Below are 144179 nucleotides of genomic sequence, written 5' to 3'. Positions count from 1 at the left end.
AACTTGCGAATGGAGCAACGGATCCAAATGAAAGCTAGACCAAAGATGACTAGGATCAGGGCTCATATCGAGCTCTGATATCACAATCCCTATCTAAAATAGGGCGAGGGGGAGGGGTGTCAAGCATTAAGAAAGTCGAGTTTTCCTTCAGTTTAGTAGGGCCTATAACTACTTCCACCCATGGCTTGCCCAAAGCCTGGAAATAACCCTTTTCTAAAATAAGTCATACTGAAGCCAACCTTCAACCAAACATTCCATCCCCAGAGAAAAATTACTTTGTATGATACTTGGTATTTACCAAGTGACATACAGTGATCGCAAATTCTGTCGGTCTGTCAGTCCCAGTCTTGCTAGTTTAGGCACTTCCAGATAAGCTAGAACGATGAAATTTGGTAGGCGTATCAGGGACCACCTAAAAGATTTTAGGGAAACCTAAAATCTTGAAAAATGCTTAGAGTGGAGGGATTGGGATGAAACTTGGTGGGAAAAATAAGCACAAGTCCTAGATACGTGATCGACATAAACAGAGCGAATTCACTCTCCTTTGGGGAGTTAGGGGGAGGGTTAATTCTGAAAAATTAGAAAAAATGACGTATTTTTAACTTACGAAGGAGTGATCGGATCTTGAATTTCATCCGATGAAATTTCATATTTAGAAGGACCTCGTAACTCAGATCTCATATTTTAAATCCTGACCGGATCCAGTGTCATTCGGGGTATTGGAGGGATGACTGGAAATCTTGGAAAACGCTTAGAGTAGAGGGATCAGGATGAAACTTGGTGGGAAAAATAAGCACAAGTCCTAGATACGTGATCGACATAAACAGAGCGAATTCACTCTCCTTTGGGGAGTTAGGGGGAGGGTTAATTCTGAAAAATTAGAAAAAATGACGTATTTTTAACTTACGAAGGAGTGATCGGATCTTGAATTTCATCCGATGAAATTTCATATTTAGAAGGACCTCGTAACTCAGATCTCATATTTTAAATCCTGACCGGATCCAGTGTCATTCGGGGTATTGGAGGGATGACTGGAAATCTTGGAAAACGCTTAGAGTAGAGGGATCAGGATGAAACTTGGTGGGAAGAATAAGCACAAGTCCTATATACGTGATTGACATAACTGAAATGGATTCGCTCTCTTTGGGGGAGTTGGAGGGGGTGTTAATTTGGAAAAATTACAAAAACGGAGGTACTTTTAACTTAAGAGCGGGTGACCGTTCGTGAGGTATTTTTGAATTTGATATTAAGAAGGAACTCATGTCTCAGATTTATTATTTTAAACTCCGACCAGTTCAGGTGACATTGGGAGAGACTTGGAGGGGGAAACCGGAAATCATGGAAAACGCTTAGAGTGGAGAGATCGGTATGAAACTTGGTGGGTAGAATGTTCTGAAGTTTCCTTCAGAAACACTCACAGATATTACCTTTCACTCCTGAGGTATTAGCTTTCACGACTTTTGCATTTTGTCACATTCAACTCCCACTGTTAGAATCTTCAAACAACCCCGATTACTGCACGTTTTAGAGATATGATGCTGACTCCCACTCTAAATTAGAGAGAAGTGGAGAAGAGGAGCTTTTTCCTAATTCAGAAATTGCAACTGCTCAGATAATAGAGCCTTCACAAATTGATCTACGCACAAACAAAAGCACTAATAAACTCAGGAATCGCACGCACTTACTCATAAAAGAGCCTTCAGAAATGGATCTACACATTAATAAAAGCACTAATAAACTCAGAAATCGCACTTACTCAGAAAAAAGAGCCTTCAGAAATGGATCTACACACTAATAAAAGCACTAATAAACTCAGAAAATAGAGCCGTCAGAAATGGATCTACACACTAATAAAAGCACTGATGGACTCAGAAAACAGAGTCTTCAGAAATGGATCTACACACTAATTAAAGCACTAATGAACTGAGAAATCAAACTTACTCAGAAAATGGAGCCTTCAGAAATGGATCTACACAGCAATGAAAAGACTAATGAACTCAGAAAATCGCCCTTACTCAGAAAATAGAGCCTTGAGAAATGGATCAATCAATAACAAAAGCACTAATAAACTCAGAAACTGCATTTGCTCAGAAAATAGAGCTTTCAGACTCTCCACTAAATAAAGCACAGGATATTGTACAGCAACCAAACATCTAATTTGTCTTGACTTGGAAAACAAATTTTGTTCAAATCAATCTAACTTGACTCAAAAGGATAGCTTAAAAAAATATTTGTTATATTTATAAGAATCAGTATCATTTTATTCATACAAGGGATTATAGTCAGAATAAACTACACCTGTATAATGCTCATACTTACAAATAAACAATCACTAAGTCAACACATGTTAAACAATGAAGTATAACAAGACAAAAGTAAATTTGACAAGTATTTTATGCCTAGGGTACCGTAAGCAATTTTACATTTGTCTTTCGTTTTAGATTTTTTCATCAAAAACAGTGATGATACATTTCAATAGTTATTACTGTTGAGAAGAAATTGACCAAGTTCGCAGATCTCAACGCCCGTGAAGAAATGATAATTGCAAGGTAGACAATATCGATTTCTAACCTGTATAGTCGTCACACAAAATCGCTCTGACAGCTATTTTCTACATCGATTCAGGTAAATTAATTAAGTGACCTATATGCGAAACATGACCTTAATATGTAAGAGACGGTTTTTGAATGATATACCCCCTACCTAATATTCTTCTAATATGCTTCTCTGACGCTCAATGCTAATGAAATATACCAAATTAAGATAAAAGTATAATACTCTAGAAACAAATTTGGACTCTATATTTGCACATTAGGGGGGAGGAAGTAAAGTATAGCGGGTCTACATGCACAATGTGTTAGGTACAATTATTCTGCATATAATGTAGCAAGAATTGTTTTCTAACTTCACACTGTCCAAACACTTTACCCCCCCCCCCCTCCCAATGTGCAAATATATATATATTCCAAATTATACATTTTCCATCTATTCTGTCACTTCACTCTGTCTTGTTTCATAATAAGCTGAAATAAACTAACTAAAAAAAACGGTTCTATAATGCGTCAATTCTGTATATAATTCTATTATATACATATAATCATCTGTATAATTATGTACGGTTCTATAATGCGTCTTCATCTGCTATCTTAGATCAGCGGTTCCAAAGATTAAAACAAACCTCTCATGCCTCAGTTTTTTAGTGGGCTACCTACCTAATTGGTACTCGTATAAAAGAGGCTAATGAAACAGTAACTTCTTTAAAGATTGAAACTTTTTTGAAATCAACGCTTTCTGTTGATAACGTGTTTTTGACAATTTCTCCTTGCTAGCCCCAAGCGCTGACATGTTCTATCCATGCTTTCAGCCCAGTAGTTAGCCCCACAAAGAAGAAAAAAAATTGATGCCAATGGAAACTGGTGACCTTTGAAAAGTAAGCGATTTGAAAATTCATTCGTGCCAAGTTTTACCAGAGTCTTAAATAAGACATTTTAGGATTGCACCATTTTATTTTATTTTTTTTTTTGTTATCAAAGACTACATAAGCCGTTTTGAATTAACGATTCCTTTTAATTGAGTAGACTTTTTCCCCCTCTCCTGCACCATTTTGACCAAAAATATTACAGTTAAAGCTTGTTTTGTCACCCCCAGGCGTGTCACCCCGAGCGTTTACCCCTCTAGCCCCCCTCCTAAATTCGGCCCTATCCTATAGCAAAGGCAGCCTCTTGGAACTTGTTTTTTAAATAGCTACTTGCACAATTTTGCGCCAATACAAACAATACAAATATAGCAGTCCCTTACCAACTTAAAATAATAAAATTTTGGGTCATCCAACATTTTTTAAGCAAGCATAACACAAAAGATATTATCATTGATGACGATAGGTTTCAGAAAACTAAAAAGCCTCTCAGTTTTTAAATAAGCTATTTAAATAATTTAATGCCCTTGCAAAAGAGGTTAGTACAGCAGGCACTTCTCCACTCATTCTAGTAAGAGAAAATCAATATCTTGCACTATCGACACCTATAGGTAAAAAAACTAAATATCAGTATTGATGATAGGATCCTTAAGCCCAGGGAATCTCTCGGAACTTGCTTTTAAATAGCTAATTACAGAATTTGGCATAAATTTAAACAAGGCAAAAGCATAAAAAACTAAATGTGCAATTCAGCATTTGTGAAACAAAAATTATACAAAAAGCTAATTATCATTTATGGTGATAGGTCTCTTGAGCCGAGTAAACATATCAAACCTCTTAGTAACTCTACTTGAGTGTACTTGAGTAGATGGGCTACTGGAATTCTCCACTCATTATAATACGAAAAAATCAATATTTTGCACTATCGACACCAATAGCAAAACATTAATTATCATTAATGATGATAGGTTACTGGAACCCAGAAAGCCTATCAAGCCCCTTCGTAGCTCTTTTTTAAATGGGCTGCTTGCATAACTGAATTTTCTTACAAAAGAGGTTAGTATAGCAGTATCTTCTCCAATTCTTATAAAAAGTGGAGTTGCAGGGTCTTTTTTACAGGAATTTATTACATGTCTGTCGGCCAACCTTGCAGCAGCAGAAGTTGATCTACGGGCCTTGTATTACTAAGCAGATCATGAATTCCCTGTGGTTTTAAAGGATTGTAAAGCCATAAGTTGTAAATCCTCATTGATTCTAAGGGAAAACTCTAGATGATAAGTTTTTCGCTATTCTGGATTGTAGTTGAGTTAAGAGAATGCAACTTTCAGGACTGAATCCAGAGCCTAAATTATGCTCAGGGAGGGCGTTTCGCAGCATCAGGAGATCACAAGAAACACTGGAGAAAAACAAGGGAAAAAATAAAGAGCAAAGCTCTGAGTAGGGCAGAGGGGAGGAGGGACTTGCATAGTCATGTTGGCTGGCGTTGTGCTACAGTGAGTTGCTAATAGTATTAGAAAGAGGTATTATACACGTTTAAATCATCTTAAAAGAAATATGGTAACCTAACCCACTGCGATGCTGAGATGTTTGATTTTTAAACTGTTTTTATCTGAAAAAAAATCAACATTGTGTACTACCCACAACAATATCAAAAACGATTATCATTAATGTTCACAGGCCTCCAGGACATACCTGCAATATTTGAAGTAACCACTTTGTAGTCTACCATTATCTATAGGAAGTATTGCATTATCTAGTCAGAAAAATGAACTAACCTGGACAACCTGATGTAAATTCACAGCTATTACTTTTTTCATACAGTCTTTTATCATTGCAGAAGTGAAGAAGTTAGTTTCGCCTTTTCGTTCGACAGCCACTTTCCGCATGTCTTCCTGTAAAAACAAGATTAATTTCCATAGCGTAGATATGACTAGATGGCGTACATAGCATAGGTGACGAAGATAGCGTAGACATAACTAGATGTGACCCAACCAAATGACGAAAATGATAACTACTACCTCTACTACTAAAAATTCCAAGGGTCGGGAGGTCAATACAGCTTCACAAATTCCTTCTTCACTCTAATCTGTTTAAAGATCCACAAAATTTCAATTTTCTTCAAAATTATTCCAACCTATATTTTGTTTTACCTCCGATGGATGGTCAAAAAACCTGTTTTTCTGCACCTTGCTATCACTTATCAGTAAAAACAGACCTAAGCCTTGAGTTATTGAAAGTTGTTGTTCACGAGTTGTTGAAAGATGTTCATCCTAATCAAAGCCCTTGAATAAAGTGCGTATCATTATCTTACTGTTCAACATTTATCTACTGTTCAATGTCTTAGCTTGTAAAAAATATAAAATTTCGTAGACAGAAAACGAGAGAGAGCTTCATTTAGAAATTTGTATTTTGACAAAAGGCAATTTGATGGAAAAAAGGAAACAGGGACTTCTTTTAAGGCGGTTTCTTCGCCGGGCTCCGGCATTCGGCGCGCGGCAGACTTCTATTTATAGTTTTCATTGTCGCTTGTCTTCTAACCGGGGACAATCTATTGCCTTTTCATACTAGATCTTTTCAAAGATATTATATTATCAAAGCAAGTCCAATTTCTAACAGTGATATCTACTAAGCTTCAAATTTTTGGTTTTCGTTTTTAAGGTTTTTGAATTGTTGTCATCCATTGTTAAAATATATACAAATATTTTTGCAATTACCAGTTTTTTGCTTTTTACGCAATTTAATGTCACTTCAAATGGAGTCTATTCAAAGATATTTGATTAGTACAGCAAGTCCGATTTCTAAGAACAATTTCTACTAAGCTTCAAACTTTTGGTTTTCTTTGGAATTGTTGTAATCCCTTGGCAAAATATATAAAAATATTTTGCAATTACCAGTTTTTTGCTCGTTAAACCATTTAAGTAACGTTTTTACCTTTTTTTTTTTTTTCTACAACCTTTTTTTCTATCAGCTATAATTTTGAGACTCGAATGAAAGAAACAAAATCCGACAAGTGCTCCAAAATAGACAGTGCTCCAGCACTGTCTATTTAATCTTGAAGGTAAAAATGTGAGCTTCTTTCTAACTTAAATAGAACAAGAAGAAACTAAAAATTAACTATCACTTAGTTTGGCTATCCATAGCAAAAAAGGATTTAGGGGTGCCCAATTCCAGCCGTTTGAGGAGAGGGGGATTGCAAGACCTAAAATTACTTATGATTGGCCACAGCACTCACAGTTTGGAACCACTTGGTAGGTAAGCACTGAAACATTAACACCCAGCTCTTTGGCAAAGGTTATCATTCTTCAATCAATGCGCACAAGCCAGATTCTTGGATGGAAGAGCTGTCGGATTAGAGCTTTTTGTCTGGTGATGAGGGGGTTTTAAAAGACAAAAAGGTCATATCGGGCACTTCTCAGGAAGTGTCCTTCGGACTAATCCGGGGAATACCCCCCCCCTCGAATTTCGTGAGATAAATAAAAACGTCAGAAATTTGCAAAAAAAAATCAATTCCTATGCAAGTTTAGAACATCCTCTAAAAAAAGTTTATGTAATATCTTAATAACAACATAGTAACTGTTAAAATCTGAATTATGGAATTCAACAACATGGGTAACTTGTTGTTCTTATGGAAGTTGAAGCAGTAGACTTTCATGAAATCGCAAGTTTTAGAGTGATCATAAATTTTTGGAGACTATATGCTTCCAAAAAAAATAATAAAAACTTTCATTAAGCAACGGGTTTCCAGTTAGACGTACCATATCTGATAATTGCCTAGCTATATCGATTTTACATGACTGTGACATCATTGCATATTTTTTCCTTGCTTCAACAACAGTTTTCACCATACACACACAAATTATAAATAAATAAACGAAGAAGAAACACACGTCACTGGAAATAAGAACAAAGTGTTAATTAGAAACGGATATTTTTATATTCAGGCAATTTCTTTTTTTCTCTGAAGAGATTATTATAGCATTTAAGCTACCTGAAATTTACTCAATTTCTCTATGACTTACAATTATTAACCTTGGGAGGGGGTTGCAGAGGGACTTCATCGTCTTAAAAAACCAAAGCCAAAACTAACTTTGTATTTTAATAAACCCAATAATCTATTCTCCTTTTAGACAAAAAACAAAACGAAAATTGCCAATTGACTATGGTACCAAACTTTATAAAGCAAACTTGTGTGTTCGAGGCTATCTTTTATACATAGAATTTGCAGTAGCACTGACAATAACACAAATGACTGACCCCCCCCCCCCCAACAGAATAATAATTAATGTGTTACAACCCCAGCCCCAGTCCAAATTATAGGTAAGTCAAGCAGTATAAAAAAATTAAAGTAAGCAAAAATTAGATACATACCAATAGAATTGGAGCAATAGCTTTGGTAGGATGGGTCATATAAATTGGTCCGTTATACCCCACCATTTCTGTCATAAAGGGGAGAGCACCACAATGATCCAAATGAAAATGACTGATAATGACACAATCAATGTGATCAGTCAGATTCCCATCAACAATATATGAAAAATCTGGGAATCGTCTCTGTAAAATGGTAAAATTCATTAAAGATATTTGTTATGTTCTTCCTCACCTAAAAATATTTAATTTTGGAAATGAAATACTACTCATGACATACTCAAATATTATTTACAAAATTAATGCTAATATACTTTTGTGTATTCATAGAAAAACAAAATCGAGCTGTAATAACTTGTCATCACAAAAAAACAATTATTTGGCCCTAACATTTTATGGAAGATACATGCTTGTGAAAAAAAAAAAAAAAGGAAATGAGACTTGAGGCCAGTGGGTTCCGAGAAAAAACATACATCGTCAACATATAACATTATCACTAACAAGATGTCTTGCATAGATTTATTACCTGAAGAGATACCAAATCATATAGAAAAGCATTGCAATGCGTTAGCGGGTCAAAAGCCACCAATGATCTAACAATCAATAGTGGCAATAACCAGTTATTACCAGTGGTGGTAATAACTAAACAATTCTTATTATTTAGTTTTGGCTGAAACCTGTCATTTCAAACTTGTAAGGCAGATGGAAATATTGATAAAGATTATTGATTGTAAAAGGAAATATATAAAGACAATTTTGTTTGAAAATTGGAATGCTTGTTCAATGTTAATTGCAGTGAAGTTTTTAACAAAACTGACTTTTACAAAAGGACGCCTTCCAGAAACCCCTCCACTTTTAAAAACATGCGATTGACAAAGTCTAAGGTTCCAATATATAAAGAAAGATGCCAGAACATGTTCTTTTCAGAAAAAGAAGGATTATTTTCGGCAGAATTTGCACACTATAAGCCAAAATTAAACTAAAATGCAAATAATGAGGCTGGTCCATATTAATGCTGTGTTGTAAACAAAACAAAACTACAAATGCAGTTATTCTTATGTTAGAGAAAAAGAACGATTTATTATCTTTTTCTTTATAATTACGAAAAGTAATCAGACCTAAATAAAAAGTTTTGCAACCTCAAATACATTAATATTATAATTTTAGATATATTTCTTCTCTATCTGACATCTTTTAAAAATAAAAGCTTATTGTTTAACTACATCAATGTTATGAAAGAAGATTTGTCTTAAAAAAAAGTCTTGTCTTAATTCACACGACCTCTTAGACAATTAGAGACCATTCCTTTACTACTCTCCTTATTAGTAGATAAAAGAAGGCTTGAAGAGACAACACCTTTCTTCTTTCCTAACCATTAGTCATTCCAGACAGTAGCCAGGAACTACTTCAATACTAAAACAGAAAAGGACACTGTTCTAGTTAAGCTGTTTTAGCACCATCCTTTTTATCTACATTGCTACCCAAAGCTCTAACTTTCGGTGCATCAGTTAGGAGAAGCCACTACACCAACATAAGATGGGCTTTAGATTATAGATAATTCGAAAAATATCCAACTTGTACTATTATTGGGGGGTTGGAAATTATTAGATTCATAAGCAAAATTTTCTGCATTTTGCAATGACTATGTGCTGAATCTTCTTGATGATAAAACTTACTGAAAGCCAACTCGACTTTCAAAAATTAGAAGTAATTAGAAGAAATTATAGTAATCTGTTTCACGAAAGATTTTACTATAAACAGTGTATCAAAGAAACTATATGCAACTAGAAAATATGAATGGTTCTATGACAAGCTTGAAAATGATTTCTATCAAGTGGGCATGAAAACTGGATATATCAAAAGATTCAAATTCTCACCCAGTCAATTATCCAAAAATAACATAAAAAACTTACTGCATACAGTCCCTAAAAGCAAATGATGACACTATGCATACAAAGAAAAAAAATGTTCATCCAGACAGTATGTTGAAAGTCTATATGCAAACAATAGAATATGAAAAAAATTTCTTATTTTCCTAGACTGGTAACAATTCTTCACAAATATATGATACAAGACTATGTTTGTTTTTTTAACTTTTGCACAGGAGAACCAATAATAATGCCTAGCTACTTTGTCCATTTGTGTTTTGACAGTGATTTTCAACCTCCATTGCATTTAATCCTTGTAATTACCTTTTATGTTGGGTGTCTGTACTGTGAGTTAATTTGAGCACCATTTACTAGCTAAAGGCCCATTCACAATAAGATTTCACTGATATTAATTTGAGCCAATCATATATTCGCATAAATTTCAGATTGGTTAAAAAATTCTTATTGGCTCAAATAAGTACTAACTAAACCTTAGTATTAGCAAAATCTCATTGAGAATGGGTCTTAAGTTTAACTTCTCTAAATGTAATCAGCAAAAGACAACAACAAATACTTATGAAGGAATGTACAAGCTGAAACGCTATGGACAACTAGGCAAACAACAATAATCAATGTGTTTCAATTCAAACATAGCTTGTTTATCCATCCCTCAAGGCATGGTACTTTTCACAATTAGTGTTTCATTTTGCACTTTGCCTTTAATTTCATATGCTTTTTTCCATTTTTTAAATTGACTGAATTATGTGTTTACACACAATGCCATTTATCTCTTCTTTTCCTTATTTTATTTAGCAAGTGTAACTGATCTGACAGCAAACCAAGAATGTCTCAATTAGCAATCCTTTTAGCCTTAAGCATCACTTACATCTTGTGAGATGCTAAGCAAAAATAATTTGGCCAATTGGATAAATAGTCTTGTGATGCTCATTTGCAGTACTGGTTCCCAAAATTAGACCTCTGCTCTTTTTTGGTAATTTTATGTATCATAATATAATAAAGGTCAAAATACTATTTCTATTAAGGCAAAAGCAAAAAACTTAAGTGGCCCCCCAATGCCTGTGACCTGTATCATTGACATTTCTAATATAAAACCAGGAAAACCTTACCTCATCATTATACCCCATATGCATGCCACAGTCAAGCATGATATTTTTGCTTCCAATGGATGCAATTATACAACTTCTCCCAACATCTTGCCCAGCACCTGAAAAAACATTTAAAAACCAAATAATAATAATATCGAATAATAATAATAATAAATAATAATAATATCAAGCAGACCAAGGAAATATATTAAATTTCCTTAGTCTATATCATAGAAGGGAAAGAGGCAATGGGTAATTAATACTAATATTAGTGAAAAGTACCCTTTTCTGATGAACATCTGAAAACTTTAAACCAAAAATAAATGTTCTATAAAAAAAATACCTTTTGAAGCCAACTCCACCCCCCTAATTAATTACTCTAATAACTCCATTCCATAAGGTTGGGACATGTACAAAAATATTTATATTTTGCCAAATCAGTGGCACCATCCCTCTATTTATCTTTTGTTTTGTTTACATACAAGCAAAAAACATCATGAATGTCTTGTTACCCCAGTTTGATCCTAACTGAGTGGGGCAGCACAATGACCCAGCAGACAACAACAGAATTCATAAGGACTGCCAGAAAATTTTGGGGAAGTGGGCAGAGTTCAGACAAGAGCTTGGCTTTTTACCATGATTCATGCACATACTCTTCATGTTACTATTTTATGGATTTTATAAATACTTTCTTGTTTACTGGGAGATCATTGCTCTCATTTCCCACTGGCAACTTGCAAAAATGGAAACATATAACACTGTTGCCAAATAACCAAACTTTTGGATACTACATCCAGATGGGGATGGGATGTAATTATAAACAAAGCAAATTTAAAAATCAACTTTAATAAAGATGATGTAAAAACTTTGTTACTGTTGTATCTAGTTCTTGTCTGATTCTAAATGATGTTAGTAATCCTGGTGTAAAAATCACCTTTGATAAGAATGAAGTAAAACTTTGTTACTGTTGTAGCTGATTCTTAATGGTGTTAGTAATGTTAGAAAAGGCTATTGATACACTGGAAAAACCAATGAAAAAACCAAACAGTCTTGCAAAAAACCAATCACTAAAAGGAGAATATGCTTGTATGTACCCATTACATGTAAATTTGTCATAGCTATGAAATGACAAATAAGGTCAAAGGCTTTTCAGTAATCAACTACGAGAAGATTGACAATCACACTTCCTTGGTATAATCAACAATAAGATGATACATTCTTACTAAGTAAACAGTTGTGCTGCTTTTCTTCATTTCTTTTAAGAATATCTTGTAGTAACCATGTTGAAATTTTTACAGACAGGCCCAGTCAAAAATTTAGTGACTTCTGTTGAAATTTTACTGAACATATAAAACAGATGAGAAACAATTAGTGTCAAAATTCAAGGGTCTTCTGACAAAAATATAGTTGTCAAATTTACAGGTATTTTCTCAACAACAAGTAAGTTTGATAATTATTATCTGTAATAATATTTCATGTAAATTGAAGATGTCCAGAGAAGAGCCACTAAGATGGTGAGTGGACTGCATGAGCTCCCTTACCCTACAAGGCTATGCAAGCTGAAACTCCCAACTCTGGTTTCTAGAAGAAGACAGGGTGATGGTTCATAAACTTATTAATTCAAAGGCAGTTCCTGGTCTTCTTCCTCTGACATCTCAGGATTATTGTACAAGGGGACATAACTTGAAGTTATCCAGGCATTTCTCCTCAAAGCGGCAATGCGCCCATTTTCTTACCAACCATGTTGCCAATCTCTGGAACAAATTACTGCCAGATACCATTGCTGCCCAAACCACAGACAGCTTTAAGAACCATCTTGATGACAAATGGTCAAAAAGAAGAATGGAAGTATAACTGGGAAGCACTCAAATCAGCAACATCAAACCACTAGTCAAGTGTATGTATTCAACTATGTGTCATGTGTTATCAATTCTGGAGTTTCTACAAAGAAAATCCTTATATTGCTCCAAGCTGCAATTTAAGATAAAAAAAAAAACATTAAAAAAGTTCTTTTTTAATCTCAGTTTTACTGATTTGATCCTAGATGCTAGATTTTTCCATTACCTGAAGAACTGCTGCTTGGCCTCATAGTAAGTTCACTTGTTTGATCACAATACCCTAATTCATTTATCACTGAATAAATTTGAAGTAGACCCTCTCTTAGTAAATTTATACATATTTTGTTTCAAATAGATCCCAAGCTGTAAAATACAAAATATTCTCTCTGAAAACATAACATTATTAACAATCAAGAAAACAGTGCTAAGAAAATGTAGCATAACTTTGTTGAAAACCACCAATAACAGTAAAATTCTAGTTAATTGACTTCTTGCTATCTTGAAAAGGGTTTAGGTTAGGAAAATGAAACTTTCTGGGATGGGTCTACAGGCTAAAGTATGTCCCAGGAAGGTATTTTGAAGTATCTATCTCCACTCCTTCTCCCTCTAGAGGGCCCTGACCTGTGATGACCTTTAAAAATATGTGTGTTATAAAAGTGAAACCTTGAAAATAGATCTTCTGCTTGAATGAAGTACAACAAAATTGTTTTCAGCTTCATAACTTTGCTCAATCCCATTTTATAAGGTTTTAAAGATATGCAAATACATTTCCTAAATTAAAAAAAAACAAAAAAACATTGATATGGCTCAAAATTCTATTCAAATAACAGGAATTGTCCTATTTTCAGAACTAAAGGCAGAGAAAAAGCAACTAGTAACTGAAAATTAAGGTAAAATGTTGTTTTGTCAACATTTAACCTAACCCTTTCCAAAATAACAAGAAGTCAATTAACTAGAATTTTACCCCAATAACTCATACTATAATTGACAATTTGTCATTTTTAAGAGCTCAAAAGTACTTAAAAGTGATTGTCAAACTTATAAAGAGCATAAAAAAGACATCAAGTGGGATGTTCACTTAATTGGTAAGTCAATTATATGAACTATGATGTATTTACTAATGTTTCTGATGTATGTTAGGAAAACAGTTGGGCCTAGTAGAGTTCCCTCTGGTACCCTACTCATTAGGCCTACTATGGCCTCATCAAAGTATATTGGCTGGCCACCCATTTTGAATAATCTGACTTGCTGCTTGAGGTTGGTGTGGAAATACATTGGCTATTCTATCATGGCTAAATAGATGCCAGCAACATATATTTTAGAGTGTATTTGACTATGGGGTAGGCTACCTTCTGGAAGGCCTGATCAAAAGAAGGCTCACACAGTAACTTCAGAATACCTTCCAAGGATAACTTTTTTGTCCAGAATTCATTGGTGAAACTTTCATATTCCTAACCTATCTCTTTTTCAAGATAGCCAAAAATAGCTTGTCTAGAATTTAATCTATTATATAGCCTACCAAGGAAACACTACAATATAAGAGGCTAATTAAAATTTTAGCCTACTTTATTTGAACCTATCCTAAATGATACAACAGAAAAGTAGACAAATGAATTAGCCTACATTTTGATTTTCTAAGTTATTCAATTGACATTTTTTTAAGTAAATTGAGAAGGCAGGAAGACAAATCAACGATTTCAAGCCTAGACCACCCTTTAAACAAATTAGCTTAGTCCTACCTAGTGGAGTAACATGAATCTCAGCCATACTTCAAAATTGAACTTTATTTGTGAAATACGAGTTGATAAAAGTGAAGTGAAGTGAATCGCCGAAAGACCCCCTCTGTGTTTTAACACCTTAGGGTCCATGCACTTCCACAATTGTATCTTTACGATTCCCTGCGAAAAGTTTATAACGTCCTTTTTCTACCAATCAATCTCAAAAATTCACAAACTAAATTTATGCTTTCAACCGATTGTTCTTCAGTTAATGCTCCTCTGAGTAATTCTTCACATAGTTTTATTCGATGTTCTCTCATAAACCTTCTAATGTCTGTCCTGTAACATTCTGTGCAGACACAATGGATGATGAGGTGTGCTAAGGTCTCTGTCTGACCACAATAGATGCACTTTGGATCTTCTCCATAGAAACGAGTAAGATATGATCGTGTAGCTGCATGATGTTACCTAAGTCGAAATGCAATTTTTCCTTCTTCTCTTGATAAACTTTCATACAACTTATTTTCGAATTTCCTTCTGGTCTTCTTTGTAATCAAAAGATTTCCAGAGAGATTTCTATTTTCTTCAAGGCTAAACTGTTTTATCCGCTGTATTATGTCTTCTATCTGGAATACTATTGTTGGTGTCGTTGTTTGTATTATTTGTATGTCTGCACTGGCGGCCATTTTAGCTGTTAAATCAGCTTGTTCATTACCCTGGATTTTCTTGTGGCCAGGTATCCAATGAAGCGATAGCTTTATTCCTTTAGAAAGCAGTTGCTGCATGGCTACAAAGCATGAAATCACTTCTCTTGATTTATTCGCTCCATCACTGAATTCATTTAAACATGAAACAGCACTTTTAGAGTCTGTACATATTCCAACCTGATCCCCGCTTTGTAATTTCTTATATAGATACGATACTGCTTGTCGTATAGCAAACACTTCAGCGTCGAAAATTGACATTTTTTCATGGAGACGGTAAAGTTCTTTCACATTCCACATTGGTATCCAAATCGCAGCTCCGACCTTGTCACTTTTTGAAGCATCACTAAAGACGTCCATGGCTTCTGGGTAGGTAATTCTTTTCTCCATTGTGAATGATTGATTATAATCCAATCCATCCCATTTTTCAAAATCACAAAAGCACGGAACTTTTTGATTGGCCCATATTGGCGTGATATTTAGATTGGGTACTTCTAGTGCTAGGTTTAAATTTACCTGTAATCCCAAATTTTCTGCCAAATGCAAAGCTTTAATAATTCCATGCTGTTTCTTTGAGGAAATCCATAGTCTTTTTCTTTTAAGTATCGTAGATTTAAATGGGTGGTTGTGATCTGATGTCCAAAGCTTTTTCAAGTATTTCAATGAACGCACATTTTTTCTCACTTCCAAACTTTCCAATCCACTTTCTGATTCTAAGAATGGCTTAGGTGTTGTTTTACGTGCTCCAAATGAAACTCTTATGGCACTATATTGTACTGTGTCCAATAGCCTTAATGCAGACGGGCTGGCAGCCTCATACACCAATGAAGCATACTCTAGTTTTGATCTTATGTATTTGATATAAAATTCCAAAAGAAAGTCTGGTTTGGGACCCCATCTTGTTGCTGATATCATTCGCATAATATTGAGTCTCTTCAAGCATGAGATCTTGAGTTGTTGTATGTGTGGTCTGAATGATAAGTTCTTGTCGAAGATGCAACCAAGCCATTTAAATTCACCCACAATCTCCAATAACTCATTATTAAGGTACAGTCTGGGCAATGTTGTATTTCTCTTCCTTGTAATCATCATGATTTTAGATTTTTCAGGAGAAAATTGGACAGTTTTCTTGGGACCACCTCTGGACTTGATCAAGGATTATCTGTAACTGTGTTGGTGCTTCATTCACATTATCTGCAATAACCCATATACCATTGTCATCTGCAAATATACCTACTCCATTTTCTCCTTCATCTACAGGGAGATCATATTCACTTAGATTGTAGTAATCAGGTCCTAGCACTGAGCCTTGTGGCACTCCTCTTCTTCTTAATACTTTACTTTGGGAATAGCAACTTCCAACTTTGATTTTAACTTCTCTCCCTTCTAAAAAAGAATCCGAAAATTCTAGGAGCTGACCTTTAACTGCAGCAGCCATTATTGCTTCTAATATACGACGGTGGACCATACTATCAAAAGCTGATACTGCATCCAAAAATGCCATCAGTAAAACTTTTTTGTTTTCTAAAGCATAAACAGCATCATTCATGAACATCAGCATCACATCCTCTGTATTTCTATTACGTCTAAATCCACACTGTATATTCTTGAGTCCTCTATTCAATTCAATCACTTGGTTCATTCTCTGTTTCACCAATCGTTCATAAACTTTTCCTAGCACAGGTAGTAAAGTTATTGTTCTATAATTGTCTAGTTTACTTTTATCTTTGCCCACTTTTGGTATCAAAACAACTACTCCATCCTTCCAGATTTTTGGAAACTGTCCTTCATTCCACAACTCATTTATGATATTTAATGAAGCAGCAACCCAGTTTTTTCAACAGGGCTTTCACAAATTGGGGGAAAATCATATCTTCAATTTCTTGTGTAAGAAAAGGTTGATTATAAGCTACAGATCGATGACTTTTGGAAAATCTCTTAACTTTAGCTTTCACTTCAATTTCACAGTCACTTAATGGATAAGGTACTCCAATGACACTGTCAAGTAGGGATACAGCTGCTTCAGCTATTTCTTGATCGGTAACTAGGGTGGAATTCTTGTATGTTATTGGAGGATTTGTTTGATCTTCACGACTTCCGCTAATCAGACTCTTAACTGTTGAGTAGACTCTTGATGCAGGGACTCTAAAATCTAACTTATTGAGGAAATTAATCCAGCTTTCCCGTTTAGCAGCAATTACTGTTTTCTTAAATTCAGCAGCCTTTCGTTGGTACTCTACATATCCATGAAAGGTAGGAAGGCGTTCATAATTGGACTTCGCATCTTTAAGGTCTTGTTTCGCTTTGGTGCATGTTTCATTCCACCACTTAGTAACTTTGTGATTCAATTTGTGTGTATTAATTTTGGGAACAACTTTATCCACAACATCCATTAAAACCGTTTGAAATATCTTAATCTTTTCTTCTGATGAAGACACCTCCTTTAACTGCTCCTCAATATGGACATTTTCTAATGCAGTTGAGAAAGTTTTCCAATCAGTCTTCTTCAATTTGAACTTGTGTGCTATGTTATTAGCTTGTATATAATTACAACCATTTAACTCAATCATCACTGGAAGATGGTCACTATATAGTATTGTATTATTTAAAGATGTCACCTTTGTGGTAGGAGCAATATGTGGGGAAAAGAAGACTAGGTCTATGGTGCTGTATTGTCCAGTGTTATGGTTGAGGTGGGTAGGTAAATTTTTTGGGGTTAAAAGGCATAGGTCATTATTGTTCATAAGAAAATCTTCAATATCTCTTCCAGCATTGTTGGATCGGCCACTTGTGCACCAGCTCTCACTGTGAGCATTAAAGTCTCCTACAGCTATCATCAATTCTCGACTAGGTACACTTTGCATCATTTGTTCAAATGCTTCTCTTAAATTGTTTTCACTTCCATCAGGTTGTAAATATAGAAAATATTTATTTTCTTCTGGCGATCTATAAACATTTTGCATCCTATTATCTCGGCTCTTCCCTGACTTAACTTAACCCATTGTTGATTAAACTGAATGTGATTTCTCACTCCAATAATGATTCCCCCTTTGTCACGATCTGTTCTGTCTTGTCGTATGACCCTATAACCATGAAACTGTATCTTTATAAAAGGTTTAAGGAATGTCTCTTGGATACAAAAGATATCTATTTGATTATCCAAACAAAACTGCACAAGAAGGTCCTTATTAACTTTCACAAGTGATCTGGCATTCCATGATAGCATTTTTAGATTTAAAGTCATTTGTTAGCACACTGATCCCTTATAAAACTGGTGTCAACTGTTGTCAAATTGAGTTTATCCATAAATTCGCATATCTTCTCCACTCTTTCTGCAATTGGAGCTGAGCCTATTGAAAGCACTTCAGGGGATAGAGCCAATGCAATCAAGATTTTATTCACTGTGTCTGTTATAGTTTGACGTTTCACCGATTCTATGGTGTCTGTCCATATTCTATTTACATTGGTTCTTTCAGGTTTTACTGCACTACTATGAACTGCTTGGGCATAACTTCTGTACATAACCTGAGCTCTTTTAAAGCTAACTTGATATTTTTCAGCCACATTCAGAATCTCTTTATTTTTCACTCTAATTTGACAGGCTGGTGAAGTTGAAGAATGATTTCCAAGACAATTGGCACATTTATACATGTCTTTGTTGGTAGTGACTTGGTTATTCTTAAGATGACATTCTGCTGATGAATGCTTCCCTGCACATCGCAAGCAGATTGGTTGGTTGGCATGGCAGTCCTTTTGGATATGATCATATTTTTGGCACTTGAAACATTGGATCACTCTTCTGTTATAGATATGAAGTTCCCTATTTCTTCCACAGAACCATATGCTAGAGGGAAGAAGATTTGATTTAAATGTAACTAAAACTGCAAGACTGTCCTCTAATTTTTTCAATTCTTTGTTAAATCTTTTCTGTCTGATAACTGATAAAACTTCAATGTTTGACCTTATACTTGCTAGAATATCCTCATTTGAGAGATGTAGAGGAACACCTTTCACAATGCCTCGAGTCAGGCTTTCCCGTTTATTCACTTTAACTTTAGTTTCTGCTATTTGACTTATTGTACACAGTTTAGCAGCTATCTCCTCTTTTTCTGTATGGATTAAAAGTCTTCCTCTTGTCTTATTAACTTCAAATTCAAACTTTTCCTTTCCAAAAATAGAGCTCAAAAATTTAGCAATTGTGAAATCATCTGGGAACTTTTGGTTATCCTCAGTTACTCGAGCTTCCACAGAAATGGATAAAAGATAACTATATGGCATGTCAACACTTTTCTTGTTCAACATGGTAGGATTCTGATTTATGCTACTTTGTACTTCATTAAGCTTCCGCTTCAAATTTCTGTTTTGAGGTTGATTCAGGTACTCAGACACTGGTGAAACATCTCTTCTTTTCATAAAGTTTTTGTAGGATTGTCAGTGTTTGCCTCACTTATAACACCTTCAGCTTCTAGTGGGTTCACTGTTCTCATTTCTTCTTCACTATTTTCACTTGATTGTAAAGGGGAAAGTCCTCATTCCATTCTTGAAGGGATTGAAATCTGTTTGAAGTAGGCACTGAATAGTTTTTCACAATTGGGAAATGGCTGATATTTGTTATTCCTCCTGACACTGGACTAAAATGACCTTCTCCCTGGCAGCTAGAAACACTTGCAAGTGGGTTCACTTGCATATCCTGGAAAATCACAGGCTGTCCTTGATTGGTAATGGGAGATCTCACAAATATAAGTTGTCCATGTTGTTGATAACCAACCACATTGTGGTGCATGGTCACAGGTAAAACTATCCCTGGATCTGGAGGGAGATTCATCTTCTCTTTACTATTTTCTATACTTAAAAGTCAAACTTCCACTCTTAAATCACCCTGTTTCTCTATGAATGAATGAATGAATGAACTTTATTACCCGTAAAGTATAAAAAAACACAAAGTACGGAGTACTATAAATAAATATAAGTAAATAAACAAAAACAAATACGATAAACAGCGAAGAAAAACAAAATTCAAACTAACAAAAGACAATATGGACTAATCAACCAGTATCAATATGGAAAAAAGGCTGCAGAGGGTCATAAACGTGAATAAAGTTGACAGTCTTTTTACATAAATCATCACTGGAAGACCGAATCCGAGAAGGCACATCTACTAAACCAAATCGAGCAATTATTTTTTTGTTTCGGTGCCATCTAGGAAGCCGGAGGAGGAATTTGCAATATCTGAAATAAGCCGTACGTAGAGTATGTGGATCTTTCTTACGGAACAGATGAGCCATGCCTGATAAAAACAAAAGCACAGGGGCGCAATAAGCGTTATAAATCATGCACAAACCGTTGCGGTTGTAACGGCTTTTGTTTGGGGATATTTTTCCGTAAGCGACGCGTAGGTTTTTCACGGCTTGATTCACTAGGGATGAACAGGTAGCGGAAAGTGTTAGGCCGAAACACAGACAAAGCCAACTAACTAAAGAAGAACATGGTAGAACTGCAGTCCCAGAAACGAATGGAGCGACCGCATAAGGGCTATTAAAACAAATAAACTCGCATTTAGACGCATTAACTGACAGTCCAAGCTTAGATAGTTCATTGGTTAATATAGTAAAATTAGAAAGCAATCCACGGCGAGTCCGGGCAACAAGAAGAACGTCATCTGCATATGCAATAGAAGACAAACCAGTATTACCGTAAAAAACAGAACTTCTAAGGGGACGCAGGCACGATGCAAGCACGCATTTAAATATACTAGGAGACAATACGGCACCTTGCCGAACTCCCTTATTAATTTTTACCGGGTCAGATATTTGGCCATTCCAGGTAACTTGAATTTTAGACTTTGAATACCAAGAAGACAATAAACTTAATACGGAAGGATTAACACCTGAAGACGCAAGGGAAAATAGAGCCTGAGAGTGTACAATATTGTCGAAAGCTCCAGAAATATCAACAGTAAGACAGTATAAAGACATTTTAGCTTTTACGGCATCTTTCATGAGTCGGCTTAAAACATGATGTGCATGGGAGCAACCGAAACTTTTCCGAAAATCAAATTGAAAAGGCGTAAAATCACAATTCGACTCAATTTCTGGTAGTAAGAAATGTTCAAGCAACTTACTTAAGAAACACGATACTGTAATGGGACGATAATTCACACATGACGTGGGGTCCTTGCCTCGCTTTTGAATAGACGTTACACGGCCACAAAGGAAACTATCAGGAACAAGCGACTGTGCTAAGCAAGACTGGAAACATATTTGTAGATGGTTAAGTAGAGCAGGACAATCATAAGCAAAAAATCGGTAAGAAAGGCCGTCAAGATCAAGGCTATTTGAACGCTTAATTTTTCTTAAAGCCCGGCGAATTTCAGATATTGCTACAGGCTGGACATGAGCCTGCAGGAGACGATATGGTAAAAGTGGTTTAAGCAACTTATAATAAAAAGACTGAAGAAAACTATTAAATACACTGAACACACGCTTATAATGATCAACAAAATTAACTAGCTGGAGACAAGATAGGGTAGATGGGGAACATTTCTCACTATTAATAACCTTATTCCAGGAGGCCTTATCGGTGGGGCCTGGCCATGCATTCAAGCGTGCCCTCTTCAAACTGGCCTTATATTCAAATTTACACTTTTGTTTGACAGAGAAAACAGCTCCGGAAGATGGTCGGTCACATGATATCCACATACCTAGCCAAAATTTGGCTTTTTGCTTAGCACGTTTTACTTCAGGATCAACGTTCCAATTAGGCTTTCTTGTACCAATCCTAACTTTATCCACAGGCACTGCAGCTTTGGAAGCTGATTTAAGGCAATGGACGATTTGACAATAATAGAAATTTAGGTCAACTGTACTTTAAGGCGAGGGAACTGACGTTTGCAGCAGGTGATATGGCACTTTTATGGTTGAGAGTAAAGCAGTTAGCGTAGCAAGGTATAGTGGGACATTAGCACGATCCCAATTCAACTTCGTATGCCACTTCGGCTGAGCCGAAAGTATTTTGCCAGATAGCTCACAGGACAAATTACAGCTAAGAATAAGGTGATCGTCGTCAATCTTATCTTCGTCCACCCTGACAATCGATGATATTAAGCTGGAACTGGAAGAGATCACTTGATGCAGGTTCGATTTTGAACAGCCTCTGTTATGAATATACGTGAATGGGAGGCTCTTAACTGCGACGTGATATATGCTAGGAAGGGATTCTAGCAAGAGGATTGATCTATCGGAGGTACCAAGAATGTCACAGTTAAGGTCACCAGCTAAAACCCAATTTAGGTCTTTCAAACGTAGACTTTCAAGTAGAGACTTTAAACTGGAGCAACATTTAGCGAAAGATGTGAACGATGCTACAGAACGTCGATCGCAAGGTAAGTAAACGTTTATAAAGGCGGTACTGTCACATTGAATCACTAAGATGTTATCATCACAATGAATCACAGAGGGCTTTGATGGGGAACGGAAAAAAATTGCTAGGCCACCGGAAGGGCGGCCTCTAGTTTTCTTGGCCTCTTGCGAAAAGAAATGGTGGACAGAAGATCGCTTCAGGCTAGAAACGTTTGATTTGGTCAAAAGATGTTCTTGCAAGAACACTATGTCATGGACTAATTATTCATTAATGAACAAGTCTTTGTCTTTTGTGCCGTTAATATTAAGAGAAGCAAAACTTAAAATAGTGGCTTGGTTCATTTTGGAGCAGAGTTCAGAGCGCGTTTTATCACTGGGCAATTCATACTATAGGAAACATGAGCTTCGCCGCAGTTGGCACATTTCGGAGCCTCTAAGCAAGGATTGTCTTTAGTATTGGAATGGCATCCGGAACATTTAGAGCACTTCATCTCATTCGGGGCACATGGGCAGTGAGCTAACGAATGATGGATACTTTGGCATCTAAGACACCGCCTGGGCAATTCTTTGTATTCCGATATTTTAAAAGACTTGTAACCCAAGCGCAGACCTGTAGCGATGGCAGATTTTAGTGCAGCGGAATCAAGGAACTCTAAACGGAATGTATGAGAAGAGCCGATCTGGCTGGCCTCAACAAGACCAGGAATAACGGAGATGAGTATACTGCTAGAAACACTATCGGGAAGTCCCCTAATTACTCCAAGAGGTTTGCGATCAATCACTTTAGCAAGAATATTTGGATAGCTCGCAACAGCAGATGCGGCAAGAGAATTGGCAGAAGCTTTATCCCGCGTAACAACAACCCATCTTTTCCTTACCGGATCGGACTTTACCGACACAATACCGTCATGTCCGGCGAAAGAATCAAGCTTTTTCTTGCGAGAAACGGGGTCTCTTAGTTCTGGAGGCGGATATTTAAGAACAACGGCGTACGAGGGTTTGTGATTGGTACCCTTACTATCTGAGACCAAAGAACTATTAATAGACGTTGTTGGACTATTGAGGTGAGCAAGCGATTTTAACTGATCAAGGCACTGGTTGACTTTGGTGGTAAGGATTGAATAAGCTGACGCCGGAATGCTAGGGACTTCAGAGGGGGATTTGATCACAAACTCTGGAATATCAATATTTTCTGCAGAGCAGCGAGAAAGAGTAGCGATAATGTCCGACAATGAACTATTCTTAGCACTGGATCCCGAACGACGAGGTATAGGCTCATCTGGGAAGCAATTGATATATAAAAGTTTCTTAGCTCCAAGAACATCTTCATACGGGAAAAAATCACTAGCGTATTTCACAATAGACTGATGGTCCAACCCCCCATTGAGATTGTGCTGAGCAAAATTCAAAACTGGGCAATAATAAAGCGTACTGGTATTCCAATTGTCCATGATAAGCAAATTTCACTCACGGCTCGGCATCAGTCCAAAAACAATTAAGTGAAAGAGGTATATCCACAGAGAAGTTCTCAATAAGCACAATTATGAAATGATCCACACTGGCTAAATGAATGCAATGAGAATAAATAATAACTTATCTTTGAGTGGGGCTAGTAATCCAGTGATTTGCAAGTAATCCGAATATTTCAATGCACGACTCAGATGATAGTAGTGCTGAATACTAACTCACAGCCACAATCCATAAATAATCCTTAAGCCGTAACCATATACAAGTTTATAAATTTATCTAACAAGTTTCAATTACAAGTTCAGAAGTATTTCACTCGTTATTTATTCCAAACAGGTACAGAGTTAATCCGGCTTAAATTCAATTAGTTGTTGACTGGTCAAATCACACGTCACAAATTATCAGAGCTAGCGAAATGCGACTGCACTGAATGAATGCTAGATGCGAACTATCTACTGCTGATATTTCAAACACGTTCTATATCTTTAAACTTCGCTCCCCAGTTGTTCACCTTCCTTTATAAAAAGCACGTTTAATATCTTTTAAAATTTGGTATTTGTCCGAGTTGATAAAAAAAAGCACATTGCTAAATATTTCAAATTTTTGCTACCAAGGTGCGTTTGATGATATTAGTTAGCATCTATATTTAGCGTTTATCGGAGAATTGGATGCCAGGTAGCAGTCTAAATTCCTAAGAAGGAATTTATCCAGAGAAACGCATTTATAAAAAGGATCATCATTTTCATTAATTTTATGAAGAATTCTAGATTACGGGCTTCATTTTTGTCTTGTGTAAAATTACAGCAAAGGTAGACAGTTGTTGAAAGGTTTAACTTATATTAGGTTCTAGACCTTAGCTTGCCTTATTTTGATATGTTTAAATTTTCTACATGGTTTAAAAAAATTACTGCTAAAATTTTATCAAAAGTTTTTCACAATTAACACTAACTTTATGAGATGTTTGTGCAGGTGCTGGCAAACAGGTTTATTAGGAAACCCTTAAGTATAGGTCTATGGAAGCCCCTTCATATAGGGAAATATGTTAAGAAAAGAATTCTTATTGTATAATGTCTAGTATTGTTGTGTATAACACATTGTGTATGGGGAGAACCTTTGGCCTAGGCTAAACACATAGCAGTTCATGTTATTAACCTTCAAATAAAATGTACATAACACTAGATGCAAGCTTCATGAATATAATAATTATTTTCTTTCAAATTCAATTTTGAGTCTATTTTGGACCCTTAAAATTTGGTTTTTGGTAGAAAAAGGGCAAAAACATTGGTTTCAAGCTTAGTATTTTATTGTTAAATTCAATTTATTAAAGTCAGGCTACATAATTTGCAAGCATAGATTTGTCATACTCAAAGTAGGTAATAAATTCAAAACAATTTTTCCATCTAGCCTACCATGTTTCTTCTGTCAGCTTTGATATTTGGATAAATGTCTAGTTTCCTCCCAAGTGCTCTAAAGTGTTTATTACTGCATATAATGGGATTTTGATGATCACATTGTTTCTGTGTCATTATTAGAAAAGTGCATCCCTTTCTAAAATCCCTCTCCAACAAGACTAGGCTATAATGAATAAAGTGGGCTTGCTTACATTTAACATCACCTATAGAGCATAGCATATTCATCTATGAGCCCTGCAGGCAGCAGGGCAAGGTCTATATTCTATATTTGTTCAATAAAGAGTAATAAAAAAGAACACTCAGACAAGGTTTATTAAATAAATTTGGAATACAGACCTCTCCCCACTGTCTGCAGGGCTCAAGGACTAATATGCTCTGCTTCATAGGTAATGTTACATACAAACAAGCCCACTTTACATGTTTTTTTAGTTTACCTCATAGAGGAGAAGGGTCAACCAGAAATGGATATGCTCCTATAATTAGCATTTCTAAGTATTATAGTATAGAAACTATGCTGCTTTGCAGCATTGTTTCCAGTTTAGACACTGGAACTGTTTAGACACTTGTGATGGAACTGAACATTTACCTTCTTTCTCCTGCAGTTGGCAGAGTCAGTTTTGTTTTAAACATGCAGTTGCACCATTATGTGCAAGTTTTATTGTTTCTAAACTTACAAGTACTTTTAATTATCTGATGTGCTGCTAGTCTTTAATTGTGTTCTTTAACAAAGTTACAAATGCCATTTAAATCCTTTTTTAATGAGTTAATAGGTAATCTTCTATTCTTGAATTACTCTCTGAATTAATATCTTGAAAATATAAGAGATGACTTTCAGTGCAATTTTACTGCACTTACATATGTCTTGCATTCATGCTAAATTTGAGCTTCATCTCAAATTTACTCTTCTGTTTTTTTTTGTATTTGTTTTTAATTATTTACTTTCTGCTGATAAACTTGCAAATATACAACATTCTTCGCTGTCCAATTGTCACTGCATATAAATAGATTGTCAGGTTTACCAACCCTCGAACATGGAACGTACAATTGTCCATGGGAAAAACAATCAGTATTAAGATCTATACCACATTTTTCTAATGATTGACCTTGAGCTTTGTTAATGGTGATTGCAAATGCTAATTGAATTGGGAATTGCAATCTTTTAAATTGAAAAGGCAGATCCGTTGGAATCATGGGAATGCAAGGAATAAGAACAGCCTCACCCTCAAAAGGCCCTGTCAAGATTGTGGCCTCTATTAGGTTTTCCATTGTTTTTTTTACAGCAAGTCGAGTGCCATTGCAAAGCTTTGGTGGGTTTATATTTCTTAAAAGTATTATTGGTATGCCTATTTTTAGTTGTAGCACGTGTGGTGGAAACCCTGAAAGATCTATGGAATTTAAAAATTCAGATGGATAATTAACCGCTTCATTTGGTTCCAAAACTGTGTCGACTGACTTGTAAAGGACTGCCTGGTCTCGAATCTTGGTCAAAACAATATTGTTGATTTTGTGGACATCTATATTTTTGGGTGCGAGAATTGCTCTTTCACTTAGCCATTTATTATTTTTATAATTTTTTAGAATATTCGGAAATACTTTTTCAATCAATTCATTTTTGGATGTCACTAAATTACAGAAATCAGAAGGTAGTTGTATATATCCTGAAATTGAGTCTACTGGGAGCTTTCCGTTTCCCATTGCCAGCAATTGATCTGAAAATGTTTGACCAGAGTCATTGTTTTGCAATCGGACACGCATATTTGTAGTTAATTTTAATGTTTTTACGTGTGCCCATAAATTAGAATTTTTCAGGAAAGCATTCATTTCGTCTGCAGGAGTTGATCTAGGTATTATAGGTAATGTTTGCCTGAAATCTCCCGCAAGCAATATTAATGTGCTGCCAAAGGGTTTTGACTTCCCTCGCAAATCTTTCAAGCATTGATCCAGAGCCTCGAGCGATTTTTTGTGTGCCATTGTGCACTCATCCCAAATAATAAGTTTGCATTGCTGCAATACTTTACCCATCCCAGATGATTTGGAAATATTGCACGTGGGAGTTTCTGTAGAATGCATGTTCAGAGGCAATTTCAAAGCGGAATGAGCAGTTCTTCCACCAGGCAGCAATGTTGCAGCTATTCTGGACGACGCAATTGCCAACGCTATATCATTTTTTGATCAAATTTATGCCAGAATCAGTTTTATCACAATCGTTTTACCAGTACCTCCTGGCGCATCCAAAAAGAAAATTTCTCCAACGTTGTTATCAACACAATGCATTATCGTATCATAAATGTCTTTTTGTTCTGACGTTAACTTGGAAATGTTATTTTGTACATATGACAATAGATCACTTGTACTGTAACTTTGTTCACGATCCAATTCTACACATGTCAAAACAGCAGCAATATGGTTAGATGAAGGCATTCCCAAATCCTGAAGAGGTTTGTTTGCCATACTTATGCACAAATCTTCTATAACAACTAAAGTGTAGTTATAAATTTCTGATGTAAAATCAAAAGTCATATCTGACGTCTCTAACTGTTTTCAATGGAGTATATCTTCGGACATTTTTTACTTATATTTTTCCCATAACTCTGTAGGAGCTGATGGAGAGCAAGTTGTTAAAATGATGCCAAACAATGCACGAATTTGACTTGGGGTTGACGTTTTGCACACGTCATTGATGCAGTTATCCCAGTGTTGGTCATTCTCCAATAAATTCAGAGCTTGGCATGCACTACGGTAAGTGTCATGTATAGTACCATTTACAGTCCTCAAATACTCAAAGGATGTCGGACCGGGTACATTCACCAAAAGCAGGCGTAGAAAGGAGCATTCATGTTGATTGGGGTGAACGGTGTAGAGTCTTCCTATCGTGGTATCTTTGAAGATGGTAGGTTGGCCGTCGACTGACTTACCCTGTTTTCAACGTTCAAATACTTTATTTTTAGTATTCCACGTGTAATACAAAGGCACTTCAGTATACAGCAGTTTTTTTGCAAAAGAATCATTTTTGCAAAGCGAAAAAAAAGCTGTTAATGTTGTATCTGGTGGATTCAGGACTCTTTGTTGCACGTTGGTTTCCGTGAAATAAACACGTTGACCATTCTGTAAATGTACTGCTAAGTGAACAACAGCTGGACTACATTCATGTATCGGAAATGAAAGAATTCGCCAAACAGCTTCATTACTGCTTATGTATCTTCCAGCCTGATATTCTACAATTTCATCAAAATCTTTGATTTTGGGCTGCAAGCCAAAAACTGCCATGTCACTGCCTTTGTTGACGTATTTACATATGTATTTGATTGCCTTTACGGAGTTACAGTATTCAACGTTTATGTGTGCATTAAATGTTTTTGATAATAATGGGGAATATGGAACAACCCACTGGTTATCTACTTCGATGGTGGTACTGTTACGCTTCTTTATTATTGCTGTTTTACCGCCATCTTCAGTAGATCTTCTTCTATATTGTGGGTAACCATCATTGCCAGTAATTGTGTTTGATACTAAAAGTCGAGGATATTGCTTTGTGCACCTTCCTTTGGCCATGCATGGTGAATTTTCGTTCAGTGCACTGCAAGGTCCATGTATCATATTTTTTACAATAATAATAATAACCCCTTATCGACATTTTTATCAGGTATTTCAGCGGAAATCACATCATCAATTTTGTTCAAAGTAATTTTTTTATGTAGCCAGATTAGTATATGTGCGTGTGGCAAACCTCGTTTTTGCCATTCCACTGAGTACATCCAGCATCGCACTGACCCAAACACTTCAAGTTTTACAATGTAGTTTATCAGTGATTTCAACTTTTGCTGGAAGACACGGGCCATAATGTCATGCCTATGAACCGCCGATTGTCCTTGAAGTAAAAGCTGCAGTATCTCGTCCCAAGATTGATTACATGTAAATGTAATAAATAAATCTGGACGACCATAGAGACGAACATACGCAATAGCATCTTGAGCATATTCATGCATATGATGGGGACTGCCAGCATATGACAAAGGTAAAATTGTTAATCTTCCAACGTTTGTGGTATTACTGTCATTTATAACTGCATCTTGCAAATGAATGTATTGTTCAGAGCAGAGCTTGGTCTGATTCAGGCGGATATATAGCAAACGTTCTGATTCAATTTTAGCATACATATCAACAACAAATTGGTGAAACAATTCACGGCATTTTAAAATATAATTTTCTTCATCCTGCCGAATCATTAGTCTATAGGAATAATAATGCATTGCACTGCATTTCTTATTCATTTCTTTGTTAGTGGCTGGATTCATCAATTTAATATTAAAGTGATAGCCGTCGGCTCCATCCCAAAAAATGATAGGATATTGTAGGGCATCATAGCATCGATGAGTTTCAGCAATTCTTAACAACTGAGCATTTCGCTTATGAAGAATAATATCTCGAGGTAAAAACTGATCACCGACCATAACGATTGCCACTTCGTTGATAGTTGGAGCATTGTATCTACGCACATGTTGGCCAGGAGGCGTTTTGTCAGCGGAAATAACAATTTTATGCGTATCAGTAGGCATCAAATTGATGGCTGTTTTGAACAGACGCACTAAATTATTATTTTCGTGGAAAAGATGTTGCAATTGGGAAACGATTGTCCTTTCAACGTTGGGAGAAATTTCGCAACATGCATTCAATTCAGAATTTCTATCACTGATGAAGTACAATTGTAAAAATTTATGATTCTTGCCTGAGAATGGTAGAAGGGACCCTGCTCTATGATAAATTTGCCCTTTTACTTTGAGCAGCAAGTCTGCTTCCGCGTTGCTCTGGTAGTTCCTCGGCACGCTTTCTGTTCTTTCTTTCTCTATCAGCCTCAAGCCTGTTTCCTTGCTGTTCTTTTGATTCCTCGGCACGCTTTCTGTTCTTTCTTTCTCTATCAGCCTCAAGCCTGTTTCCTTGCTGTTCTTTTGATTCCTCTGCACGCTTTCTTTTCTTACTTTCTCTATCAGCAGCAAGCCTGCTTCCGCGTTGCTCTGGTAGTTCCTCGGCACGCTTTCTGTTCTTTCTTTCTCTATCAGCCTCAAGCCTGTTTCCTTGCTGTTCTTTTGATTCCTCGGCATGCTTTCTGTTCTTTCTTTCTCTATCAGCCTCAAGCCTGTTTCCTTGCTGTTCTTTTGATTCCTCGGCACGCCTTCTTTTTTCACTTTCTCTTTTAGCAGCAGGTCTGCTTTCGCGTTGCTCTGGTAGTTCCTCGGCACGCTTTCTTTTCTGACTTTCTCTATCAGCAGCAAGTTTTTTGGCATAGACTCTTTGAGCATCTTCATCGGCTTTTGCCATGGTAAGTTCATCAGTCATTGTAAACTTAAACATTAATAGATTTCTACGTGAACATATGTCTTAAATATCTTGAATGACGTCACCGTCAAAGCAAAAATGACGACAACTAATTTCATGACGTCAGCCGACACAGAAACATGACGTCACCTGATCCACAGACAGACAGACAACTTATTTTTATATATATATAGAAGATATATATATCTACTAGCTGTTGGGGTGGCGCTTCGCGCCACCCCAACACCTAGTTGGTGGGGGTGCTTCGTGCCCCCCCCCAAGCCCCCCCGCGCGCGTAAGTCGTTACGCGCCATAATAGTTACGCGCCATTGTAGTTGTGTCCCTATGTCCCACCTGTGAATATAGATAGATATATATATATATATATATATATATATATATATATATATATATATATATATATATATATATGGTTTTAACTACGTAAAACTTGCGAATATACAACATTCTTTGCTGTCCCATTGTCTTTGCATATAAATAGATTGTCAGGTTTACCGACTCTTGAACATGCAACATATAATGGTCCATGGGAAAACAATCTGTATTCAGATCTATACCTCATGATTCTAATGATTGCCCTTGAGCTTTGTTGATGGTGATTGCTAATCGACCATTCCCTGTCCCGGTGTCCCGGTCGTCATTTATATCCCCCTGTTTCCCCCGGTGTCCCCGTTGTAGTTGTGTCCCTGTGTCCCGGTCGTCATTTATATTCCCTGTGTCCCGGTCGTCATTTGTATCCCGGTGTCCCGGTCTGTATATACATTCGTTTTTTAGTTTTGTTTTTCTCCTTTATTTTTTTCCTTTTTTTTTTCTTTTTTAGTTTATTTAGATTTTTAGATTTTTTAGTTTTTTTATTAGTTTTTAGTTTTTTTTTCTTTTTAGTTTTTTTGTAGTTTTTACCTTCTTTTTAGTTTTGTTAGTTTTTTTTTTTACTTATGTCCTGGTCGTCATTTATACTCCCTGTGTCCCGGTGCTTTGTTGATTACTAATCGAACATTCCTTTTGTCCTGGTCGCTTTCTCTTTGAGTGTCGTCATTTATTTTTTTCTTTTTTAGTTCTTTTAGTTTTTACCTTTTTTAGTTTTTTTTTAGTTTTTTAGATGAAAATTTTTTTTAGTTTTTTCCTTTTTTTCTTTTTAGTTTTTTATTGGTTTTTACCTTTATTTTAGCTTATTTTTCAGTTTTTTCCTTTTTTTTAGTTTTTTTTAATTTTTTTTAGTTTTTTACCTTTTTTTAGTTTTTTTTAGTTTTTTTAGTTTTTTAGCTTTTTTACTTTTTTTCTTAGTTTTTAGTTTTTTTTTGTAGTTTTTGCCTTTTTTTAGTTTTTTCAGTTTTTTTTTTAGTTTTTTATTGGTTTTTACCTTTATTTTAGCTTATTTTTCAGTTTTTTCCTTTTTTTTTAGTTTTTTTTAGTTTTTAGTTTTTTTAGTTTTTTACCTTTTTTTTAGTTTTTTTATTTTTTTTAGTTTTTTAGCTTTTTTATTTTTTTTATTAGTTTTTAGCTTTTTTTGTAGTTTTTGCCTTTTTTTAGTTTTTTAGCTTTTTTATTAGTTTTTAGTTTTTTTTGTAGTTTTTGCCTTTTTTTAGTTTTTTTAGTTTTTTAGCTTTTTTGTTTTTTTTATTAGTTTTTAGTTTTTTTTTGTAGTTTTTGCCTTTTTTTAGTTTTTTCAGTTTTGACGTCACCTGATCCAGTTTTTTCAGGTGACGTTTTTTTCCAGAGTTTTTTTCCAGTTTTTACTAGCTGTTGGGGTGGCGCTTCGCGCCACCCCAACACCTAGTTGGTGGGGGCGCTTCGCGCCCCCCCCCTAGCCCCCCGCGCGCGTAAATCGTTACGCGCCATATTAGTTACGCACCATTGTAGTTGTGTCCCTATGTCCCACCTGTGAATATAGATATATATATATATATATATATATATATATATATATATATATATATATATATATATATATATATATATATATATATATATACATATATATATATATATATATATATATGTTTTTAACTACGTAAAACTTGCGAATATACAACATTCTTTGCTGTCCCATTGTCTGTGCATATAAATAGATTGTCAGGTTTACCGACTCTTGAACATGCAACATATAATGGTCCATGGGAAAACAATCCGTATTCAGATCTATACCTCATGATTCTAATGATTGCCCTTGAGCTTTGTTGATGGTGATTGCTAATCGACCATTCCCTGAGTCGCCATCGTCATTTATATATCCCCCTGTGCACCCCGGCGTCCCCTTTGTAGTTATGTCCCTGTGTCCCGGTCGTCATTTATATTCCCTGTGTCCCGGTCGTCATTTGTGTCCTGGTGTCCCAGTCTGTGATTTCTCTTTGAGTGTCCCGGGCATCATTTATATTCCTTGTGTCCCGGTGTCCCGGTCGTCATTTATATCCCCCTGTGCCCCCCGGCGTCCCCGTTGTAGTTGTGTCCCTGTGTCCCGGCGTCATTTATATTCCCTGTGTCCCGGTCGTCATTTGTATCCCGGTGTCTCGGTCTTAATTTTATTAGTTTTCTTTTTCTCTTCTATTTTTCAGTTTTTTTCTTTTTTTTAAGTTTTTTTTTTAGTTTTTAGTTTTTTAGTTTTTTAGTTTTTTTAGTTTTTTAGCTTTTTTTATTTTTTTTATTAGTTTTAGTTTTTTTTTGTAGTTTTTGCCTTTTTTTTAGTTTTTCAGTTTTTTTTTTAAGTTTTTAGTTTTTAGTTTTTTACCTTTTTTAGCCTAACCAGGATTTGAACCTGGGACCTTCATTCTCTGTTCTGACACCCTCTCTCATGGAGTGACTACTCCAGCATGTTCATTTTGGTGTTTTAAATGGTATATTATTAACCAAATTAATGTGTTTTAGAATATACTAAGCATCGTCAAAGCAAAAATGACGACAACTAATTTCATGACGTCAGCCGACACAGAAACATGACGTCACCTGATCCACAGATCCACAGACAGACAACTTATTTTTATATATATAGAAGATATATATATATATATATATATATATATATATATATATATATATATATATATATATATATATATATATTTATATATATATATATATATATATATATATATATATATATATATATATATATATATATATATATATATATATATATATATATATATATATATATTTGTTGTCAATAAAACGCATCCAAATAATCAAAAAAAAGGGATTTTTCTCTAATTTCTAACTGATTTTTTTTTATTTGATGTGATTTCGTCTCGTTTATGACCTGACGATTTGTCACAAAATTACACATAATAAGATGTTTAATTATCCATGATTCCTTATATATATATATATATATATATATATATATATATATATATATATATATATATATATATATATATATATATATATATATATATATATATATATATATATATATATATATATATATATATATATATATATATATATATATATATATATATATATATATATATATATATATATATATATATATATATATATATATAAGGAATCATGGATAATTAAACATCTTATTATGTGTAATTTTGTGACAAATCGTCAGGTCATAAACGAGACGAAATCACATCAAATAAAAAAAAAATCAGTTAGAAATTAGAGAAAAATCCCTTTTTTTTGATTATTTGGATGCGTTTTATTGACAACAAAATCCGTTTGAGACAACAAAATATGCTATTTATTGGGGGAATTTTAGTGCATGTCAAAAAAAAAGTTTATGTCTTTGTGTGAATAAGTTTAGTTTTTGAAAAATAGTTCAATAACAAAGTTTAATTGAAAAATTAATTTTTGAATAAACTACTTTTGTTTTAAGTGATAAGTCAAGGGAAATAAAACGCTATTATTGACTGATGATTTACTTTAAATTTTTTTCCGGCTTATATACTCGGTTTTGATATTATACAAATTTAGTATGGAAGAGTGATGCTTGATAGCAGATTATGGGTCTATCCAGAGTCTCAATTCTACTAAGATATTCAAGGTCTTAACCTTTGGACTTGTTTCCGATTTTCTTGAGCGAGTAACTTGCAACACTGTCACCAAACATGTGTTTAGATCGCAAAATATATCCACAGATATTTACAAAAGGCTGTATTCGATTAAATAAGAATTCAAGTTTAACAAAGTGAACAATCAATTTATCAATTGTTTATTGACTTATATTTTCATATTTGTTATGAATATATACGAGTATTATTTATATTATTTATATATATATATATATATATATATATATATATATATATATATATATATATATATATATATATATATATATATATATTTGTATATATATATATATATATCATGAAAAGAGAAATCACCAATGCAACAGCACAAACACATAAAAAAAAAAAAAACAGACAGAAGGAGAAAAGGAAGACTGTTTTCCTAAATTAGTGATTAATATAGACCAGCACTTAAATGAGGCCTTAACCCTACTCATCCATACAATCACATAGGTCAAACAGCATAGCCAAACACAATCAACCATAAAGAATAATCCATGGACAGGCAGTCATGTCGTCAATAAGTATAAGTCGTCATTTACCAAACAATAGAAAAAATAATAAAGACAAATAATTCATAGGCAACAACCCAACACAAGGGCTCATCAGGAGAATACACTGGCCTATAGGGTTTTGCCACTTTAAATTCTCTACCCAGCCAAGTATATATGTGTGTGTATTTGTAATTAATAATATTAATTTATAATCTGAAAAAAAAAAAATCAAAGTGTAGTATATAGAAAAAAGAAGAAAAATAGAGGGGTGTGGATGTACTAATAAAGCAAGCGCTGTTCAGCTTTTTGTCTGACGACCGGGTCAATATAAGTGACGACCGGGAACCTCAAAGAGAAATTACACACTGGGACACCCAGACATAATATATATATATATGTGTGTGTATTTGTAATTAATAATATTAATTTATAATCTGAAAAAAAAAATAAATCAAAGTGTAGTATATAGAAAAAAGAAGAAAAATAGAGGGGTGTGGATGTACTAATAAAGCAAGCGCTGTTCAGCTTTTTGTCTGCCAGAAAATGTAGCGAAGCTTGATGTGACAGGTGAAGCTAATCAAATACAATCAAACCTACAATATATATATATATGTGTGTGTATTTGTAATTAATAATATTAATTTATAATCTGAAAAAAAAATAAATCAAAGTGTAGTATATAGAAAAAAGAAGAAAAATAGAGGGGTGTGGATGTACTAATAAAGCAAGCGCTGTTCAGCTTTTTGTCTGCCAGAAAATGTAGCGAAGCTTGATGTGACAGGTGAGGCTAATCAAATACAATCAAACCTACCCAGCATACTCATGTTAAACGGCTCAAATGCTAGAAACAAAGTGAATGACTTTCAGATTTCGATCTCCGGTTATTTAACATGTGAAGATAGGAATCAAAAGCTGCTATGGATCAATAAAAAAAAGTGGGGGTGGGGGAATGAAAGAAATTGGGAGGGGTGGATAATAAGAGCAAATATTATTTGACAATTTGGATAACAAGTGCCCAAAAATACAAGGAAGCTTAGGATTTTGGGTACTGGGTTCCGTGTTCTTTTTATTTTCGTACTTCTTAAAATAGTTTAGTTGACTTGAAGGTTGTAGGCCTAATGGTGACAGAAATTTTCTTTGTTTACCCTCCCATACAGTTTGAAATACCCGGAAAGACAACCTTGCAGCAGTTTAGGGTGAGCAAAAAGAACGAAAAAATTGCCAACTGTTAGATGGCCCTTGTGATAGACCTAGGTCAACTTAAGTGTTGAACCGAAAGAATACGACACTTATAAGAGTTGGATCCTTGGTGATTTAACAGGGGAAATAGCGACCAGAAATTGCCGGCGCCAGTTATAATGTAGCGTCTGGTTACTTAATTAAAAGGTAGGAAGTTTCAGAGCAAATTGGATGTTAGATAAGACTTAATATGATTAAAGTTTATTTTTCTGCAAGTGATGATTAATCAGCATTTTTTTTTCTTCAAGAATCATTTTAAGTCAAAACCTAGTCTGCGCGGAGTCGATCTAATTTAATTTTGGGAAACCTTAGTAGATTAAGTAGACGAGTTGGCGTATTTTAGAAAGAATTGTGTTTTCTTTACACCGTTCTCCATTTGGAACTACATGAAAAGACAAGTATGCGACAGTTTTTGGTCAAAACCAAGTCGTTAAATGTTAGATAGCGCTGGTAGTTTTTTTTACTTTAACACTAGAGCCTGTTTCCACTGTTGTGATACACTTCTGATACACTTGACTAGAAAATAAATTACCGATCACTTAGCCATCACCTACATTACATAACCCTGTTGGATACATAGCACTTTTGTACCATAGAAATGGAGAAGTAAACTTGTAAAATATCAACAATGACATCTTGTTGTGAAAAATTATTCCAACGAAAATTTTGTCAATTGTAGAATTTTATAAAAGCAAGCTGGGCACTATAAATAATACCATATATGGTGAAAGTTTCCCTTATATGACGTGATTAATTACTGAAAATAGTTCTTTTATACAAAGAAATTCTTACAAAGTCGGCTTTATTGAGAAGGTGGCTTTAGTACTCCTTTCGATAGTACTATTGAACAGCGGGTTTTGGCACGCTGAAGCTTACTTTTCTTAAGATGGATTATTTAGGGGAACGGCTGTGATAGCCATGAGCTTGTACATTGACTTAAGATATATCATCTTCTGAGGCCTTGAACAAAATGTGGCAAAGCATGCCAGAATCAAGGGTTCTGCTAGCAGTAATTGCTCTTCATAAGAAAGGGATGGAATTGGCTGGTATTTTGACTGGTATAGTTTTTTATTATACCAATTTAATGCTAAAAAAAATCGCTATATGGCACACAATTTTCTCGTTAATAGTTTTGACTAACCGCAGTTTATTATATGATTGCATATCGTCATTTTGCTATAATGTTTTCAAACTTTCCCATTTTTTTTTTCTATTTAGCTTGATGTTTATTTTTTTAATCGTTCTCTCGGAGCTCTCTTAACTTTCTAGAGAAATATAAATATTCTCGATTCCATACACAGCGCACAAGATTTTTCAATCTACTTATTTATGCTATATTATATTAAATTATTCCTTATATATGATATGTTTATTATGTATTACTTATTATGGGATGTTATATATATATATATATATATATATATATATATATATATATATATATATATATATATATATATATATATATATATATATATATATATATATATATATATATATATATATATATATATATATATATATATATATATATATATATATATATATATATATATATATTGGTCTTCTTCTCGTAGGTTGGAGCGAACATGGGGATCGTTGGTATGACGAAGGAGCACCTTGGGTTGACATTGTCTCTACACATCCCTATTTTTGTTGTCGTGACCAAAATAGATATGGCACCTCCAAAACATTTTAAAAGAGACGTTAAGGCTCTTAATGAAAATGTTAAAATCCCCAGGCTGTCGAAAAACCCCTATCTTGATTAAGAATCACGACGATGTCGTCTTCAGTGCTACAAATTTCACAACTGAAACGTAAGTATGTTGTAGATGTATTGTGTAGATCGGTGGTTCCCAACTGAATTCGGGCCAACTCTCTTCTAGGCATTTTTAAAATCCTGATGCTCTCTCTTTTGATATTTAAATTTTATTACTTAAAATTTTACGTATACTCACATAAAGGAAGCTTTAAAGGTCATTTACTTAGTATTTTTTTAGGGGGGAGGGTGTCTTCTTTGCATATTTTATACTAATAAAAAATATTGCTTGAATGCAGCACCTTTTATATAATGCTTAACGTCATTGCAGCACTATCGTGTATTCCTTCGCTCTTTTTTGATTCCTTAGTATCTAGAAATACGTACAATATTATATGAAGTACCATATTTACCTAGATGGTGAATATCGACATAATCTATTGACTGAGCCAATCATAATTGTTCGTAAAACTTGTTGATTGGCTAATTCCAAAACCTTGTCTAGATAGAGAAAAACTGCAAATGAAAAATAAATAATAAGTGGAATAAAATACAATATAGCCTATCTTCCGTATAGAATGATTTCGGTTCGTTTTTAGTTATTGTGTTGTTATTTTCTTTTACTACTTTAAAATATTTTTTCAACAAAATATTCTAGAGCATATTGATTTCCTCAGGTCAATCCCTAAAGTACTACGCTTTCAATTAAAGATTAACTCCGTTAATTTAAATAAATATAGATTGATTGAAAAAACTCGAATTTGAGACTTATTTCGGATTCAGTTGAAATTTAGTATAACTTGAAAAAGAAAATGTTAAATATTATTGAGCTGTATTATATATTTTGTTATACATATATCTATATATATATATATATATATATATATATATATATATATATATATATATATATATATATATAAATATAGCGTATAAATTATATATCGAGCTTTGGTGATGGAGCATACGCCCTTAACGTAGTCGTTTTTTGTTTTATTTGACCATGTTGGGGTCATCCCCTCTACGCTGTTTACCTGGCATTACTTGTTTTCTCTTTTTGTCTGGCCTTTTATTTTCTATTTTTTTTATCTGCTTTTTTTTATTTCCTGTTTGTTGTCTTGATGGTAGGTTTATGTGATCAATCCGTATATTTATTTTCTCTAACAGCTATGAGCTATGCTCTCCGTTTGGGAGTATTATCGTTTTGCTGTTGTGTTTTAATGAGGTGAGGCAATTAATCTCTCTCTATCTAACGTGTTAGTAAGTGATTCTAACTTTTTTTTTTTTTTTCTTATAGACCATTTCTAATTTTCATCTTTCAAATTTCTAATTATTTTCAGACTTTGCCCCGTTTTTCAAGTGAGTAACGTCTCAGGAGAGAATCTCGATCTCTTAAGAAGTTTCCTAAATTTATTATCTGCAAGAATGCCAGCTCATGTGAATGATCCAGCCGAGTTTCAAATTGATGATACTTATTCAGTTCCTGTGAGTTGTATTTTTGTTATGTATTCATTATTGTAGCTCAAACCTGGTTCTTGTTACGCCCTTATTGCCCCTGAAACTGCCTCTTATTATTTAATATGCAAATTAACAGTTCTAAAGATTTGCTGTAAATAAAGACATTTGATACAAGAATATCGAAATTTTTTAATAAAATCGATTTTTCGATCGTCATGTCGAATATCACTAAACACTAAGTCATAAGGTTGTAAAATCTCTTAGACTGATGTAGACACAACTAACCAGTATTCAGTAAATATAGTTGCCACATAGAGTGATTTTTCACTGTTTTAGGGAATTTTTTTCTCTTATTTGTTTCTGGTGTTTTATAGTAATCACTTTCTGAATACAGATTTCGAATTATTGAGCCAAGCATGTGCTTTTGAGTACATTGATAAGCCGTCCTATCTATATTGAAAACTAAAATGACTCCTTATAGGCATGCTTTTCAAAATGAATCGAAAAGTTCAAAGTTCCTTGTTGGACCAGTCAAAGTGAACATATCTCTAAAAGACCGATAAGGCTAGCTGCCAAAAAGTGAACATTTCAATAAGCAATTTTTTGATTTTTTAGTTAAATATGCATTTTTCCTGTTCATAAAATCAACAAAATACAGTCTTGAACTTGGATGTAGAAACAATAGCAATTTAGCTCCCAAAAAAACTTCAATAACTACGATTAATAACTCGCTGCAGAACCAAGCCACCTGATACCAACAGAGCCACGCACGTTCCTCCTCCATCCCAATGTATTCAAAGCTTCACTCTTTACCCCCTCTCGTGTAGTTTTCCTTTAAATCTTTTCGGGAAAGATTTAAGGCCAACGCAGTTGTGAGGCCGACTAAGGTTAACACAGCTGCGCTCGCTCCTCCTCCACCACTGCGATCAATGCAAAGCTTCCCTTTTTACCCCCTCTCAAGAAGTGACAATTTTTTTTTTTTGTCTTCCCACTCCATTGCAGAAGGTCTTGCTTAGAAATGCCAGCATTTTGGTATCATATTTCATTAATGATTTTGCATCAACGGCTCAGAGCTATAATGTTTTCCTCCATTTTTCTGTTTTCAACTTACTAAATATGACTTAAATAGCGAAATACAATCAGTAAATAAAGCTAATAAAAGTAGTACAACTATTCAACTTCATTGAAAGGTGAGAGTCAGCACGCCATGCAAAATACTGCTTAAAAATAGTCTTGTTTAGGCAACCTATAAATATAATAGAACCAAAACAAAAGCAAACAGTAGAATTCATGGCTGAAATAATATAGTACAAAAATTTAACTGTAATGTTTTATAATTTACTAATATATCTTATTTTTTGTCAGTGCTTATAGACTTATATTGAGATTTTTCACGAGGTTTTGTTGTTCTTGTTTAAATATGTATTCATAGGTTGTTTTTTTCATCAAAGTTTTCTCGATAGAACAGAAAATTTCACCTTTAATACCAGCCGGAATTCATTTAGTGACGTTGCTCAGTTGTTCGCTTAACAGAACTTTTTGGCTGAGTTGCGACCGATCCATCAGTGTTTTAATTGCCAAGAGTAACGATTTGGGAGGCTGTTGTGTTGTAAATGATGCTAACACCTTGGCTTTTTAACTCAATATAGACTAAAAAAAATATCATAAATATACTAAGTTAGTCCTATTAGCTGTAAAAAAATTAAAGAAAAATGAATCGATAAAAAAACTTTGAAAGATTTTTTCAGGGGTTGTTTAAATCCTTAATTCTTTTTCTTTAATTTTCATTATCGTATTTTTTTTTTTATTATTATTTTACCTTTTAATTTACATTTGTTCTTGATCTCCGTATTTTTCTCTTATTACCTTAGTATATTCCATCCACCTTTATTTTAAGTTCATAAAAATCTATTTCCTCTTCTCTCAGTGGCACAATAATATTTTCATTTAAATTTATGCTAACTTCAATGTCGTCCTAAATTCAAATCTTGCTAAATTCAATTTATGCTAACTTCAACCTATACTAAATTCAAATCTTCAACTAATATCTTTCGGTAACCAAACAGAATTGATTATAACAAGGTATACTACTACAAGTTATCGAACATATCCTTCTCTTCTATACTTCTATCTATACAAATGTAGAAACCAAAAAGGGGTCATATCAGTTGTCCGTAAGGGCACGGGCTGGAGTCCTAGTGTCACTTATTATTGGGTTTGGGACGGAATAAGTGGCGTGGCTATGTAGACGCAGCCAGAGTCGACCCAACTTTAAAGTGCTTGGAGAAATGTGGGGAAAGTGCTTGAAAGAATAGGATGGCCGTCTCCCCCCCCCTCTAATTGCACTTTCGGGCTGAAGGGCCATGAAACGAAGGTCAGCACCGCCGGGTTGGAATTTTGTGCTGTATCCTTTACCCTTTTCTCTCTCTTTAACATACCAATTTCTTGGTGGAAATCGTGCTTTCAGTGGAAGAATGTGATAACAGTAGAAAATGGTTTGACGAGGTGTTGAGGACTGTCCTCTGCTTGCTCATCCACTTACCTTCCTCTTTACATCTGTGTATCCATATCTAACTTTTGCCAAGACGAACTCGTAGGTTTGCAGCTTGTTCTGATAAGCTGAAATAGTTTAGCCTTGGAGTATATCATTGCAGTGCCTTTAACATCTTTATATACACTAGTACCAAAGGGTACCTCGCAGTACCTTCAGTCCTTTATTGCAGAGAAGGAGTTGCCATATTTCTATTACAACCTTCTACATGAAATTGGGTCTTCTCTTTCGATGCTGCTTTGTAATGAGACTACAAATATCAAACCTTCGGGGACTGAATCATTGTTGAGGTTCCTAATTGGTTCTGAAACAGAGGTGTCGTTTGACGAGAATTTAAAGGGGATGTATTCTTCAATGTTCAGGGGGGTGGGCAAATTTGTCTCTCTTCTGATTTTTTTTCAATGAAAATACCCAAAAAAGCATATGTAAACGAAAATGTAACTACAAAAAACAGGTATTTTCCAAATTAAGGAATAGGGGAAAAAATCTAAAGAGGCATTGTCCCCTCCCCTACCACTTAACGGAACTGTACATGAAAGGATTATATTTTCAAACTGTCAAAGTTCCTAAAGTTTATATTTTTACAAAAATCTATTCTGATGCCTTTATATATTTCATTTCTATTAAAAATGAAAGCTCGGCATCAGCAACTTACAAAGTGCTCGTTTCTAAAAAGCTAAAGATAACTAAAAAAAGCTATATCGAATATCTAGATAAAAATAATTATGTGAAAAATATAGTCTTTGTGTAATTCAATATCTTCCTAGGGTATGTAAAATCTTTGAAAATATTTTTGAAATATTTATTTTTATTCTAGGGCGTTGGCACAGTTGTTTCTGGAACAGCATTACGTGGATGTATTAAACTCAACGATACACTCCTATTAGGACCGGATCCAGTTGGACAGTTTGTCCCTATTAGTGATTACTAATAGGAAAAAAGTTAGAAAGTGATTACTATAAAACACCAGAAACAAATAAGAGAAAAAAATTCCCTAAAACAGTGACAAATCACTATATGTGGCAACTATATTTACTGAATACTGGTTAGTTGTGTCTACATCAGCCTAAGAGATTTTACAACCTTATGACTTAGTGTTTAGTGATATTCGACATGACGATCGAAAAATCGATTTTATTAAAAAATTTCGATATTCTTGTATCAAATGTCTTTATTTACAGCAAATCTTTAGAACTGTTAATTTGCATATTAAATAATAAGAGGCAGTTTCAGGGGCAATAAGGGCGTAACAAGAACCAGGTTTGAGCTACAATAATGAATACATAACAAAAATACAACTCACAGGAACTGAATAAGTATCATCAATTTGAAACTCGGCTGGATCATTCACATGATCCATGCTGCATTCTGGCATTCTTGCAGATAATAAATTTAGGAAACTTCTTAAGAGATCGAGATTCTCTCCTGAGACGTTACTCACTTGAAAAATGGGGCAAAGTCTGAAAATAATTAGAAATTTGAAAGATGAAAATTAGAAATGGTCTATAGTAAAAAAAAAGTTAGAATCACTTACTAACACGTTAGATAGATAGAGAGATTAATTGCCTCACCTCATTAAAACACAACAGCAAAACGATAATACTCCCAAACGGAGAGCATAGCTCATAGCTGTTAGAGAAAACAAATATACGGATTGATCACATAAACCTACCATCAAGACAATATATATATATATATATATATATATATATATATATATATATATATATATATATATATATATATATATATATATATATATACAGATATATGTATAAAAAATATAATACAGCTCAATAATATTTAACATTTTCTTTTTCAAGTCATACTAAATTTCAACTGAATCCGAAATGAGTCTCAAATTCGAGTTTTTTCAATCAATCTATATCTATTTAAATTAACGGAGTTAATCTTTAATTGAAAGCGTAGTACTTTAGGGATTGACTTGAGGAAATCAATATGCTCTAGAATATTTTGTGGAAAAAATATTTTAAAGTAGTAAAAGAAAATAACAACACAATAACTAAAAACGAACCGAAATCATTCTATACGGAAGATAGGCTATATTGTATTTTATTCCACTTATTATTTATTTTTCATTTGCAGTTTTTCTCTATCTAGACAAGGTTTTGGAATTAGCCAATCAACAAGTTTTACGAACAATTATGATTGGCTCAGTCAATAGATTATATCGATATTCACCATCTAGGTAAATATGGTACTTGATATAATATTGTACGTATTTCTAGATACTAAGGAATCAAAAAAGAGCGAAGGAATACACGATAGTGCTGCAATGACGTTAAGCATTATATAAAAGGTGCTGCATTCAAGCAATATTTTTTATTAGTATAAAATATGCAAAGAAGACACCCTCCCCCCTAAAAAAATACTAAGTAAATGACCTTTAAAGCTTCCTTTATGTGAGTATACGTAAAATTTTAAGTAATAAAATTTAAATATCAAAAGAGAGAGCATCAGGATTTTAAAAATGCCTAGAAGAGAGTTGGCCCGAATTCAGTTGGGAACCACCGATCTACACAATACATCTACAACATACTTACGTTTCAGTTGTGAAATTTGTAGCACTGAAGACGACATCGTCGTGATTCTTAATCAAGATAGGGGTTTTTCGACAGCCTGGGGATTTTAACATTTTCATTAAGAGCCTTAACGTCTCTTTTAAAATGTTTGGAGGTGCCATATCTATTTTGGTCACGACAACAAAAATAGGGATGTGTAGAGACAATGTCAACCCAAGGTGCTCCTTCGTCATACCAACGATCCCCATGTTCGCTCCAACCTACGAGAAAAAGACCAATATATATATATATATATATATATATATATATATATATATATATATATATATATATATATATATATATATATATATATATACATCCCATAATAAGTAATACATAATAAACATATCATAAATAAGGAATAATTTAAACAATTAATTGCAAAATTTCACAATCATTGCCAATTTTTGAATCTGTTTTTCATTGAAAAGGGACTTGTCTTTTCTTGATTTTTCATGGAAAACGCACAGTAAAGACAATCCTTCTTAGTAGTATGTTCAAAAGTTGTTTTTTATGCAGATGTTATTCAGATTTTTGACGGGCTCTGTGGCTCAAAATGCATGTATAGCTCTTGTTTTTATGCGATCATTCCGAAATATGTACCGTAATAATTAATAAATTTCTGTGAATGACCATTGTTTCTATTTTGGAGGATAGGATAAGCCGTAGTTTATTCCAGTGTGTAAGCGGAAGACAAGGAATGATAGTAACTCATTAATCGTTTTCTCATGGGTGATGCTAGGATTTTTCTTGTGGTGATCGTGATTTTAACGGTCTTTTTAACCTAAAGTATTAACCAAGGCCCGTAGCAACAAAAAAAATGCGTTAACAAAACTGTTAAATAGGAAAAAATTGCCGTTTGTTAATGATTGAGGAATGATGACTGTTATATCTATTAGTCTTAATACTAAAATGCCTGAAACCCTCAAAGATCGTGTCTGTTCGAAACAAAATTTCGCCAACGCAGAAAAATTGTACATGGAACTTGCAGAGCCGCTGGTTTACTACAAGGAAAAACACTTTTACATGAGCAGCACTGATATCTCCTCCCATCCCTGGGGGTAAGAAATGCAACGGGGCAGAAAAGAGTGCAAAATTTGCACTGTGGAAACCTTGCTTTAGAATTTTACAGTTTCTTCCGCCCTTTTTAGCAATCATTTAAACTAATCAATCAAATTATCGGCAAGCAATAATCAGCTCATCCTCTTTATTGATTATAGTCGTTTTAGATTTTATAAGTTGAAATTTATAAAATCATTCCAGTAGTGTTGCGCAATATCTTGATATTGATGCTGTTGTAGTGAATCGAAGTTCAGCCACAAGTTGCCATAGCCTGTTCTCCAACTACGTTTAGTGAAGGTGGACCCTCAAATGTTGTCGGGGACCTCCGAACTGGTTGGCTAGATAAAATGCCCTCTAGACCTATAGGCCTTGGTCAGATCCACTGTAGAGAAATTTATAAGTTAAATTTCTCTACAGGGGTCAGATCACACCTGTCTCGATTACCACATGCCTTGATCCTCATTTGGAGACAATGAATGTATCCCCTGATAATCGGTGACGAACTATAAAATAGTTCGGTGACGTGGATTTCGGAATCGACTGACGTGGCGCCTAGAACCGTTCCTTGATGGTAGTTTGCCTGGAAAGCGAGGATACACGAGTCGATTGGGGCAAGCTTTAGGAGGAAAAGGGGTGTAAACAAAGCTAGCTCGCTGCAATTAGCCTAAATTTGATATTAAAAGAACCAGCCCCCTCCAAAAAAAAGAAAATTGCCGCCATGCTAGAGATATGCTGTTTTCCAAATAAATCCCAACAGTATTTTATTAGGAAAAAGAAGATGTCTCACCAAACTTTTTTTTTCAAGCATACCTCTTCTGGGATAGGCTGACCTTCCAATCTTGCAGCTGTGTTTCAAGGATATTTGACTGACCAGAAGTAAACATTTGGATCCGACCGTAATTTTGTAAAAGTTCGTTTGTGGTACTATGCATTTCTTTCTTTTTTTTTACTCCATTGGATATTTATATTTTGTTCTTTATTATTTACAAAATGTGACATGACTCTCAATAATTCAGTTTTGGAACATGCTTCCAGAACGAATCGGGGTCGAGGACGAACAAACGTATCGCTTCGTTCTTTGTTGTTGCTCAAAAATTTTTGAAGTAGAATTGTAAGTGGAATACAGCTTTCATTTGAATTTTGGAAAGCTCCCAGGTGCTCTTAATTTGATTAGGGAAAAGCCTTCTGCTTCTTAAGCATTTAAAGGCTGTCCCATAATAGTTGTATTCTCGTTGTCAGATTCTATGAAACAAATGGAAATAAAACATTCTCCTCTCGCTATCTCTCGAGACAGGAAGGTGTGATGTATATGAAGCAAAAAATAACAATATTCTCCGAAAGGAAATTTCAACCTTTATCCATTATTTCTCTGGCTTTTATTGCAGTTGTAAGGACAAAATCTCATGTTTGATTTTGGAAAAGCTGGAGTGATAAAGGAATAGATGCAATTTGATTTGCTGGATGCTGAATTAGTATCAACAGATGCAAGCGCCGTGATCCAGCCACCACAGATTTGAGCCAGTTTGTGGCAATCACATGACGTAATTTCAGAAGTCAATGCAAGGCATACTTGACCAGCAGCCAAATCTGTCACGGCCCCGATGATTTTCCATCGAAAGTGTACAGTTCCAAGAAAGAATTATTCACTCCAATCGTTTAAGTATCATACTATGGTTCTCAGAAACACCAATTCGACGTTGTCATGAAACTAGTGTCCATACCTGCCACAGCGCTTCTTATGAGAGTGTTTTCTGAAGCTGATCTGTTAATTAAACAGTTTGTTATAACAAACTGTAAGTAAGGAGCGACTCGGCCCAATAGTAACCGAAATTCTAAAAACAGAATTTTGGTAACAACAGATATAGCAAAAGAACTGGCTTTTTACACTGATTCCAGATATATAAAATTCATTAAGTTTAACCTAACCTTCAGGGTTTACGAGCCGGAGGAAATTAGCATAATTTTCTAGAAAGGAGTGAGGGAAACACCCCGAAAAAGTAATTGAATCTTCATGAAAACTATAACGTCAGGTTGAACTAGCCGTTTTGATCAGCATAGTTGAGGACCCCCACAGCCCCTAGGGAAAAGGGCTTTAAGTTACGAAGTTTGCAAATGGTTTATATGTAGTATTTGTTATTGGGAAGTGAACAGATACTCTTCGACATGGGGTAATTTTCCACAGGGAGAATTTCCTTAAAGAGGGAAGTTTCCAGGGATGAAATTTAAAGAGGAAACCTTACATGGGGAATTTGTCAGAATTTCTTTACGAAATTCTTTTTATTTGACTTTCTGTCTCTTTGCCAATTCAATTTGACGCGTGGAGAAGTTCCGGGGAAATTATCCGGGAAATTTTTTTAAAGGGGCTAGAATTGCCTGGAGGTTTTTCTTTGTGGAGGATTTTTCACGGTAGAAATTATCTGTTGGAGACTTTTCCGCGGGCGAAATATTCCATTGGGAGGGGACATTTTCCACAAAGGGGGGATTTCCGAGATGATTTGAAAAATAATTAGAAATTAAATAAAAAATAACTTTTTCTTTCAAATGGAAGAAGGCTAAAGATAAATTTTCCCGGTGATATTGTCAGCAAGAAGTTTTTAGGATGGAATTTACAACAAGGATTGAATTGTCTGGGGGATTTTTCGTGGAAGGAACTGTCCAAGCAGGAATTTTCGTGGTATTATTTATATATTATATCATTATTATATTAAGCCGTCCTGGCTAAGTGGATATAATGGACTGTAAGTGCGTATGTTATGTCTTCCCCTCATTTCATAGAGGTTATTCTACCAGGTTATGGGCAGTAAAAAAACAAGAAGATTCGTTTGAATTGACAGTAATATTGATAGTTCATTTTTAAGTCACCAAAGAGATTGATCAGCATCAAATTGTGACTTCCTGCCACAAACGCGTTTAAAAGCAAGGCATAAAATATGACCCTCCCCTCTGAAACCCCATTTATGTATAAGTAAAGGGCAACTTATATAGCTTAGAGAATTTCCCCTTGGGGCAATGGGAGCTATGCAATGCCTGGATACTCAGTTATTTGACTTTTAGACTATTTTGAATAAACTGTCTACCACAAAATTCTGATCAGGCAAGTTTATGGGGAGGGCAGCTAAGAATAGAATTGGTTTCCCTCTTACCGCTTTTCAACATCTTAATTCCAATTCCAAAAACTGTATAAGGCTATTTGAACTACCATTTGATAACCTATGCCTTTTTGTCAAACTGGATACATATAGTTTGTTTAGTTTAACATATCCCTCAACAATCTGATAAATTTCACCTTAATACCCCTAGCATTTTTGGACACACCCAGAATCAAACATTATTCCCTTTTTCTTATGATAAATCCAGCGTTAAAACAGCAAATTTCAAAATTTAATTGTTGCCCTATGGGCGGTGAGACTGGAGGGGGGATCGTCAAACTAAACTAGAATCAACAAAGAACTACAAGACTATAAGTTTAAATACAGACAGACCAATGCAGCACCGATGCTGCTGGTGTTACGTCAAGGTGCTTCTAAAACTTTTTCTTCACATCGGTTCATTGTTCATTCCTATTTTAGAATGTTCTAGATCATTCAAGATTGTCCTTGATCGTTTTAGATTGTTCTTCATTATTCTAAATTATTCAAGATTAAAATAATCATTGTTTTAGACTATTCTAGATTCTAAATTGAGTCAATTCGTGTATAGGCGTGTTGCAAGGTTGGGCTATTTTCCGCCAATTAGGCTACTAAATTTTCAGTTTCGCAGGACAAGTGACTAAAAACAAGCGTAGCGGGTTTTTGGGCTACAAACCTCAAATTTTGTATCTCTTTGGCTAGAATACGCTTGAAAAAAATGGTTCTTTAGATCGCTCTGGTCCTTTACCTTTTTTGGAGTTTTGGATCGGAGTACGATTATAATGAGTCTTGGACTATGGGGGCCTCCTCATTAGCAAACCTGGCCGTTAGATGTCAAAACAAACCTGAACTTAAAAAATTAGAATATTATTTAATTAGTGCGACTACAGTAAATCTGTCACCAATCTTGTACTGTTTAAGGACTTGATAAAAACTACTGCCCTGTTCTCTAATACGTTATTTTGGTCCTTGTGTTATATTTAAGATAAAGACTAGGATCGTAGACCCAAGCCCTTAACTATCTCCTTACGAAACTCCAGTGATCAGCTAGGCCCAAGAAAATAAAATAGGCACGTCAGTGATAGCGACGCTAAAATAGAATTTTCTTTATTTTTTCGATATGGGGTGACTGTGAACCAGCGGTGAAGGGTTTTCCGTCACAGTGACTTTAGTTGTATACTTTTCATTTTGATTCGACGCCATTTTTGAGGACTTCCGGCTTTTATTGAATGTGATAAAAATTTATTGTTGCACTCCAAATTTACTTCGAAGTTTAACCTGAATAATAGTTGCTACTTTTGAATTAGTACTGCATAGGATTTTTTTGGCACTAAATGTTTTTTCTAAAAAAATATTTTAAAGTTGCGGTTACTATGTACTAACGTTCACTCTTTATTAGGTTGAATCCACCGTTGTAACTATAATAGGAACGCATTGGTCTATTGTTTTTCTGAGTTCTCTCTTTAAGGAGCCTTTACGAAAAATACTAGTATATTGTGATGGTGGCAGATTCGGCCAATCTGTTCATCCATAACAAGTATCCTGATAAAAACTAGTGCTTTGTGTTTCATTACGCTGAAGGAGAGTTTGGATTAGAGTTTTATTGAAGTCACAACTCTGAAAAGTCTAAATAATGTTGAGCGTGTCCGAAAGCTCAAGTATGCAGAATTAATTTCGCATCCGTCTGGAATTCTTCGAAGAATTCTCAGTCCGGACTAGAATTTCATCTGTAATTATCGCAGGGTTATGACGTCAAAAACCCCACGAAAAAATTCTACGAAATTGCAGCGTTTATCTGAGGTTTTTCAGAAGAAACTAAAGAAAGATAGTGGCGATCCATTTCCAAAGCATAAGGAAGACCAGAGCATAAGGAAGAAAGATCTGTTTCCAGAGAGATTTCAAATTCCAGAAATGTGTAATAAAAAACTTCTAATGTAAGTGGCTAAGAATATCTCAGTTAAAAAAATAATCATTTGTGATCAGCAGCTTTTAGATTATTATCATTAAGGACGTAGATCTTCACCTTGCTCATTGATCATAGAGCTTTAATCTTATGATAACTGCTAAATACAATGATCATTGACTTCTTGTTTTGTTATTCTTGAAGCAAAAAATTAAGCTGTTTTAAACAAAGAGAAAACATAAAATTTCTCATGCCCCGCTAAAGGTTATCTCTAAGCAGAATAATAGCTGATCAGCCGTTTTTTTTATAGTTGTTTAATAAAGTGATTGTTAATATTCTAGTTGAGTGACTTCTTTTTATCTCAGAAAGGGGTAAGGTTAGGAAAATGAAACTTTCAGGGGTGGGCCTACAGGCTAAAGTATATCCTGGGAAGGAATTCTAGAATACCCACCTCCACTCCTCCCTCTAGAGAGCCCTGAAATTCGACTACATGACAGGTTTGACAGTTTTAACAGGTTTGTCAAAATTGAAATTTTGACAAAACAACATTTTATATTAATTTTTAGTTACCAGTTGCTTTTTCTCTGCCTTTAGTTCTGAAAATGCAATTCCTGTTATGAGTAGAATTCTGAGCCATATCAATGTTTTTTCCCCCAAAATCTAGGAAATGTATTGGCATATCTTTAAAACCTTATAATTTGGATTGAGTAAAGTTGTGAAGCTGAAAACAATTTTGTTGTACTCCATTCAAGCAGAAGATCTATTTTGCAGTATTTCACTTTTATAACACATATTTTAAAGGTCAGGGCCCTCTAGAGAGAGAAGGAATAGAGGTAGGCACTTCAAAATACCTTCCCAGGACATACTTTAGGCTGTAGATGCATCTCTGGAAGTTTCATTTTCCTAACATAACCCCTTTTTGAAATAGCAAGAAGTCAATCAACTAGAATTTTACCAAGTGATTTTCTTTCAAGTAAAATTGATCTGCCCTAAATAGGGTGATAATCCTGTCTTCAAGCAATCATCACATTAAAGCTGCAAACCCATTGTCAACATCACAATGCAAATAAGCTGAAATAGCAGTACAGTTGACTAAGTATCAGTGCAGTATTAGCATTTTAACCATGGTCTAGCTCATTTAGAATTATGTTTGAGTAACCTGATGTGAGCTACCTCTTCTAATCAGGATAGGGCTTTAAACTAATTTCCCGGGGATCAAAAATATGATAGCGTTTCCTTTAACTATATTGTGTATCAGACACAACTTTATTTTTAAGCTTTATGGTCTAAAGGATTTTTTTTTTAACTTGGTCAAATATCAGAGACAGCACCTTACCTATTGTTGAAATTATACTAAACAAATCTGATAAATTCTAGTAGGATCCAATTTGGTGATATTTTGCTATGTACATTTATTCCATCTTTCATTTAAATTTGATACTCCTGTCACTAACTTCAGCAAATCAACAAACAATTCTACTTTTTGTTTATAGAACCCCCTTTTCTTTTCCTATTTGACCTAAGGTCAATGAAAAAAACTTTAAAAGCCCTAGCCTTTTTGACTTAGGGTCATAGTCTCAGAATCTCAATCAAACAGATAGATGGACAAATAGATATTGCAATGTCTGTTAGCTAACACATTTGATCCCAGAAAAGATTTAACAAATCTTATCATTGACACATCAAATTTAGCATGCTGATGAACCTAATATTTGCCTTGTAGTGTCCTTTTTCAAATAATATTTATCAAAAATAAAAAAAAGTTTTATTTTTGCTGTTTAAGATGTTTATGATTTTACAGAATGTTATATTTGAGTGTGGGTGTGTGCTAGGATTAACAATGCTTATGACAGCAAAGGTCTTTCCATTTGTGGCACCACAGAGTGTTGAATCCCTAACCCTGAACTCCTGAGTCAACTGTCATATTTGACATATGTGAAAAAATGTATTTAATTTTTTTTGCTCCTAAAGGTGTGATTGAAAATAGTCAGAACTTTGGGGTGTGAATCCCCTTATTTGTCCTGTTGGAAGGAGGCTAGTACTGTACTTGCAATTTTCATAGTTTCTTGTTAATCTTATAATCTCAATTTTCTTGTTTCTTTACCACTTCAGTGGTATTCTATGAACCTGTTCTTGTTCTTTGTAATATGCCTTTACTGTATTTGGGATATACCTGTAGACTTCTCTTTGATACTCTACAATAGCATCCTTATTTAGATCAGGTTGCATGTAGCTTTTTCTAAATGTTGTCAAGTCTCGTAAGTCACTTATACCTGATGCTTTCCCCACTGTTTTTAGTTGGTAAAAAAAAATCCAAAGAAAGTTCCCATTGAAAAGAGCCCAAAAGTAAGATTGAATTTGTCAAAGCTTGAAGGTTTGCCCCTTCAGTCTGTTTAAAAAAAAAACAGATTCATAATTGAAGCTTTGTTTATTTCAATCTTAAGAGTGATCTACATTTGTGACAATTCATTAAATTGTTATAAAGGGAAACTTTTATTTATTTATTTGTCTTGTTTGAATTCTAAATGATTGTCTTTTAATCTTTAAATTGATTTGTACTTATGTTTAATAAGTTTAAAAGAAAGCTTATATGGCCAAGTCAGTAGGCCAGTAAAGGACCAGGTGTTCCTTTAGCCAGGAAGTACAATAGGAAGCTAGGGGCCAGCCATCCTATGCTTTTGCATGCCCTTCCTGCTTCACATTTCTTTAGGTAACCTTTTAAAGCTGGGCCAATTCTAGCCAAGCTGACAGAGTCACATCACTGATCCCTGTCCAAAACCAAATAAGCTGGTAATGCCAGGAATTAAACCTGTGCCCTTTGGACAAGGATTCTCAAGCTAGAGAGCCAGCCACTTAGGAAAGAACACAAATGTGACCACAGAACAACAATTGTTTGAAAAAAGGAAATATTGAAAAAAACTCAAGCCATAGTTGCTGCCCATAAACAATATGCATTTTATTTAGACAAAGTAAATTTAAGACCGGTATCAACAAAACTCCATCAGGAATTGTATTTACTTAAGATACAATAAGCAATATGAAAGCTTAGTTTTGTGATATTCTAGTCTTGAAATAATGCAAAATAAGAAAAATTATATTTCCTATTTGTTTTCCATAAGCTCATTTGAGACTGCAATATGCCCATGGTGCACTTATAAACTCTCTGAAATTCTTTTAACAGAAAGAATAGTAAAGACAGTTGTTCTGATCAGCAAGAAAAATATTAACATAACTCTCTAAACTTGGCACTTTTTAAGACAACTTTTTAGCAAAGCAAATGCAAAACATAAGAATTCAGCTAAAAGGTGGTGAAATATATGACAGATCTTATTGGTCTAAATAATCAATGCCTATAAAAACAACAGCTTTCTATTCTGAATTCTTTGTGTTTCTGATTCTTAGCAGCAGCTTGGCAATGGACAATCTCAGTTCTATTAGCCTACTAGATATGGTCTAGATGGTTATGGAGACATTTACATTTTATTTTCTCTAGAGGAATATTTAGCGCATAAGTGGATATGCACTATGTTACAAATCTAATGATCACCCAATTTGCATGACCACTAGATTTCAAGGGCCAGAGAAAATTTGATCCTTGAATCTAGTGATGACCTTCGATCTTGATTGACATCACAAGAAAGTCTTGGGCCTTACTTATTGTTAGGCATAGGCCTACCAAAGACTATGGTAAATGCTAGATATACCCAGTGTCTGACCTAAGCTATACAAAATCTTGACAATTGTGCATGCATTATCTGTAACAGAAAAATTGCTCCTCCATCAGACAGAGCAAAAGCATGTCCAGTACTTTAATTTGCAGTAGAAGCAAAGTGATTAGGAGCTACATAGAAGCTGTTTTCAATCTGATGGTTGATTTCTGTTTCTTCTCCTACTACTGAGTTGCTGTTGAGTAGAGATTTGAGCTTCAAAGAACAAATGATGCAAAGAGCTTTCGGACTGAGTATTCAGAATTAACCCTGCATCTGGATGCAGCATTCTTTGTGAAATAAGCTTTCGGACACGGACGTTATTACCCGGTCTAAAAGTAAAACGCTCGGCATGAATACTATTATTTGTTGTTCCTTTTTATTTTTGTTTGGAATCAAAACAGCCATAATAGATCATTTGTGACTTTTAAGAACGTTATTTCAAAAATTACTCTGATTGTTGGTGAATCTATCATTGGAAATATTAGCCTATTCGTCAGATGCCTCTAACCAGCTCCCTGAAAAAGGCTGTATAGATTTTAATGCTTGTTTCAGGGTTCTAACAGGCATAATTAAGTCGTTTTACTAGGCTTTTATTTTGCTTTTAACTTATACATATGCGTAGATTATCTGATATACCAATTATATGTTTTCTTTGTTTTACCCATCGGAGTTGAGAAATAAATTAACTTTGACAATTTAGCCTGAAAAGGGCTCAGGTTTAGGCTATGAATTCTGCCGAACATTTTGCAACGGCAGAGACTGCCGACGATATTTCAATCACGACAAAAAGTAAAGGAAAAAAAAAAAAAAAATCCAATCTGTTGAAAAGGTTTGATAAAAAATCTTTTTTAAGTTTATATTTATTGTAGTTCTACTTAGAATTTGAAAAGATTGAAAATTTAAATCAGTAAGTATTGATGAATTGAGTAAAATGGATAATATGAGGGGGAGGGGCAATCCCTCAACACCAACCCATAGGCTATTTTGGTTCAGCAATTGCCTACTGGTGAATGGACTTTTGGTAAAGCTTTAGTAAAATTCTAGTTAATTGACTTCTTGCTATCTCAGTAAGGGTTTAGGTTAGGAGAATGAAACTTTCAGGAATGAATCTACAGGCTAAAGTATGTCCCAGGAAGGTATTTTGAAGCAACTACCTCCACTCCTTCTCAATCTAGAGGGCCCTGACCTTTGATGACCTTTACAAATATGTGTGTTATAAAAGTGAAACCTTGCAAAATAGATCTTCTGCTTAATTGAAGTAGCCTACAACAAAATTGTTTTCAGCTTCATAACTTTGCTCAATTCTATTTTATAAGGTTTTGAAGATATGCAAATACATTTCCTAAAATAAAAAAAAAACAAAAAACATTGATATGGCTCAAAATTCTACTCAAATAATATGAATTACATTTTCAGAACTAAAGCCAGAGAAAAAGCAACTAATAACTGAAAATTAAGGTAAAGACCTGTCATGTAGGAAAATTTCAGTACCCTCTAGAGGGAGAAGGACTGGAGGTAGGTGCTTTAAAATACCTTCCTGGGACATACTTTAGCCTGTAGACCCATCCCTGAAAGTTTCATTTTCCTAACCTTAACCCTTTCCAAGATAGCAAGAAGTCAATTAATTAGAATTTTACCAAATGTTGGGGTTGTGCAATATGAATGAAATTACAGGTAAAATTCTAGTTGATTGACTTTTGGCTATCTCAGAAAGGGGTTAGGTTAGGAAAATGAAACTTTCAGGGATGAGTCCAAAGGCTAAAGTATGTCCTGGGAAGGTATTTTGAAGTACCCACCTCCACTCCTTCTCCCTCTAGAGGGCCCTGACCTTTGATGACATTTAAAAATTTGTGTGTTATAAAAGTGAAACATTGCAAAATAGATCTTCTGCTTGAATGATGTACAACAAAATTGTTTTCAGCTTCACAACTTTGCTCAATCCTAATTTATGAGGTTTTAAAGATATGCAAATACATTTCCTAAATTTTGAAAAAGAAAAACATTGATATGGCCAAGAATTCTACTCAAATAACAGGAACTACATTTTCAGAACCAAAGGTAGAGAAAAGGCAAATGGTAAATGAAAATTAAGGTGAAATTTTGTTTTTTCAAAATTTCTATAGGTATAGACCTGTCATATAGGCAAATTTCACATACTTTAGCCTTTAGACCTATCCCTGAAAGTTTTATTTTCCTAACCTAACCCCTTTCTGAGATAGCCAAAAGTCAAGCAACTAGAATTTTACCAAATTACATTTTAAATACTAATTTCTGTTATCACTGGTAATTTCTATATTGTAGGAAGTTGAAAAATAAGTAAAAAACTCATACAACCACTAATGTTCACTTTCACTTTTGAGTTTAAACTAGCAAGCTGTAACTAAACAAAACAAATGTCCAATTTTGCTTACAGATAACATTACTGTAGAGCAAAGCATGTTAGTCCATGAGCCCAGTGGGCAGTGGGGTGAGGTCTGTATTCTGATCAACTAACAATTCAACCAATCATCAGTTATTACAACCCAAAAGAGAAAAATAAGAAAATTGGCACATTTATTAAGGAAATAGTGAAAACACTCCTAACCTGTGTAAAATACATAATCCTTGGAGACCTAAATGCACACAATAATATTCAATGTGATTCTGGTATCTCAAACAGTGCTGGAAGTTTTTATATAAGACAACTTAAATGCATGTCTAATCACACCAAAAAAATCTGAAAATACATCTCTGCAAAAGAACAAATAGACTACAATTGATTTATCAATTACAACAGCTAATCTGGCTTCAAAATGGACCATTTGGTCAGCAAGTGAAATCACTTTGTAGTGTGATCATCTGCCAGTAATGTATGAAGTAAGAAATCAAGTTGCAAAGTATAAAAATGAGAGCTGCAGAAAACAAATAAACATCAAACCAGTAGAGTAGGACAAATACCAAGAAGTTTTAGAATCACAAGATCTAGAATATATAGAATTTTGGCATGTCCCAAAGTGGCAAGATAGCCACCAGCCTGTATCAGCTAGGCTGTTGTTTGGTAAACTCAACACTTTGGGATATAAGCCTCCTCTATTGCAATGAATGAATGAACTTTATTACCTGTAAAAATATAAAAAACACAATGTACAAAGAATTATAAATAAACAAAAATAAAAACAATAAACAGGGAAGAAAAAAAAATTCAAACTAACAGAAGACAACATGGACTAATTAACCAGTATCAAAATGGAAAAAAGGCTGCAGAGGGTTGTAAACAAGAATAAAGTTGATAGTCTTTTCACATAAGTTATTGCTGGAAGACCAAATCCAAGAAGGCACTTCTATTAAACCAAATCAAGCTTTTTTTTTGTTTTGGTGCCATCTAGGAAGCCAGAAGAGGAATTTGCAATATCTGAAATAAGCTGCACATAGAGTATGGCAATCTTTCTTACAAAACAGATAAGCCATGCCTGATAAAAACAAAAGCACAGGGGTGTAATAAGCATTATAAATCATGCACAAACCATTGTGGTTGTACTGACTTTTCTTTGGGGATATTTTTCCATAAGCAATGTGTAGGTTTTTCATGGCTTGATTCAGTAGGGATGAACAGGTAGTGGAAGGCGTTGGGCCAAAACACAGTCCAAGCCAACTAACTAAAGAAGAACATGGTAGAACTGCAGTCCCAGCAACAAACAGAGCAACTGTATAAGGGCTATTAAAACAAATAAACTTGCATTTGGATGCATTAACTGACAGTCCAATCTTAGATATTTCATTGGTAAACATAGTAAAATTGGAAAGCAATCCATGGTGAATCCAGGCAACAAAAAGAATGTCAACTGCATATGCAACAGAAGACAAACCAATATTACCATAAAAATAGAACTTTCAAGGGTATCCAGGCATAATGCAAGCACACATTTAAATATACTAGGAGACAATACAGCACCTTGCCAAGCTCCTTTATTAATTTTTACTGGGTCAGATATTTGGCCATTCCAGGTAATGGCCAAATATCTAAGGAGATTGCTCTATTGCAATCTCCTTGCTCTTTTAGTAAATATTAACCAAGTTCACATTATTCATCTACAAATAAAGAGAAGATACAATTAGATTCCATTTTTTATGCTTTTTCTGAATATAATAATTGTTTTTTCTTGTGTATTCAGTTTTAAACCTTTTTTGGACCCTTTAAAATGATAATTTCTCTCTGTTTTATGGTATTAAAAGGGCTAAAACATTAATTTCAAACTTACTGTTTCATTATAAAATTGGTTTTTGTGTTGTTTGGGAAAAGCGAGCTTGGTTGCTCTACGTTTGACCTTTGTAAGTATCTCCATGTAGGCTGGCAACCAACATGCTGAACTGAAGATGGAGACAAACAAGGGCTGTGCATAGCTTCTTTATAACTCTTGGCTGACAACTTGTCACTGAATGCTTGATCAAACCAAGGACCTAATAATTGAGAAGTGCCTGAGTTTCAAACACTTTTGGTCCTCAGTTTTATAGATTATGAGCAAGCATTCAATTTTGTTGAAAGAAGAGCTTTAACAAAGCTCTTATCCTTGTATGGTATACCAGACAAATACATTAAACTAATTAGTGCTATGTACAAGAATAACACTGCTGAGGTTAAGGCAGGAAATGCAGTTAGCAGCTGGTTTTGAATCAAGTCAGGAGTTAAGTAGGGTTGTGTTCTACCCCTTTTAATGTGGATTATTTTGGTGGAGTTTGTCTTAAGGAGCACAAGAAAGGCAATAAGTGACCACATTATCAAATTGGGAGGAAAAACTCTCCTGGACTTAGATTATGCTGATGATTTAAGTATCCTAAATGAAAGTGTGAGCAAAATGAATAGACTTTTAGAGGTTTTGTGAGTTCAGGGTGCTAAAATAGGCTTGAAAATCAATATTAAGAAGACTAAGGCTTCTTGACATTTACTAAGGTTTCATCTATAAGTGAAGGTGAAAAGGGGACATGGGGTAATAAAAAGATTGATCAGGTGTGCAGCTTCATTTACCTTGGTACTGTTTTTAGTAAAGATAGTGGGATCTGTGTAGATATTGAAAATAGAATAGCCATGATTCAGGGTGGTTTTTTTTTCACAGTTGAAAAAAGTTTGGAAGAATAGGAATATAATTCTGCAAACGAAGATTAAAATATTGGAAGCTAAAGTGGTCAAATATGGCACTGAAGCAGGGTGAACTCTGAAAAGCAGATGTAGATTTGCTAGATCTTTTCCAGAGACACTGCCAATAGATTTTTTTTTGTGTACCCAGCTGACTGGCCATATTTCAAACAGTAGACTGTGCAAAAAATGTTGTTCAATTCCACTTTCTATGGCTATAATGAAAGAAAGGTTGAGATGGCTGGGGCACATTCTGCAGATGAAGGATGACAGATTGCCAAAGTACATCCTCTTTTGCCAATCATCTAGAGCTATACAGAAAGCAGGTTGTTCTTGTCTGGGGTGAGAGGATGTCATAAAGAAAGATTTAAAGAAAATTGGAACTTCCTTGGAGGGTGTAAAGAAGGAGGGCTTGAATACATTGGGATGGAGGAGGATTGTGCATGGCTGTGTTGGCCTGAGGTGGCATGGTGCTGCAGTGAGTTGTTAGTAGTAGTAGTAGTATTCTCTAAATCTTGAAAAAGTTTATAAACAAATGCCATCTAACCTAACCTAGTTTCTCACTATTGGTCTATTGACATGTGATATGCAAAATAATTAGATGGCACTGATACTGTTCAGTTAGATATATAGACTATTTGAAAACAGAAAATGCAGTCAAATCCAGGTTTATTTTTCAGACATTCAGAAAAATTCCACAACAATGAAATAGGTGAAGATAAATATTATCTGTGTCCAAAATGTGTTTATCTCTGATTATTCAGCATGTTGTGAAGTAAGAATTGTTTTCTTAACACGTTTCCTTATGTCTAGTGCTTGTCCTTCATGACAGTTGACAGATTACCAAAGATTTTAATTTTTTGCCGACCATCTAGGGGTAACCAAAAAACAGATCATCCTTGGTTGTGGTGAGAGGAAGTCATAATGAAAGATTTATAGAGAAATGGGAACTTCCTGGGAGAGTATAAAGAGGGAGACTTCAAATATTTTGGGATGGAGGAGAAGTCTGCATAGATGTGTTGGCCTTAAGGTGGCTTGGTGCTCTGATGAGCTGTTAGTAGTAGTAGTAGCATGTCAATTTAATTTTTTTTGTATATTTTCTTTAAAAAACTCACCCAGAATCAACCAGTATTTCCTTATTTCCTAATGGTAAATCCTGGTTGAACAAAGATCAAATTGCATAATTTAAAATTGTTGTCATGGGGGCTGTGGGGGGGGGTCATTGCCAAGCTGAACCAACGTCAACAAAGCAGTGCCAAAACATAAGGTTATATGTAGACAGACTAGCACTGCTGGTCTGTGTCCCTATGTCATTTATGGAGTCTTGTATATATTAACCTGAATTTTCAACAGAAAATCTTTTGTTCCTTGTGCTTGTTTACTACTAGGTGCAAATTCATATGACAAAAATAGCTTAACTGGAGTTAGTTTTATCCAGTAGGGAGGAATGTAGACTTTACCAACCCCTGTGGCACCATCAACACTGTAAATATTACAGTTTTTTCACACAAATATTACAATTCAAGCTTGTTTAGCCACTCCCAGATGTGCTGCACAGAGCACTTGTCCCCTCTATCCCTCCTAGATCTAGTCCTGGAAGAGAGTTGTTCTAGTGACTTTTCATTTCTCCTGATAACTGGCAAGGATAAAGCTGGTGTACATGTGTTATGGTTACTCTAGGTTGATGAAAAAATTGGAAAGATCAAATGTGGTGTCAAACAAAATTCACAGTCTCTGACTCCCCAAAATTGGATATTTACCCCTTAAATATGGGTTTTCAACCATGTAAATCAGAAAGATGTCAACTTCATATCACCTTTATGTAGCATTAAATATGAGAAGAAAAGAATGGCAAAACTGTTTGTAAAATGAAGAAAATCAATACTTGTCTCCAAACATTTTTTTTCACTAGGGTAAGAAAAAGGCTTGTATTCAGCACAGCACCACCTCATCTTCACTGAACACCCAGAGGGGCATTATCTCTTGGTATTTCCTAGAGCATAGTATTTTGATAGATGATTTGCCCATCTTACATTTTCTGGAGGGAGTGGCTGGTGCTTTTTGAACTAATCAGGGCATTCAGTTTTCTTATCAACACCTTTCTCCACTTACTGCTCTTAGTTGTGCTTACATAGAAGTGACTTGGAAACATAAAATTGATAAAGAATCAACTTATTCAGCTAAGTATGCTTTTCTCTTCATGGGACTGCACATCTATATACACATTTGAGCAGGCTGCATTTTAAATGTAATGAACGGATTTTACCATCATTCCTGGTCTTTGATGCAATTTTGTAATAGCTGATCATGTGATCAGCCATGTTGATCCCAACCATATACTTGTTGTAAGTGTACTTGTTGTACAGCTACAGGTTTAGGGCATGAAGACAAAACCCTTTTTTTTCCCACCTGTCCACTATACTCCTTTTCTATGACCTTGCAATTTGATCTGAGGATGCCAATTTGTCTATCATACCATTCAGTGATTTCAAGCTTTCTGTCCTCTCTTACATAGGCTACACTTCACACTCTTCTTATCTTTTTCTAACTTTGAAACATTTTCTTTCTTTGAAATCTGTTTTTTATGGTTGTGCCAGTTTCATTTATTTTAAGATTGTAATGTAGATTGAGCAATTTGGCTGAGTTATAAAACAATCAAAGTAAAGATAGGAGCAGGATAGGAGAGTTTAGGCTAGCCTAAGTGCAATGCCAGTTGGAAGATCGTTACCTTGAACATTCTTGGGAAGTGTGTTGGCACCTTAATTTCAAAGTCAAGTTTGAGGCTTCTAATGCTACTAAGGACAAATTTCAAGCCAACTGATTTAGGTTTGTTTGGTACTTACTTTTTTATGGCAGTTTGTCAGTGAAATAAAATCATTCCTCATCTCTAGAATAATTCATTTCCCTTGGGAGGGATAGTCAGGTAATTCAAAAGCAATCAGTAATTGGTTGAACCTGCAATAGTCTATTGTTTTTCTTACTGTCATAGGGGTTTTTATTGTCCATGGAAAATTTTGGATTGCTTCTAAGAAAAAGGAACTGTTCTTTACCATATATTCAGTAATCTTGGGTACACAAAACTTAGCTTTCCTGAATATTTCTGTTTGTGGGCATTTCATATTACCCATTAGGATAACAAGTACAGAAAATGTCTCAGTTTATCTGTATTAGCAGTCAAGCTCAAATTATATTTTTGCTGACGCCATATGTATAATAGGTAGCTTATGTAGTCTGGCCAAAAAGAGTTCGAGGGAAATAGGGAAATACAGCAGGAAAAGCTCTTCAGGTTTTTTCTCCAGAATGGTTTAATATAATAATTTAATCCCTTACTGGGCTGTAATCAGTTTCTGAGAGTGCTTTCGCTGTTCAAATGACTAAATCAGGATCCCAAACTGAAAAGAAAAGAAAATTATTAGTGTTATTAGTGTAGTATATAGCCCTAACAAAATCTTTTACTATTTTCATAGATCTTGTGGTGAGTCTATATATATATATATATATATATATATATATATATATATATATATATATATATATATATATATATATATATATATATATACAAGGGCGCCGGCAGGAAATTTTCCAGGAGGAGGTGGGCACACACCAAAAAGGCAGTGATGGCTGGGTGATGGACTATATTTGAGGATATTTTTTTCATAGAAATAAGTTTATTTTTTAAATAATTTTAGGAAAAAACTCTAAAATAAAAAGAGCAATTGAATTGCCTGCAAAATGCAACAAAATACTTTAAATTTTAAACGACTAGGATTTCTGGCTAAGGGATCAATTTATTTAATCAGTAATATATTTAATCATTATGCAAAAGGAAATCAAACTCGAACCAAAATTACAGAAAAATTTATTGCTTCTGTAGATTATAACATATGTAGACTTGACTTTATGCAATTTCCTGCACTTATAATAGTTTACAGCAGGAGTAAAGATAATCAGAAATTATCCTGCCTGCATAGATCCGATGTTTTGATTTTACAACAGTCATGCAGATAGTACCTCTCTCTTAACAGGACAATTCTCCCCCTCGAACTTAAATCCCTTGCATAGTCAGATATTAGAAAAAAATATAATAGCAAATGAAAAGCAAAATCTGAACTTACTATTCAGCTGTTAAATTGATACTATTTTTTAAATAAAATGAATAGGTTCAAACAAGTTTCCGTCACAGGGGAATCTTATCAAATAGTTCGGGATAAAAAATTGTAAGTAAAAACTTACTTGGGCAAATATATATTCTCATACATTCCGTTTAGAGTTCCTTGATTCCGCTGCACTAAAATCTGCCATCGCTACAGGTCTGCGCTTGGGTTACGAGTCTTTTAAAATATCGGAATACAAGGAATTGCCCAGACGGTGTCTTAGATGCCAAAGTATCCATCATTCGTTAGCTCACTGCCCATGTGCCCCGAATGAGATGAAGTGCTCTAAATGTTCTGGATGCCATTCCAATACTAAAGACAATCCTTGCTTAGAGGCTCCGAAATGTGCCAACTGCGGCGAAGCTCATGTTTCCTATAGTATGAATTGCCCAGTGATGAAACGCGTTCTGAACTCTGCTCCAAAATGAACCAAGCCACTATTTTAAGTTTTGCTTCTCTTAATATTAACGGCACAAAAGACAAAGACTTGTTAATTAATGAATTATTAGTCCATGACATAGTGTTCTTGCAAGAACATCTTTTGACCAAATCAAACGTTTCTAGCCTGAAGCGATCTTCTGTCCACCATTTCTTTTCGCAAGAGGCCAAGAAAACTAGAGGCCGCCCTTCCGGTGGCCTAGCAATTTTTTTCCGTTCCCCATCAAAGCCCTCTGTGATTCATTGTGATGATAACATCTTAGCGATTCAATGTGACAGTACCGCCTTTATAAACGTTTACTTACCTTGCGATCGACGTTCTATAGCATCGTTCACATCTTTCGCTAAATGTTGCTCCAGTTTAAAGTCTCTACTCGAAAGTCTACGTTTGAAAGACCTAAATTGGGTTTTAGCTGGTGACCTTAACTGTGACATTCTTGGTACCTCCGATAGATCAATCCTCTTGCTAGAATCCCTTCCTAGCATATATCACGTCGCAGTTAAGAGCCTCCCATTCACGTATATTCATAACAGAGGCTGTTCAAAATCGAACCTTGATCACGTGATCTCTTCCAGTTCCAGCTTAATATCATCGATTGTCAGGGTGGACGAAGAGAAGATTGACGACGATCACCTTATTCTTAGCTGTAATTTGTCCTGTGAGCTATCTGGCAAAATACTTTCGGCTCAGCCGAAGTGGCATACGAAGTTGAATTGGGATCGTGCTAATGTCCCACTATACCTTGCTACGCTAACTGCTTTACTCTCGACCATAAATGTGCCATATCACCTGCTGCAAACGTCAGTTTCCTCGCCTTCAAGTACAGTTGACCTAAATTTCTATTATTGTCAAATCGTCCATTGCCTTAAATCAGCTTCCAAAGCTGCAGTGCCTGTGGATAAAGTTAGGATTGGTACAAGAAAGCCTAATTGGAACGTTGATCCTGAAGTAAAACGTGCTAAGCAAAAAGCCAAATTTTGGCTACGTATGTGGATATCATGTGACCGACCATCTTCCGGAGCTGTTTTCTCTGTGAAACAAAAGTGTAAACTTGAATATAAGGCCAGTTTGAAGAGGGCACGCTTGAATGCATGGCCAGGCCCCACCGATAAGGCCTCCTGGAATAAGGTTATTAATAGTGAGAAATGTTCCCCATCTACCCTATCTTGTCTCCAGCTAGTTAATTTTGTTGATCATTATAAGCGTGTGTTCAGTGTATTTAACAGTTTTCTTCAGTCTTTTTATTATAAGTTGCTTAAACCGCTTTTACCATACCGTCTCCTGCAGGCTCATGTCCAGCCAGTAGCAATATCTGAAATTCGCCGGGCTTTAAGAAAAATTAAGCGTTCAAATAGCCTTGATAGTGACGGCCTTTCTTACCAATTTTTTGCTTATGATTGTCCTGCTCTACTTAACCATCTACAAATATTTTTCCAGTCTTGCTTAGCACAGTCGCTTGTTCCTGATAGTTTCCTTTGTGACCGTGTAATGTCTATTCAAAAGCGAGGCAAGGACCCCACGTCATGTGTGAATTATCGTCCCATTACAGTATCGTGTTTCTTAAGTAAGTTGCTTGAACATTTGTTACTACCAGAAAGTGAGTCGAATTTTGATTTTACGCCTTTTCAATTTGATTTTCGGAAAAGTTTCGGTTGCTCCCATGCACATCATGTTTTAAGCCGACTCATGAAAGATGCCGTAAAAGCCAAAATGTCTTTATACTGTCTTACTGTTGATATTTCTGGAGCTTTCGACAATATTGTGCACTCTCAGGCTCTATTTTCCCTTGCGTCTTCAGGTGTTAATCCTTCCGTACTAAGTTTATTGTCTTCTTGGTATTCAAAGTCTAAAATTCAAGTTACCTGGAATGGCCAAATATCTGACCCGGTAAAAATTAATAAGGGAGTTCGGCAAGGTGCCGTATTGTCTCCTAGTATATTTAAATGCGTGCTTGCATCGTGCCTGCGTCCCCTTAGAAGTTCTGTTTTTTACGGTAATACTGGTTTGTCTTCTATTGCATATGCAGATGACGTTCTTCTTGTTGCCCGGACTCGCCGTGGATTGCTTTCTAATTTTACTATATTAACCAATGAACTATCTAAGATTGGACTGTCAGTTAATGCGTCTAAATGCGAGTTTATTTGTTTTAATAGCCCTTATGCGGTCGCTCCATTCGTTACTGGGACTGCAGTTCTACCATGTTCTTCTTCAGTTAGTTGGCTTGGTCTGTGTTTCGGCCCAACACTTTCCGCTACCTGTTCATCCCTAGTGAATCAAGCCGTGAAAAACCTACGCGTCGCTTACGGAAAAATATCCCCAAACAAAAGCCGTTACAACCGTAACGGTTTGTGTATGATTTACAACGCTTATTGCGCCCCTGTGCTTTTGTTTTTATCAGGCATGGCTCATCTGTTTCGTAAGAAAGATCGACATTCTCTACGTACGGCTTATTTCAGATATTGCAAATTCCTCCTCCGGCTTCCTAGATGGCACCGAAACAAAAAAACAATTGCTCGATTTGGTTTAGTAGATGTGCCTTCTCGGATTCGGTCTTCAAGTGATGATTTATGTAAAAAGACTGTCAACTTTATTCACGTTTATGACCCTCTGCAGCCTTTTTTCCATATAGATACTGGTTGATTAGTCTTTTGTTAGTTTGAATTTTGTTTTTCTTCGCTGTTTATCGTATTTGTTTTTGTTTATTTATTTATATTTATTTATAATACTCCGTACTTTGTGTTTTTTATACTTTACGGGTAATAAAGTTCATTCATTCATTCATTCATATTCACCAAAATTAAAAATCGAATTCTCACGGTAATTGCTAAAATCATTCAAAGAAATATATAAAATTCATTTCCTTATGAGGCTTCAGATGAATGTTGAAAGAGGTAGGGGCGAGTAGGAATTAATTAAAATGTTTCTTTATACAGCTAAAATATTACATTCTCATATCTACTAGCACAGAGGTGGAAAATGCAAGGCAGGCCATCATAAGCCCAGCCAGGAAATTTCGATAAGGGGGGCAAATACTGCTAGGAGCTTAGTTTTCAGCAATTTTAATGGTAATATGTTTCTTTTTTTTATTAATATGACGTACTTCAATGTATTTAAACAAATGTATGTCATGTATTTATAGATAAGAAAATCATATTGCAAGTCTCACAGAATTTCAATCCGTACAAACAATTCTCTTTTTCATCCAACTGAAATTCTTTAGTTGTAATATTGACAAGGACTTTTTTCCCAAGTATACTATTCATCGCAAATTTTTTAAGCACATTTAAATTTTTTCCAGAATTGAAATTATAAATTTAAACGTAGGACGGTACTAATGAACGTACAATTATTGATTGACATACTTTAAAAGTAATTAACCATGGATTTAAGGGACCGGTATCTCAGATTATATCTTGGTTAGGCCTTGGTATGATTTGGAAATCAATCAGAAATTGAATAAAAAAAGAGCTATTTAACAGAAAGCAAGGAACAGATTTGAAACCTATTTGAACAGATTATTCTTTATATGAAGGGGGCTGTCTCATCTTTAGCTCCTTACTCTTTACTGTTAAATTTAAAAGAAAATTTGCAATGAAAAAAAAGAAGATTTTTCAGAGCACTAAAAAACTTTTGTTAAATGAGCAAGGTGTTGATAAGGGGACAGTCTCCCTTATATACGGAGCAATTTCAATTTGTTTTAAATTTTAAACTTCCTCTTTACTTTAGTTAAAAACATTTCTACTTGTTTAATTACATTTCATGAAACTGTAAAGTTTTATGAATATAATACTTTTGGTAACACAGAAAGAACGATCGATATTTCAATGATTTCTGTTTGGATTTTGATGGGTAATCAAACAGTTCGTGGTAACAAACTGTAAGTAAGGAGTGACCTGACTCAATAATAACCGAAACTCTCAAAAATGGAATTTTGACACCAATAGATATGTCAAAAGAATTAGCTTATTATGTCGATTCCTACTATATAAGTTTCATTAAGTTTAGTCTTACCCATCAAAAGCTACGAGCTTGAGAAAATTTGTCTAATTTTCGGACAAAGGGGAAAAGACCCCGAGAAGTCATAGAATTTTAATGAAATTATATCATCAGATTCAGCGTATCAAATAACCCTACTGCAGAGGTTTCAAGCTCCTATCTGCAAAAGTGTGGAGTTTGGAGTTTGGAGTTTATTAATTTTTGCTGGAAGAAAAATCATATGTGTGTGTTTATTTGTTTGTTTGTTTTTTCCCAGGGGTGATTGTATCAACCCAGTGGGCCTAGAACGTCGGGAAAGGGCTTATTCTACTGTAAAGTTCTAGTGCGCTTTTTAAGTGACAAAGAAAATTGGAGGGCAACTAGGCCCCCTCCTACGCCACTTTTTCACAAAATTACCCGATCAATATTTTGAGGCCGCCATTTTCTTCAACATAGTTTAAAGGCACAATCACTATGTCTTTGGAGATAAAATGACCCCCTACAGTTTATTGGGGGGTGAACTTTTTAGGGAAAATTTTATACTGAATGAATTTGCCAGAATTTCTATAGGAAATTTCTTTGTATTTCTTGCTTTCTTTTTATCAATTCAATTTTACGCGTGGAGATGTTAAAGAGTAAAAGTCGGGTGTAAATTTTCACCTTGATCGAATTGTCCAGAGGGGGAGAGAGATTTTTCCGTGAACGTAGAGGATATCTGGATATCTGGCAGTTATGAAATTTGCCCATTGTCTACGTATAGTATTTGTTATTGGGAATTATACAGATATTTTTAAGAGGGGGGGGATATGCTTTGGGAAAATTCTATAGGGAGAGTCTTCCTTGGGGAGGGGAATTCCTGGGTAGTGAGTTTTCCAGAGGAAATGTGACGCTGGAGGGATTTGACAGAATTACTATAAGAAATCCTTTTTAATTGTTTTACATTCTTTTTGCCAAATTTTCCACTCTTTTCTTCATTGCTTGAGTATTATCCACCATTATAAAATGTCAGCGTTTACTGTGGTAGATATGGTGGCAGTATATACAGTGAACTGTATATTTATCCATCAGAGGAGAAGGATATTGAAGCAATATGCCTTTAGCAATGCAAAAAGTAAGTATTTATGATTGTTTCATAGAAGCTTTCAGAGTTTTGAAGGGCTTCTTTTAAAAAGTTTTAACAACTACTAAAAAGCATACCAAAATGATTATCTCCCCTGTTCTGGAATTCCACGGCTGATCCCCATGTAACGCCAAATAAAAATTGCAGTTCTTTTTTTTTTAACTAGGTAGTCCATCAAGTTTGTCAACAATTTAGTATACCACCATGGACTTGGAGAAACTAAGCCTGTTGTTCCAAAAGAGTGAAGAAAACCCTGTCTCAGTAAAAGTAAGCTTTTATGTGATACTTAAGCGTGATACTTAAGATATATAAGTTAGATATTTAAGCATTACTGTACGTTTGGCTTTTTCTGTCTCAGGTTCTGTTGGAAGGATTACGAAATTATTTAGAACAAATATGTGGTTAATATTACAATATAGAAGTCCAAAAAGCAAAATACAGCAGGTAAATACTCAAAAATGTTATTTGACTTCCACCAAGGTTGATGTTTAGTTAAAACAGTGTATATTTTGAATATTTTTTTTTATTATTATAGTACAACAAAATAATTGGCACTTAAACTTCCTATAATTTTTTGTTTTTATAAATCATTGTAACACAAAACATTGTTTTATTGTAACAATCAATTTATCAATTTCTTTCAGTGGGCTGAATAAAACTTTAGATTTAATGTTTCATATAGTTGTCAGTAAAGCATAATGACTGTTTAGCCAGAAGGTTTAGGGGGGAGCAGCACAATACTTATTTAATGGTACTGCCTTTTTTTTAGTGAGGCTTTATGATTCATTATTATATCTATTCTGATAACTTTTTGTTTCTTCATCAATAGTAATCAGTGTTTGTTTATCATTTGCCATCTTATATAAGCTAATTGGTAATTGATGATAAATTGATTTTATGCCTTTTGACATGTTTGTTTTAGACACCCTTCCTACAACATATAATGCTGAATGCGTGCGCAGGCTCAGGCTTTAATGGAAGTGTTGTGTAAACTAAGGTAACAATTAGCTTAAAGCTGCATTAGGTTGTACAAACTAATTAAGAACTTCGGCAATGAAGGCAAAAATTCGTCTTACTACTGATGATGAATGCCTTTCAACATATTTGTTAGATACCCTGGTATAAAATTTTGCATACACACACTGTTCTAGCACTTAGAGGGGAGGGAGGCAATCAAAATTGTAAAAAAGGACGGTATTTAGACAACTACTTTTCATTTTATAGAGCCCTCTGCATGCAGGTATAAGTCAAGCTATGGTGTCAGTTTTCGAACTTCTAATTTAATTTATTGATTAAAAAATTACAAAGAAAGTATTTCAAAGTAGGTGGCCCTGCAGTCGCTTCCTGCACTTTGTGAAGACCAGAAATTTTAATTTCTCATCAAATAAGACCCTTCTAAATATCTAAAACCACCCTTCCTATGTGGAAGGACTGGGGAAAAATGGTACAGCCAAGGCTGTGTACCAAGTAAGTGCTGCTTTATTATTATTTTTTTTTTTTACAATTACTCAGTTTCTCCATCTGGTTCTTTTCTCACTTAGAACAACTGGGATGGGCACAGGTATGAATATTCTAATTTAAAGTTTTTAAGACTGTATATTAAGAGAGATAACATCAGTTCTTTTTTTCCAGTCGTTGATGGCAAGGTTTATTGATATATGCAGTTTTTTCGATGAAAAGATTCCTTTAACTCTTCACTTGCAGGCTTATTAGTAAAAAAAAAAGTATTTTCCTACTAAGCATTTAATACAACTTAGTGATGAAATAACGAGCTATACTGCTTACAGAGGAAGTATTTAGGAATCATTCTGTGTGTATGTCATTCTTTTGTACATCTGATTTTATGGCACCATCATTTGTGGATATGTAACAAGTCCTTAGATTTTCTTTTTCTAAGTTAAAGGTTTATTGTACATTCTTTTGAAACAACTTGCAGAATCATCTTTCGGGATAGTCTCCGCTTGGAAGTAATTTTTCTATGACGATAGTAATCCGAACAAAACTCCCTTTTAGCGACTTGTATCTCCGATATAAAAAATCCTAAAGAGTAGAAATATGGCAAGTGTTTATCATTTGTTAACTCTGGCGTCTATGAGCTTTGACAGCTCCTCCAATCAAGGATAGTGCACGTATTTGAAAAGCACTGATAAAACTGACATGTCTAATTTTATAAGGCCATCATTTGGTGATATGTAACTAGTTCTTGCAATTTTTTTTTTCGTTTCAAAGGTTCATTATTCTGACTTCTGACTTTCTGATTACTGACTTTTGGTAGTTAAGTCCCTAATCTCTGCAAATATACAATTAGCGAACTAGTTCGCTAATTCTACATGTGAGTAAAAATTATATATATATATATATATATATATATATATATATATATATATATCGTATGTAAGTATTTTGTATGTCAGATCAGTTCTTGTATACGTAATATTTAAACATGGTATAAACACTAGTTTCCAACTCACAGAAGAATTACTTGATTCCGAGTCACTCAGAGATAAAAGACACAATTACAAGTGATTCAAACAAATTTTATTTGATTAATAAAAATTTTACAATAAATATTTAATTGAATAGATTATATTAATAGTTTGATGACATAAATAATATTTGAAATACATAATTAATAGACTATAATAATAACGATTACATAAATAATGTTTTAATAAGTTTTATTCAAATATATTAAATTACCTACTAAAATATGTATATTGGTTTGTTTGTTTTATTTTGTTTTCTTGATTTGAGAATTAAGTTTTTGTCCATTTTTTCTTTTAACGCTGAAGACGCCTTTCTTTATACAGGCAAAATATCTGTTTTACTGTTTCTCTTCTTTTCCCTAATGCTGACCGTAGACCCGTTTACCTTATCCATTTCTTTGTTCTATTTCTTTGATTGGTTTCTTTGTTTTGGAGAAATCAAGCCGGTAAAACACTCTTTCACCATACCGCCCCTCCCATATCCAACCTCTAGTAGAAAGGTAGCCGTCTTCTACCTTATTTAAATTAATTAATGTAAGAATTTTCAATCTTTATGATTTGAGGAAAAAATTACCAATTTATTAGTAACAACGTGAACACGCTGGACTTTGTTTGGTCCAACATAACTAAATACTGCTAATACTAAAACAAAGCTAAATACTGCAATTTATATTGTGAATTTCACAATTTTACGTTTGCAAAGTTTCAATAGCTAAACTCTCATTCACTGTGCGATTTATTTAATACGAAGATTTAGCTAGCTTCAAGATTTTATCTAACATAGGGTGCACTCGTAATAAGATTTAGTTACATTTTTGGGCTACCTGAAGCCAGCATCAAAGTAGGTGGTGTAATTTTTTCAAAATCCTTGGGGTTGGGCAAAGTTGGAGCCAATTTCTCCAAGTCAAGAGAAAATGACCAAATGAAAAATGAGCAATATAGTATCATAAAGGCAAAGTTATACTAGCGAAACACGATCTGTTTCTTTGGAAGCTTGGATCATATAAACCTATCTTGGTTTTGGCCGGGTTTTCTAAGACGCTGAATTTCAGCTGGAGGGAGGGTTATCTGGGGTCTGGGGGAAAATTGCCCCCGCCCTGTCCTATAGCAAATCAGGCCCCTGCATCAAAAGTCGATTTATCTTAAGTATTTGTAAAATTTTGTTTAGGCCTGCTCTATTCATAGAGATCTATTTTCAATTACTCAATGTGTGAGAATTAACCATATGGTGAACATTTTTTATCTAAGCTAGCCAGTAAGATTTATATTATTGGTCTAGCGTTAGCTATAGTATCGATATTAGCTAAATCGGGATGTGAAGGAGGCTTCAGTGAACTGGGGAAATAAATTGGGGAATCTTTGTGGCTATGAAACCGGATTTTCTCAGCAAAATTCTTGAATGGGTTCTGAATTGAATTGAATCAAGCGAATAATGAACAAGTACCAAATATTTACTTAAAATGTTCTTGCATCGTAGTTTGTTTCATAAAAGAACCTAACTTCAGTTATTGAGTGTGTTCTGAATAATACACCAGTACCATTCATTGTATATATACGATTCATAATGTACATTGGTACGCCTTCTCTCTCTTGGCAAATTAGTTAGTATTTAAAAATGAGCTACTGATGTCAACATTTCTTATTTCGTATCTCGATCCGTAAGAAAATATTATTTTTAGTCACAACTGGTCCTTAATACTCCTTCTTTATTTGACTTTTTAAGGTGAAGTTTGTTGTGAAATAGACAGCCACAGGGTACACCAAATATTATAATTCTAGCCTTATCCTATAAAGGGGCGATCTATAAATGTGCCGGCACATATGTAGCTACCATAATTTCTAATTACTGTAAACGTTCAGTCTCTTGAATTATCTATAATGTAAGTTGTCTGTTCGAGTTAAATTGAGCAAACGTAAGCTACTTTTTCTTCTTGTCCTTTTAGTTGGAATCCGACGTTTTCAAAAAACGTGGTTTAAGTTCTTTCCAATTGTTCCCATTTGCAAAAATATGAAATTTTGTTTGAAACGTTTATGGTTGAATTTTTTTTTAATCAGAAAAGGCGAAGATCTAGTTTTTTTTTTACCTTTACAATAGATACAATTTTTTTCAAGTTTGTAGAGAAACACCTAAATAATTTCTAATCTTTTATGAGTCAGTAATATCATATTTATCAGTAGTTAGTTTATTTTTTGAATTAGGTAAGCCTCTTTTCTAATGATAAAAATTGTGAAAGATCTAAAGCCGAACTGGCCAGCCATGACAAAAAAAAGAAATATATTTTATTTGGTTTTATATTAGTTTGGATTTTTCTTTGTTTTAAGCGTTGAACACGCCTTGTTTTATGCAGGCGAAATTTTTGCGTCTGTTTTAGTTTGTCTTTTTATTTTAATAGCCATAGTCTCTTTCGTTTTCTTATTCTTGAGATTTCTTTTTTCTTTGTTTTATGTTTATGTTATGTTTGTTTTTATGTTATATTAAAAAAGTTTATTTTTGCCCATTTTATTCTCATTGTTTCTTTTGAACTAAAATATTTCATAAAAATAATTTTTATTATTTTATTTATTCATCTTAGATAATATTCTATATTAATTTATATATCTGAATGTTTGTCATTATAGGATAAAACGAATGAGTTATAGTTCTATTGCTTCGTTCTTGTTTTCACATAAGAGAATTGTACTAATCTTGTCTCCTTCTTGGGAGGGGTCGGGATGATTAAAACGATCACAGCTAGGAAAAAAAATTATTGTTCAAAAATCTACTTTTTGGGTTTCAAAGTCACATATCTGTGGGTCAATGTAGAAATGCGAGTATGTTGTGGTACGAGAGGGAAAATTCTCCATGAGGCTTCCCCAAAAGACCCCCTCCCCCGAAAAGTAATTGTCTAAAACTGCAATTTTCATGTTTTAAGCTCCATCATCCTCATTGATGCTGTCCTCCTCACAGAAGCTCCCATATAGAACGGTGATGTTGGTGCCCTCGGATTCAAAATAGTTCTTTACTTTGATTAGTGCTACCGTTCGTCAAGGCAACACTATAAACACGCTGAAACGCTGCTGATTAGACTACTCATATGAGGAGATACTCTCCATTGAGTATTTGAAGAACAGCGTTTTCAGACATTGCCCTTTCGCTTGATACATTGTTCTGAGAGACATAGTCTCAAAAACCCGTCAGTTAGTTCCTTCAAATTGAAACGACAAAAATCTAGAGTAACTACTAGCCAACAACGAAGTGACATTGAAATAATGTCATTAAAATAATGGAAGCAGCATGTGCTTCAAGTGGTTTTACAAAAATGACCTTAAACTAGCTTGTCAAGAGCTAAGTCTCCTACAGTGTCTGAAGTCTAACTTGCTTTTAACTATGAATACATAGACCCATAAAAATATAAATTAGAAAAAAACCTACTTCTGACTTAAGAAATGTTAAATGTGGCCTAGATGCATTAATTTTGGGAGTTTAAAACTTCAAAAAATGTAAATATAGACTATACACAACGAAATTGCATCATCAACATTCACTTCATCACCAATCCTCTAATAAAGATACCATACACGTCCTTCCACCTATGGAAGACTTACTTGACACCTATGGACATCAAAAGGTGATGGACATCACCTTTTCCACTTATGGACATTACATACTTGATGTCCAGAATTCAATAAATGCAAAAAAAACTAACACTTGTACATAATGCTTGAACTGTGCTAAAAACTATAGCAAAATAGCTAGGCTTTAGTGGTCACTACCTTAGTGATTTTTTAAGGTGTTGGCAGATTTGTAATATAGTTTTATTAAAATATGCTGTGATTCATCTTACTTAAGATGTGTTGAAATTTTTCTGTGAAATCTTACTTAAGATTCGACCTGTCTACAAAGTTTATATATTATAAAATATATATTGCAATTTTATCAGTTTTACCAAATCATATTAAATTTACCAACAAATTTTCTGTAAATTTACCAATTATATGAAATGTAATTTTTTTGGTATTAATGGAAATATTACCAAGAAAATTCAGTATATTTACAAGTCGTATTCTTTAGATTTACTGTGTTTATAATAAATGCAATGGCAAGGTATTTTTAAAATCAGATGGTGTTAGCAAATCTGAAAAAAATAGGGTTTATTGTGACTTTAATTTCGTTGCAAAATTACAAAATATTAGCCGGGACAAATCTCAAAAAAATCTTTGAATTCTTTAAAAAATCTGTAAGATATAATTATTGAATTGCGTTCTACAGGGTGCTTATTGGAACCTATTAAATTAATTATTTCCTTATTCAGTTCATTGAGTCAGAGCTCAATGAACTGAAATTCGTTCTTTTCTAGATAAGGAAAATTCTTAGGAGCATTTATCTATCAGGATAAATTAGAAATTTTCTTGGTAGAAACTTCCATAAAAAGTGCTATGAAGCTACAAGTTTTGAAACTCTAATGTTTTTTTTCATATCAACTGTAATTGTTGGTACAATAGGAACAATGTAAGTGCATAGGATGAGAAAGTTCAACCACTATACTTTGACTATTTCTTCCAATTTTCAAAATATTCATGTAAAATTAATTTTACTGTCCAGACGGTGCGTAATAAAGCACAGTAATTATGCACATTCAATAAGTAATCGCAGTGAATTCCTACAAGCTAATTGAACACGGGGAAAAACATGGGTCTTGGCTTTTGAGAACTTGTGTCTTCGGAGACACGAGTTGGTTAACTGAGTAACGATAAAATAGTAACGTTAACTGATCTCAGAAGGTGTCAAACTAGTCCATCAATGATATGATATAACATCCTTTAGTGATTGACATCATCTGGTTTGGACGGTGGAATTTTCTTAAGACATGTCATCCGCATAAACGACGTTAGATTCCCAATGGTTTCCACTGTCAACCGCTATGAAGTCGTTGCCGGGGAATACTCACAGATCCACTACATCAGACATACAAAAGGCATCAACCCAACCTGTACACCCCTTCAATCAGAGTAGGAGGTCATAACTGCAGCGGCAAATTGGGAGGATAACTGGTGGCTTCTCTTGGATACTCTGGTGTCTCTGGATGCACAGTCTTACTAAGGTCTAAAGTAAGGTGTTTGTCCACGTTGCTTGAAGATATATTCATTAACTACATATCCCAATTCGACATTCTTTGCTTGAGACAGTTATTTTGAAATAAAAGTTGAATCTTGTCACAAGCATTCAGTTAGGCCAATCTATCCATTAATTTTCTTTCCCCTTAACCGCACGTACGTTTTTTTTCGACACGTAGGCTTCACCTTTCTTTCTATTTTGGCTGCACACTAGTTTTTTCCTTTTTTTAAATACTTACATTTGTTTTATTCATATTTTTATTTTAGTTCATGGTTGATTAAAAAAAAGAAATAATTGATTTGAAAAATAACTCATTTTAAAACTTGTCTTAAAGTGAATAAATTTCTTATTTCAGTTTTGCCATAAATTTTTAATGTCCATGTCTCTAATAACTTTTATCAATAAACCCTGTTTACTACTGTGCGAATATTCACAATAATTTTTGGTTCTCAATCATATAATTTTAAAATTTCGTAAAAATGTTGAATTTTGTAGTTAATGATTTGGCCAAGATGTTCTTCAAAAGTGAATATTGTCGTAATGCTATAGCAACGAAAAAGGATCTTATTGAAACGGGAGTTTTAGAGATTTAGGCAGTTTTGAATAGCCTGTTGCTGTTTTATTTTGTCGCTTGGTTAGACGTTTTCGAAGTAGACGAATTCGAATAGGCTGTTGCTGTTTATTTAGACGTTTTTTTAGACGTTTTTGAAATAGACGAATTAGGATTGACTGTTCCTGTTTTATTTTGTCGCTTGGTTAGACGTTTTCGAAGTAGACGAATTCGAATAGGCTGTTGCTGTTTATTTAGACGTTTTTTTTAGACGTTTTTGAAATAGACGAATTAGGATTGACTGTTCCTGTTTTACTTAGACGTTTTCGAAGATAGACGAAATAGATTGTTGCTGTTTTATTTAGGCCTTTACTACCTAATTGTTATATTCACGGAAGTCTAAAACGTTTCTTTGTTTTTGTTAATGAATATTTAGAAGCTTCAATTATTTTTTTTAGCATCCTTTCCTGAGCCCATCTAATGACGAGTATGACAAATTAATTCAGGATCTGAAGGATCGTTTTGACAGAGGCAATGGCGAAACTATTTACCATATTAAGGGAGAGCAAGGTTAGTTTAGTCTAAAAATATGTCTAACCAGATATCCTAACTATGCATTTCATTCATCTAACCATTCATGTCCAGAGAGAAAGAAATCCCATAGAAATTCCTAAAAAAAAGTTGAAATTAGTAAGAATGTATTGATTTGGAAATGCTTGTATTGTTAAGCAGACCCCCCCCCCCCACGGAATTATATATTTTCATCTTTCGTACAACACTTTGGTTCGCATAACCTATGCCTAACCATATATGCCCACAAGGAAGGGAGCCCCTTCGAGAAAAAGGCTAAAATTTAGTAGAAGAATTTGTTAAATTGAAATAACTGTATTGTTAAGTAGGACACCCCCCTGATGAAATTATGTGTTGCCACATATTTTGCACAATATTTTGGTCTGATGGGGACGGAGGTTAAACCTATAAAGCTGTTTTTTTTTGCAATTCGTTTGCAAACAAGGGTCCAAGAGGGTATATATATTATTTACATAGTTATATCTATACTAGGCTATTATATACTTAATAAGTCTTTAATAAAACATGTAAACAATAAGTTAAAAAAAGAGACCATAAACCTTTATCAGTTTATTCAAACTTTATCAATTTACTTTGGATAAGACTGCTATCAAGTCCATGTAATGGCGGTTCTAGGCCTGGGCATTGAGGGCCAGCTACCCCCAGTATGCCTGACGTCTTACATTAAATTTATTTGTTTTATATACCTTGGTATACCGAGATATATCCCTCCCCCCAGATTATGAGTCTGTCAGTCCTATGTCTGCTCAGAATAGCTTATAATAAAGAAAATATTTTCGCAAAAAAATTTTGATTCTCGTCACAAGTTTCGCATTGCAAAGTATTAAAAGGAAGAATTTTAGGAACTTTACCAGGGTTTCAAAAGACCCCAAATTTTTGAATCGGTGGATTCGTTTCGCGTTTTGTCTTTGAAATGCCAAGTGAAAACGCGACTGGAGGCTTCCATTACCTCTGATATTGCAATAATTGCGATTACCCCCCCCCCTTTCTAAGCAACGTCTAGGAAAGCCTGACGTTTAGGAGAAATCCTGTTAATCCGACCAATTTTGGGCCCGCAAAACAACACTTATTGGTCAATATAAACAAAGGAAAGCACAAAGAAAATCAAGATAAATTAATTTGAGATGAACAAATTGGCAACAATCTAAATCATTTTCTGAATAGCATTTCGACTTTTGTGATTAGAAAAGAAGAAAAAAAACGATCATCTGAGAAAAAGAACACAAAATAACATTAAGGATATATTAGAAAACATGGAGTAAATTAAAAGACTCAGACAGCAAAAGAACATGGACCGCTAACGCACTCTACAGTTATCCAGAACAGCGCTTGATAGAAACTAGAACAGATGGTCATATCAAATCCTGGTCCATGCCCTGTGAAAAGGAGTGATCTAAAATGTCCTTGAGGATGAACGGGACTTAAGTGAACAAAAAAGCAAGTGTTAAAGAAATAGATTCAAATGAACATTTAACCATCATTTGAATCTTGTCCAACGTTTGAGCCTTCCACCATTGCTGAAGTCTGTCCAAAATCGTCTAGTGAATCATGATGGCTCACTAATTCTAGGCTGGCATTAGTTCTACTTTAAGTTCTATTTTAAATTCTACTTTTGAGCTTATCCGGAATGTGTTTTGACAACTGGACGTTTCCAGATTTCGGTAGAAGAATGTGAATCAATTGTAGTTTAAACTATCGACAAAGCAAGCACCGCAAAATGGGCGGATAGCAAAATTCTCATCATTCATGTCAACCAGTGAGGACCTCTGCAAAAAACCAAACCTGAGTTGATAAAATCTTGCTATGTGGCCATATAAGCACTATTTAGAACATCTTAAAATAACGATATATTTGTCTCACAACGTTGACGTTGTTAACTTCCCTACGTTAACGAGTTCTTGGGACTATCACAGTACCCTTTTCGACCCTTTTTAAATTGCCTAACAATTTTAAGAATCCTCCACTGTCGACAGATAGAGTCCGGACTGACCCTGTCTGCTGATTACATGCCTCTGGATATGCCCCCTTACTAAACGCTCCGCTCAGGGTTGCTGCAACCTCATGTGGGGGTGGAACCCACCCCAGGAATCTCGTATCGAGCTCTAGTCAGATTCCAGGACTAAGGCCGGTTGGGCTAGCGACCTTCCACCTGAAAACAAGTGCCACGTAAAATAACAAAATTGCCTCGGATCCCGACTTCCTTTTAAGATTTTGACCATTGTGCGTCAATGGACATGCTGATGACGTCAGAAAGACTGACAGACTGAATCTTCTTGAACAAAGGGCGCTTCGAATAGCCAACTTGAAGGTTTTGACTCTGAATGCACCCGCATCAAAGAACCCACTTTCTGAAGACCTTCAAAAGAATAAAATAGGTGACTGCCGGTCTCACAGAAACCCGTCTTACTGGAAGCAGAGAAGAGCAAATAGGCATCAAGCACTCGCATCTCTGGTCTGCAGGGATGATGAGAAGGAATGGTGTTGGCATATCGCGAAATATTCTTGCCGAAGAGGTGCTACTTTTACACGAAGCCGTATCAGACAGACTAATAAAGTCCCGCTTTGGAAACGAGCATGGCCACGAGCGACCAGAGTAAGTTGATTAATGGTTGTTTTTCCTTCGTTGACATCGGTGCCGCATTCGACCCAGTGGACTGCGAGGCTCTTTAGTGGGGTCTAGAATCGGCCGACCTGCCATAGAAATACCGCAGACTCCTCAAAACTCTACATCATGGAACAGAGAAATGTTTTCAAGTCATCCGCCGGTGCAGCCGCTTTTTGAAATCAGGAAAAGGAGTGCGTCAAGGATATGTAGTGGCCCCAGAGCTCTTCAAGATCAACATAAACCACGTTATGACAACCACTTCACGTCCTAGTTTTGGGCTCATGTTTGAAAAGCGTGTCTGAAAGGCTGAAAATGATGACGACTTCACTATCCCAGAAGACTTCATGCATCAGTTGCTTGAATCGCTTGGAAACGTACCAGAAGAGACCGCTAAAGGAGGACTGCTTGTAGACTAGAATTTAACGAAAATTATTCGTTATAGACCCGTTTTCTCATGCTCTCAATTTTCCAGTCTGTCTACACCGAAGAACTAGCATTGAAGTTGTCCAAAGGCTCATTTATCCGAGCTTCACAATTTCTTTAGATGGCTTGCTTCTCTTCGAGCTGAAAGCAAGGATATCCACAGCGTCTTTCACCATCGATTAGTCGAACCTTCACCTTTGGTGAAAACTGAACATCAGTCGTTCAACTAAACTCTGAATTTTCAATGCCCTCATCGGTTCCGTGATGCTTTACGGAGCTGAGAAATGGTGTGCATTAGCCGCAACCCCAACGGTCGTTGATGTATTCCAGTTTAAGAGCTTGAAAAGGATTTATTACTTGTGACTACTTTTTGGGAGTGCTGAGGGAGATGTTACACTAAATCAGAAGACACTATGTGTATCGAGGCTAAGGGTAATAACTTTAAAATTCCAGGACACTACTGCTTCTGCTACTATGACTGCTTGCGGCTGCTTACAAGTGGGGCTACTTATGAGTGCGGCTATGACTTTGTATCTGCTAATTAGACTGCTTGCAACGTTGACTATTTGTGACTGTAACTACTTTTAACTGAAAACGCTTGGGAATGAGATTACTTGTGACTAAAACTACTTGCGATTGCAACTGTGACTGCTGGTGGCTGAGATTATATGCAACTGTCGTAACTTGCAACCATGGTTACTTCTGACTATGACTATTTGCGACTATGAGTACTTAAACCTGCTAATACTTGTGACTGAGACTTTTTGCGATCCTGACAACTTGCAACTATGGCCACTTATATGTGCGAACGCAACTCGACTACTACAGCGGCCACTTGTGGCTGTGACTACTTGCAATTGCAAATTCAACTACTTACAACTCCAACTGCGGCAGCTTGCTAAGAGTGTGACAACTCGTGACTGCAACTGCTTGCAACTGTGACTATTGGTATTGCTACCGCGATTGCGACTGTGACTTTAAATACTGCTACAGCTTCAAGTATTATAACTAAATCAAAAGAGCTCAACGGCATCTTGTTTGTCAAAATGGCTTGGTACGTCCAGGTTGTCAGAACAACTGTGTATTTGTATACATCTCAGGAACGGGTACGGGTCTTAAATTGAAACTTTCATTGATTGCTAAGGAGGGTTTTAAACAAAATTGTAAGACACTAGGCTGTTGAATAGGCCTATGTTCAATATTTCAACAATTGTTAGGGAAGGAATTTGAAACATTCAGAGATTGTTGAGGGGGATGTTGAACTTAAGGACACTGTGTGCTTCCAAGCTGGGTCAGTCGCTTGATACTTCAGGCTGACGAGTCTTATTAGGCTTTGGACGCTTGTTTGACTTGCAATTCATGGCGACTTGTTGTTTAACTAATATTCAATTAATTTTTTGTTACTGCAACTGTCTGTGCTTGTTCATTGGGTCGCTCACATTCTAGGCAGGTTGGCCCCCTTTTAGGCTACGGACGCTTGCTGGCTTGTGAGTTCAGGTGACTTCGGTCAACCTAATATTTGATTTTTTTTTTTTTTTAGTGCATCTGTCTGAGTTTATGCTAAGCCTGCTCGACACTCTAGGCAGGTGGACCCTTTTTTTATATGCAATTTCAGGTGACTTAACGGTAATGTGTGAGTTATAAAATTTCCTCAACCTGCCTGAGACTCGAGGCGGGCGTGCATCTCCAAAGCTAACACACAAGTATTTGTTCAATTTGAGAGTCATAGCTACTCCCGCCAGTTGCCCGTGCAGTTTACCTAAACACTTGGAAAATTATAGACTTATCAGTCCTGTGTCAATCCTAAAACTCGGTAGTCTGGCTGGGATTCTTATGAGGCAAGCCTAATAGGCTTAGGTCACTTGTTTGCATGTGAGTCCAAGCAAAATCAGTCCCTCCACGCTTTAGCATACAAGTCCAGCCGACATTGTCCATCATGAGTCAACCCGAAAATCTCGATCATCCCAGAAGTTCTCTGACTATTAGCTTGTCTGACTCCATTGACGATAATCTATGGATGATAGACTATCGATAAACAAGTGAAAATGATATCATTGTTATACATTCCTGAAAAAGGCTAATGCCAGCTGTGAAGTGTACAACGTTTCCTAATGAAGTGTAAGAATATATGCTTCATTTTGAAACAAAAATTTTGAATTGCTTTACCATGCTCTCCTATCCATAAAACCTATAAAATGTGCAAAGGAGGCGCCAAAGATGTGCAGTAAAAGTGTCAATGCTGGTGGAATCAGACACAAAGACAAAAATATCACCTTAAACTATCTTTTGTTTGATTCCTGAACAATTCCTGACGGTTTCGCCTTGATAACCTTAACTTCAGTAGTCGTAGCAGAAGTAGCAGTATGCACAGAAAATCTTTTGATTAGATCAACGTCCCTCTCAACCTGCTCTGAAAGTTTCAATTCGATATTCTAAGCCATTCCTGAGAAATTAGTCATGCACCCTTTTGGAAACCAGCATGCACGTTGTGTGTTTTTATTTAGTTCAAAATCTCCCTAAATTTCGCCGGAAAGTTTTGCCTTAATACCTCAAGTCTCAGTAGAGACTTACGTGGGTGTAGCAGTAGTTTCTATATAGCTCATCCTTTACCTCATTATTCCTTGAAATTTTCGCCTTAATACCGTTATCGTCAGTAGTAGTCGTAATAATATTAGTAACAATAGTTACTGTATTATAGTTACAGGGTATTACTAACAATACCCTGAAAGTTTTACCCTAATATCGAAGTACTACTACTACCAACAACTCATTCCAACACCAAGCCGCCTGAGACCAATATAGCCTACGCACGCTTCTCCGTAATTAGAATCTATTCAAAGCTTCCCTCTTTACACCCTCCCAAGAATTTTCCATTTCCATTAATCTTTCCTTACGACATATTATCACCCCAACTGGGGACGACCTGCTTTTCGTTTGGTCCAAGACGGTTAGTGCATAAGGGTTGTTTTCAATCTGTTATCCGTCTTCCGAAGAAAGTTCCTTACATATCTCAACCTTTTCCTTATTATATCCCTAGAAATTCGGATTGAACCACACTTTTGGCATTGCCTATTGTTTGAGATACGGCCAGTCAGTCAGGTAGTCAAAACAACCCCTAGGCAATTCACTGGAAAAAATCTAGCAAATTTTCCTCCGTTTTTCGGAGTGCACAGGCTTAAGAACTCTACCACACAACCATCATCACTGTAGCTTCCAATGTTTTAATCTCGGTTCGTACGCTTATCTTCCTATTCTTTCAAACTTTTTTTTTCAATTATGAAAAAACACCCTGGGTCTTGCTATTCTATTTTTAGCATCGTCCCTGCACCCACCGTCTTTACTAATAATACTACCAAGGTAAGTGAAGCTATCCACTTGATCAATCTTCTCATTACCCAACACCTTTTCACCTTCACTTATTCCTAGATTTATCAACTTAGTCTTTTTTTTTGTCTCCTTAGTATCCTTTGCTGAGCTTCTTAGGATAACGTCCATCAAAATGATGTATATAAATGCGTATAGAACCTAACTTTGCTTAACTCCTGATTTAATACGAGACCAGCTACAAACCCATGTCCTACCTCAGCAATTGTTATTCTTAATTAAACCGCCGCAGTGTTATTCTCACACAGCACTTGCGGAATACTTTTGGAAGTAGTCATCTTTTTTGATGAAACTCTTTTCCAGAATTCTTGGGAATCTTTTGTCTTATAAAGATAGTTAAGTTCATTTTATTCCCGGCATCGAAACTCTAGTTTCTTCATTTTTATCATTATTTTATACTCTTTTCTTTTCTATTATGTCAGAGCAACTCTAGTTTCTCGATTTCCTTTTCGGATTTTTTAACATATTCTAGCTTGTGATTTAATTCTTCTTTTTTCCATTCACATTCATGGTCAAAAAATGTGCTTTTTTGTTTCCCCTTTTTTGCATCTATCAAGTAAAGGACTCCGTATCAGCTCAGCAAATTTTTAAGCAACTTCTTTTACGCATCGCGTATTTTCCTCAGTCTCACATACTAGGGTATTCAACTGTTGTACCATCGGCTCCGAGTAAAATATTATTTTATTCGGGTTACATCTTTCTCCACCCACTTACATAGTATTCTTGATTTTACCAAGCCAGTGCTGCTCGTTCCTGTTGCAAATGTCTGATGCTTTAGTTTTTCCCTTTTCCGCTGATTTTTACTAATATTTGTCGACTTAAAAGAAAAAATTAATGGAAAATGGTCTGAACCTGCAAAATGCACTAGCTCAAGGTTTGTGAATTCAGTTGCGAGCCTGCTGTCCACCAAATATAATCAATAACACTAAAATTCATTCTGGAACTACAAGTAAACTCGCCGCGTCCCGCATCCTTTCCAAACCTTCCCCTTCCAATGACTAGACCAAATTCTCCGCAAATGCCCAACAATTTCCTTCCCAATTTGTTAGCTTTTCTTTTCACATCTTGGCTCCATCTTGGAATTTTGTTGTCATCTTTCTTGATGAAACTCTTTTCTAGAATTCTCGGAATCTTTTGTCTTATAAAGATGCGCAAGTTCATTTTGTTCCCGCCATCGAAACTCTAGTTTCTTCATTTTTATCATTAGTTTATGCTCTTTTTTCTTCTAAAATATCGGAGCAAATCCAGTTTCTCGATTTCCTTTTCGGATTTTTTAACATATTCTAGCATGTGATTTAATTCTTCTTTTTTCCGTTCACATTCATTGTAGAAAAACGTGCTTTTTTCTCCCCTTTTTTTGCGTCTTTTCAAGTAAAGGACTCTGTATCAGCTCAGCAAATTTTGAAGCAACCTCTTTTACGCTTCGCGTATTTTCCTCAATCTTACATGCTAGGGCATTCAATTGTTGTACCGTCAGCTCCGAGTAAAGTACTCTTTTATCTGGGTTACATCTTTCTCCACCCACTCACATAGTATTCTTGATTTTACCAAGCCAGTGCTGCTCGTTCCTGTTGCAAATGTCTGATGCTTTGGTTTTTCTCTTTTCCACTGATTTTTACTAATATTTGTCGACTGAAAATAAAAAAAATTAATGGGAAATCGTCTGAACCTGGAAAATGCACTACCTTAAGATTTAAAGATTCAGGTGCGAGCCTACTGTCCACCAAAACATAATCAATAACGCTAAAATTCATTCCGGAAATGCAAGTAAACTCGCCGCGTCCCGCATCCTTTCCAAACTTCCATTTCCGATGACTAGACCCAAATTAACCGAAAATGCCCAACAATCTCCTTCCCCATTGGTTAACTTTTCTTTGCACGTCTTGGCTCCTTCTTGGAATTTTGTAGCTTTCTGGAATGCTCAGTGACCTCCAATCATTTCCTGAAAGAGAAACAATGCAAATTTCTAGTTTTTCTGACGTAAAAGTATTTGTCACCCATAAAAAAAAACAACTCTTCACTATGTTTTCTCTGTAAATATTCCAACTCATTTTCAATCAAAGTCCACGTATCTTCTTTCATATAAATACTATTCTGTGGACTAAAATATATGCAACCTAGGACTATCTTCCATCCATCATGACACTTAAGGTTTAACCAAATAGTGTTCTCAGATTTACTTTCTATTCCATGACAAACTACGAAACTCTGCTGTTTCAAAAAAACGCTACTCCGCTGTAAAAACGCGCGTTTCAGGAAATTTACCTCTCAGCACGGAAAACTGTGTAATCTTTAACCGACAGATCCTCCGAAGGCGGGGACCATGTCTCAATCAAACATGTTACATCACACTTCAAAAAAGACTAATTTAGACACTGTTGTTTTTTACTCACTAGACCTTGGACGTTCCATGTCATAAACTGAATTTGTTGTACATGACCTACTTCCTAGTCCTCGAAGTTGAACATGCTCCTTCGCCTATTTCTGAGTGAGCGGCATGGGTGTTGTCGACCAAGGCCTCGATTTGGTGGGTCAAGAGTTACGTTCCGACGATCCTGCCTGTGATGATCTTCGGGGCTGATTATCTCTGATAAACCTCGTTAGCTCGTGACTCCGCTCACTTCGGAAAGAAGATTTTGGTGATCTTAATGGCATGAGTCAGACATTGAACAGTCAAAATATTGTGCTTTATGGTCAGATACTGGGCAGGACGGCCAGCTTATTAGATGAATCTTGTTATCAAAGGCCTGGTGTTAGCTAGGGGATTGTAAGCCGAATTAGACGATTTTCATTTACAGCTTTTGTACTTGATTTTTCTTTAAACAAGAAGGAATTTCTTCTAACTGTTCTAATCTATCACAGCGTAGTTCTATCACAGACAAACTGTTTCCGAAGGAGAGTCTTATTACGGTTTGACTGTGGCAACGGCTAAAGAGTCTCTTAGCCAATGGTAAATTCTGATTCAGTTATGTATGTATTTTTTCTACGTGAGTGAGGTGTAATATTGATTTTGTCTATAAAATAATTAAACCGTTCAAAGGCTGGTTTGACTGAGTTCCTAAAAACTTACCATTGGGGAAGATCAAATGCATTACATTTTTGGTGTATTAATCACAAGGTGAGAGGGAGGGATTTATCAAGAATAAGACCCAATCGTCGATTTAAAAACTCAACTTTTTACACTAATTTTCCATGTAAGCGTTTAGATATCTCCGTGGAACATTCCTCTCTGAATAGTCAATAGCTAATAGATGTTCAAAATTTTATATATTGAATAAAAGATGTTCAATATTTATTAATTATTTTATATATATATATATATATATATATATATATATATATATATATATATATATATATATATATATATATATATATATATATATATATATATATATATATATATATAGATCAGTTTAGACACATTTTTGGTAGATTGTCAATATTATTATTTTTTAATATTTATTAGATGGCACAACTAAACCCCTCTCTAGAGAAGATTATGACGTGTGTGTGGCAACCCTGAAATCGTTAGCAGCAACGAGGGATGCTGATTGTGTGGTGCTACGTGAAGAAATAACTAAAAAAGGCTGTAGTGGTCATTTTCTCGTCAGGTGTAAAGCAGACGAACTAGACTTTGTGGAGATACGGTAAGTTGTATTCTCATGCCACAGCCAAGGTATATATATTCAGTCTTGCTCATTGGTTTCAAAAATGTGGTACATCACACCGCCACAAACGGACGTTGTCAGTAGAGTGAACTATTGATTAATTTCCTAATAACGTCACTCACTACTGGGCATTCAATAAGATCAAAATGATTTTTTTTTCTAGACTGCTGTATGATTGTGCTGTTGTGATTAATGAATAATGGCAGCAGAAAAATGAATGGATGTAGCATAGGCAATAGTTTTTAGTTATTTTTATTATTTTTCTTCATTTAAAGTTTAGTTATAAGTTTGCTAATTCAGTCGTGTGTAGAAAACACCAAAATACAGGTCTCCTACATTCCCAACGCATGTGTGACCTGCTATCGCTAAAACTCGTCGTTGTGCATGCCCGAAGGAGGAGCCAAGGAGAAATGCGGGACAGACGATGTGCTTCAAAACTCTTCAGTAGAGAAGATAGGACGCGCATAACTATTGTATTATTATACAATAACTGCATTGTTATTATACCTTTGCTGTGGTTCACACAGTAAGCTATTGGCTTTAAATGACGGGTGTTTTACTTGTAAATGAATTTGTTTGCTTGTAGTTTTCAGCTTTAATCTCTTTTTATGGCACTTGGTATTAACCAAGTGACATATAGCAATCGCAAATTCTGTCTGTCGGTCTGTCTGTCCTGGTTTTGCTACTTTAGGCACTTTCAGGTAAGCTAGGACGATGAAATTTGACAGGCGTATCAGGGACCGGACCAGATTTGACCGTCTGGGGCGGAGTGGGGGGTCGGTTAATTCGGAAAAAATAGAAAAAATGAAGCATTTTAACTTACGAACGGGTGATGGGATCTTAATGAAATTTTATGTTTTGAAGGATATCGTGTCTCAGAGCTCTTATTCTAAATCCCGACCAGATTCGCTGAAATTGGGGGTAGTTGGGGGGGGGACCTAAAATCTTGGAAAACACTTAGAATGGAGGGATCGGGATGAAACTTGATGGAAAAATAAGCAGAAGTCCTAGATATGTGATTGACATAACCGGAACGGATCTGCTCTGCTTGGAGGAGTTGGGGGGGAGGGGTTAATTCTGAAAATTAGAAAAAATGAGTTATTTTTTACTTACGAAGGAGTGATCGGATCTTCATGAAATTTGAAGTTTGGAAGAATATCGTGTCTCAGAGCTCATATTTTAAATCCTGACTGGATCCGGTGACATTGGGGGGAATTGAGGGGGGAACCTAAAATCTCGGAAAACGCTTAGAGTTGAGGGAGTGGGATGAAACTTGGTGGGAAAAATAAGCACAAGTCCTAGATACGTGATTGTCATAACCGGACCGGATTCGCTCTCTTTGAAGGAGTGGGGGAGGGGGGTTAATTCAGAAAAATTACTAAAAATGAGGTATTTTTAACTTACGAAGGAGTGATCGGATCTTAATGAAATTTGATTTTTGGAAGGATATCGTGTCTCAGAGCTCTTCTTTTAAATTCCGACCGGATCCAGTGACATTGGGGGGAGTTGGGGGGACCTAAAATCTTGGAAAACGCTTAGAGTGGAGGGATCGGGATGAAATTTGGTGGTAAAAATAAAAATAAGTCCTAGATACGTGATTGAAATAACCGGAATGGATCCGCTCTCTTTGGGGGAGTTGGGGAAGGAGGGTTAATTCTGACAAATTAAAAAAAAATGAGGTATTTTTAACTTAGGAAGGAGTGACCGGATTTTAATGAAATTTGATGTTTAGAAGGATATCGTGTCTCAAAGCTCTTATTTGAAATCCCGACCGGATCCGGTGGAGGGGAGGTTAGGGGACGGAACCTAAAATCTTGGAAAACGCTTAGAATGGAGGGATCAGGATGAAACTTGATGGGAAAAATAAGCACGAGTCCTAGATACGGGACTGACATAACCGATTTACTCTCTTTGGGGAAGTTGGAGGGAGAGTTAATTCTAAAAATTAGAAAAAATGAGGTATTTTTGACTTACGAAAGAGAAATCGTATTTTAATGAAATTTAATATTTAGAAGGACCTCGAAACTCGGATCTCTTATTTTAAATCCCGACCGGATCCAGTGTCATTAGAGGGGGGCAGAAATCTTGGAAAACGCTTAAAACAGAGAGATCAGGATGAAACTTGGTGGAAAGAATAAGCACAAGTCCAAGATAGGTGACTGACATAACCGGACCGGATCTGCTCTCTTTGGTGGAGTTGGGGGAGGGGAGTAAATCGGAAAAATTAGAAAAAATGAGGTATTGTAACTTACGAACGGGTGTCAGATCTTAATGAAATTTTATATCTAGAAGGATCTTGTGCTTTAGAACTTTCATTTTAAATCTCGACCAGATCCGGTGACATTGAAGGGAGTTGGAGGGGGAAACCAGAATTCTTGGAAAATGTGAAAATATCTTACGAATGAGTGATCGGATCTTAATGAAACTTGATATATAGAAGAATCTTATGTCTTAGATGCTCCATTTTCAATTCGAATCGGATCCGGGGACATAGAGGGTTGGAGGGGGGAAACAGAAATCTTGTAAACCGGAAATCTTGGAAAACTCTTAGAGTGGAGAGATTTGGATGAAACTCGATGGGAAGAATAAGCACAAGTTATAGATACGAGATTGACGTAATTGGTACGGATCCGTTCTCTTTCAGGGAGCTGGGGGTTGTTAATTTGAAAAAATCAGAAAAATTGAGGTATTTTTAACTAAAGAACGGGTGACCGGATCTTAATGAAATTTGATATTTAGAAGGAACTCATGTCTCAGAGCACTTATTTCAAATCCTGACCAGATCTTTTGACATTTGGGGGAGTTGGAGGGGGAAACCGGAAATCTTGGAAAACGCTTATAAACGTCGTAGTTACGTGATTGACGTAACCGGACTGGATCCGCTCTCTTTGGTGGAGTTAGGTGGTGGGGTTCAGTGCTTTGGCGAGTTTGGTGCTTCTGGAGATGCTAGGGCGATGAAAATTGGTAGGCGTGTCAGGGAGCTGCACAAATTGACTTGATAAAGTCGTTTTCCCTGATTCGACCATCTGGGGGGCTGAAGGGAGAGGAAAAATTAGAAAAATTGAAGTATTTTTAACTTACGAATGGGTGATCGGATCTTAATGAATTTTGATATTTAGAAGGACTTCGTGACTCAGAGGTCTTATTTTAAATCCCGACCGGCATTAAGCCTCTGATTTTTCTTTTAAACAATCTATTAATTCTTAGATTTTTGCCAGAGCTCATACCATATGAGCTCTTGGCTCTTTCGACCTCGTCACAAGTGCCATATGAGCTTTTAGCTCTTGTTTTCTTACATTCTTTATTTTCAGTTTGTATATTTTTGCTATATGTTTTTTTTATAAATGTAAATTCTATGAGAGGAAAAACCTGAGCAACACGTTTGGATGTTGTTACTTTATCCTTGACAATTATCTGCCCATTTTTGTTCAAAGCAGTTTCGTACATCATCTTCAGTTTTAAGATAGAGTGACAATTTGGAAAACGAGTTTTGAACTTCTGTGCTGCCACTGCCGCTGCCAAAACAGTCGCTGCCACTGTTTGCTCGGGTTGGCAGCATTATTATTTTTGCCGTTTTGAATCCTGAAAGTTGGACTCTATGTGCTCTGTTCCTCTGCAACGTAATATTCAGTTTTATCAGAATCAATACGTCACCACTTTTCCTGAGAATGAAATTATCCTACGAGGAACATTATCCTATGCTGCCTATTTCTTTTCTTTGTTATTAACGGCACGGAAAAATTGAAGCTGATAAAAGTTTATTAGCTGGACTATGGAGCGTTTGAAAAATAGTGTTCAAAACCTTCAATCGCATTTTTCTCAGGATGAGTTTTCGAACAGGAGGCCAATTTCATTCTTAGGTTGCGACTTGATTATACTATATGATGTGTATAATATAGATTTGATGTTCTCTAAGATTTAACTTTCAAGTTGTTTCAAATAATTACCGCCATAGAAAGCTGTATGTTTGTAATCTGCTAAATACGATATTTGTGTTTGGTCAGAAAAATTCTTTAGTAAAATATTTCCTTCAAAATGAGGAAGGAATTTGCATTGAAATTTGACGAAGTTAAATCTTGCAAGCCAAAAATATGATGAATATGAGTGAAACCGAAAATATTGAAAGAAAAAGTATCTTTGGAACCAAAAATAATCCCCCTTAATGTATGCCCTCTTAAAGTAGTGCTACTACCTTCTCCCCTCAGATAATGAGTATTCACTTAAAAACTATGTTTAACAGATTGTTTTTTTTTGTATTTAGCATTGTTAGAATAAAAAAAGGACATTCCAAAGGCATTTTGTACAATAATTTAATTAAAAAAATAAGTTTTTTTTTACTGCAACTGCAAGTAAGGAGCGACATTAAAACTTAAACCAAACAGAAGTTATTCCGTATATGAAAAAGATTGTCCCATCCTTAACGCCCCGCTCTTCACGCTAAAGTTTGACTCTTTCTCCCAACTCTACTTTTTAAAACAGTAAAAAAAATTAAAAGAGCGGGGCGTTGAGGAGGGAACAGTCCCTTCCATATACGGAGTAATTTCTGTTAGTTTTAAGTTTTAAGGTCGCTCCTTGCTTGCGGTTAAAAACATTTGTTTTTTCATTTAATTTCTGTTTAATGTATGTTTTAATTTTGGCTCACCGCACATGAATAATTGAAACAAAATTTGCACATTTTTTTTTTGGCTAAATGGCTTTCTCATAGTTTTGATCGGACGATTTTGATAAAAAAAGGGGTGGGAGAGGAGGTCTAGTTGTTCTCCAATTCTTAGTTACTTAAAAAGGCAACTAGGAATTTTCATTTTTTTTATTCGTAATAAATATACGTTACCTACGAATTAACTTATGTAACAGTTGTCTACATTTGTATATTGTTGTTACATATATGTGGGGGTTCACCCCCTCGTTAATACCTCACTCTTTATACTAAAGCTTGAATTTTGTCCCAATTCTTTAAGAATGGCCCCTGAATCACAAAGGGCCGTAGAATAAATATTTTAAATCATTAAAAATACTTTAGTGTAAAGAGTGAGGTATTGTGGAGGAGACGAACTCCCTTATATACGTAATAATTTCTGTTTCTTTTAGGTTTTAATGCTACTCCTTAATTCCAGCTGTAAAAAAACTTTTATATATTTATTCTCTCATAGTTTTTTTTTAAATAATGCTAGAAAATCCTGCGCCCCCTTCACGAAAATTCTCTTCCCTCATGATAAATTCCTCCATGGGAAGATCCTCCCACGTACCTCCCCTCAACGCGAAAAAGTCCCCCTGCAGACGTCTGTACACTTCCCAATAACCATTACTATATGTAAACAATGGTCAAGGTTGTGGGGGTTTAAGCCGTCCCGAAAGACATAATTATTAGGTTTTTCGACTATGCTGAACAAAATGGCTATCTCAAGATTTTGATCAAGTGACTTTGGGAAAAAATGAGCGTGGGAGGGGGGCTAGGTGCCCTCCAATTTTTTTGGTCACTTAAAAAGGACACTAAAACTTTTAATCTCCGTTAGAATGAGCCCTATCGCGACATTTTAGGACCACTGGGTCAATACGATCACCCCTGGGGAAAAAACACACATAGACAAAAAAAGCAAAAAACAAATAAACACTCAACTGTGATCTGTCTTCCGGCAAAAAATACAAAATTTTACATTTTTGTGGATAGGAGCTTGAAACTTCTACAGTAGGATTTTCTGATACGCTGAATTTGATGGTGTGATTTTCTTTAAGATTCTATGATTTTCAGGCGATGTTTCCCCCTATTTTCTAAAATAAGACAAATTTTCTCAGGCTCGTAACTTTTGATGGATAACATTAAACTAGATGAAATTTATATATTTATAATCAGCATAAAAACACAATTCTTTTGATGTAACTATTGATATCAAAATTCCATTTTTTAGAGTTTTGGTTACTATTGAGTCGGGTCGCTCCTTACTACAGTTCGTTACCTTGAACTGTTTGACAAATCCTGACAGTCAGCGAAGCATGAATTTTGTATTCATTTTACATTTGTATAAAATATAATTAATTATTATTATAACTTGTTTTATGAATTTAATTTTACACAATATGAAAATATTCGCTGTTGCTTAGGAATCCCTATAATAATTTAGTGTGTACTTTTGATATCACTCCTCTAAAACCATAGTGTTCGTGGTATCACTCTCTCCTGGTATCAGCTATCCTGTTCCCCTAAGAAAACCTCTTCTTCATCTTTTTTGCTTTTGCCTATATTTTCTTTCAGTTACCTGCCTCAGAGCTAATTGTCAACAAAATCGAATCAAAATTGAACCAGAGAGGTGCTAAACACAAAGCACATCTGATAAGCACCGAGAAATCGAACCTCATAATACTTCATTTTGTACTTCAGATTAGAATTGTGTCATTATAAATCATAAAGTGAGAGCAGTGTTGCCACCTCTAGGGATTTAATACTATTTATAGTGATATTTCATATTGCCTAAACCAAAAAATCTAGTGATTTTTTTTTTCATCTGATGGTGACTCTGTGCAAGGGGAACCTGCTTCAGAGCGCAACTTACAATGTCGCTTAAATTTCTGAATTTAGTGCCAATGCCTTGTGTTTTAATATATTTATTAAACTTGCATTTTTTTTTGTTAATTTTCGGAGTTTTGGAAAAAAAGAAGGATGATTGTGAATGGTATAAAAGTGGTTGGGTAGTAAATAGCTCGAATTTTAAATCTTATATCAATTAATGTTAGTCATGTAAAGTTTTGGTAAAAGTTGTGTAAAAAGAACATTTAAATATTTAAGCATATAATTCTTAATCATATTTTTACACTGGAAGAGTCAAGCATTGTAATCGAAGAGGCAAGTCATTGTTGCCTTAGCCTGTACCCTAAATCATGTAAAATAGTGATGTAGATCCGCAGAAACACGTTTCTTCACAACAAAGTAAGTCTAGTCGAGTAGCTTCTATTGCTTTGTGTTTAAACCCTTTAAATACCCTTTTCCCTAATTTCTCTCTGATTTAACCCGCTTAAAACGAATGGCAAGGATCAATGTTTGGTGTGAAAATCGCTTGTATATTTTTTTCTATAAATTTACGTTTTTCAGCGTGGCTGTCGTTGGTAATGTCGATGCTGGCAAATCCACATTACTTGGTGTCTTGACGCATGGAGAATTGGATAATGGGCGTGGCACAGCACGATTGAAGCTATTTCGACACAAGCATGAAATCGAAACTGGAAGGACTTCCTCCGTTGGGAACGACATTTTAGGATTTGACAGTAAAGGTAAGGCTTTCCTCCTTTAAATACCGTCTTAATATGTGCAATGGCTTGTCTGAATTGGGGAATAACAGTGGTAAGGGTTCTTCATTTTTGGTTAATAGCTTGAATAAGATGAATTATAACGCTAAAGTAGAACACATTTTTAATTTTTTATTATTGTATGAATTATGCATGAATTAAGACACGGCTTGGTCTGCTTCATTGAATTTGTCTTTATACTTCCTAAGGTGTGACACCCCATTTCCCAAATTAAGACAGGGTTAAAGAAGAGAGGAAATTTAGTTTACTTACTTCTTTCATCATTATCAAGGCCTCATTCTCATTATGATTAATGTACATATTGTCTTTTGCTTTTATAATTCAGTAAGGATTGAAGGCTGATTTTTCTTCAAGTTTTACAAATGAAGGGGGGGGGGGTAAACACCTTCCTCTTATCTTCAACCCTACCAACTTTTCAACCCAAAACTAATGTTGTTTAATTCAGTAAAAATGCGTAAAGAGGAGTACACCCAGAGCAAATTGCAACGGAAATGATGTTTTGGATAAATATGTTCACGTAAGTGAGCAGAACGGTACATCAAATCATCCTCGAAGCTACTTTGATTTTAGGCTCCATATGCATCATCAAAGGGTGGAAGAGGGGGAGAGGTAAATCTGAATTTTTATCTTGTTTTCTTCATATGCATCACCAAAGGGTGGAAGAGAGTGAAGATAGAATAAATTTGAATTTGTCACTTTGTATTCTTTTTATGTATCACCAAAGGGTGGAAGAGGGAGAGGAAAGAGGTAAATTTGAATTTAGCATCTTGTTTTCTTCATACGTATCACCAAAGGGTGGAAGTTGTGGAAGGGGGAGGTAAATTTGAATTTGTCATCTTGTTTTCTTCAAATGCATCACCAATGGGTGAAAGTTGGGGAATGGAGAGGGAAATTTGAGTTTGTCATCTTGTTTTCTTCATATGTGTCACCAAAGGGTGAAAGTTGGGGAAGGGAGAGGTAAATCTGAATTTTTCATCTTGTTTTCTTCATATTTATAACCAAAGGGTGGAAGTTGGGGAAGGAAGAGGTAAATTTGAGTTTTTCATCTTGTTTTCTTCATATGTATAATCAAAGGGTGGAAGTTGGGGAGGGGAGAGGTAAAAATGAGTTTGTCATCTTGTTTTCTTCATATGCATCACCGAAGGGTGGAAATTGGGGAAGGGAGAGTTAAATTTGTTTTTGTCATCTTGTTTTTCCCATATTTATCACCAAAGGGTGGAAGTTGGGGAAGAGAGAGGTAAATTTGAATTTATCATCTTGTTTTCTTTATATGTATCACCAAAGGGTGGAATTTGGGGAGGGGAGAGGTAAATTTGTGTTTGTCATCTTGTTTTCTTCATATGTACCACCAAAGAGTGGAAGAGAGGGAGGAGATATGTAAATTTAGTTTTGTCGCCTTGTTTTCTTCATGTATCACCAAAGGGTGAAAGAGGGGGAGGGGAGGTAAATTTGAATTTGTCATCTTGTTTTTTTGGAATTTGACTACTGGCTCTTCTTGGAAAGGGGGAAAAGATTCCCCCTTTCCAAATAAGAAACTCTGTGTTCAAACAATGGGCAACCTGCATAACTTTCATCTCTATCGGGTATTCTTGGGTATTTTGGTCGGGTATTCTTGGGGGGGGGCAGCTAAAGCGGTTTGGGAAGGGGGCTGGTTGTCCTCCGATCACTTTTGACACTAAAAATGGGCTCTAGAACCTTTCAAGATCCAGTCGAATAAATTCCCTCTGAAGCTTCTACTGCCAACCCTTCCATCTGAAGTGGGAAAACAATTTATCACATCGAATATGTAAAAAGAATGCACGAGTACTTCGGCTTCGCATCTGAGAAATATATTTTTTTTTGCTTCGCATCTATCAACGAAAAAAACTAGACACAACAGTTAAAATATTCAAGAAAATGGAATAAAGGAAAGAGGAATCTGATCAATAAGAAGAATGTAAAAGTTCTAAACAATTCCTTACTGTTTCCCATGTCTTTATGTTATTGTGTGTCTTACCTTTTTCTCTTCTCTTTTTTTTATAAAGGTTTTCAGATAAGCCGATATCTTCAAAGAAAAAAAATCGTATTTTCTCATTGTTTTAATTAGAATTTTACCGGTACTTGTATGATATACCCATTACCAAATATTCTTCATCTATGTAGAACATGTTTCTCTGACGCTCAATTTTAATGAAATATACCTAAGTATGATCAAAATATAATACTTTATAAAAAAAATTGGGCTATATATTTGCGCATTAGGGGGAAGGGGGTAAAGTATATTGGCTCTGCATGCCTAATATGTTGGGTACAATTATTCTGCATATTATGTAGTAAGAATCGTTTTCTTACTTCATACCGTTTAAATATTTTACCCCTCCCCCCAAATGTGCAAATTGGTAGCCCAAATTATATATAGTTCCATCTGTTCTGTCGCTTCTTTTTGTCTTATCTTACGCTAATCTGAAAGAAACTAACGAAAAAAACCGGTTCTACAATGCGTCAATGAATGAACAACTTGAGCGGTAGTAGGTTTATCGTGTATGTACAGTTATACCCTTTCTTTTCGTTTGGTTTATAAGTGTGATCAAAGACGATATTTAAGCAAATACTATTGGCTCTCTGAATTTTCTTGAGGCCAGCTTCTCGGAAGATATGAAATTATTTTGTCTCTGAAACAGGTAATATTGTCAACAAACCGGTTCAGGGCTCCCTAGATTGGACAAAGATTTGTGAAAATGCCACGAAAGTTGTCACATTCATTGATTTGGCTGGACATGAGAAGTATCTAAAAACCACGGTCTTTGGCATGACAGGTCACGCCCCAGATTTCACCATGCTGATGGTAAGTTCCTTAGACAATTTCTTTGGTCAATTTTATAGTTTATTGTTTTTATAGATTACAGATTATTGTTCAGGTTATTACGTTGTTTTATAAGAGTGGGAACTGGTGCCACTGTCGACGAAAAGCTATTAGCACAGTGGAGCTTTGGCTACAAAGCTTGAAAAAATTGCCAAGTGTAGCCAAATGTTAGATGGCGTTAATAGTTTTTTTTAGTCGACTATAGTGCCAGCATAAAACTACCCTTTGCCGACATTACTCTTATGTTTAACAATAATGATAATTTTCTATAAGCTATACAAGGCCATACAACACAGAATTACATAGCACAGATTACAAGATGAATAACATTAATTTGTACTAGATAAATGGAATTGCATGAAGCATAATGAACTTTAATATCTGTTATATTCTCTGCCTCCCACGTTTCAAAGCAGATTAATAACTAGCCTACAACAATTCATTTTTTGCCCTGTACATTTCACAGTTTGGTTGAATTCTTCGTTTTTAGCTTCAGCAGACAGATTTTCTTAAAAAAAAAAATAAATAAATAAATAATAGTGTTCATTATTCAGTTGTGTTTAAAAACATTCAGTTTTACTATTGAGTGTGTCTCTTAAGCAATATTGTTGAACATTATTCGAGGAAGGTATTTAAGCTGATTTGCAGCTAGGGATTTTATGTGATTTTTTAGTGATTTAATTTTTTTCGTTCATGTCTTGGCAGAAAATTTTAATTCCAAAAAGTCTCTGATGACCTCCTATAGAAAGGGTGGTACATGATTTCTGAAAATCCATTGCTGCAGGTGAGCTTAATCACCTTCTTTTAAGTAAATTTTTGGGCCTCGGAACAAAACAGCTGTATTCTATCGCTATTTGTATCGTTGGTCAAATTGATCTAGAATTTTTCTGTCTAGACTATCCCTCATTTTGAGTTGCATCGCGCTGACTATAGTGCTAGACAGACTAAGGTTCAAGCTAAAAACCGCCATGTATGTTAACGACGGGTGTATTTTATGCCCGCCTTATAACTAGGAATTTGTATAGATTGACGCTCATTGTGAGCATCTTTCTCGCTGATTTATTTCAGTTTCAAAGTTTGAGTCAATAAAATTAAATAATATATATATACTTGATGGCTTGCTAAATGCATTTTTTTTAACATTTATCTTTTACAAATGTGCAGTGTTTGCACTAGTCGTCGCAAAGTCCTATGATACGCTAAGCCAAAGTCTTATTTTTCTTCCTGGGTTGATAACAAATTCATGCATAAAATAAGCTATCAAAATTAAGCAAGAAAAACTGAAAATAACATAATCAGCCTTAAGTAAAGACTATATAAGAGAGGAGAGCACAATTAGAGAAAGGAAAATTTTGAAACAGCAAAACGAATTGGTACGTGATTTTAATGAGTTCTTGCAGAGTTCTTGACATTCCGGTAACTCTAGGCAGAGCCCTCTCTCCATCCTCGTTAATTACGTGCGTATTTGGTGTGTATTTCCTCGTATACAATGACATTTATCATGGAAAAGAGTCAATATATATTTTTTGCATGTGTACGCTCTTAAAATGCCAAAAAAAAGTCTTTTCACCCCTTAATTTTCTTAACAGCTCTTAATTTAATTAACGTATATGAAGCCAAACCTATGTTACTTTAAAAAGTTCACTAAGGAATGTAGTACCAGAGTCCCATAGATTCGTCAAATACTTTGGTCCATATGCTGCTATAACTATCTGTAGTTACAAATATAAATATTTGTAATTGAATCTCGCAATCCAATTATGTAGTTGATGTCACTGTTCTACGGAATCGAAATATATATATATATATATATATATATATATATATATATATATATATATATATATATATATATATATATATATATATATATATATAGGAATCATGGATAATTAAACATCTTATTATGTGTAATTTTGTGACAAATCGTCAGGTCATAAACGAGACGAAATCACATCAAATAAAAAAAAATCAGTTAGAAATTGGAGAAAAATCCCTTTTTTTTGATTATTTGGATGCGTTTTATTGACAACAAAATCCGTTTGAGACAACAAAATATGCTATTTATTGGGGGAATTTTAGTGCATGTCAAAAAAAAGTTTATGTCTTTGTGTGAATAAGTTTAGTTTTTGAAAAATAATTCAATAACAAAGTTTAATTGAAAAATTAATTTTTGAATAAACTACTTTTGTTTTAAGAGATAAGTCAAGGGAAATAAAACGCTTTTATTGACTGATGATTTACTTTAAATCATCATGATTTACTTTTGATGATTTACTTTCCGGCTTATATACTCGGTTTTGATATTATACAAATTTCGTATGGAAGAGTGATGCTTGATAGCAGATTATGGGTCTATCCAGAGTCTCAGTTCTACTAAGATATTCAAGGTCTTAGCCTTTGGACTTGTTTCCGATTTTCTTGAGCGAGTAACTTGCAACACTGTCACCAAACATGTGTTTAGATCGCAAAATATATCCACAGATATTTACAAAAGGCTGTATTCGATTAAATAATAATTCAAGTTTAACAAAGTGAACAATCAATTTATCAATTATTTATAGACTTATATTTTCATATTTGTTATGAATATATACGGGTATTATTTATATTATTTATATGTATATATATATATATATATATGTATATATATATATATATATATATATATATATATATATATATATATATATATATATATATATATATATATATATATATATATATATATATATATATATATATATTATATAAAAAATTTGTAAATTCTGACGAAGTCGGCTTTATTGAGAAGGTGGCTTTAGTACTCCTTTCGATAGTACTATTGAACAGCGGGGTTTGGCACGCTGACGTTTACTTTTCTTAAGATGGATTATTTAGGGGAACGGCTGTGATAACCATGAGCTTGTACATTGACTTAAGGTATATCATCTTCTGAGGCTTTGAACAAAATGTGGCCAAGCATGCCAGAATCAAGGGTTCTGCTAGCAGTAATTGCTCTTCATAAGAAAGGGATGGAATTGGCTGGTATTTTGACTGGTATAGTTTTTATTATACCAATTTAATGCTAAAAAAATCGCTATATGGCACACAATTTTCTCGTTAATAGTTTTGACTAACCGCAGTTTATTATATGATTGCATATCGTCATTGTGCTATAATGTTTATAAACTTTCCCATTTTTTTTCTATTTAGCTTGAAGTTTATTTTTTCAATCCTTCTCTTGGAGCTCTCTTAACATTCTAGAGATATATAAATATTCTCGATTCCATACACAGCGCACAAGATTTTTCAGTCTACTTATTTATGCTATATTATATTAAATTTTTTTCCTTATATATGAGATGTTTATTGTGTATTACTTATTATGGGATGTCGTATATATATATATATATATATATATATATATATATATATATATATATATATATATATATATATATATATATATATATATATATATATATATATATATATATATATATATATATATATATATATATATCATGAAAAGAGAAATCACCAATGCAACAGCACAAACACAAAAAAAAGAAAAAAAAAGGAGTGACAGAAGGAGAAAAGGAAGACTGTTTTCCTAAATTAGTGATTAATATAGACCAGCACTTGAATGAGGCCTTAACCCTACTCATCCATACAATCACATAGGTCAAACAGCATAGCCACACACAATCAACCATAAAGATATATATATATATATATATATATATATATATATATATATATATATATATATATATATATATATATATATATATATATATATATATATATATATATATATATTGGTCTTTTTCTCGTAGGTTGGAGCAAACATGGGGATCGTTGGTATGACGAAGGAGCACCTTGGGTTGACATTGTCTCTACACATCCCTATTTTTGTTGTCGTGACCAAAATAGATATGGCACCTCCAAACATTTTAAAAGAGACGTTAAGGCTCTTAATGAAAATGTTAAAATCCCCAGGCTGTCGAAAAACACCTATCTTGATTAAGAATCATGACGATGTCGTTTTCAGTGCTACAAATTTCACAACTGAAACGTAAGTATGTTGTAGATGTATTGTGTAGATCGGTGGTTCCCAACTGATTTCGGGCCAACTCTCTTCTAGGCATTTTTAAAATCCTGATGCTCTCTCTTTTGATATTTAAATTTTATTACTTAAAATTTTACGTATATTCACATAAAGGAAGCTTTAAAGGTCATTTACTTAGTATTTTTTTAGGGGGGGGGGGTCTCTTCTTTGCATGTTTTATACTAATAAAAAATATTGCTTGAATGCAGCACCTTTTATATAATGCTTAACGTCATTGCAGCACTATCGTGTATTCCTTCGCTCTTTTTTGATTCCTTAGTATCTAGAAATACGTACAATATTATATCAAGTACCATATTTACCTAGATGGTGAATATCGATATAATCTATTGACTGAGCCAATCATAATTGTTCGCAAAACTTGTTGATTGGCTAATTCCAAAACCTTGTCTAGATAGAGAAAAACTGCAAATGAAAAATAAATAATAAGTGGAATAAAATACAATATAGCCTATCTTCCGTATAGAATGATTTCGGTTCGTTTTTAGTTATTGTGTTGTTATTTTCTTTTACTACTTTAAAATATTTTTTCCACAAAATATTTGGAGCATATTGATTTCCTCAAGTCAATCCCTAAAGTACTACGCTTTCAATTAAAGATTAACTCCGTTAATTTAAATAGATATAAATTGATTGAAAAAACTCGAATTTGAGACTCATTTCGGATTCAGTTGAAATTCAGTATAACTTGAAAAAGAAAATGTTAAATATTATTGAGCTGTATTATATATTTTGTTATACATATATCTGTATATATATATATATATATATATATATATATATATATATATATATATATATATATATATATATATATATATATATATATATATATATATATATATATATATATGTATATATATATATATATATATATATATATATATATATATATATATATATATATATATATATATATATATATATATATATATATATATATATATATATATATATATATATAGCGTATAAATTATATATCGAGCTTTGGTGATGGAGCATACGTCCTTTACGTAGTCGTTTTTTGTTTTATTTGACCATGTTGGGGTCATCCCCTCTCCGCTGTTTACCTGGCATTACTTGTTTTCTCTTTTTGTCTGGCCTTTTATTTTCTATTTTTTTATCTGTTTTTATTTATTTCCTGTTTGTTGTCTTGATGGTAGGTTTATGTGATCAATCCGTATATTTGTTTTCTCTAACAGCTATGAGCTATGCTCTCCACCGGGGAGTATTATCGTTTTGCTGTTGTGTTTTAATGAGGTGAGGCAATTAATCTCTCTATCTATCTAACGTGTTAGTAAGTGATTCTAACTTTTTTTTTTACTATAGACCATTTCTAATTTTCATTTTTCAAATTTCTAATTATTTTCAGACTTTGCCCCATTTTTCAAGTGAGTAACGTCTCAGGAGAGAATCTCGATCTCTTAAGAAGTTTCCTAAATTTTTTATCTGCAAGAATGCCAGCTCATGTGAATGATCCAGCCGAGTTTCAAATTGATGATACTTATTCAGTTCCTGTGAGTTGTATTTTTGTTATGTATTCATTATTGTAGCTCAAACCTGGTTCTTGTTACGCCCTTATTGCCCCTGAAACTGCCTCTTATTATTTAATATGCAAATTAACAGTTCTAAAGATTTGCTGTAAATAAAGACATTTGATACAAGAATATCGAGATTTTTTAATAAAATCGATTTTTCGATCGTCATGTCGAATATCACTAAACACTAAGTCATAAGGTTGTAAAATCTCTTAGGCTGATGTAGACACAACTAACCAGTATTCAGTAAATATAGTTGCCACATATAGTGATTTGTCACTGTTTTAGGGAATTTTTTTCTCTTATTTGTTTCTGGTGTTTTATAGTAATCACTTTCTGAATACAGATTTTGAATTATTGAGCCAAGCATGTGCTTTTGAGTACATTGATAAGCCGTCCTATCTATATTGAAAACTAAAATGACTCCTTATGTCCCTATGACATGCTTTTCAAAATGAATCGAAAAGTTCAAAGTTCCTTGTTGGACCAGTCAAAGTGAACATATCTCTAAAAGACCGATAAGGCTAGCTGCCAAAAAGTGAACATTTCAATAAGCAATTTTTTGATTTTTTAGTTAAATATGCATTTTCCCTGTTCATAAAATCAACAAAATACAGTCTTGAACTTGGATGTAGAAACAATAGCAATTTAGCTCCCAAAAAAACTTTAATAACTACGATTAATAACTCGCTGCAGAACCAAGCCACCTGATACCAACAGAGCCACGCACGTTCCTCCTCCATCCCAATGTATTCAAAGCTTCACTCTTAACCCCCTCTCGTGTAGTTTTCCTTTAAATCTTTTCGGGAAAGATTTAAGGCCAACGCAGTTGTGAGGCCGACTGAGGTTAACACAGCTGCGCTCGCTCCTCCTCCACCACTGCGATCAATGCAAAGCTTCCCTTTTTACCTCCTCTCAAGAAGTGACAATTTTTTTTTTGTCTTCCCGCTCCATTGCAGAAGGTCCTGCTTAGAAATGCCAGCATTTTGGTATCATATTTCATTAATGATTTTGTATCAAGGCTCAGAGCTATAATGTTTTCCTCCATTTTTCTGTTTTCAACTTACTAAATATGACTTAAATAGCGAAATACAATCAGTAAATAAAGCTAATAAAAGAAGTACAACTCTTGAACTTCATTGAAAGGTGAGAGTCAGCACGCCATGCAAAATACAACCAAAACAAAAGCAAACAGTAGAATTCATGGCTGAAATAATATAGTACAAAAATTTAATTATAATGTTTTATAATTTACTAATATATCTTATTTTTGTCAGTGCTTATAGACTTATATTGAGATTTTTCACGAGGTTTTGTTGTTCTTGTTTAAATATGTATTCATAGGTTGTTTTTTTCATCAAAGTTTTCTCGATAGAACAGGAAATTTCACCTTTAATACCAGCCGGAATTCATTTACTGACGTTGCTCAGTTGTTCGCTTAACAGAACTTTTTGGCTGAGTTGCGACCGATCCATCAGTGTTTTGATTGCCAGGAGTAACGATTTGGGAGGCTGTTGCGTTGTAAATGATGCTAACACCTAGGCTTTTTAACTCAATATAGACTAAAATAAATATCATAAATATACTAAGTTTTTTAGAAAGATTTTTTCAGGGGTTGTTTAAATCCTTAATTCTTTTTCTTTAATTTTCATTATCGTATTTTTTTTATTATTATTTTACCTTTTAATTTACATTTGTTCTTGATCTCCGTATTTTTTTCCTTATTACCTTAGTATATTCCATCCACCTTTATTTTAAGTTCATAAAAATCTATTTCCTCTTCTCTCAGTGGCACAATAATATTTTCATTTAAATTTATGCTAACTTCAATGTCGTCCTAAATTCAAATCTTGCTAAATTCAATTTATGCTAACTTCAACCTATACTAAATTCAAATCTTCAACTAATATCTTTGGGTAACCAAACAGAATTGATTATAACAAGGTATATTACTACAAGTTATCGATCATATCCTTCTCTTCTATCCTTCTATCTATACAAATGTAGAAACCAAAAAGGGGTCATATCAGTTGTCCGTAAGGGCACGGGCTGGAGTCCAAGTGTCACTTATTATTGGGTTTGGGACGGAGGTAAGTGGCGTGGCTATGTAGACGCAGCCAGAGTCGACCCAACTTTAAAGTGCTTGGAGAAATGTGGGGAAAGTGCTTGAAAGAATAGGATGGCCGTCTCCCCCCCCCCCCCCCAATTGCACTTCCGGGCTGAAAGGCCATGAAACGAAGGTCAGCACCACCGGGTTGGAATTTTGTGCTGTATCCTTTACCCTTTTCTCTCTCTTTAACATACCAATTTCTTGGTGGAAATCGTGCTTTCAGTGGAAGAATGTGATAACAGTAGAAAATGGTTTGACGAGGTGTTGAGGACTGTCCTCTGCTTGCTCATCCACTTACCTTCCTCTTTACATCTGTGTATCCATATCTAACTTTTGCCAAGACGAACTCGTAGGTTTGCAGCTTGTTCTGATAAGCTGAAATAGTTTAGCCTTGGAGTATATCATTACAGTGCCTTTAACATCTTTATATACACTAGTACCAAAGAGTACCTCGGAGTACCTTCAGTCCTTTATTGCAGAGAAGGAGTTGCCATATTTCTATTACAACCTTCTACATGAAATTGGGTCTTCTCTTTCGATGCTGCTTTGTAATGAGACTACAAATATCAAACCTGCGGGGACTGAATCATTGTTGAGGTTCCTAATTGGTTCAGAAACAGAGGTGTCGTTTGACGAGAATTTAAAGGGGATGTATTCTTCAATGTTCAGGGGGGTGGGCAAATTTGTCTCTCTTCTGATTTTTTTTCAATGAAAATACCCAAAAAAGCATATGTAAACGAAAATGTAACTACAAAAAACAGGTATTTTCCAAATTAAGGAATAGGGGAAAAAATCTAAAGAGGCATTGTCCCCTCCCCTACCACTTGACGGAACTGTACATGAAAGGATTATATTTTCAAACTGTCAAAGTTCCTAAAGTTTATATTTTTACAAAAATCTATTCTGAGGCCTTTATATATTTCATTTCTATTAAAAATGAAAGCTCGGCATCAGCAACTTACAAAGTGCTCGTTTCTAAAAAGCTAAAGATAACTAAAAAAAAGCTATATCGAATATCTAGATAAAAATAATTATGTGAAAAATATAGTCTTTGTGTAATTCAATATCTTCTTAGGGTATGTAAAATCTTTGAAAATAATTTTGAAATATTTATTTTTATTCTAGGGCGTTGGCACAGTTGTTTCTGGAACAGCATTACGTGGATGTATTAAACTCAACGATACACTCCTATTAGGACCGGATCCAGTTGGACAGTTTGTCCCTATTACTGTTAAAAGTATTCATAGAAAGAGGATGCCTGTGAAAGAAGTTAGAGGGGGGCAAACTGCATCTTTTGCTCTGAAGAAGGTATTATAACAATTTACGGTGTGGATATATTCAAGGTCGTTTCATCAAATAGACTAAGATTTTGAAAGTTTAACTCCACAGTTAGGTATCAAAATACATAACTTTGTTATGTAACATAACTTTGTTATGTAACATAACTTTTTTAGGCTTTGTGTATTTATTTTAAACCAAAGGCAGATCTAGAATGAGTCAATATATATGCCAATTTTTTCGTCTAGTAGCCTAAATGCCATCGCCTGCTGACCGTCTGACTTAATGTACCTTAATGTAAGTTACAATATTTGCAATATTGCATAACCAGGTGATTCAGTTAAACGAATTCTCTCTTTAAATACAGAAATGGAAAAACCAAATTAAGCAATGACGCACCCCCTTCTAGATCTAATTTAGGGCTAAGCGGATCTAATGATCAAACATTTCATAGTAAGGAACTGGAAGTAAGGAGTAACCCGGCTCAATAGTAACTGAAACTCTAAAAAACGGAATTTTAATACCAATAGATATATCAAAAGAATCGTAGGTTACATAAGAGGATCTTTCCATGGAGGAATTTTTCGTGGGGGAAGAGAATTTTCCATGAAGGGGTGCCTTCCCAGCATCTTTTAAAAAAAACGATCAGAAATTAAATAAATAAAAAAGTTTTTTAAACTGAACGTAAGGAGCAGCATTAAAACTTAAATCGAGCAGAAATTATTATTACGTATATGAGGAGGTTCGCCCCCTTTTTAATACCTAGCTCTTTACGCTAAAGTTTTTTTGGTACTATCAAAAGAACTATTTATTCTAATTAAACGGCCTTTATGATTCAGGGGCCATTCTTAAAGAATTGGAACAAAATTCGAACCTTTTTCTTTTTTAGTTCTTCACCTGAAGGCGAAGGAACTAAATAAATCCCTTAGGCTATGTCTCTAGCAATTTTGTTTATTTCACTTGTCCAGTTTTCATACTAAGAGGCATCAAGTGACAAAGAAAGTAAAATCAGTATTACTTTTCATGGCTTAAAAGTGCACGAAAGAATGTCTTTAAGGAAGTAAGCCATAGAGTTAAAAATGTAATACCAAGGCATCAAATATCGTTAAATAGTTGCCTCTTTTTAGCACAGTAAGAGAAGTAAAAAAATTGTAATTAAAAAACGACCTCTTCATAAACTAAATGTGATAAGCATTGCGGATACACTGCCACGACGCATGTCTTAGGCTTCAACTCTCCTGAAGAAAAAGCTAAAGAAAAATTCCAAAAAGACTCCTAGATTGAATGAACGTTTATTCTTTTTCTGCTTCAAACTGAATAAAAAAATTGGAAAGTAAATTTGTCTCTGATCCTGACAAGAAGCCCTTTGTTTTCTTTTCTTTATTTAAGCTTAACGTCCTTTGTTTTTCTATTTTTCTTCACATTTCACAATACATCACAATTTCAACAATGTTTTAACAATGTTCAACAATAATTGTTAATGTCTTAACCATACTTTGGCCTACTTCATAGACAGAAGTATATATTGGACAGTTTATAGACAGTATTACTTCATAGACAGTATTTCTATATTGGATACATTTCTATACATCTGCATCAATTGAATCGAATCAAAGCATCAATCAAATCGAATCGAAGTATCAATTGGATCGAATCGAAGCTTTAATTGAATCGAATCGAAGCGTTAACTGAATCAAATCAAAGCATATATCGAATCGAAAAATCAATCGAATCAAATCGAATTGAAGCTTTAATCGAATCGAAGTGAAGCGTTAACTGAATCAAATCGAAGCATATATCGAATCGAAGCATCAATTGAATCAAATCGAAGCATCAATCGAATCGAATAATGTGTATATATATATATATATATATATATATATATATATATATATATATATATATATATATATATATATATATATATATATATATATATATATATATATATATGTACATATTTATGTATATATCTTCACCTGAAGAAAAAACGGAAAAAAAAGATAAACAAATAACGAACGTAATTTTCAGCCAGTGAATGACGTCTGTTATGGAAATTTGAGCTCATCTCAGGTGGAGGGACCTATGCTAAGTTTTTCTTCTTATATTTTCTTCTTCTTATATTTCTTCTTCTTTTTATAGTTTATCCGCTTATGTTACGTTTTTCTTCTTATATTTCTTTTTTCTTATAGTTTATTATAGCTCCTTCTTATTATGATTATTTTTCTTTTTCTTATAATTTCTTCTTATATTTTCTTCAGCGAGTTTGTGCCTTAGGTAGTTTATTTTCTTTGTTTTACAATATATTTCGCTGAGGGTGGCTGTTTATTATATAGCCAAATTATCCGCTTATGTTGTATATTGCATTTTGTTTACTGCCTTCAGAAAAAAATCTCGTTTTTCTTCTTGTATTTTTTATGATGAAAAGACAGTGTTGCCTTCGTCATCATTTAAATTAGTGCCATTTTATCTTTGGTTTTTATTTAAGGTGAAGAAGTCTCTCCTGCGTAAGGGGATGGTCATGGTTGCCCCCTCATTGAATCCAGTGGCTTGCTGGGAGTTTGAAGGAGAGATCCTCGTGTTGCACCATCCTACGACCATTCAAGTTCGCTACCAGGCAATGGGTAATTTGGCTTTATACAAAAGTGGAATTTACCAATATAAACATTGTTAATAGATAAAAAGTCCGCTGGCTCGCTCAAAATCAAATATTGAGTTCAATAGGAAGGCAAATTTCATATTGGCTAACGGCATAATTTCGATGCAAAAATTACTTCTGAATGTAAACGCACTTGGAAAGTCAATTTGTTTGCCCAATATCAAAATTTTGAGATAAATAAATTCACAATTTTTAATATCGCAAAAAATCTTTGCAGACTTCCTCTGTTTTCTTTTTTTGAGCTTTTGAGTTTAGTGGAAAATTTGAAGGTCAAGTCAGTCCTCCAAAAATTAAATTTCGAGTTAAATTAAAATTATTTTTATTAAATTAAAATGATTTTCAGTTAAATAGAAAAAATTCAAAAATCAGCTCTATTTTTAAGTATCAAACTTTTTGTTAAATAAAAGTGGTTTTGAGATAATAAAACGATTCTAAGTTAAATTAAACAAAGTTAAATTAAAACGAATTATATAAACCACTTGTTGCTAGATTACGGAACCAGGAGGACCTAGTAATTTCATTTTTAAAAGACCATCTGCGTACCATTGACAGTGGGTATTCAAGGTTAAACTGAAGGTCACACTATAACGTCTTTGAGCTTCATGTGATTGTTGTGTGATTCATTCAACTATAATATACTAACTTCAGTCACATTTCAACATCTCTTTACATATTCCAAATATTGATAGAGTATAATATGTTTTTGTACGTATGGGTATATTTACTTAAATAGCGAAGAAAACCACACTTCATTTCCATCACAAACATCGAAAACCAAAAGAACAATAGGGAGTTATTTTTGTAAGAGATTGTAATTTTAATTTAAATGAATATTTCGGTCCTATGTCCAAGGGCCATCCTTAGCAAAACATAAATATATAAAAGAAAAAAAACTTACAACAACATACATTCATATCACGTAAATTACAAAATGGAATTATATATATATATATTATATATATATATATATATATATATATATATATATATATATATATATATATATATATATATATATATATATATATATATATATATATATATATATATATATATATATATATATATAGATTATATTAAGAATTATATATTTATTTTTTTGCTGAGGACTGCCCTTGAACATAGGGCCGAAATATTTATTTAAATTAGAATTCCACTGTCTTACCAAAAGAAATTCCCTATTGTTCTTCTGGTTTTTGATGTTTGGTATATTTACTAGAAATATTCAATTTGTAGAAATCTTTACTAGAAATCTAGTATTTTTAGTATTGATTATTATTTCTAGTATAGAAATCTAGTATTTACTAGAAATCTTTAACTTGTATCGGAAGTGATAAAACATATTATCTACGTTAGTTCAAGGAGTGTCTTCTCTTGAAAACCAAAGCAGAAATAACCTGATGTTATATTAAAGTAATTATACTAATTTTTATATTCTGACAGTGCAGTGAAATAATATAAATGCATTTCAATTATTTTATTAAATATAAATGAAAATGAATTATGAAAATAATTAATAAAAGAAAAATTATTTTATTGTAAATTTTATTTGTGAATGTTCCTTAACAAAAAGTTTTGCCATGGAAACCCTCAAAAGGAGTTTTTTTTTTTATGCATTCAACTTGCTAATCTTTGCCGTCGTTGAGATGTTGCAGCTACAATCATTAGCAAGTGGGATGCACATAGTGTCTTAGAGTTTAACATCCCACTCAACAATCTGAATGTTTCGATTTCATATCCCTCCCTAACTTCTCTTGAAATATCGAAGATAAGCCAGTAGTTTGTTCCTTAATCAAGATGTAGAGTGAGAGTGAGTTCCTTGTGAAAATTCTGCTTCCTGTTTTTTCGTGTTTTCCTATTTCTGTCCTATTTATCCCTTTTTTCTGTTTTCACCACTTTCCACTTATTTCTTGTCTTTATTTTTATGTTGTTGATACAATGATTAAATTATTTACGCTAACAAAATTATTGACTAGTAGTGATCAATTATATATTGATAATTATTGCTAACAAATAACATTCCTTTCACTAGGAGGAAGATAAAAGGCTATTAACTTCGTCTCTCAAATTACCATTCTATCTGGAATATACAGAATGGCCGAGAGCTCATTTGTTACTGTGGTGAGTGGCTCCTGATCTTGTTGTACGCGCTCCCCAAAACTGCTAGAAGCTAATGATCAAAAACGCAATCAGAAAACAAAGCTGATACCACTTTTTTCATTGGGACAAGAGCCATCTATATGCTTCTTGTCCGATGTCAGTGCTTCAGTCCTTCCACAAAATGTGGAAAAAAGGCTTTGTCCGAGTGTTATCCATACCACCATTCCTTAATCAGATTTAAATATTTCGTAAGTAAGGACAGACATTCAATCAAGTAATTTGTAACAACTATAAATTTCTGGTAAATTCCCCAAGGCTAATTTACATGAAACACGTACAAGGACCAAAAACTTGCTGATAAATATCTTACATTAACTAGACTATAAATACAAGCAAAATTACACTAAGAAAGACGAGACGATTTAGATTTCCTTTTGGGAGGACGTACAGGCGCTTGACTATTGTAACAACCTATAGAAATCCAAAAAAATGATCACGGGTTGTGCATTTTGATGCTATAGTCTTTGAGCAAAATTGTTCCACTGCTCAAAACGAGTTAAAAGCTCTTTTTCAAACGCTCCGTAGCCCCGTTAATCAACTTGTATCACCTTGATTTATTCTTGGCCGTTAATGAAGGCCAAAACAAATAGGTAACTTGGGCTAATACCACTCGTAGATAATTCGGCTCTAAAAAAAGTGGTATTTTGAGTAGGATGAAACTGAGTCCTCTGTTGTTAAGCTAGTGAGTGACGCACGAGAGTAGAAAAGCATATTCAGGAGAAGCATATTCAGTGTAAATGATCAAGTTTGAATTTATGAATGTTTTCAAAGGGGAAAAGTTTAATATACATTTAGCTTGCAGATATGTCCTTTCAGCAATTCAGTTGCACCAAGTTTCCTTTGATTCAGTTCAACATACCGTGAAAGTTTCCACTTAACACCCTCAGCTGCTTCTGAAACATTGTAGATGCGCCGTTTTCAAAATATGTCTATGTGTAGGGTCTTCTGATTTAGTTCAACATTCCCTAAAAGTTGAATTCCTCAAACCACATTGAATTCAGCACAGAGATGTATCTTTCCTTCAACACTATTGTACAAAGGCACTGTTCTGGTGATATATGCGGGTATTCCGTTATTTGTGTTTGCTCGGTTATAAGCCTTAGCCTATGGGCCCCCATAGGAACCTGCAGATTTAATGTCCAGCGGTACTTTAATATCCGAGGCACTTACCACGGGCGCAAAAATTTTAGGGTGCCGAATTACAAATAATTAATCTAACAGCTATAATCACTTTGCAGTTGTTGAAATTTTATGTTTATCAAAATAAAGTAGAGGGTGCAGTGGTTCATGAAAATAATTTAAGAATTATTAATTAATTAATACAAGAATTTAAAAAATAATTAAACAATAGTGAAGGGCTACTAAGTTCAATAGAAAATACATCCCTGGCGTTTCTGACAAGGTTTATTTCCGAGTATCGACGGAAATTTGCCTATAACCTACCTTAATGTTTATACCAGCTCAGTTATAATTACAATTATTGAGCTCTTGGCTTATTTCGTGTAATTTGTGAATGGGAAAAGCTTATATTGATATTTGCAAGCATTTTTGTTCTAAGAAAAATTAGACTTGTGTCTTTATTTATCGCTTGGTATAAAATCTTTTATTATCGTCTTTGATTATTTATTTATCTTTTAGTATTTATTGTTGATTTTCATATATATAAATATATATTTCAGTTCATTGTGGCAGTGTGAGACAGACGGCAACAATCTTGGAGATGTCTCAAGACTGTTTACGGACGGGGGATCGAGCCACGCTTCGCTTCCGATTTATCAAAAACCCTGAGTACCTACGCCCTGGACAGAAAATTGTAATTACTCTATTTTACTTAACACATAATCTATTATTTATTTTCTGCGGTATTGGTACCACTTATCATCCAGTGGTGAATCTGAAAACCAAGACATAATGCAAATATGAGAACGTTAGATCTGGTCAGTTTCGCTTAAAAGTCGAGACCTTTAGTGAGATCAGTTGTTTGGTTCTTCGATGCTTGTAAGACAGCATCTGCTTTTTTTTTTTTTTTTGCTCAGTGGTAAGTGGATGTATCTCATTAGAGATTGTATGTAGTTAGTATATTTCATTAAAAGGAGGCGAAATTTTATGCGTAGTTTTGTGTTTTTAAATCATTCCTAGAGCAGATCTCCCTCTACCAAATTCCACAAACAAACGACAACCAATTTAAATTATCTAGTTATACGAATATCATTTTAAAAAGTAACAAGGCTTATTTTCTTTTTTAATGAATTCTCTTTCATTCAGGAAATTATATTCACTGTATGTCTACCTTCTTGCTCTTCAATGTTTCATTTTGTCCTATTTGCAGACCTAGAGGGTGTATTCATTTCCACTTTTCAAAGTATAAAACAAGAGAATCGAATCTTGAACTGATAGATTTTAGGAAGTAAAAGCATTTTAAATAACAGGGGAATAAATTGACGTGAGCAATGTGATTAAACAGAAAGTATAGAATATTATTTTATATGCCCGCATAGGAAATTATGCATGTTTTGTCCTGTTACTCGGGGATCGATCGGAACTTTCAGAGGAAGTTTTCCTTCTCGGAAGGGTAACAAGGGGATTTTTAGAGAAAGCAGTACAAATAGTGTAAAGAAAATATTACACGCTACGGATTAATTATCGTTTCCCAATTGTTCCGCTTTGCGTAACTTTGATAAGTTGTATTTTGGTTACAAAATATTTTGGTTTTATTTAGGCCTACCTTGCGAGCTTCATTGTTGTTGGTGCAGCTAGTCACTGACTCCAATCTGTTTTTAAAGTCGTTACCACGTTTTATGTGTTGACAACAATCTAGAATTTGTGACTGTTCTAACTGAAGTATAAGTCTATTGACAATCTTAATTGTGCAAATTATCGTCTATTAAGAATCTTTTTTCTGCTCATTCCATTGCGGAATAAAGGGATAAATAAAATAAATCAAAATTTTACTGCAAAGTGAAAAAAAACTGTTTTGGCCTTCCTTTTCTCAAAGTAATATAGTAAATCAATAACAGATTGTGTTCTGTTTGCCCTCTATAAAGAAGAGATGCTTGGAGATGAGCTTATCAGATTGGATGCAAGCCCCATAAAGACGTAACTAAAATCCTCACTACTAATTTATACATCTGAACTGAGATCTAAGGAATATGCTTGACAATGGCATCGCCCTCCCCTCAAAGATTGATCAGATCAAAGCCCTGCCTGCAGAAAACTTACTCTAAGTGTGAATTGGATCTGCTAAAGTCCGCTAGCCCGCTGGGTAATTCAGCTGATAAGCCCCGCCTCCTCCCAACAGAGGTTGGATCAGGTCCTGACTCTAGAGAGGTATTTTTACGAGCCTTATTTTTACTTCCCATCAAGTTAAGACGGGGTTTGACTCTTTCTTCTGGTACTTGTGCTGATGGTAGTAATTTTGAAACCCTCCTCCTTCTTCCCTGCAGAATCCAAATTTGATTCTCCTAGAACATAACTAGGAGATTAGTTGGTACTCCTGACTAAGTAGCGATTGGGGTCCAGTTACGTATTCTGATTTAGTTTAAAGACTCTTTTCCCCCAATGACTTATGATTAGGGGATTTCTTATGGGCCAAAGAAGAATAATGGCAGTTGTTTCTAATCAATCTCAGTTGCACTCAGAAGTAATTCTAGTTTATAGCAAGAATTCAGAGACCACCTTCCTATACACAGTTCGAATCTGGTCCAGGCCTTGAAAACCTAACGTGATGATTAGCTCCCACATTGCACCAAGTTGAATCGAAATTCCGCGATCATTGTGGTAGATCTTCTGATTTCAAAAAGTGTTACCCCAAACAACCATTCGCCATAGGTCCTGGATCCTTAAATGTCGCAAGGAGGAAGCAGCCTCTTGTTTTTTTACAAATTGGATCGAGACTTAACTACTTGCTCTGGTTGATATTAAAATAATGTGATATCCTCCTCGTCCCATAGAGGTTCTTTTGGTCACATCTCCCTAGCAGCATAACTGGTGCAATTGTCCTTACTTCCTCCCTAATTTGGCTGAACCCTGTAATGGTATAAGTCCTAACTGCTATAATTTTATGACCTATATCTCCCTACAAAGGCCTTATTCGTTTCGGATCTCACAACGTCGAAATTAGTTCATTACCTATCACCTTCTGTTGAAATCCAATAGCTTGTTCTGGTAGATGTCCCGTTTATAGGAATTGAGATCCTTCCTCTATTCTCTGCACGTGTATGATTAGACTGGAAGTCGTATAGACATCAGTAGAATATCTGCTCTTACCTAACCTTAGGTTTCATTCAGATCCCAAAATGTGTTCTAGTAGATTTCTTGATAACAAGAACTTAGGCCCCCTCCTCCTTAGGCTAAATGAGGTCCGAATTCCAAAAGGCCACTTTTTGTCTTGCTTTTATGTCTTACCAATGTTTGGCCTCGATGCCCAAAAGACCTAACTAAAACACTTCGTTTACTTTTCATAGAATTTTATTCAAGGTAATTGATCGCTTTTATGGTAGACGCTCTAATGACACGTGTTTATTACCTCCACACAGATGGTAAATTCTTCCCGTTCAATCAAAAGGCTTAATCAATACACTTGTTCTTAGTTTTTAAAAGTCTGATCGAAATCCGACAATTCATGGCAGGAATCTAGGAAACCCCTCTCTTTACAAAGGTGAGAATGGGTATAAACTTTCCCTCCTAAAAAAATTACTGGGACACTCTTTATGAAGTTTAGTTTATATGTAATAACCATTTATCAGTATGTTAAAAATTTGTGGATCTTTCCCGTTTCTTTCCCTCAGAAAGAAACGGGAGGCGTAACTAAAGAAACTCGCTCTTACTTTCCAATAATTTTTAAATTATTGGAAGGCGTATAAACGTAATAAAGGCGTAACTAAGAAACTCGCTCTTACTTTCCAATAATTTTTTTATGATGACAGTTTACGCTTTCTGGTAGATATCTGGATGAGAACAATTGTGGTAACCCCCCCCCCTCTTCCCACAATAGAGGTCAAATAGTGTATGAGGACCCCAAGTGACGCAACAAGGACACTCATTTTTGCTAACCACCAAGTTTGGGCAAGACCTGACAGGTCTTTTGATAGGTATTCTGACGACAAAAATTTAAAAACCCTCCTCCCATTGATGTGGGACTAGATATTGATCAGGCATCGATGTTCAAAAAGCAAAGGGCACTTACTTGTACTTCATACCAAGTTTGGGTAAAATCTGAAAATCTATATTATTTTATGTCTTAATAATTGGGATCTTGAGATTCTCCCCTTTGCTTGTCCTCCTCAGAGGCTGGGTTACGTTGTGATCCCCAGAAGGCACCACTAGGATACAGCCTTTAAATCTTGCCGAGTTTGATCGATACCCGACAATTCCTTTAGGTAGCTGACGACAAAGATGTAAGGACCCTAACTAGTAGATGTCCGATTGCGTCTGTCAACCAGACACAATCACTTCGGGATTTCTATATGACCTTTCTAGAGATTTTTCTGTAAAAAAAATACTGGTTTTCTATCTTGTGTCTCGAAGGGATATTTTTGTTTTCTGAGACATTGTTATAATTCTTGTTTATACTATCTAGTAGACTAGAAGCAGATTATTCGTTTGTAGAGGAAATCACTTGAAATATTGCTAGTTTCAGAAAACTCCGTTTCAGGATACCTAATACGGTAAAAATGTTTCAGATTTCAATATTTTTTCCTTTTCTTGAGTCCCTGAACACGAACAATTATAAATCTAGGAAAGCAGTAATTTTACTTGGCAACAAAAATGCACCAAAATGAGATCCAAGGACTAGGTCTTCGGTCCATGTCCGCCCGGTCCAAGAAAGTTGATTTGATGACAGGATCTGTTTCTTGTATTTAATTGTTTTTTTTCTGCTCTTTCATTTTTCTTTTTACCATGTTTTCACTTTAGGGCATTTAAGTGGTTTTTTTATTTCCTTTCTAAGTAATTCTACTTCCTGTTTCTACTCTTGCATTTTTCTTTTTAGTATGTTTTCGCATGAGGGCATTAAGTGTTCCTACTTTCTTTAGAGCATTTGAGTGTTTTTATTCCACTTGCTGTTTCTATTCTTTCATTTTTTTTCTTTTTTACCGTGTTTTTGCATCGAGCATACAACTCAGATATCAACTAGTCTTAAAGATTGTAAACAAGCAAAGTTATTTCAGAGGGAACTTGTGGAGGGGAGAAGAGGGTATAAAGACTAAATAGTTACTTCAACATCCGCAACGTTCCGTTTTAATGCTGAGTTGCAAAATTGTTTGGTTATTTACCGTGTTTCTGCTAAAATGTTCTTGCCAGATTTCTTGTAAAAATTTTCGGAACTGCTGCACTACATCAGGGAATGTCTGTGCAGCTATTTCAAGTTGTAAGAAATTTTTAGTTTGACACATTTCTAGGTATTTAGAGAAGGAAGAACAAAAGCAGTTGGGGAAGTCACTAAAACAGTTCCTTATGCTGCATCAGGTGGCCATCAGTCAGGAAGACAGAAGTCCCAAAAGTATCAACAACATAACCAGGTACGCTCTCTCTCTCTCTCTCCCTCTCTCTCTCTCTCTCTCTCTCTCTCTCTCTCTCTCTCTCTCTCTCTCTCTCTCTCTCTCTCTCTCTCTCTCTCTCTCTCTCTCTCTCTCTCTCTCTCTCTCTCTCTCTCGCTGACTCACTCATTTTCTCTCTCTCTTACTTACTCCCTCATTCTTTCTCTTTTCTTCTTCTTCTCTTGGTATTTCTCCCCACGTCTCCATCTACCAATAAGATGCCTTTTCCACTGACAAACCGAATTTTTAAAACACGGTTGAGAGATATCAGTGGAACAAAGAAATTCATGAAAGCAGTTTATAAAACTGGATTAACGAATCGCAACCTGTACAACAACAAAAGTTTGCAAACTCAATTGACGTCTGGGCAAAATCAATATATCTATATATATAAAAATAAGTTGTCTGTCTGTGTGTCTGTCTGTGGATCAGGTGACGTCATGTTTCTGTGTTGACTGACGTCATGAAATTAGTTGTCGTCATTTTTGCTTTGACGGTGATGTCATTCAAGATATTTAAGACATATGTTCACGTAGAAATCTATTAATGTTTAAGTTTACAATGACTGATGAACTTACAATGGCAAAAGCCGATGAAGATGCTTAAAGAGTCTATGCCAAAAAACTTGCTGCTGATAGAGAAAGTCAGAAAAGAAAGCGTGCCGAGGAACTACCAGAGCAACGCGAAAGCAGACTTGCTGCTAAAAGAGAAAGTGAAAAAAGAAGGCGTGCCGAGGAATCAAAAGAACAGCAAGGAAACAGGCTTGAGGCTGATAGAGAAAGAAAGAACAGAAAGCGTGCCGAGGAATCAAAAGAACAGCAAGGAAACAGGCTTGAGGCTGATAGAGAAAGAAAGAACAGAAAGCGTGCCGAGGAACTACCAGAGCAACGCGGAAGCAGACTTGCTGCTAAAAGAGAAAGTGAAAAAAGAAGGCGTGCCGAGGAATTACAAGAACAGCAAGAAATCAGGCTTGCTGCTGATAGATAAAGTAAGAAAAGAAAGCGTGCCGAGGAATCACAAGAACAGCAAGAAATCAGGCTTGCTGCTGATAGAGAAAGTAAGAAAAGAAAGCGTGCCGAGGAATCAGAGCAACCTGAAAGTTATCGCCTGGCATTCAGGTACAACCCAGTCGATGATTATAGTTTGAGTAGATGTGTTCAAATCGGGACAATGTCTAAAATTTGTCCCTATTGCAAGGCCTTGAAATTCAATGGTGAAACAATGGGAATGTGTTGCGCCTCAGGAATAGTTAAACTTCCTCTATTGGCTGCACCACCAGAGCCATTGAAGACTTTCCTTACTGGAACTACGTCAGAATCTAAGCGTTTTTTGTCAAAAATCAGAAAATACAACTCATGTTTCCAAATGACGTCGTTTGGAGCCCAAATCGAAAATTCAGATCAATTTATGTCTACTTTCAAAGTAAAAGGGCAAATTTATCATAGAGCAGGGTCCCTTCTACCATTCTCAGGCGAGAATCATAAATTTTTACAATTGTACTTAATCAGTGATAGAAATTCTGAATTGAATACACGTTGCGAAATTTCTCCCAACGTTGAAAGGACAATCGTTTCCCAATTGCAACATCTTTTCCACGAAAATAATAATTTAGTGCGTCTGTTCAAAACAGCCATCGATTTGATGCCTACTGATACGCATAAAATTGTTATTTCCGCTGACAAAACGCCTCCTGGCCAACATGTGCGTAGATACAATGCTCCAACTATCGATGAAGTGGCAATCGTTATGGTCGGTGATCAGTTTTTACCTCGAGATATTATTCTTCATAAGCGAAACGCTCAGTTGTTAAGAATTGCTGAAACTCATCGATGCTACGATGCCCTACAATATCCTATCATTTTTTGGGATGGAGCCGACGGCTATCACTTTAATATTAAATTGATGAATCCAGCCACTAACAAAGAAATGAATAAGAAATGCAGTGCAATGCATTATTATTCCTATAGACTAATGATTCGGCAGGATGAAGAAAATTATATTTTAAAATGCCGTGAATTGTTTCACCAATTCGTCGTTGATATGTATGCTAAAATTTAATCAGAACGTTTGCTATATATCCGCCTGAATCAGACCAAGCTCCGCTCTGTACAATACATTCATTTGCGAGATGCAGTTATAAATGACGGTAATACCACAAACGTTGGAAGATTAACAATTTTACCTTTGTCATATGCTGGCAGTCCCCGTCATATGCATGAATATGCTCAAGATGCTATTGCGTATGTTCGTCTCTATGGTCGTCCAGATTTATTTATTACATTTACATGTAATCAATCTTGGGACGAGATACTGCAGCTTTTACTTCAAGGACAATCGGCGGTTCATAGGCATGACATTACGGCCCGTGTCTTCCGGCAAAAGTTGAAATCACTGATAAACTACATTGTAAAACTTGAAGTATTTGGGTCAGTGCGATGCTGGATGTACTCAGTGGAATGGCAAAAACGAGGTTTGCCACACGCACATATACTAATCTGGCTACATAAAAAAATTACTTCGAACGAAATTGATGATGTGATTTCCGCTGAAATATCTGATAAAAATGTCGATAAGGGGTTACATGATATTATTGTAAAAAATATGATACATGGACCTTGCGGTGCACTGAACGAAAATTCACCATGCATGGCCAAAGGAAGGTGCACAAAGCAATATCCTCGACTTTTAGTATCAAACACAATTACTGGCAATGATGGTTACCCACAATATAGAAGAAGATCTACTGAAGATGGCGGTAAAACAGCAATAATAAAGAAGCGTAACGGTACCACCATCGAAGTAGATAACCAGTGGGTTGTTCCATATTCCCCATTATTATCAAAAACATTTAATGCACACATAAACGTTGAATACTGTAACTCCGTAAAGGCAATCAAATACATATGTAAATACGTCAACAAAGGCAGTGACATGGCAATTTTTGGCTTGGAGCCCGAAATCAAAGATTTCGATGAAATCGTACAATATCAGGCTGGAAGATACATAAGCAGTAATGAAGCTGTTTGGCGAATTCTTTCATTTCCGATACATGAACGTAGTCCAGCTGTTGTTCACTTAGCGGTACATTTACAGAATGGTCAACGTGTTTATTTCACGGAAACCAACGTGCAACAAAGAGTCCTGAATCCACCGGATACAACATTAACAACTTTTTTTTCGCTTTGCAAAAATGATTCTTTTGCAAAAAAACTGCTGTATACTGAAGTGCCTTCGTATTACACGTGGAATACTAAAAATAAAGTATTTGAACGTCGAAAACAGGGTAAGTCAGTCGACGGCCAACCTACCATCTTCAAAGATACCACGATAGGAAGACTCTACACCGTTCACCCCAATCAACATGAATGCTTCTTTCTACGCCTGCTTTTGGTGAATGTACCCGGTCCGACATCCTTTGAGTATTTGAGGACTGTAAATGGTACTATACATAACACTTACAGTAGTGCATGCCAAGCTCTGAATTTATTGGAGAATGACCAACACTGGGATAACTGCATCAATGACGCGTGCGAAACGTCAACCCCAAGTCAAATTCGTGCATTGTTTGGCATCATTTTAACAACTTGCTCTCCATCAGCTCCTACAGAGTTATGGGAAAAATATAAGTCAAAAATGTCCGAAGATATACTCCATCGAAAACAGTTAGAGACGTCAGATATGACTTTTGATTTTACATCAGAAATTTATAACTACACTTTAGTTGTTATAGAAGATTTGTGCGTACGTATGGCAAACAAACCTCTTCAGGATTTGGGAATGCCTTCACCTAACCGTATCGCTGCTGTTTCGACATGTGTACCGGAATAGCCGCAACATTGCTGCCTGGTGGAAGAACTGCTCATTCCGCTTTGAAATTGCCTCTGAACTTGCATTCTACAGAAACTCCCACGTGCAATATTTCCAAATCATCTGGGATGGGTAAAGTATTGCAGCAATGCAAACTTATTATTTGGGATGAGTGCACAATGGCACACAAAAAATCGCTCGAGGCTCTGGATCAATGCTTGAAAGATTTGCGAGGGAAGTCGAAACCCTTTGGCAGCACATTAATATTGCTTGCGGGAGATTTCAGGCAAACATTACCTATAATACCTAGATCAACATCTGCAGACGAAATGAATGCTTGCCTGAAAAATTCTAATTTATGGGCACACGTAAAAACATTAAAATTAACTACAAATATGCGTGTCCGATTGCAAAACGATGACTCTGGTCAAACATTTTCAGATCAATTGTTGGCAATGGGAAACCGAAAGCTCCCAGTAGACTCAATTTCAGGACGTGAATTGATTGAAAAAGTATTTCCGAATATTCTAAAAAATTATAAAAATAATAAATGGCTAAGTGAAAGAGCGATTCTCGCACCCAAAAATATAGACGTCCACGAAATCAACAATATTGTTTTGACCAAGATTCGAGACCAGGCAGTCCTTTACAAGTCAGTCGACACAGTTTTGGAACCAAATGAAGCAGTTAATTATCCATCTGAATTTTTAAATTCCATAGATCTTTCAGGGTTTCCACCACACGTGCTACAACTAAAAATAGGCGTACCAATAATACTTTTAAGAAATATAAACCCACCAAAGCTTTGCAATGGCACTCGACTTGCCGTAAAAACAACAATGGAAAACCTAATAGAGGCCACAATCTTGACAGGGCCTTTTGAGGGTGAGGCTGTTCTTATTCCTCGCATTCCCATGATTCCAACGGATCTGCCTTTTCAATTTAAAAGATTGCAATTCCCAATTCGATTAGCATTTGCAATCACCATTAACAAAGCTCAAGGTCAATCATTAGAAAAATGTGGTATAGATCTTAATACTGATTGTTTTTCCCATGGACAATTGTACGTTGCATGTTCGAGGGTCGGTAAACCTGACAATCTATTTATATAGAGCGACAATTGGACAGCGAAGAATGTTGTATATTCGCAAGTTTTACGCAGTTAATTTGTATTTTGGAACCAAATGAAGCGGTTAATTATCCATCTGAATTTTTAAATTCCATAGATCCTTCAGGGTTTCCACCACACGTGCTACAACTAAAAATAGGCGTACCAATAATACTTTTAAGAAATATCAACCCACCAAAGCTTTGCAATGGCACGCGACTTGCCGTAAAAAAAAAACAATGGAAAACCTAATAGAGGCCACAATCTTGACAGGGCCTTATGAGGGTGAGGCTGTTCTTATTCCTCGCATTCCCATGATTCCAACGGATCTGCTTTTTCAATTTAAAAGATTGCAATTCCCAATTCGATTAGCATTTGCAACCACCATCAACAAAGCTCAAGGGAAATCACTAGAAAAATGCGGTATAGATCTTAATACAGATTGCTTTACCAATGTACAATTGTATGTTGCATCTTTGAGGGTCGGTAAACCTGACAATCTATTTATACGCACAGACAATGGGACAGCGAAGACTGTTGTATATTCACAAGTTTTACGTAGTTAATTTGTATTGTATCTATCTATCTATCTATCTATATAAAAACGAGTTGTGTGTATGCATGTTTGTTTGTTTGTAAAAAGAGCGTTTGCATATGACGTCATTATTAGTACATACGGCTTTGTATATGGACAGACAAGAATGTTGTATATTCGCAATATTTACGTAGTTTGAAACACATATATAAATCTATCTATATTCACAGGTGGGACACAGGGACACAACTACAATGGCGCGTAACTAATATGGCGCGTAACGACTTACGCGCGCGGGGGGGCTTGGGGGGGCGCGAAGCGCCCCACCAACTAGGTGTTGGGGTGGCGCTTCGCGCCACCCCAACAGCTAGTATATACATATATATATATATATATATATATATATATATATATATATATATATATATATATATATATATATATATATATATATATATATATATATATATATATATATATATATATTATTAGTATCAGCGATGAAAAATATAGTTTTTCGGCTGGCAAAATATTTTTTTTATTGTCGGTAAAGAAACGACGAATATTTGTTAATTTTTTTATTTTTTTTTTGATCAGGAATGATAGATTTGGTATTTGGGCCTGCAAAATTTTGTTTTGCTGACAAAAATAAGGGGAGAATATTTGGTTGATTTTCCGGACCACAAAATTTTGTTTTGCCAGAAAAAAAAAAAAAGTCGGATTTGATTCTGTTTCGGATTAGTTTGGTTTTCCGGCCAGAAGTTGTGGCAAAGTTTATCCAGTACTCTTATTTCAAACTACAACAATGAAACAGTGAAGAGTTAAAACACAAAAAATTAGATCACTAGCTTTTATAAAAACTTAAATCAATATGCGATCCAATATAGTGATCTACCTGTAGTCTTGCGATTTTAGACCGTTTGCTAATGACTTTTAACGATTTGTCTAGATATTCATGACAACCCTGGTGGTAAGGTTCATAAAATAGTTGTTTTATTTTCTCTTCTTCTTCTAGCGTCAGAGTGAAGCAAATGGTTCGACCCCAAGCGTGAATGGAGAAAACTCTGAAACTCAGCCTCAGAAGCCATATAAGAAACGTACTCGAAGGAATAGTCGGAGCAAAGGAGGAGAAACGCGGACCTATCCATCTAACGCACCTGCCAGTACTCCCCCACAAGATAGTCCAGCAGGGCAGCTTTAGATTTTCGATATGCAGTTGGAATAAGGGTATGGTTGACCCGAATACTAAATTCATTAGGTAAATATTTAAAGTTCGTAATGCGATATTATCGTATTGTATGTGCCTTGCATGCAATCCACGGGTGGGGTTAGGGGGTTTTACCCCTCCCCTTCCCTCGAAGTGTTTGGCCGACTCGCAAAAACATAACAGAAATGAATATAAACTAATTTTTGACGTGTTTTTCTTTTTTTGTACTCCCCCCTTTTTTTTCCGCCTAAAAAATCCTGGATATGTTCTTGCTTGCATGCCGTGATTACCAATTGCCAACGATATAGTTATCCTCTAGATATGCCAACTTTTCAAGAGAGTTGGTAAATAACGAGAAGGAGAACATAATTTTAATTATATCGGTAAAATGGGCATCGGACTTCTTTGCTTGATAGTAAAACCTGTTTGATTGATTATCTCTGCTTTAAAACTGCACCTCATCAGCCTTATTTAGTTACAGCATAATAGACTCCTTCGAGGATTACAAGTTACTTAAAGTGGCTTAAGCTATTTCATAATATATTTTTTATATAAACCTTTCTACAGACGTAGACATTTTTATTTTGTGTTGGATTCTAGTTTTTCGTTCGTAAAACATATTGCAATGTATTATAAGTAGCCCATAATTAGAATAAGATCTTCCAGCCTTTGCACTTACCAGGGATGCCAATTGAAGGGGAGATTTGACCAAGGCTGTTTCCAGAGGGGTTACCAGGTTTGAACCCCACTCGAGTCTTTTGTACAGAATACAACCCTAACCCCCCTCCCCCCAGCGAAATTCTGGACATGCCCTTGGAATTGATCTCTGGAGTTTGAAAAATACTTTCCCCTTAGTATCTTAGTATCACTTTTTTTCTTGAGTGAATCAGGGTATACAGGGATGTATTCCGGACACAGTTTTAATGGTTAAAATCACTTAATTGAGCTAAGCTTGGTCCAGCGGCACTAAGACAAATAAAATACAAAATTACTGATTTGTTTTGTTTTTGAATATTGAGATTTTTTCATTTGTTTTTTCTTTTAAGTTTCAGACATCAATATGGCTAGCCTAACTGTTCGTATTGACCTTTACTCGAGTGACGTTAATTGCACTCTTTAAACACCAAATAGCCCAAACCTTACCCACTGGGAAGACAGCATTTTTCATGCTGAAAATGTGCAGCCAATTGGTGACTTCCTTAAAGCACCTAGAAAGCTCCTCGTGAGTTAATTTCAGCATTGGGTCTCTAGTGTTTAGAACAGCCTAGAATGATTACCAAAGAGACACTAATAGTGCTTTTTTCATTTATTTTTACATAGAGCGACACCAGGACATTTCAGTTTGCAGAGACTGCTTTTTGGGAAAAAAGGGACTCATAGAGATAAAGATACTGGCATATTTGAATGATGTGACTATAAGATCGGTTGAAGATAGATAATACACTGAAGGTTTTTAATTGGTGTGCCCATTTATGAGACTATTTCTGTCAAGTGCTGATGTTCCTTAAGCTACCAAGGACATCAAAATTCACACGTTTCTCAATATTGGAATCTCAAAAATCCCTATGAAAACTAACGTTCTCAAGTCCACGAACGGTAACACGATATATATATTGTTGATCATCTTCAGGGGTTGCAACATTTTTTTTATTTTTTTTTTTTTTTTTTTTTTTTTTTAAGATAAAGATACAAAAAAGAGGTATCTTCAACATCTTATTTCGAAAAAGATTCTGATTTTTATTTTTTTGTCCAAAACGGAAAAATAACGTACTTTTCTATGTCTACGGTGAGTCTTTTGTCCCTCCGCTGTTGGATGGAGGTGCAGCTTTCAGCTTTTGGGAATTTTTTGCCAGAGAGAGAAGATTTTTTTTAAGGATTAATTTTTAAGGAGGGAAAAATTTTTGACTGATCCTCACTCTTTATTATTATATAAATCTTTTTATGTTTGTCATCCAATGAGATTGGGTACTAGTTTGAATAATAAATAACTACTAAATAACAAATATTCTCTGAAAACGTATTAGAAACAATGAGAATATCAAAAGTTATAGATATGGTAATTATTGTGTTTATTGGCTGGAAGATAAAGCTTCAACTTTTAGGGACAGGTTTTTTAAGTGAGGGAGGGGATGTGATAGCATCCTTTGTTGACAGAGGGAAATATTCTTACCGCATCTTCATTAAAGAATATATCACACGGTTTTTATTGCACTTGGTATTAATGAAGTGACATATAGAAATCGCCAATTATGACGGTCTGTCTGTCTGTCTGTCGGTCCCGGTTTTGCTACTTTAGGCACTTCCAGGTAAGCTAGGACGATGAAATTTGGCAAGCGTATCAGGGACCAGACGAGATTTAATTAAAAATAGTCGTTTTCCCGATTTGACAATCTGGGGTGGGGGGGGCCGGTTAATTCGGAAAAAATAGAAAAAATGAAGTATTTTTAACTTATGAGCGGGTGATTGGATCTTAATGAAATTTGATGTTTGGAATGATATTGTGTCTCAGAGCTCTTATTTTAAATCCCGACCGGATCTGATGGCATTGGGGGGAGTTGGAGGGGGGGGGGGAACCTAAAATCTTGGAAAACACTGAGAGTGGAGGGATCGGGATGAAATTTGATGGGAAAAATAAGCGCAAGTCCCAGATACATGATTGACATAATCGGAACTGATTCGCTCTCTTTGGGGTAGTTGGGGGGGGATTAATTCTTAAAAATTAGAAAAAATGAGGTATTTTTAACTTACGAACGGGTGATCGGATCTCAATGAAATTTGATGTTTAGAAGAATATCGTGTCTTAGAGCTCTTATTTTAAATCCCGACCGGATCTGGTGACATTGGGGGGGGGGAAACCTAAAACTTGGAAAACACTTAGAGTGGAGGGATCGAGATGAAACTTGGTGGGAAAAAAACACTAGTCCTAGATACATGATTGGCATAACCAGAACGGATCCGCTCTCTTTTGGGTAGTTGGGGGGGGGGGTTAATTCTGAAAAATTATAAAAAATGAGGTATTTTCAGCTTACGAACGGGTGATTGGATCTCCATGAAATTTGATATTTATAAGGATATCGTGTCTCAAAGCTCTTATTTTAAATACTGACCAGATCTGGTGACATTGGGGGAAGTTTGGGGTGGGGAAACCTAAAATTATGGAAAACGCTTAGATTGGAGGGATTGGGATGAAACTTGGTTGGAAAAATAAGCAGAAGTCTTGCATACGCGATTTACATAATTGGAACGAATCCGCTCAATTGGGGGGGGGGGGTAATTCTGAAAAATAAGAAAAAATGACGTATTTTTAACTTACGAAGGAGTGATCGGATCTTCATGAAACTTCATATTTAGAAGGACCTCGTAACTCAGATATCTTATTTTAAATCTCAACCGGATCAAGCGTAATTGGGGGGGGGGCAGTTGGGGGGACCGGAAATCTTAGAAAATACTTAAAGCGGTGAGCTCAGGATGAAACTGGAGGGGAAGAATAGAAACCTGTCGGACGTGACTGACATAACTGGACCGGATCTGCTCTCTATAGTGGAATGGGGGGGGGGGGGTAATTTTGAAAATCGAGGTATTTGTAACTTACGAAAGGGTGACCAGATCTTCATGAAATTTGATATTTAGAAGGATCTTGTGCTTTAAAGTTCTAATCCGATCCTGTGACATTCGGGGGAGTTGGAGGTGGAAATCGGAATTCTTGGAAAACATGAAAATTGGGGTATTTTTATCTTACGAATAGATGATCGGATCATAATGAAATTTGATTTTTAGAAGGAATTCATGTCTCAGAGCTCTTATTTCAAATCCCGACCAGATCTTTTGACATAGGGGGGAGTTGGAGGGGGAAATCTTGGAAAAACACTTGGAGTGGAGGAATCGGGAGGAAGCTTAGTGGATAGAATAAACAAATCTGCTTGATACGTGATCGACAGAATCGTACTGGATTCACTCTCTTTGGGGGAGTTGGGGGGAGGGTTCAGTGATTTGGCGAGTTCGGTGCTTCTGGACGTGCTAGGGCGATGAAAATTGGTAGGCGTGTCAGGGAGCTGCACAATTTGACTTGATAAAGTCGTTTTCCCAGATTCGACCATCTGGGGGGCAAAAGGGAGAGGAAAAATTAGAAAAAATTAGGTATTTATAACTTACGAGTGGATGATCGGATCTTAATGAATTTTGATATTTAGAAGGACTTTGTGACTCAGAGCTCTTATTTTAAATCTTGACCGGCATTAAGCCTCTTATTTTCCTTTTTAAATCAATCTATTGATTCATAGAATTTTGTTAGAGCTCATACCATATGATCTCTTGGCTCTTAGCTCTTCTCGCCTCGTCACACGTGCCATATGAGCTCTTAGCTCTTGTTCGTTTATGCTTGTCATCAAATAAGATTCGGTGAAGAATTATTCTGAGGTTTGAGCGGCTTTCATGATTCCAGCCGTCGATAAAAACATATTAGATTTCAACTGTTTATATGAATGTTTTGACAAACGGTTCTATATTCTAGTATTTATGTAAGCCTTTAAAAAAATTGGTCTCACCAAGCCAATTTTTCACCTTTGAATGTTTTGTCAAGAATCTTTGCTTGTAATTTGCATAATACGAAGCCAAAGAACCTAGTGAGGACAGGAAAAACTCGTTGTGCCTTCTCGCATTACAACAAAAGTTGAAGTCTCCTTACCTCTTCCCTCCCCCCTCAAAAAGTTCGAGCTCAATTCCCCTGTCAGGTGACAATACTTGATCGACGTATCAAAACTACAGATAAAATTCACTAAGCCTACTGACCGTGTAATGAGGAATGCTCACCTGACTTCAGGAACCTGTTGTGTACCTTCACACAACTGTGGTAATAGATGGTGATTAGTTGTTCTGGTTCGTCACACCACACAGCGGACTGCCCACCTCTGTCAATTTAAAATAGTTCTCTAGAGTCATTAAAAAGCCTGATTTCTTTTGGAACAATTATTATAATTGTAAAAAGTAAACTGTCCATCTTTCTACTATACCGTGAAAAGTTCGTATTTTCGATACTGATGCTATTAGCGCCAGAAAAAAAAATAGCCGAAATTTGTTTAATAAAGTGCCTTAGAGAACGTCTAAAAGGGCGATAGTGGCCCATACACAAATATTTGCCCTAGTTCGATAACGTGTGATACAAGTAAAAGACTTTCAAGACCATAGTGGAGTTAAACGAAAGAGGTGCATTGCTACTGCTACCAAAAACTCACTGCAGTGAAAAGCTGCCTGAGGTTAACACTGCTTCGCGTGCACTTCCCGTAGCATGCACTACTGCTACCAAAAACTCACTGCAGTGAAAAGCTGCCTGAGGTTAACACTGCTTCGCATGCACTTCCCCCAGATCTACTCACTTTTGCCCTTTTTTTCTTCTTTTGGCAAAGGGCAAAGGCTTCACTTTTTGCCCTCTTCAAATGAGTTCTACTTTCTTCTTTCTACTTTCCATTTGGGGATGGCCTGCTTTTTTTTGGCTCTAGAACCGATTTATTGGTTGATGTCAGTCTTTAATACTTTTTGTTTCTTTTAGGTTCATCAAAAAGTATCTGCTGGAAGCCCACTGAAGTCAAGTGTGCGTCTTGTTTTTCAAATAGTTCAAATGTGTATTTTGATGACCGAACTGCGATTTGAAAGTTGAACTATCTCTGTTTTGAATGATTATATAATATTTTCATATGATTCTGAAAAAAGAAAATTGGAAGTGCCGTATGAGTTTAAGTTGTAGAAGTTAAAGTCGCAGAATTTGCAGAAGTCATTAGTTTCTTTTCCTCATTTGAAGTTTTGGACTTTTATTCGGATTTTTGAAATTAAAGTATTTAACATCAAAAATAGACTAGTACAGACATGTCAAACTCACAGGAGCATAAGAGGTGGATGGGTGGACTCTTGCTGCTCTCAGATGGAGATTACGCATGGGCGAAAGCATAGATGGAAAAGTAGATATCCAAGCAGATGACCAGTAACATAGATAAGGATAAATAAGAGAGAAGTACAAAAGACAGAATAATAGAAAAAGGAAAAAATTGTCTGATTTTTTTTTAGTCCTCTCAAAACCTTGACTCTTACCATCTGAATATGCTGCTTGAATGTTAGATTTTCATCCAGAAGAAGTCCAAGGAATCGCACATATCGGTCAGGTGGTCGGCATATAGGACCTCGAAGTAGGAAGTTCCATTACTGTAGGACAACTCTTATCGATATGGGAAAAAATTAATAGGTATTTAGAGCACGGAGAACCAAGAAACTGTTTCAGACTGATCTTCAGAAGAAGGAGGCACACCTTCCGTGTTTTTTTTCCTCCTCAGTAAAAATTTCATCAGCTGATTTCATCATCGAATTTGTGGTTTTGTTGATTTTCATGTAACCTGTTTTATTAAGCCCGTGCCTTCTTTACACTATTTTGAGAATTTACAAGTCTCCTATAAAATATATCAGTTTAGCTTTGCGTGTCAGTGATTTTAGCATCTCTCGGTATAATTTAAATATTTCTAGTTTTTCGTTGCCTGGTCTTTTCTTAGAAGTCTCCCAGAGATTTGCTTTCTTTTTATTGACATTAGGATTCCACCTGTTGTCCACGGGACTATGGGTGTCAACCTTTTAAACCAAGTAGTCGGAGCTTTTCGATAATGTATCAGAAACTTACTTTTGATATTACGATATAACTCGTCAAGTATCCTATCAAAATTTCTGAAATTAGCTGCTTCAGATAGTGCAAAATCCTACGAAGTAGTATTCACTGTTTCCTTGAGCAGGTCTAGCTCTGCTGGTGTATATCGAAATATAAGTTTATCGTGAATGATTTGTCGTTTATAAATCTGGGGAAGGAGAAGCAGTGCTCTAATTGGAAATTGATCCGACAAGTCGGAGATCAGCCCTTCATTTTCTAGGGAATGCATTGTTGAAAAAACATTATCTATTAAAGTTGCTGATTGATTAATTACTGAGTGTCAGATGGCAATCTTTCTGACCAGGCAGTTTTTTTTTCAACTTTTGGTTACTAATGGCTGTGGTTCACTCTTTACTAGGTAGCAGCTACTACTGCAACCATGACAAGAGGTAGCAGGGGAGGCCAGCTATAACTGGTACATTCAAATTTTTAGTGTCTTAATGTCCCGTAAAAAATCTGAAAACGCCACTGAAGAAATGCCATATAGTAGCCTACATGTGAGTGATATATATATATATATATATATATATATATATATATATATATATATATATATATATATATATATATATATATATATATATATATATATATATATATATATATATATATATACAAATTTGGTGTGCTGATCGACTTATTTTTCCATTTTGAATTGAATAAATGTACAAAAATCACCGTTGTGCTGCTTAAAACTGCCTTCCTTCTGAAGATTTTCAGATCTCCTACCTTCAACCAAAAGCCTTCCTTCTCAAGAAATAGCAAAATTCAAGATTTTTTTTTCTGTTCTTGTTATGAACAATTCTTGGCTAAGTCATAAGCGGAATAGCGGGTGATAACACTTTCCTAATGTCCATTGCTCCCTAGAAAAACCCTTTTAGTTTCAACTTCAGGTAAAACAAAAAAACACTAAGAATCCCACTTTCAAAGCCAATTGATTTTAAGCAATGTTGTCTGTTTTTCCGTCAAAAAATACCTCTGTTGTTCCTCCAACTTATTAAGCTAAATGATTCATGTCTTCTTAGCTCTGTTAGTTTGTAAATCCCCTATACTAGACTACTGCTTCAATATACCTGAAGTCCCTCCCACGTATTTTGTATGAAAAGAGTCTCTTCTTCTTTTCGATTAACTATCAAAATATTAGTCACATCTTCCCTTCATAACAAGCACCCTTTTTTTAGGAACTCATAGAAAATGTCACGAATTTATGAGAAAAAGACAGGGAAATTTTCGTGGAACAATGATGAAATGAAGGAGGTAATTCACTCTGTTGAAGCAGGAATGCCAATGAAACAAGCTTAATCAGCTTACGGCATTTGCAAATCTGTTATTCAGAGATACAAGTGCAAGCTTGCCACCCTGCTAAATGAAGAAAAGGAAGCAATGTTACTTGTCCAAATTGTCATCACTGACAGGTCTACACTGGTGAACATGGGGCAAAGCTTGAAGATTAACTCATATGTGCTTCCAAGCTACATAATGGCTTCCACAGTACTCAGTTCCGCCGGTTTGATTGGAAGCATGCGCGCGCGAACAATCTTGAATATCCCTCCACATGGGTTACCAACCAAATGGCAGTTGACACCTGGCTATATAGAAGGGTTTCGAGATATCTCGAAATCCTTCTTTGAGCTTGCATGCTCCCGAAGCAACGAGTATAGCAAGAGGAACAAGCTTCAACAAGCATAATCTGAACTTTTTCATGGATAACTTGGAAAAAGTTATCGTAGAGAAGAAGTTTCTCCTTCTTAGATCTACAATGTTGACGAAACCGGGTTGTCAACTTTGCATCGACCTTTGAAGGTGTATACCCAGAAAGGCAAAAAGTAAGTTGGCATGTGCACTTCTGGGGAGCGTAGAACCTTATAACTTTGATTGGCTGCATAAATGTCATAGGAAACCACGTTCCGCCGCTCCTGATCTTCCCGAGAGTAAATTCGAAGAACAGGTTTTTAAGTGGCGCTCTAACAGGAGCCACCAGAGCCGCAACGACGAGTGGCTGGGTAAACAAAAGCGTTTTCAACCATTGGTTTGATCATTTCTTACTTCATGCTCGACCTTGCTCAGAGAGACCAGTGCTATTTTTGATAGAAGACCACGAATCTCAGGGTCGTGTGACAACCACGAGTGTTGACGTTATAAGAAAGGCCAAGGAGAATATTGTGACGATTCTAACATTACCTTCGCATTGATCTAATAAACTAAACCGATTGATCTGTCAGTACACGGTCCTTCGAAGAGTTACTACAACGAGGCTCGCCACAATGTTTGACAAAGAACACTTCGAATTTTCGGATTTAACCAACCGACTGGCACCGGAGGTCACGGATTCTGCAGCGAAGGCAGACAAGACCTCACAAAACGAGATCACCGGGAATGTGTCTGGCTGTTCTAAGGTGGCAGTCCTTTCTCCAGGAAAAGTCGAGCCTCTCCTTAAGGCAGTCCCAAGAAAAACAACAAACAAAGGAGGGTAAAGAAGTAGCAGCTCAATCCTCATAAGCACGCCCGTGAAAGAGATAATCGAAAAAGCAGCTACGGAGCGAGAGGAAAAAAGAGGCAAGTAAACACTTAGAAAACCGAAGGAGGTTCAAAGAAAGTAAAGATCCAAGAAAAAAGGGAAAATAAGTTATGTCAAGCAAGACTCGGAACATAGCGAGGCGTCATCTGTCGAATATGCTGAAAGCTCTGATGATTCGCTCTATGTTGGGAGCAACGAAGACGGAGAAGACTTGTCAAATAGCATTTTTGATTATTCCTCGTCAAGCTTCGATCCTAGACCAGATTATGTTACTTAGTGGGGAACGTAACCAAAGAAGTAGGGAAGACCAATGGAGGGCGAAAATTAGTCTGGACTGAAAATACATCGGTAGAAGAAAGAAGCTGCATAGTTCTTAAGCGGATCACCAGCTGCGATCAAGAGGAACAGACAGAGCTGCCAAGCAATTCGTTTCTCATGATGATTTGAAGTGAATTTTTACCATAGTTCGACCGAAAGAGTCTTTCAGTAATGCCTTTTAAGAAATATCTAATTGAATATTGCCGCAGTTGTTTGATGTTTTTGAATATTACTTTTTTTTACACGTTTACATTCGAAAGTTCAGTAAAAAAAAATATTCGCCTACCCTTAAGATTACATTATTTACCCCATTATTATGTCCCAGTTATGGAGGTTATCGTGATAAATGAGAGAACATGACTGGCTACAATTTTGCCAGTTTAAAAAAAGGCAACAGCGCTAAAAATCGGTAAAAATTACTGGAGAAACTATAATTTTAGGCAATCGGTTGGTCTTTGATGCGTTTATATAGCTTCATCAGGACTCGAGCAATACTTAAAAGAATATCTTTTGTCCCAGTTATAGCCGGTCTTCCCTACTGATCGGAAACTGGATTACTAACTTAGTCACAATTTGGTAGTCACTTCCTATCTATTTAAGCATATCAATTTGATTAGATCTTATGAATCTTTATTCTAACTTAAAACTTTATACTGTCCATATCACTTAACCTATATACTGTCAAATATAATAAAAAGACATTTTATAGAATTTCACCCTTTTAACAAATTCACTGTTAATATTTCACCCTGCTTAAAAAATGATTTATACTCCACCTTGAAATAATCACCATTATTTTTTAAATATACTCCATTATACACTTAAATCCTAAACACGGAGTCCACTAACCCATTAAAAATATAAAATACTTAATACCTTAATTTGGAAATACAATTATCTTTAGAATCCTGAGGTTTTTGCAGTTTTATAAACTACATAAGAACACTTAACTTCTTACGTAGAGCAATATATTGTGAGGACACAGAATAGCGCCAAAGATCTAAGACCAAGAATCTAAACAGAAGATTTTTATTTTATATCACTATCATTATTTAAGATTACCATTAAAAAAATGAGGTTAGCGCAATAACGTATAACGATATTTCACTGTGTGCTCCAACGGAAATCCAGATGCAGAGATATCAGAAAGGGTGGCAAAGGCGAACGCCGGTTTCGGCCGCCTGCTGAGAACTATATTCCACACACCCCAGATCAGCCGTCTCACGAAAGCTCGTATCTATTCTGCCTCGGTAGCAAGTGTTATGTTCTACTCGTCAGAGACTTGGCCTTTGACTCAGTCGCAGATGATGAAGGTAGATGCTGTCCAGAAAAAACACCTCCGCAAAATAGAACATTTTAGGTGGCTCGATAGGGTACGAAATACGAATATCCCCTGGTCCTTTAAATTACCACCTGACCGAACAGTTTGAGTCACACTCGCTGCGTTGGTGCGGTCATTTACTTTGCCTACTCACTGAAAAACCCTGCCCGACTTATAATCGACTTCGATCAAACTGCAAACTGCTTGGAACGGTCAGAAATAATCCACGTATGAGATGGGCAGATATCATCCGTGATCTACTCTGAGCGTGTTGCATTGACCCAGCGAAGTTCCTACCCTGGCCCAAAACAGGCCACTCTGGAGATGACTAGCGGCGCTGAAGTCTGGTTCCCTCTACGCTGGCGCCACTGTCAAGCAAGAGCTTTAAGTAAGTATTTCAGAAACCTCTCTAATATCACGAAAAACTTGGCGAGAGACAGATATTTTAGACAAATGTCAAGTTCAAATTTAAATTTATAAGGCCATAAAGTCTCTCATTGTCTAACTCCCTTCCTATTAGCTTCTCGATCGGAGATATATGCCAGCGACTTAATATACATATATGAATTGTCATAGTAGTATCGCAGCGTAGAAATAAGTGAATTATTGAATCAGGGACAAGGAAGGGAATATTAGGGATGAGGTGAACAACAGTGTCTACTGTGCAGCAATACAATGACTTCTTCTGGGCAAAAGCTTTTTTCAACATTTTGTCGAGTATATGATGTGCCTGAGGACAACCGACAACTTTTCAAAATGCTAGTTGAAATTTTTTTTGTAAAATCACACTTAGAAGTTATTTTGGGCAAAAGAATATACCCAAAAATCTTACTCCTAAAATATGATACAGTAATCGGTCTATAATTCGGAGACGAATCTGGATCTTTACCTCGTTTAAGTATGGACGTGACACTTCCGAAAAGAAACTGTCGGGATCCGGAGATTAAGCTATACAGACCTGAAATAATAACTACAGGTGGTTTAACATTAATGGACAACCATAAGCAAAATTCCTAAAATACAGGTCATAAGAATCAGGAAATCTTTTATTTTTTTCAATGTCCGATATAGATCACTCAAACTTAATGCAAGAACTGCATATTGACAAACAAGCACTGGCAGAACTAAACTAACTAGATTCAAAAAAATGGTTTTGAATAAACTGATTAAACACAAAAAACATGTTATTAAAATAGCGTACAGAATTCATAAGATTTGATTCTGACTGAGCCCAAGGAGTACACTTGCTCCTATTGATAGCTCTGCCACGTCGTTTGGAACGCTATTTGGAACGTCTCACAGGTTGGGCCCTGCATTCCGTAAGCAGGATTTGTATTCTTTCTTCTTTTTTTGCTTGAGTACAGATACAGCACCGAAAGACTATAGACACAAACACTCAACAATCCCAACTTAAACTTTGCGGTTTTATACTTTTTCCACTTCGGGATGTATATTCCACAAGGGCTTGCGAGATCCAGAAGACACGTGCTCAATCGGAGCCGTAGTCTGCGTGACTAACTTCAGACATGCCACTACATTATAATAATATGAATTTAGGTCTGCTTTAGAATCAGGGCCCTTAATCGAAGTCTGTAGCACTTAATTACTTTAATAACTTTAATTACTTTAATAACTTTAAGTACTTTAATAGTTGAGAAGAGAATGCAAAAAGTAGTAAAATAGTAGTATAGAGTGCAAAAGTAATATGCGTCTATAAAGTAATATCCAATTCCAATTGGGATTTTGAAAACATTTTTAATGGGGATCCTTAAAGTAAGCTTGAAGATTAGGAGCTCAATTATGCACAACATAGGGAGATGGTAGTAATCAATTTTACCTCATTAATAGAAATTTCTGATTTAATCAAACTAGACTTAGAGACGATAATGGATCGGATTTAACGGAGCTTCAATTATGAATGAGGTTCCAATGTTTCTATTATACATAAATACAGAAACATCGCGCTTCATTTCCCAGCACGTTATTCTAACTCGCACAAATTAGAAACGTCAAGGATATACTTTTGACACTAGACTCCTCAATAAAGCTCAGAAAAATAGAAAAGGTTTTATTTACAAATCGAACAAAAACGCCATATTATTCTTCTAGAACAGACTTAACCATTTTCAGAATGTAATTTCCGAGCTCATCGTCCTGTAAAATAAGCACTGTGTCACTATAAAATTAGGAAACATTAGTTATAATTATAATAAATATTATAATAATATATTAATATAACTAAAATTAGTTATAATAATTATATAATTAGAAAAAATTAGTTAAATATAAAATTAGTCACTATAAAATTAGGAAAAAAAACAACGCTTTCCTTGGAATGAAAATTTTAATTAGCTATGTTAAGGGCAAAGAAGATAAGCTACTTGTGCAAAACAACAATTTGTAGATTTTTTATAATACTGTTTAGAACGAATGAGTTATTAGATTAATTATGAAACAAATCCCTTAGTCAGTTGCAACGCTTAAGGGCCAGGTGGAATAAGATCGCAAATCACGGAGCTGACAAAGTCATTAAAGAAGGTACACTGTGGGTGTCATTTCAGTGACTAAATACACATATTCCATGTACATATATATGTTATTCAGAGACTAGAAATGAAGCTACTTGATTTTGATGAATTTAGCCACGGTGACGGCCCAAAAGCGGAGACAGTTTTAGAGGGGGGACAGAGGGGGCACTTGCTCAGGGCTCAGGAATTCTTGAGGAGCAAAATTTATAATAAATAACATAAGGGTTATAATCATTTTGCAATTTTGACATTTAATTTTTTTTTAACATAAGGCAAAGGGCACAGTTAATAGATGGAAATAACTAGCAGATTATTAGTCAATTAATAAAACAAAAATAAATACAGAAATGAAAAATAATTAATTACTGACGATTAAATAATAACAATTAGATAATTTAAATAATAAGTTAAAAAAAAATTAATTAACTAATAAATCGAAAATAATTGTGTTATTAAATTAAAATTTTGTAAAAATTTCGCCTAAAAATTTCATGAGAGACTGAGGGGGGGGGCAGCACTAATCAAGACTTCCCCAGGCGCCAAAGAGACCAGAACCGCCACTGCGCAGCAGCTAGTTTATCATGTAATCGTAACAAATTTACGAAAAGAGAAACAATATACGAAACAAGAATTGCGAAAGATTCACTAAAACTTAAATAGGGGAAAAAAAGGGATATCTATCAGATAAATAATTGGGTTTCCTAAAACACTCAATACTTACCCTTAGGTAACGTAAGACTAACGGTATATGATACACATACCCAAAAGGGTGCAGATAAAGATGAGTGTATTGAATAACGGGTATGTATATAGGACGAAGATAAGGTAAAAACATGCATATCCTTTGACTCTATACCCTTTATACCCGACCTACACCATTAAATACAGGGTGAAGGCTTAGGCTTACCATGCATACCTGTTGTAACTCACATACATACACCGTGCTATTTGGGTTTAAAAGCAGTTATACTTTTATTTTGATTTTACGAATCTTCTAATCAAGGTTTTTTTACGCTCTAAAATAAGTAAAATGTGCTTAATTCAATTTCATAAGAAATTCTCCGGATTATTGTTGACAATTGCCATTTAAAATCTAAAAGAAATCAATTTATTTCACTTTTTAGCACTAATCTTTATTTTATGGAATTATCCTTCCGTGGTTAAAAAAATGACAAGTAAATCAAGGTCATTGGCAATTAGAATCAATAAATGTCGAAAATGAACTGTGTAAAATTGATTTTTGACACACTTGCCTATTACCAATGCTATTCAAAAAACAACTTAAGTTTAAGCATCAAATTTTAAAAGTGGCTTTAGTTCATTACCTAGCTTTCGAGTTTGCTCACTACTAAACCTGCTGAGTCTGCGGCCAGTGAGGAACCCATGCCAATTTTCGTTTTTCAGTCCGAGGTTCAATTGAAAACTGCAAGATTTTTAGGTGCTGCTTTTGTGTTGCAAAGGATGTTCTTTTGTACTTTAAAGGGTGTGCTTTTGTACTGCACAGAGTGTGCTTTTCGTCGACTGTGGGAAAATTAAACAATAAATCTTTTCCATATCTTATGAAACATATAAAAGTACCACGAGCATCAGAATGAAAACTTTTTTTTGCTTTCTAGCTCCATCTTTGGTCAATCCCCGAAAACTGTGATTTTCCACGATTTTTCTTTTGGTTGTTACACCATTATTGAATTTTTTCGTTGCATAAATTCTCTCCTTTGTTGTCACACTGAACATTGAAAAGGAAAAAGCGACAACTTTTCTTGTTTACGAACAAGCCCAACCAAACAGCTATCACACCAAATTTATCTCAGTTTCTGTTCGTTCAAAGTTTTATTATCACTCTTTACTTTCAATTGAAAGAAACTGATTTAATTTTATTAAATCTTACAATGAGCTTAAGAGGCATATTTTGGCACTTTAAACCAAAGCCTATGCCAAAGTTAGATTAATAGCAGCTTATAATCTAAGCATTGCTATCTCTATTCTTGGACGGATTCGATCACCTGCTTAGCTGTAGATTCATTTAGGGGACAACTAGGGTTATCTACTCAGCCAGAATGTAAAAAATTGTTGGGTTTATTATTATTATTGTTCTTTTTTAATCTCATTGGCTCCATCAACATAATGATATGCAAGTATTACTGTTCAAATTCTTTATTTTATTATTTTTTTTCACCTTTAACATATTTGATCTACCTTCACTTGAATGTTCCAAGCGAGGGATTTTTAGGGGTTATTTCTGCTGGAGGTTATTCTAGATGGGACTGATCGTCGGGCGGAGCCCATTTTTATGTATTTCTGATGGGGTGCACCCTGCTCAAGGTAATCCTGCCGTGTAAGGTAATTCTTACGGTAGGGTAATCCCACCCTGCCGTGATGTGTTTTTACATGTTGCCCTTAAATGCTTTAGGAACAAGCTTCGATAACTCCTCTGATTGAGAGGAATACGATGAATTTGTAAAAGACCGGCATAATTGTCACGTCAAAATGATCTCAGATTGATTGCAAGTGTTCGGCATCTGAGCAGCACGAAAAAGCATATTTTGCGAAAATCAAACTTACTATCAGCATTCTATTTTGAATAGGAAATATTTTTTTTTTCTTACTTTCTTGGAAGATACGATAGAACTTCATTTTCAATCAGACATACCCAGTGGAATTTATACAGTAAAGTTGCTCAGTTATTTTTGCTCGACGAAATCTACCTCCTTCTGTTAGAAGCTAACTCTGTCAGAGGTCACTTGTTCACCTGTGAGTCCAAGCAAATTCAGTCCTTTGCATACAAGTCCAGTGGACATTGTCCGTCATGAGTGAACCCAGAAATCTCGATCATCCCTTACTTCTATCACTATCTACCTAGTTCTAGTAATTCTGCCCTAGGATGGACGGATGGATGATGACTATCTATCAACAAGTGAAAATAACACCATTTTTATACAATCCTGAAAAAGGCTTATGCTAACTTTGCCTCTCATTGAAACTATCTGCCTGGAATTTTTCTACAATTAACCATGGCTTGATGGCAACTTCAGTTTAATTAACTCAGAAGTTAGCTTCTGTCAGGGATTAACTCTTGTGAACATTATTTATCGTAACGCATTGTCTCGGAATAACAAAAAGATCATGTACGTACTTTGGTTTTGGAACGATTTTCAACCTTTAGTTTTTACGGTGACATTCGGTACTAAAAGACCCGTTAAACCAGAAATGTATAAATTACCTCGTATAACCATTTTACAAGGATTTCGAACTTGGCACTTTGATCTTTTTGTCGTAGACTGACATCTACCGATTGTACGCAAAATGAATCATCCCTCCTTGTTACAACTTCCCAGTTCACCAAATCTCTGGAATGAAACGCAAAACGTAAATAAAGCTCATAAAAATAATGTTTGTATCACATCTAAGCGTGTTATATCTAAAAGTTTACATCTCTAAATATAATGTCTTATCTGAAATTTTCCTACTTCTGAGTTAATTGTCAAAAGCGTTTAAATAGCTATTCTCATAAGGAGGATCAGCAGGACAATGCAGGTTCAGTCACACTTAGACCCTCCCGTTCCAGGAAAAGTTATTTAAAATACCAAGAACATCACAATGAAAACATTTTTTTGCCCACAGGCTCCATCTTTTGTATATCCTTACCTGCAAATCGAATTTTCTACGTTTCTTCTTTTGGTTGCTACAAAATTATAATTGTTACGAAATTCAAAGAGGGGCAGCACTGAAGTAAGATGTGAAAGGGTTTTTGCCTCAATATTAGGCACAAAAAAAGACGACGACTTAGGAACGTTTTTAGGAACTCTCTTGCTAACTCTAAAAGTTGAAGGTATTTTTCTAACCACAAGACTTTGCTATAAGAAATAGAAAAACAAAAATTTTGAGAAATATATAAATAAATAATACATAAAAAGTAATATAATAATACATAAATATTATAAGAAATGCATAAAAACATAAATATGATTTTTAAAAACCTTTGGTTGTTACAAAATTATGGTTGCTACACAAGTCAGCGTTGCAAAGCTGAACCGTGAACAAAAAAAATAAGTGGAAACTAATTGGGTAGAATTGATAACGCTTTGCGTTCGTAAAATTCAAAGATATTGCAGAAATCTGCAAATAGCCATTTAAAGAAGACATGTTAAAAAAAGAAGAATTACAATCAAAAGAAGTTGCTATATAGAATAATTTAATTGGTTATCATATATCAAGGGGTGGAGCCAAACAGGGTAATTAATACAACTATGTGATGTTTCAGGAAGGGGTTTTCTAATTTTTGAATGGATTGAGCCTGGGAGTTTTTACGGTATATAAAGCAAAAAAAAAAAAAAAATGAATTTCACATTTGTACTTTACATGATACAAATTAGGTGAGAAAATAATTCTTTTGGAATCAGAAGAAAACAAAGATTGAATGAGGGTCAAAGGGATAACAAAAGAGAGGGACAACAATAGGATAACAGGTCTTTCCAAAAAGATGCTCTAGTAAGTAAGTCAATTAACTAATAATAACTGGTTCTTAAATCAAATCTTCATTCTATGTGTTTAATTTTGAAGAATTTTAGTAATAAAAATGCTAATGCATAGATTGGATTTTCAGCTATTCAACAATACATACACTTGTGGCTAAGGACGTTTTAGCAATTTGAGTGACAAAGGCGAATCAATGGGAAACCAGCCACGATTCCAGCTAAAGATTTGGCTAACGCTATCCGCTGCACCACCAGAGAGCTCACCCTTTGGTTTAATTCCCATGCAATTTTTTCTCCAGAAGGCTAAGGATTGATAAAGAAGCTTTCTGACTGCCTGGCCGTATTTGAATATTAAAGTTCAAATCAGGTGAACCTCTGTGCTGACTCTAGCTACTTCTTGAATATACCTAAATGTTAATGAAAATGGACTTATAAATAAAATATTGAATTTAGTTACACAGTGTAATTTTCAAAGGCTTGATTTTAGAAATTTAAAGTGATGCAAAAAACTGTTTTCACAAAAAGCTCGACAATATCATCTTCCCTCTCCAGTGACATAATGAAAAAAAGGAGTAGTGAATGCACATTAGTTTTATGGCTGATGAAATTCGGTTTCTAATGCCCTATCAGTACGCTAAAAATTGAAAACAAAAAGTTCATTTCGTCTTTATAGCAAGCGCTCAAAATGACGAAATAATTTCAAGCACAGTAAAATGTCAGGCACCCTTATAAGTACTTTAGGGGTTAAATTTGTTGTTATCTGTCATTTTAGGCTGAAGGTAATAAAACAAACTAATATATTTGAATTCTGAAGCACACCCTATACATCCACCAATACGATATCGCTGAAAGTCGATATCTGTGGCATCGTGACAAATATAAGATAAAAATGTATTTAATCGACAGTTATCACTAAATTATATGTAAAGCATAATCAAATAAGAATTGCTTGAATTTGCAGTTAATGCTGAAGGTGAAAGTAATATGCCCCCACAGTGGATGTTAGAGGCTATAGTACACATGGATAGATAAATTTTCTCAA

General features: G+C 35.1%; 4 protein-coding genes and 1 long non-coding RNA gene across 11 annotated transcripts in view; 2 read left to right on the top strand and 3 right to left on the bottom strand.

Moving 5' to 3' along the window:
* Nucleotides 1–14488, bottom strand: part of LOC136026633 (integrator complex subunit 11-like) — a 51356-nt gene extending 36868 nt beyond the window's left edge. For all 3 annotated transcript variants that reach the window (XM_065703362.1, XM_065703363.1, XM_065703364.1), the window contains exons 1-4: nt 14332–14488; nt 10776–10873; nt 7784–7966; nt 5191–5307 (exon numbers count right to left, since the gene is read on the bottom strand). In XM_065703362.1, the coding sequence (XP_065559434.1) occupies nt 5191–5307; nt 7784–7966; nt 10776–10873; nt 14332–14359 (426 nt within the window). In that variant the 5' untranslated portion in view covers nt 14360–14488. The remainder of the gene's footprint in view (nt 1–5190; nt 5308–7783; nt 7967–10775; nt 10874–14331) is intronic.
* Nucleotides 14489–24563: 10075 nt separating this feature from the next.
* Nucleotides 24564–43831, top strand: LOC136026635 (GTP-binding protein 1-like). 2 transcript variants are annotated; one of them, XM_065703367.1, is made up of 4 exons: nt 24564–24648; nt 37918–38157; nt 39440–39584; nt 42926–43831. In XM_065703367.1, exons 2-4 carry the CDS (start codon nt 38060–38062, stop codon nt 43037–43039), a joined length of 357 nt encoding a protein of 118 aa, XP_065559439.1. In that variant the 5' UTR covers nt 24564–24648; nt 37918–38059; the 3' UTR covers nt 43040–43831. The 2 variants fall into 2 exon arrangements, with proteins under 2 accessions (XP_065559439.1, XP_065559438.1); XM_065703366.1 differs by having other exon boundaries at nt 24610–24666.
* LOC136026637 (uncharacterized) lies at nt 43250–45005 on the bottom strand. Its single transcript, XR_010617358.1, has 2 exons — nt 44673–45005; nt 43250–43568 (listed from the first exon to the last, which is right to left on the bottom strand). It is a non-coding gene; the product is annotated as an uncharacterized LOC136026637 (long non-coding RNA).
* A 10239-nt stretch (nt 45006–55244) lies between these two features.
* On the top strand, nt 55245–131139 carry LOC136026631 (GTP-binding protein 1-like). 4 transcript variants are annotated; one of them, XM_065703354.1, is made up of 14 exons: nt 55245–55325; nt 69464–69564; nt 77887–77998; nt 87901–88081; nt 95187–95365; nt 98062–98225; nt 102065–102303; nt 103730–103874; nt 107131–107313; nt 109772–109907; nt 113782–113915; nt 118501–118620; nt 125104–125346; nt 130841–131139. In XM_065703354.1, exons 2-13 carry the CDS (start codon nt 69502–69504, stop codon nt 125287–125289), a joined length of 1842 nt encoding a protein of 613 aa, XP_065559426.1. In that variant the 5' UTR covers nt 55245–55325; nt 69464–69501; the 3' UTR covers nt 125290–125346; nt 130841–131139. The 4 variants fall into 4 exon arrangements, with proteins under 4 accessions (XP_065559426.1, XP_065559425.1, XP_065559428.1 ...); XM_065703353.1 differs by lacking the exon at nt 55245–55325 and adding an exon at nt 60198–60318; XM_065703355.1 differs by lacking the exon at nt 55245–55325 and adding an exon at nt 60230–60381.
* Nucleotides 131140–138187: 7048 nt separating this feature from the next.
* Nucleotides 138188–144179, bottom strand: part of LOC136026634 (integrator complex subunit 11-like) — a 16248-nt gene continuing 10256 nt past the window's right edge. The window contains exons 3-4 of the mRNA XM_065703365.1: nt 141883–142009; nt 138188–138288 (exon numbers count right to left, since the gene is read on the bottom strand). Of these exons, the coding sequence (XP_065559437.1) occupies nt 138232–138288; nt 141883–142009 (184 nt within the window). The 3' untranslated portion in view covers nt 138188–138231. The remainder of the gene's footprint in view (nt 138289–141882; nt 142010–144179) is intronic.

The sequence above is a fragment of the Artemia franciscana genome, chromosome 4 (genome assembly GCF_032884065.1).
Source record: "Artemia franciscana chromosome 4, ASM3288406v1, whole genome shotgun sequence".
In the NCBI taxonomy this organism is placed as follows: domain Eukaryota; kingdom Metazoa; phylum Arthropoda; class Branchiopoda; order Anostraca; family Artemiidae; genus Artemia; species Artemia franciscana.
This window is presented reverse-complemented; position numbering and strand designations above follow the sequence as displayed.

Bases quoted from the DNA above. Each gene is read 5' to 3' on its own strand.
- LOC136026635 (XM_065703367.1), top strand. From the start codon at position 38,060: ATGAAAATGTTAAAATCCCCAGGCTGTCGAAAAACCCCTATCTTGATT. The intron at 38,158-39,439 runs GTAAGTATGTTG...AATTATTTTCAG, and splicing joins ACAAATTTCACAACTGAAAC to ACTTTGCCCCGTTTTTCAAG. The intron at 39,585-42,925 runs GTGAGTTGTATT...TTTTTATTCTAG, and splicing joins ATGATACTTATTCAGTTCCT to GGCGTTGGCACAGTTGTTTC.
- LOC136026631 (XM_065703354.1), top strand. From the start codon at position 69,502: ATGGACTTGGAGAAACTAAGCCTGTTGTTCCAAAAGAGTGAAGAAAAC. The intron at 69,565-77,886 runs GTAAGCTTTTAT...TATTTTTTTTAG, and splicing joins AAAACCCTGTCTCAGTAAAA to CATCCTTTCCTGAGCCCATC. The intron at 95,366-98,061 runs GTAAGGCTTTCC...TCTCTGAAACAG, and splicing joins TTTAGGATTTGACAGTAAAG to GTAATATTGTCAACAAACCG.